The sequence below is a fragment of the Pelophylax lessonae genome (assembly GCF_965119305.1).
Source record: "Pelophylax lessonae genome assembly, chromosome: 4".
Taxonomy (NCBI): Eukaryota; Metazoa; Chordata; class Amphibia; order Anura; family Ranidae; genus Pelophylax; species Pelophylax lessonae.
The window spans coordinates 146,611,118-146,734,567 of NC_138771.1; the positions used below are offsets into that span (position 1 = coordinate 146,611,118).

The 123,450-nt window shown below is 44.1% G+C and overlaps 1 protein-coding gene across 1 annotated transcript; it reads right to left on the reverse strand.

Annotated features, from left to right (window-relative positions):
* Positions 1–8,846: 8,846 nt before the first annotated feature.
* Positions 8,847–101,737, reverse strand: DENND6B (DENN domain containing 6B). Its single transcript, XM_082254951.1, has 20 exons — positions 101,546–101,737; positions 101,337–101,375; positions 90,922–90,964; positions 87,225–87,334; positions 76,091–76,171; positions 68,195–68,300; positions 59,994–60,073; positions 58,219–58,278; positions 56,810–56,865; positions 46,355–46,477; positions 41,684–41,779; positions 37,350–37,444; positions 37,160–37,225; positions 36,226–36,290; positions 32,968–33,057; positions 32,842–32,895; positions 31,664–31,773; positions 19,942–20,044; positions 18,670–18,744; positions 8,847–9,098 (listed from the first exon to the last, which is right to left on the reverse strand). Exons 1-20 carry the CDS (start codon positions 101,693–101,695, stop codon positions 8,976–8,978), a joined length of 1,725 nt encoding a protein of 574 aa, XP_082111077.1. The 5' UTR covers positions 101,696–101,737; the 3' UTR covers positions 8,847–8,975.
* Between the last annotated feature and the right edge of the window lie 21,713 nt (positions 101,738–123,450).

The window sequence follows — 123,450 nt, forward strand, 5'->3', positions numbered from 1 at the left end:
GACAGCCATGTGAACGATGTCCGCGTACTAGGACCGGCGTGGCCAGTCCGGCGCCACCAGAATCACCAGTGTTTGTTCCGAGGCCAACCTGGGAAGGACCCTGGACAACAACTGAATCGGAGGAAAGGCATAGACCAGACGATACTGATGCCAAGGCACTACCAACGCATCCGAGGCGTCTGCCAGAGGATCGCGCGTTCTTGCCACAAACCTTTCCACCTTGTGGTTTAGCCAGGACGCGAACAGATCCACATCCGGGGATCCCCACTTTGCACACAGCATTTGAAATACCTCCGGGTGCTGGGACCATTCCCCCTGGTCCAGGGTCTGGCGGCTCAGATAATTGGCCTGCCAATTCTCCACACCCGGAATGTGAACTGCCGATATCGCCGGGACATGAGTCTCGGCCCAAGATAGAATACTGGTCACTTCCTGGGCCGCCCGGGCACTTCTGGTGCACCCTTGGTGGTTGATGTATGCCACCGCAGTAGCATTGTCTGTCTGCACCCGTACAGGACAGCCCTGAAGACGATCTGACCAGTGGAGCAGGCACAGCCTGATCGCTCTCAATTCCAATATGTTTATTGGAAGGGAGGATTCCTCCTCCGACCAAGCACCCTGGGCAGATAGGTTGCCCAGGACGCCACCCCAGCCCGACAGGCTGGCATCCGTGATAATCACCATCCACAGTAACGGCCGATACAGACGGGGACTGAAGCCACCACAAGAGATCCATTCTGGTTTGGCGACTCAGAGACACTCTCACGTCTAAGGACTGAGGTAGTCTGTCCCACCTGGCCAGGATCTCCGCTTGGAGAGACAGTGTGTGAAACTGTGCAAATGGTATCGCCTCGAAGGCCGACACCCATCAACCCCAGGGACCGCATACAGGTCCTGAGTGACGAGGATTCTTTGTCCCTGACAGGTCCTGAGTGACGAGCATTCGTTGTCCCTGAGGGACCTGACCTCGGACTGCAGGGTCCGGAGCTTGTCCCCGGCACGAACACCTTTGCTTGAGCAGAGTCCAGAACCATTCCCAAATACGGGAGACGAACCGAAGGAGACAAGGTCGCCTTCTGAACATTGATGGTCCAACCGAACTCCTGGAGCGTCTGGACCGTAGTGGACAGATCGCGCAGCAGGCTCTGAATGGCACTCGATCTTAACAGGAGATCGTCCAGATAACCCAAGACCGCAATGCCCTGTGCCCGTAACAGGCGCTGCCTTGGTAAAGACCCTTGGAGCCGAAGCGAGACCAAAAGGGTAACGCCACAAACTGATAATGATCCTCCGCGATAGCAAATCGGAGGTACCTCTGATGACCCTCAAAAATGGGGATGTGTAGATACGCATCCTTCAGGTCGATAGAGGCCAGGAATTCTCCCGGACTCAGAGAGGCCACCACCGAGCGGAGCGATTCCATGCGGAACTTCCGAACACGCACGAAGCGGTTCAGAGCTTTCAAGTCCAGAATCGGCCGCACTTTGTCCCCCTTTCTGGGCACAGTGAACAGATTTGAGTAAAACCCCCCGAAACCTGTCCCGATGAGGCACCGGGACGATCACCCCCTGAGTGAGGAGATCCTGTACCGCTTGATGCAGGTTTTGTAACCGCCCTGGGGTCAAATGAAGATTAGAGGGAAAGAATCTGTCTGCCGGCCGTGAAAGAAATTCGATCTTGTACCCTGATCGAATGATTTCCTGAACCCACCGGTCCTGAACTCGGAGCAGCCAAGGTTGGAGAAAACCGTGCAAACGTCCCCCCACCCCTGAAATGGGTGAGGGCGCCCTTTCAGGCAGAGGCGGATGGAGCCGCCGCACCAGCATGGCCAGATTTTTGTTTGCCGGCCCAGGGCTTTCTCTGGCCACCCTAGCCTTTGAAGGGTTTCCCCTTGTACTGTGTCGAAAGGACCCCTGATTAGGTTTAGAGGCGGGCCCCTGCTTGCCGCGGAAAAACTTGCCCTTAGGATTCTGGGGCAGCAGAGTGCTCTTGCCCCCAGTGACTCCCTTAACCAATTCATCCAGGGATTCTCCAAAAAGGCGAGACCCCGCATAGGGAATATCAGCCACCGCCTTTCTAGATTTCTGGTCAGCCGACCAGCTCTTCAACCCTATCAGCCGACGGTTAAGCACCGCGACACTTGTCAGGCGCGCAGCCAAAGGGGCCTCATTTAAGGCCGCATCGCACAAATACATGAGCCCTTGATAAATCTGGTCCACCATCTCCACGGTAGTGGGGGGGGGGGGGGGGGCAGAATCAGCCACGAGTGTGCGTCTGAGCACCTTGGTCCAATCCGCCACAGCCTGAGCCGCCATGACAGAGGCGAAAATCGGCTTGAGCATGGAACCTGCCACAACATAGGTGTGGCGGGCAAGTGATTCCAGCCTCCTATCCTTAGGATCCCTAAATACCGGAGAATCTTCGGTAGGAACCAGAGTAGCCTTGTTCAATCTGGCTACAGTGTGATCCACTTGAGGAGCCACACACCAGCATGCAACCGTAGTAGACACAAAAGGATAGAGAAGTTGAAACCTTTGAGGCACCATGAAGGTGTGTTTCAAATTGCGCCATTGCTCATTCAGTGTGATGAAACTGAGAGGGGCAGGGAAAAACCTGCGCCGTCTTGCGGGTCCTGTGTGTACCAAAAGATGACAATGCCTGGAGGATTGGGCTCATCCTCTAAACGTAATGTTTCTTTAATGGCAGAAATCAGCGCGTCAATAGCTGCGCGTTCCTCTGGCGTCCCAGGGGGGGAATCATCCACCCCTGTAACCTCCGCCTCCCCCTCAGACTCTTGCGGGTCCTGAGAAGAGCGAGACCCTGACAGGGGTACGCTACCTACAGCAACCATGTCCCATTCAGAATCAGAAGAAAAAGAAATCCTAGGCCTTTTTCTAGCAGCACGTTCAGTCATCAGCACATCCATTTTGGACACCAAAGTCGCCACAACAGCAGCCAAATTAGTCAGAGTAGAGGATTCAGAAGAACTTGAATCCCCCACCAAGGCTGGAGGGAATTTGCTGTCCTGGGATTCCATTGCAAAAAATGTATTATTTTTTTTAAGGTACTGGCCCTTTAAGTGCGCCGCGGACCCCGCAGCACACCGCTACAATGACTGTGGAACACAGACCCCCCGCAGGGACAAACTGAAGCTAGGAAGACTGCACAATGGAGGAAAAGGACAGCAGGACAGAGCCCCACAAGTGTGTTACCAGCTCCTTCGGTCGCTTCTGAGTAAAGGAAGGAAGTGATGTCACCGCAGAGACTGAACTGAGGCTGCAGGCTAAGGAAACATGGATGCCTATGCAAATCAATGGGAGGCTTCGGCAAAATGGCTGCCGACGTGCTTGGAACGATCGTTTGCCACACACAAGATGGCGCCGCAAGGCGTCAAAATACACTACATAGAATGCTGTATAAGCACCCACAGTGAAGCCAGACATGCTGCCCACACCTAAAATGACGGACCGGCGGTTTTTAACCCCGCAGCGGTCGCCGCACGTGTCTGTATCTCCAAGCACCCTCAAGTGACACAGGAGAGGGATCCCCCAAAACCCCACACAGCGCTGGCTGTGAGAGAAAAGACCCCCGCAGGGACCGGGATCAGGGAGCCCAAAACACACATAGGGGACACCACAGACACACAGGACTGGCGACCCCAGACAGGGGCCCCACACAGAGTGTACTTACCTGTACCCGATGGCGTGGGGTGCCTCATATCAAACGGGAAACCGCCCACCCTCAGATGGCAGGGGAGTGCCGTCAGCCAAAAACGCAGGACACCAATAGTGCACGGGCGAACCGTGGATGTGTCCGGTGAGGTAGCCACCTCACAAGGCTGCATCCCTGAGGACAGGGATGGGTCATTTGTGAGGCCAGGGTGAACACATAGCCAATTAAACTCTCAATGGCAGGCTGGGATTCCATCTGACCCTCTGTCCTGGAGAACCAGGACGGCCAGTCCGATTCCCAGCTCCGCAAACGCCGTCTTCATCTGAAGATCCGACTAACTAACGCTGACAAAATAAACAGCTAGTAATGCAATGAAAAAAATTACATTTTCAGAAAATAAAATCATAAAATAGAAGAAGGCTGAGACTGTAGCCCCAGCACAGGGAAGCCTGACTACTCCTTAACTAGGCAGAAGACAAACCGAGTTGGGATGGCTATTGCAGGGGGGTATTGGACCAGTGGGACAGCCCCCATGGGTGTGTCTATGTAAATGCTTTTGTTTTAACAAGTCTTTTGCCTAGCTACTCCTAAGGAGAGGAAGTCAATACCCCATTGGTGAAGACTGTATAAGTGGGCGGCGACTGTCGGTGGACGTAAGAGAAAAAGGGTTTACTAAGGCCTGTTTTATTTATGCTCCAGCTTGTACAGTGTGAACAGCAAGCTTTGGTAAAGCATTTGCAAAGCTTTCAGCATGCTTTGTTGAAGCCTTTAGTACTATTCCACTCCAGTTTGTAAATTTTGTACAGACCCTAATGGGAGTGCTGATTGTCACTTTAAACAAACTAGCAGGCTTTTCAAGAAATGCTAAAGCCAGCTAGCAGCTTGTTTAACCACTTCAATACTGGCACTTTCACCCCCTTCCTTCCCAGGTCCATTTTTAGAGCTCTCACTTTAAATGACAATTGCGTGGTCATGCAACACTGTACCCAAATCATATTTTTTGTAATTTTGGTGGTATTTAATCACCACTGGGTTTTTATTTTTTATGAAACAAATGAAAAAAAGACAAAAACATTTTTTTTCTTAGTTTGTTATAAAATTATGCAAAGAAGTTATTTTTCCTATCCTCTGATGGGGCCTGTCAGACTGGTTATCTGCTCTCCACTCCTCAAAAAGAGATGGCGTGTGGACACAGTTGATCACATGGTAACAGAACAGAACACAGCGTTCACAGGGCGCACAGGAGGTATGCGTGTGGGGGGGGGGGGGAAGACGCCCATGCACAACCTCCCAGTACTGGAGGTCCACCATGTAGCTGGCTTTTGTCTATAGCGCGGATGAAAACAGGTTAATGTGGCAATCAGCACTCCATTAGGATCCATCTTCAACAGTTTCAAACCTGAGCTGAATGGTACTTTATAAGATTTATCAGAGCTTGCTGAAAGTTCTTTGGTGAAGCATGCTGTTCACACTGCTTTTACACAAGCGTAGCCCATGTGAAACCAGGAGTAGCTGTTTTCTAATACCCAGTCATGTACAGAAGAAATAAACAGGAATTTGTTATTCATATGATTGAAGTGAACATTTCTAACTCCTATAGAATATCAGCCTCACTGGTTGGATTTGATCATAGTCTTATGGGTCATACACACTATAAGATTTTCTGAAGACTTTTTCCTTTAGACTTACCAAAACCATATAATTTGAGGTCAAACCTAAACACTTTCAATTTGTATGTAATCTGGCAGGCCATTGCACTACATAGAAAAGGTAAATCTGAAGGAAATCTAACCACAAAAGTTGGATAGTGTGTATCCAGCTTTAAGGCCTGTACACACGATATGAAAATCGGAAGGGAAATTTCGTCCGACGAACGATCTGCTGATTTTCGGATTGTAAGTATAGTGCTTTCGACAGCAGATTTTCGGACGACAAAAACTGGATGTGCAGGCTATAATTTTTTTATCGTACTTCAACACAATGTCCGATTTTAGTTTAATTAGTATAGTTTTTGTCTGAAAAAAAAATCTTAAGAGCAAGACTAGGCCTGCTCAGAGACGAAAGAACACATACAAAACAATCCAACACATGACATCACTTCTGAATTGAATTCTGTCATACGGGAAAATTTGCATGAAAATAACCTCTTCACTTTTGAAATGAGACTACATGCAACAAAAAACGGATGACAGAGCGTTCGATAATCTGATCGTGTATACGGGGCTTTAGTAGATCTAAACCCAGTCAGTAAAATGTCATAAGCTTTATCCCTCTTATTAGTTTTGCTGCCCTTCACTGGACTCTCTCCAGTTCTAGAACAACCAACGCTGAACTGCATAAACCAAGATGTGGCTGAATCAGAGTATTGTAAAGTGGTAGAATTCTAGTTTTATTCCTTAATACAGAAAAAAAGAAGGTCTGCTAGCCTTGCTTGCTGCAACTGGATATCGCATGCTGTTACTGAGTTTGCGATCTGCAAGGACTCCCAAATCCTTTTCCATCCGTGAATCCCCTAGGAGTTCTACTCTAGCAAATAACCTGCATGCATATTTTAACTCACACACTTTACATTTTTCAGTGTTTAATCTCAATCTGATATAAAGCTGCCCACCCTCCATTTTAACTAGGTCTTTTTGTGAAGTTGCTATGTCCTGTTGTGAAGTTACTGCCCTGTTTTAAGTTTTTATCAGCAGCAAACACTGAGACTAAACTATATTGTTTTTGAACAAGTTAAACAGAGTTGGTCCCAAGACACCACTCACAACTCCAGACTATTAGTTAAATATGCCATTACTTACCACCCTCAGGATGCGTTCCTTTCACCAGTTTTTTTTTTAGCAAGGTATATACAATATCATCAATGCTAATTAACCTTAAAGTGATTGTAAAGCCTCACCTTTTAAAACAACCCATTGGGATGCGAGATTGGGACTGTCCTGTGAAAAGGGGAGCTGTGATATGAAAGGTTTGTGATGTGTGGAGGAGGGCTGTAATGTGAGAAGGGGGAGCTGTGATATGGGGGGCTATGATGTGAAAGGGGGGCTGTGATGTGAGTGGGGGGAGCTGTGATATGGGAGGGCTGTAATGTGAGAAAGGGGCTGTGATGCAAGTTGGGAGTTATCTGAGGGGCTGTGGTATGAGGAGGAGGGCTGTGATGTCAGAGAGGGAGTTATATTAGGGGCTGTGCTGTAAGAGGGGGCTGTGATTGGAGGAGGGGGGAAGCTGTCATAGGGGGGTTGTGATTGCAAGGTCGGCTGGAATGTTGGATGGCGGTGATGTGAAAGGGGGTTGTGATGCAAGGGGGGACTGAGGACACTAATGTAAAGGGGGCTGTGATGTGAAAGTCATAGAAGAAAAATAAAATTTAGACCTCTGCAGAAAGAAAATGTTACCAACTGGACCTCTGTGAATTTTAATTCAGTACCCCTGAGTTAGATAAACTTTAAAATACCACCTGGTGATTATGCCATAATGATCCTTGTTCAGGCAGTGCCTGTTATTGGGTGATAACTGTCTCCCTGTTGCGTGCCTGCTTTGTCATTCAGTGCATGAGAACATTTTAGTTACACTCTATACAGTGAGATTACCAATAGCAGCTGGGTGGTGCAATAGATGGCCCCATCACTATACAGTTCATTTAGAAGCATACCCAAACACACACAGATGGTTACATTTCAGAGCTGCTTGAGGACTCCATCAGGCAATAAACAGAAGGTCCTTTAGCAGACTAAATGGGTTCCAGTGATGGTTTCGATCGAGGATTAGGGTAAACTTTTAACATACCTGAACAAATTAAACTGAGCATATGATGAATGAAAAAGCATAGACGAAGGTTACCTTCAGTTAATATGTAGATCAAAAATGAGATAAGGGCAGCTAAATTTTTAACCAAACATTTTTTCCTGCTACATTTAGGCTGGACTCTACCAATTACACGCTTGTTTATTGAGCATGGAGGCCAGACGTCATATTATAGGGAAATCATGGTCTATACAGCTGGGCATAATGATCATTGTGCCATGTAGTTGTCACTGAAGGTAATCTTTTGTTGAACATATGCTTAGTTTGAGTTGACAGTTTTATTTTACAGATAAACAGTTATGCATTTTAGACAGACTTCTTAAACCAAATGCGAATACACAATTTATGATAGGCCTTCTGAGATATTTTATGTTTCTTAAAAATTTATGTGCCTCTAATACAGAAAATTACTTGTGCTTAAGCTCTATATTTACATATAATTTAACAAATGAGATTTAAGCTTCTATAACAAATATGTTTTAGGGATCATACACATGGGCATCAACTGTGTTAGGACTCATGCACATGAGTAGCAGAGGTGTAATTCAAAAAGCAGCTTTACACCCAGTGTCAGTTGCTTTACAATAGCCCCATATTTACCACTGTGGTAATTGTACTCTTCAATGGACACAGCATTAGTGCTTCCAACCTGCTGTGAGCAGGCATAAAATGTACACACACTTCCCTGTATCCACTGGGGTGTGCTGCAGCTTTGACCCACACTGTGCCAGTATTAAACCTTGCTTTCACCTCAGAAGCATAAGGGTGCTCTATTAGGGGTCAAACTTTAATGCAGCTTGATGCACAAGTGGATGTCTAAACAGGTTTACATCACAATAAGTCCAAATAAAGTTATATTACATTTAACTTAAATCAATAAATATAGTGGCATATATGAAAATATGCCCTGTGTAGCATCTTGCACAAAGTAATACAGAATATAAAACCTTGTTCCAACCACCTAAAGCCCAGCTCCAATATAGGTCTTGCATCTTGCTGAACTGATAGGAGAAGATGTTCTAGTCATAGCGGAACCAATTCAGAGATTAACAAAAGTGAACCATTCACAGAAGAATCCCAAACTCTTTAGCAAATCACACTAACCTCTATTGTTACATAAGCAATATAATATCATTGTGGAAGAAATATACCAGGTTACAGAAATTAATTGTGGTTTCAAAGGTTGGTATAACAAAGCACCCAATAAGCCATCTTTATATGGGACCATATTTTTTTGTGCTTGTTTCTTCAGTGATAATGCAGGATCATTTGCAAATAAAGATGACACTGTTTATCTTCCAGCAGTGCTTCGAAACCCTGTATGGTGTTGACATTGCAGGTTTTTCTTAAATATAAGGGTTGGTTTTTTGTTTTGTTTTTTCCTCTGGTTTCTCTTTTAGCCCTCCACAAAGTTGTATTGATGATATAGATGCAAGATGGTGTACATATAATGCAAGATGCGCTACGGGTCATGGAATGTATGGGAATGCTACTGAAATAGTTTACTGAGGATGCAAGATGCTCTGCAAATCATCAGGAAGTGATTGGATTACTTCATCAATGTGAAGTTTCAGCTTGGCCAAAGAAGTTGAGCTGACAGGAAGGTGTTGTCTATGAGCCCTGAGCTGCAAAGGGGACATGAAAAGAAATGAATCAGAACATAAAATAAACTATACACAGAATCTACAGTATGTTTACATCTACATTCGATTAAAAATACAGATTTTGAAGCAATCTAGTTGTGGACATTATAGAAGAAATTCATGAAAACAAATGTATGAGAGTCTTTTTGTGCCAATTTGTAATGTATTGCAACAGCTCTTCTAGAACTTTGCCATACAGCCCAGCCAGACTAAAGACAACCCTATTGCCTGGCCCAACTTTGCAGCTTTTTGTTTGCCTGGAGCCTTTAGTAAACCTATCTTTAGAATAGACTAAACTGTAATATCAATAAAGAGCAGGCACCTTTAAATGCTTTGGGACCCCCCAAAGCCCAGAGAAGCCCTCTGAAAAACAAAGTAAAGGGCTTTCACAGCTCCTTCCACTTCCTGTGCCTCCTGTAGGTCCTTAAAGTAACAATTGGCTTCCATAGGCCTATAAAGTAACAACTGATATTCCTGTCTGTATAAGCTAATCAGAGGAAGCTTTGTATTCATTGACAGAATACAAAGCTGCATATGAATGGCCGAGCCCCGGTCAGACCAAAGCAATTTTGTTCCGGGTGTGAGACAGGAAAATATTGTCTCGTACCCAGAACATAGCACTGTATATTGTATGTAGCCTTAGCCAATGTTGTATCTTGGCATAGGCCTAGGGCAGCAATTTGCGGGGGGGGGGGGAAGGAAAAAAGCTCCCCCGCACGAAAAAACAGCCGGCTCCCGAACGAACATAGTTCCTGCTGGTTTGCACTACGCCAGCAGTAGCATTGCTATGGGGGTGTGGGGAGTGCGGACCACACCCAGGTGACACCCATCCGCCGGGCCGCATGTCCCAACCACTGGTTATGGTGTGTGTCACCAGCTCTGAGGGGGCCGTCCGCATGTTGACAAGATGGGCTAGACAGAATCTGATTGACCAACGTCATCCATGTGATGGTGCTGACCAATCAGAATGCCTCTTCTGCTGAGAGTTACAGATGAAGGTGATGCCGCTGGGTTTTTCAAATCCTCGGATTTGTGAAGTGGCGTCCTGACAGCAGGGGGATTGCAGGTCATTGGAACAGGGAGACTGAGGGGGAAAGGGGAGGGTATCCAGTGAACTTACGCTTTAATGTCATGCTGAGTTACGAGGAGGGGACAGCTGTGCTGTGTACACAGTGGATGATCCTCACTGCTCTCTACCTGGGACTCGCTCCATCAGTCCTCCTCATTTGACATTGACACCGCTGACATGGATCTCAGGGGGGTACCCATCTGGATGACCCAGGATGTGTCCCCCTATAGGAGAAGAATGTAGGATGCCTGGCTCAGAGATGTGCTGCCATATTACAAGGTCTCTCCTCTGCTTACCAGGAATAATACCCTGTGACCAACCCCTCTCTCCTGGATCTTCCAGGAGGTCCTCCAGCCTGTGGTGACCTGTTGGCATCTTCCAACGACTATGGTTGCGGCTATAGACAGCTCTCTCATCCGACAGGAGAAACTGGAAAGGGAATCCAACTGTGATCGGGTATGTAACTCAAAGAGACGCAGCAGCCCCCAGCAAGGAGGACCAGTCCCTGTGCGAGAGGTTTGTCTGGGGGGTGTTCACTAAAGTCCACTTCTGCAGTGGGGGGTGGGGGGGGAGAGAGAAGCTGGTCCGGAGAAAACCAGGTCAGTGCGTGACAGCTACTTGCACTCACATTACATCCCTCCATACATAAGTCCCCCATCCACTATTCCCTCCTTCCATAAATCAGTCCATCCTCCCATTCATTCACCTCTACTTTCATTAATCCCTTCTTCCTTCCTCCTTCCAACAATCTTCATAAAGCTGACCCAACACAAAAAAAAAAAAAAAAATCAGATTGGACATTCTCCTTTATATTTACCAAAAACATGTAATAGAAGGACAAAGCTAAACATACTGTATCCAGTCGGGCAGGCCCTTGTACTACATATTTGATGGTAGCTCAAAAGGAGATTGTACAATCAGATTGTAAAGAATATGGCCAGCTTAAAGCGGAGTTCCGGCCAAAGAATTGCTTTTTTTTTTTTTAAATACTTCCCAAAACAGTTATCCACCACCCTTCATACATCCGCTAATCCGGTTTTATACATTTAAAAAATAGATTGACAATCATTAAATCTTACTTTATAAAATGTTTGCAGAGCACCGCCATCTTTTTGCTGGTCACCCGAAGCCGCCGTGTGCAAATATATGCCCTGCTTCCTCTTTCTAGATGGAGGGGGCCGATGAATGCAGCGCAAAATCTTGCGCATGCCCAGTACTATGCAATCGGCATAGTATAGGGACGCCTTTCATCGCCTTATTTCCTGTTTGCAAATAACGCGATGAGAGGAGCGGCCGGCCGCCTTCGTCACTGCCCATTGCATCCTCGGAGTGATGACTAATAGTTAACAGGACGCATTGCAGGACAGGAAATGACGGCGCGGGCCGAGGAGGGAGGAAGTTGAAGGAAAGGCGAGTATATTTTCTTCTGAAACAATTTAAAAAAAAAAAAAAATGGGAATATCCAATTCTTTTACAGGTGACAATAAGGAAGCGGATGCCACGAAATCTAAAGTAACGATTTTGTGGCCGGAACTTTAAGGCTCACCATGCATGTTACAAAAAGTAGAGCCTAGAAAGGAAGGGATGTGGTTTACAGATGGCATGGCAGGTCTTAAACTGGAAGGGGCATGGCCTTGACAGGAAGAGGCATGGCCTTGACAGGAAGGGGTGGGTCATATTTAAATTAGGAGGTGCCTGAGTTTAGTCAGGCCTAGGGCAGCACTAAACCTAAATACACCACTGGCCTTAGCTACATAGTTTATATAGCACATCCAGTGGCCACACATGTTAGGGAGGGCAATAGTTTGTTTGGGCCACCTTAGCCCAAAAAAACTTTTTAAACACTTCAGCTCCAGAAGGTTTATTCCCCTTTGTAAACAGGCCATTTTTTGCGATACAGCACTGCGTTATTTTAACTGACAATTGCCTGGTCGTAAGACACTGCACAAAAATAACATTTATGTCCTTATTTTCCCAGAAACAGAGCTTTCTTTAGGTGGTATTTGATCACCTCTAAAAGGTTTTTATTTTTTCCGCTATAAACAAAAAAAAAAAAATTAACCATTCTTAAAAAACAAACAATATTTTTTACTTTATGCTATAAAACATAAACAATAAAAATAAAAAAATGTCTTAATCAGTTTAGGCCAATATCTATTCTGCTACGTTTTTGGTAAAAAAAAAAAATCCCAATATGCGTATTTTGATTGGTTTTCGCAAAAGCATCTAGGATCTATGAGAATTTTTTTATGGAATTTTATTTATTTATTTTTTTAATTAGTAATGGTGGCGATCAAATATTTTTAGCAGGACTGTGAGATTGCGGTGGACAAATCTGACACTAAGTGACACCAATACAGTGATCAGTGCTAAAACAAAATGCACCATCACTATACTAATGACACCGGCAGGGAATGGGTTAACATCTGGCACAGTCAAAGGGTTAAATGTGCTCCTAGGGAGTGCTTTTTTACTGTGGGGGGGGGGTGTGCTTTGGCTGTGAGAAAACAGATCTGTATTCCTGCTTAGCAGAAACACAGGATCTTTGTCTCCCTTACTAGAAGAACGGCGATCTGCCTTGTTTAAATAGGCAGACTGCTGTTCTGCCTCTCTCTGTAACCATTGGTGGGAGAAGGTCGCCAGCGGCACATTTGCGCGTCGCAGACCCGGGGAAGCACGAAATGACGTACAGGTAAGTGATTTTGTGCAGAGGAGCTGCCGCCCCCCAGCAGTATATGTACGTGGGGCGGCCCCCCAGCAGTATATGTACGTGGAGCTTTAAAGAACTAGCTATTAGCATCTCCCCTGATATCTTCCACATTTGCAGACCAAATTTGGAACCATTATTACAGAGTATGAAATCTAGGGTGAAAGCATAGGATAATTTGCCCCATGACTTTTAGGGCAATTCAACCTACTTAAGGTTAAGGTCCTTCTGGCCATTCTCTACATCCTGAGGCACTGCCCTATTTGAATCCATTAAAAAAAATCTTTTAAACTATTCAAGTCAGCTCTAACCTCTTTTCTATGGGGTCCAAGACATCATAGATTTAAATGATCTGTGCTTCAAAGACCCTGGACACAGGGTTGATTAGTTTACCCTGATCTTTATGAATACTTCTTGCCTAAAGCCCCATACACACGTACCGATCGTCGGCCGAACGATCGGCCGTCTTTTGTCCAAGGGCTGTCTTGTCTGTTGAAAACTGCAAAAGACTGCACACGAATTTTGTCGGCCAACAACAGCCGACTGCAGAAGTGATGTCATGTGATGGTTAACTTTCCTTGTCTTTTTTCATTTCTGAGCATGCCCAGTCTTGCAAATCTGCTGTCTGTCGGCCGAATTCTGTACTGACTGGCGAACAATCGGCCGTTCTGGTGTTGGCCAACAAAAATTTTAATGCTTGCACGACAGATTCTTTTCGACCGAAAGTGCGCTGTCGGAAGCATCATACTAACAAGCCGAAAATCGGCCGATCGTTCGGCGGCCGACTATTTTCGGCCGACAATCGGCACGTGTGTACGGGCCTTTACACTCAGTTCTTAACTGGCTGATGTCTGACGATTCCAATGCCTCTGTGGCCATGGAAGTTGCTTGCCCAGGGTCCTATAACACTATAAGAAATTCCCCCTACCAAAGTCCACTGACTGCACTTAATGAAGCCTGTTCTTCAAGCCTGGATGGCAATGCACCCTACAGGGCCTACCACCGTTGGGCATACAGGGGTTGGACAAAATATGGAAACACTACATGATCTGCAGGGGTGAAAATGATGACATGTTTTGCATTGAAAGCAGATTTGATGTAACATTGGATGGTAGGCAGCATAAACTCCAAATATTCAAAGAACACTAAACACACCAAACTGGAAATAATAATTGGTGGTGGTCTTGTTTACTGGTTTTCACAAATATAAACAATTCACCACAACTATTTTAATCAATAAACACTTTAAAGCTGTGAACAAAATCAGTGGGGCACTCTTAAAATATCCCTCTGGCAAAGACCCCCCTCAGCCTCCTGCTTGAATAGGGGTCCTGGAAATTTCTGGAATGTTCTGTGGGGTCAATTGACCCTAAATTACTTATCCAAGAGGACCCGTCCCCAGAACTTCCAGAAGATTCCCATTCAGCTAAATGTTTGTGACCCCCCCCAAAACTTTCATAACATTCCCAATCAGCTGACCTTTTTTGACCGATCACAAAACCCACCATTGAAATCAATCAATGGGGGGCATGAATCTCCTAACACCATCATCCCATTGTTGTTGGTGCCTGCTTATCTGGTGCCTCTGACTAAAGTTGCCAATTTATTTGCGGTGTTGCGAAATACAGTATCAAAGGTTATGACGGCATACACAGCTTAAAGGAAAAGGTAATCTAATAAGCATAAGCGCAGTGGACAGGGTCAACTGCCCGAAAGAGACAAAAAGGACATTGTGCAGGATTGTGACCCAGGATAAAATTTGTCAATTCCCAGGAGAATTCAGGCTGTCTTGGAAGGCCAAGGCGGTCCAACACCATATTAGGTAACAATTTTGTTATTTTACCTTGTCTGTCCATATTTTTGTCCAACCCTTATATGTCTCTTCAAACCTCTCTTTTGCTCTCAGAATTCCTCTCCATCCCTGACCTAACTGAATGGAGACCCAGGGTATCAAATAATTCTGCGAGGATGTAAATTAAAGTCAATTGATGGGGATTAAAACCGCAATTTGATCTTCCAAATTCAAATTCCTACCTATTCTGATTACTGCAACTCGGTCATGCCTTCCATACTACAGAGCTAGAATCTATCCTAAGAGATATACCTCTAACCAAGCCCTTATCTAATATCTATAAGGCTCTACTCATTTCTGTTCAGGATGGGCTTGATGCCCTGCATTGTAAATGGCAAGTGGATGTTTCACAGCTGGACGAAGAATATTGGGAAGATACACTATATTACCAAGAGTATTGGGATGCCTGCGTTTGCACGCACATGAACTTTAATGGAATCCCATTCTTAGTTCATAGGGGTTCAATATTGTGTTGGCCCACCCTTTGCAGCAATAACAGCTTCAACTCTTCTGGGAAGGCTGTCCACAAGGTTTAGGAGTATCTATGGAAATGTTTGACCATTCTTCCAGAAGCTCATTTGTGAGGACAGGCACTGATGTGGATAAGAAGGCCTGACTCGCAGTCTCCCCTCTAATTCATCACAAAGGTGTTCTATCGGCTTGGGGTAAGGACACTGTGCAGGCCAGTCAAGTTCCTCCACCCCAAACTCGCTCATCCATGTCTTTATGGACCTTGCTTTGTGCACTGGTCCAAGTTATTTGGTGGAGGATTGGGATTATGGTGTGGGGTTGTTTTTTAGCGCTTGATCCCTAAGTTGCAGTGAAGGGAACTCTGAAGGTGTCAGCATACCAAGACATTTTGGACAATTTCATGCTCCCAAACTCTGTGGGAACAGTTTGGGGACAGCCCCTTCCTGTTCCAACAGGACTGTGCACCAGTGAACAAAGTAAGGTGCATAAAAACATGGATGAGCGAGTTTGGGGTGAAAGAACTTGACTAGCCTGCACAGCCTAACATCAACCCGATAGAACACCTTTGGGATGAATTTGAGCGGAGACTGCGAGCCAAACTTTCTCGTTCAACATCAGTGCCTGACCTCACAAATACGCTACTGGAAGAATGGTCAAACATTCCCATAGACACTCTCCTAAACCTTGTGGACAGCCTTCCCAGAAGAGTTGTTATCACTGCAAACGGTGGGCCAACTCAATATTGAACCCTACGGACTAAGACTGGGATGCCATTAAAGTTCATATGAGTGTAAAGGCAGGCGTCCCAATACTTTTAGTAATATAGTGTATTTGGGAATACCCATTTTTTCAGTTGGTCTCTGCAAAGGACAGATTAATACAATTCAAGATTCTACATAGGATTTACCTTACTCTGAGGTTGCATGGGATTTACAAAAACATTAAATAAATTGCTCTAAGGCAGACAATCAAGCGCTCACAAAAGATTAAAAGTGATGTTTTAATAAACTTTGAAATTTTTATTGATCCATTACCCTGGATATTAGTGTGTTAAAGATTTACCCTTCTGTGCCTTCTACCTTTTGGACGTATTTTGGTGGCCTGGGCAGACTACATCCACATGTTCTGGGCATTTTCTCATATACAAACCTTTTGGTTCACCCATCTAACCTTTATTTCCTGCATAACCAACATATAGGTTCTGCTGCATGTGGAGGTTTGCCTGCTGGGGTTGGTTGACCCTCTGGCGTTTACCAGAGTACCTTAGAACCCTTTTGGGTCCCCTTTTGTTTTCTGCCAGGAAAGCAACTGTGTTACGATGGAAGTCCCCTAATTTAGATTTCGGGAAAGCTATGGGTAATTCTGTTTGACTTTATAAGGCCAATTACCTTATCCAGAGGTTGCTCAAAAAAAGTTTCATAAAAAGGTGTGGGACCCTTTGCTTGAATCAGTATCTACAAATGCATTGTCTGAGATCCCGGCCTAAATGATTATCCTTTTTAAATTGGAGACGAACAAAAGTATATTATTTTTCCCCTTCTTTACTTTTTCTGAGCTGAATGCTTTACCCTACTTTAACTGGTTTCTTTAAGGGCAAGACTATACTGGCTGATATCTCTTGGACCTTTTGCTAAATATTAGAAATTAAACCGGCATCCTCTCTATGTACTTTCATTTTTTTTTTCCAGTGGACCCAAGTGCATTTACTAAGTTTGACAATGTTGTATTTACCATTGTTTTTGTGCAATGTACCTTTCAAGCCAGGGTATGCCCAATTGGCTTTGTTTTCTATTCGCTTTCACTTAAAACTCAGATACAAAACATTCAAGAACCCAGACCTTTTTTTTTATACATAATAGGTAGGAGGAAGAAATATTTGTATCCACTTCCTGATCTTAGGATGCACCCGTGCTTCCTCAGACAAACAGCAATATCAGGACCAAGGCTGCAGTTATGTAAGAACACAGTGAATGATCATGACTGATCACACACAGTGTTCCTTTAGGAAAGGATCTGTAACCATGACATTTACCAGCCTCTTCCCCTGCCCTCTGTCCTAAAACATCCTCCTGTGTGCCACGTGTGCTGCCTGAGGGAGAGGAGGGAAGCCAACAGCGCTGTGGGGGGAAAGGGGCACGCAGCATAGCAGGCGCACAGCGGGGGGACTGGGCAGCAGGGGGAAAATGAGCGGTGGCTGGAATTACTGGAACAGATCCCCTTGCATTAACTGAAAGCCTGATTTTTCTCCTCTCTCCCCCACCGGCTTTTAACTGCTGAAGGGAGATCTGTTCCATTAATTCCCTGCCCCCCCCACACTGATTACCCTCTCTGTCCACATCCTTTTCCCTCTGCTGCGCGGGCCCCCCTGACAAATTTAGCCATGTACAAGAGGACTGGTGGTACCCCCTCATTAGTGGCCCTGCCCATACACATATGTGAACAGTGATTAGTCCACACGAGAGGTATCACAGTGAACATCAGAGTGAGAGCAATATTTCTAGCACCAGACCTCCTGTGTAAGGCCCCTTTCTCACAGGGCGGATCCACTCGGCAGACTCCTCTAGCTTAGCGGGGATCGCTCCGTTGATCCCCGCTAAGCAGACGGATGACAGGTCCGTCTCTGCTCACTGTGCAGAGACGGACCTGTCAGAGTCCCGCTCTCCTCTATGGGGAGATTGGATGAAAATGGACAGCATGTCCGTTTTCATCTGATTCTATCTGATCCGACCCACTGGATGGATGGCGAATGTATCGCCATCCGTTTGTTTGAAGCGGATTTTGACGGATCGGATGACAGATGGGTGTCAGCGGACACATCTCTGCTGACACACGCCTCTCAATAGAGGAGAATGGGTAGCCCGATAAAGTCCGTCTGAATAACGGACAGGCGGACCTGATCAGTCCAATCCTGTGAAAGGGGCCTAACTCTAAACTGGTAACCTATAAAAGGTTATTAAACCTTTTTTTAAAGTAATTCGGTAATTTTACATGGCATCACTGTATTAGTGACTGGGTATGTTTTTAGCGTTGTAGATGGTTTATAGTTTGGATTAGTATCTTTTTTTAAGATATTCGTACAGCAACTCGTGGTTTTAGGTTTTTGACACTAATGCTTTGGGCTAGCGCAGAATCTTTGCTATTGTAGAAAGAGTACCATCTTTTGGGAATATCGCTAATGGGTTCAAACAGCGGTTTCTGAAGTACAGCGAGAACCAGATTTAGATTCCATGGTGTTAAAAGTCTTAAATCAAGGAGAAAGAGGCCAATGACCACTGAAAATAAGAAATATTTCCCTAAGCATTGTGTTGAGAACAGGGTTTTTTTGTTTTTGGTTTTTTTTCCTTTTGACTTATATGGGGAGACAAGCCGTTCAAATACCAATAAAAAGCCCCATTGCCTCGGGCTCTAAAAAAGTTATTATTCATTGTAAAATGGTTGAATTTTGATACATTACCAATTTATCCCTTAGCTTCAATACCAGATCTACAATCTCTACTTCTGATTTGTTCTTGATCCATGCTCCAATGTTCTACAACAGAAGCAACACACAAATATGTCACCATACAAATATGTCTATACATTTTAGGAATTAGGCTAAACTGTTTGTGAAAACTACTTGTGCTGTTTCTTAAATGTTACCTAAACCAACGAGCAAAAATGTAATATATTGCAGTTTAGATGTTTTGACTTCATTAGTTTTATTTTTTCTGGATTATTTTCCTTTACATTTGTGTGGTCCTGTCACTAACACACATAGTGGAGGAGCAGCATTGTCACCCTAGGCTGCTCACAACTAAATTAAGCCTACACAACACTTTCCTCTCTCGTAATCTCGGTAACAAAAGATGGAGGTGTTCTATATTTTAAAGAGAAGTAAGGGGCATTACTACTAGCATTGCTTAACATTTCAGTGCAGCACAGGCAAAATACACAAAGTAATAAGCAAACAGTATTTCTGGCAAGAAAATCAGATATTTTTCTGTACTTGCATTGTTTTTATTTCCTTTATTGCCAATAATGTGTACCACATGTCATGGCATTAAAATGATTACAACAAGCTTGTTCACGTTTTATTAGCCAACTCCTGGCTTTCATGTAGAAAGTAAACAGGGCATCTGAAAAGCTATCTGATCACTTATTTTTCACAGCGGTAGTGGTACTGGGTTTCTGGGCTCTCCCACTGCTTTTGGGAGCCAAGGACCACAAAAATGTGTCAGGATGGCCAGAGGGGAGTAAGGAGGAGAGATCCGATGCTTGATTTTTCTTCCATGCATCGAACCAGGAAGCAATTTGCTTTAAATACTTCCGGGGTTTACAGCTGTCAGATGACAGCAGATCGTCTCAAGGACACATCAGATTGAGTGCTTTCTGGATCTATTAAGGCAGAGGATACATTATGGGTCTAAGACCCCTGATGTCTCCATATAGAGGAACTGTCACCTGCACAATGCTAGGATACCTCCCTTGTGATAGCAATACCATCAAATAAAAAAAACGTTTAAAAAAAAAAAAATACAACCTAAAAAAATAAAGGACCCCCCTCCCCCTGTGAACACACATACATAAACAAAGCCGCACACCTAGCACGTACGTAAATGCCAGTTGTGCAACACATATATGGTCCCGCAGAAGGGTCATTATTTACAGTTAACCTTAATATGATGTACTGTAGCGGGTTTTATCCTGAAAATTACTGAGCCTAGAAAAACTGCTCTGTGATACTCACTGCTTCACAAATGACATTGAGATGTGCGGTTTCTAGCTTTTCTCTCATCTCACGTTGTTTGTGACGATACCAACCATCAAAATGTGGAGATTTCAAAAAACGCCTGCAGAAGAAAAAAAAAAAAAAAAGCATCAGCTTTCTGGAATAATAAACGAAGAACTTCCTAATTCATTCTAACTTTGGTTAAAAGTTTATGAGTATTTATTACTGTGATGTAGAAAATTATTTATCTGGTAAATAAAAAGACATTCACTGCCGATTCATCTTAATATGACTTTACTATGCATTACACATTCAACAGGTGTGACATCCGACGCAGCGCAGTGTATTTTACCAACAAATGTGTGTAGATTCAATGGGTCTTTATGCCTGTTAATATGTATGAGAACCAATGGTAAAAACATATCACCTGAAAACCTGCTAACATGTTTACCACGGCGTGTTCCCTAATCTCATTACTTTAGGTTTCCCCTGTTTTCCCCACTGAAAATTATAAAGCATATATCTAAAATGTTTTCCTGCATAGTACATTCTTCAAAACTTTTCTAGGGTTCTCTTTACTTTCTCTCCCAGAGACACAGCTGGAAGTGAGAGAATTCTACAAAGAGAGTGGAATTAAGCTCTTGGACAGTTGTCACCGCATAAGGTGTCCCCTTTGGAAAAATCTACTTTCACATCTTGCTCTGGAAACAACTGGATTTCCCATCATCTCCTATCCTGAGGACAATGGTCACCAGGAAAGCAAGGGTGAATATACCCAGTGGGGACACTCAAGACACCTATTACCTTTACACTATAAATGTTATATTTTTCTGAAGAAACAATTGGATCTTTGTACTCATCATAAAATCTTTTTTTGCTGGAGTCCATTGATGGACACAGGAATTCTGAGACTGTTGAGCTAAAGGAGTTGTAAAGTTCTATGCATTAAGATAAAAAACCTTCTGGGTGTAGCAGCCTCCCCAGCACCCCCTAATACTTACATATGTCCCATCTCTCTCCAGCGATGTCCACGAGTCCCTCATGGAGATCGCGATTGGCTGAGATACAGCCGCAGCACCATTGGCTCCCACGGCTGTAAAGTCAGTAAGCCAATCAGGAGAGAGAGGGAAGCGAACAGCAGCTCCATGTCTGAATGTACACACGAAGCTGCAGCTCGGCTCTGGTGCCCCATAGCAAGCTGCTTGCTGTAGGGGCACTTGATAGGAGGGAGGGGCCAGGAGCAGCAACAAGGAACCCGAGAAGAGGAGGATCCAGGCTGTTCTGTGCAAAACCAACTGCACAGAGGAGGCAAGTATGACATGTTTTTTTTTTTTTTTTAATCACTACTGCCAACTACAGGAGAAATGGACAATGGCAAAATAAAAGTAAAGAAAGCATTGGCCAGCACAGGATAACCCCCACCCACAAACATCATGCTTTCGTTTTTTGCAAAGTAGTACCGGAAGCATAAAAATAGACACAGGGAGAGACCTGTGTCCCTCAATGGACTCCAAGAAAAGGATTTAATGGAGAGTACAAAAAGTCCAGTTTTATTCTTGTTCATTGAAATACAAAGGAATTCTTAGACTAGGAATGTTCAAATAGCAGCCCAACAGAGGAATGTGCAGCATAACAATAAAGGATAACAGTCTAAAGAAAAAGCAACAGAAGGCTAGGTACCGCCCACAGCTCAAAGAACTGCCTGAAGAATCCATTGCCCGAAGCGAACTTCAGATAAGGCCTCAACATTCGCCTGGTAGAATTTAGAAAGAACAGGAGAAAATGTAGAAATTTGGAACGGATACGGGATGGTGAAAAAACCCCAAAAAATTCACATTTAGTAGATTGTTTTAAGAAAGGCTTGGATTCTTTTGTAAATGTACACAATATAACTTGATACCAACATTTAGAAGGTCAAGTTGATCCAGGGAATACCCCATTGCCTGTTGGGGATCAGGAAGGAATTTTTTCCCCCTGCTGGAGCAAATTGGATAATGCTTTATTGGGAATTTTTTGCCTTCCTATGAATCACCTGTTGTATTAAATAGGTTTTCTGTGTGTATTGGTTTTCTTTCTCTGTTGGTTGGACTGGATGGACTTTTGTCTTTTTTTAACCAGATTAACTATGTAGCCCCCCCCCCCCCCCCCCCAGTCCCCCTTATATCTACCTGAGCCCAATCCCCACTCAGCGATGTGCATGAGAGCAGCAGCTCTCCCCAGTCTCTCTCTCCTCACTGGCTCACACAACAGCAGGAGCCATTGGCTCCCGCTGCTGTCAATCGCAGCCAATGAGGGGAGAGTGGGGGATGGGACCGAAGTAAGTTCGGTGCATAAATAGACAATAGGCTTGCTATTAGGGGCATTCAGCAGGGAGGAGGAGCCAGGACTGCTATCGGGGGACCGAAAAAGAAGAGGATCGTGTTTGCTCTGTGCAAAACTATTGAACAAAGCAGTAGAACATGTTTATTTAATAAAAAAATAAAATCTTTAGAATCACTTGAAGGTAAACCTATGGGTCTGGATAGTCTGTATCACATTGTCAGATAGAAACTGAGCCAATGTTTTCTATAACAGGAGATTGTCTAGGTATCCTACAATAGAAATGCCCTGAGACAGAAGTAAGGTAAGTACTGGGGTCAGTACCTTGGTGAATACTAGGGTTGAAGACCAAATTAAAGGGCAACAAACTGGCAGTGTTGTATCAACAAAGTGCAAATAACATTGGTACACTGGAAATATAGGAACATGCAAGTATGCGACCTTGATGTCCACAGAGGCTAAAAAAAGTCTCCCTGGTCCACAGAAACAATGACAGACCTTGTGGATTTCATGCAAGAGTTTTGGAAGCAAATGTAAACATTCAAGGCTTTTAGAGCCAACATAAGTTAAATGCCCCCTTTTGGTTCCATGAACAGGTTTACAAGAGAAATTTGGGATTAAAACAAAAAAAAAAAAAACAATCAATCATACTCACCCGATGGCTCTGCAGTGAGAACTGAACGATCAAACACCTCTGATCACTCCACTCTGAGCAGAGAGCCGTGGTTGTCAGTCAGGTGCTCTCTGCTCTCCCCTGGGCTGTGGAGGGGCTGGGAGGGACTGGCTCAAGCTCTCAGTGCATTGCTGAGAGGCCGAGCCAGGTGCTGGTGAAAGCAACTTGGTGTAACCCAACCATATGGACGGATCTTTCTTGAGCCTGGATCTGCTGAGTGACTTCAGCCGACAGGGGATTTTAACCCGCTAACGTCTGAAAAATGGGTCACAGGGATGCAGAACGAACTGTACTCCTGTGATCCATAGGAGTATGGCTAAAAAAGTTTTGGCCATACTTCTCCTTTAACAACCCTGAAAATAACCTGCTTTTGCAACAATGGTAATGACTCTCTGATTCAAGAGAGGATGAAGAGCAGCCTGGAGGTCTGATAGCAAGTGAAGAGGCACAAAATGTTCTCCCAGATTGGGTTTAGGCTACTTTTAGCCACATAATAATGGACAGGAGGCTCATACAGGAAATTAGATGGACAATATGCACTATTCCATTAGCACAATAGTGTAATGCACTCAGTATAAGCTCCAAGTGCTTTATAACTGATTGGGTTCCTCAAACATATCCTTAGTCCATGTACCCAAAGTCTGTATAACAATATAACTATGGCAGGTTGCATTTTGGGACCTGTCAAGGAGAACAACGATTTAGAAAGAGCATCTAGATGCCAAGAGCTGGACAAGAGCTCTCAGAGACTTGCCAAGGATGTGGACCTGGAGAGCACTCTGCAGGTAACAAACAAAGTACTTCAAGAGATTGAAGATAGCCATTAACATAAGCCATATCGCAAAAGGTCAAACTCCAGGATATGTTCATCTTAACCATGGACAGGGCCCCTGATAAAAGTGGTAATACTGGCCCTCCTATATGGGGCCTGGGCAACATCAGTTAACAGGGGTCTCAGGCAGCTGACAAGCAGCAGGAAGGATATCCTGGACAGGAGGGTGTGATTGGTGCATTTACTGGAACTAATCCCCTGCAATAGCTGAAAGCTGGCGCCTCCCCCTCTCCACCAGGTTTCAGCTGCTGCAAGGGGATCAGTTCTAGTAAATGCTCTGATGCTGCACCGATCACTCCCTCCAGTCCAGGATCCCCCTTCCCTCTGCTGACCTAATTAGAAAGGTGTGCAGCTGTGGGTGAATGGCCCTGAATGTACACTGTCCTGTTTAAGGCCGCAGACCTGCATCAACTAGCCTGTCAAATTCAGACTTGTGGCTGTGTTCGTACAGCTGATACAAACCCATAGTGTAACATCCAAATGGAAAAAAAAATTGCTGATTTACAAGCCACAGCCCCTATGTGAATGAGCCCCAAGATCTCATAGAAACATAGAATGTGTCGGAAGATAAGAACCATTTGGCCCATCTAGTCTGCCCAATATATCTGAATCCTATGAATAGTCCCTGGCCCTATCTTATATGAAGGATAGCCTTATGCCTATCCCATGCATGCTTAAACTCCTTCACTGTATTTGCAGCTACCACTTCTGCAGGAAGGTTATTCCATGCATCCACTACTCTCTCAGTAAAGTAATACTTGTAGAGGGGGTTTTTGATCTCTATGACCCTATGTATAGTCGGGTTTGAACGGGGATGAGAGAGGACCAAGAGCGGCGTACCTGAAGAAGCAAACTGCGATCTGGCGGGAGACAAAAACCTTAAGGGACTCCACTGTTGCAATAACTGGCAAAATCAAGATTAAAGATTTGTACCACTTAAAGGCACAAGGACATCCTTGAAAGGGACCGGTTTCATATATACCGGAACCAAAAATAGCCACCAGGGGAGACTCACATGATCTACCCCAGATATGAAACATGGCTAATTATGAAACCGCATAGGTTCTCGCTGTGCTAAAGAGGGAGCCACTCCAACATACAAGGATTTAAAGAAAATAATATAAATGGTGACTATCAACCTTGAAAAAGGCTCCCTAAGGGGCCGAAACGCGTAGGATATAGGCAACCCAAGCTTAACAGCAGGGAATGATAGAGATATACTCTTAAAAGTCACCATTTACCACGTGTCACTAATCCTCCATCTACTACACACTTTCACAAGGGTCTATAACCCTCTCACGCTACTGTACTCCACTGTACATATGTTTTAAGGATTAAATACCATTTTACTATTATCATTTTGCTTGTACTTTTTCGTATTTTCCATACTTGCCTTAAAAGTCCCACTTCTTACTGGCCTGAGGTACCAACAACCTACAAATCAGTAAAGTAATACTTCCTCATATTACTTTTAAACCTTTGCCCCTCTAGTTTAAAACGGTGTCCTTTCTTCTTTTAAATATGCTCTCCTCCTTTACCGAGTTGATTCCCTTTATGTATTTAAAAGTTTCTATCATATCCCCTATCATATCCCCTCTGTCTCTTCTTTCTTCCAAGCTATATATGTTAAGGTCCTTTAACCTTTCCTGGTAAGTTTTTTCCTGCAATCCATGTACTAGTTTAGTAGCTCTTCTCTGAACTCTCTCTAGAGTATCTATATCCTTCTGGAGATATGGCCTCCAGTACTGCGCACAATACTCCAAGTGAGGTCTCACCAGTGTTCTGTACAGCGGCATAAGCACTTCTCTCTTTCTACTGCTTATACCTCTCCCTATACATCCAAGCATTCTGCTGGCATTTCGTGCTGCTCTATTACATTGTCCTCCCACCTTTAAGTCTTCTGAAATAATTACTCCTAAATCCCTTTCCTCAGATACTGAGGTCAGGACTGTGTCAAATATTCTATATTCTGCCCTTGGGTTTTTACGCCCCAGGTGCATTATCTTGCACTTATCCACATTAAATTTCAGTTGCCAGAGTTCTGACCATTCTTCTAGTTTTCCTAAATCCTTTTCCATTTGGCGTTTCCCTCCAGGAACATCCACCCTGTTACATATCTTTGTGTCATCAGCAAAAAGACAAACCTTACCATCGAGGCCTTTTGCAATATCACTTATGAAGATATTAAACAAAATTGGTCCCAGTACAGATCCCTGAGGTACCCCACTGGTAACATGACCTTGTTCTGAATGTTCTCCATTGACTACAACCCTCTGTTGTCTGTCACTCAGCCACTGCCTAATCCACTCAACAATATGGGAGTCCATGCTCAATGACTAGTTTATTGATAAGTCTTCTATGTGGGACAGTGTCAAAAGCCTTACTAAAATCTAGATATGCAACGTCTACTGCACCTTCACCGTCTATTATTTTAGTCACCTTGTCAAAAAAATCTATAAGATTTGTTTGACATGATCTCCCTGAAGTAAACCCATGTTGTTTTCCATCTTGCAATCCATGGGATTTAAGATGTTCCACAATTCTATCCTTTAATAGGGTTTCCATTAATTTGCCTACTATTGATGTCAGACTCACTGGTCTGTAGTTGCTCGATTCCTCCATCTCATGCACACACAGAGCTTTATTTATGACCTCAATACAGTTTTATCTTTAGATTTAGCAGGAATTTTGTAAGATAATGTTTTATTGTATTTTTTAGCAAAAATATTGTTTTGATTTTTTGAGGGGGAAGGGGAGCGTTGTATGAGGCATCATGATTTCTAACAGCAGCCCTGTCAATGGGCATAATCGCTAGTGAGCCTTCAGGGACTGGTAACACTATAGACTGTCAAAAAAATAATTCCCCAACTGTTCGCTCAACAGGAGGTCGTCTAAGAATCTACGATGGCGATGCCACTTGAGCACACCAGGACTAATACGAGCTGGGCCAGCACAGGGCAAGGTTACATACCAGCAGTGTAGTTGTTTCACAGCAAAACACAGGAAATAGATGTGCTGGAAAAATACACATGCTTGGGATGTCAACAGAAGGCACAGAATGTGCAAAAAAAGCTATCAGCGCAGTTATGTGAAATAAATAGTAAAAAAATTTTGAAAAAAATAAATAAAAAAAAAATATATATCCGGCAGCCACCACCAGATAGTGTTATCCACTTCCACAATATTCAGAAAAATGAATAGTGAATATGTCAAAATAAATATATGATATTGGGAAGCACTTATGATTTAAGGTCATTGAGTTTGCTTATTATTTACACATATTGTCATTATACACATTTTTTTTTTTTACATATTCACGATTCATTTTTCTGGCGCAGAACCTGTTTGTTTTGAATTACTTATATTGTAGAAGGCACAGAATGACAGATATGTGCAGAACTTCTGGGTTCAAATGAAGACTTTCAAAAAAACTGAGATCCAAAATGAAGCAAATGCCCCACTTGCGTATGGGAACAGTAAACAAGGTTGAGTAAGCCCTTAAAACCTTTTTGCCACAGGAACATGGACAAGGATATCTTAAGCCAAGAAGGCTCAATGGAAATCTGCAAAATGTTTTGGAGACACATGAAGTTTGGAGGTGAGAAAGCTGAAGAGGGGGCAAAAATCCAATTTTTGGTCCTAGTATACCACCTGAATAAAAGTTTGTAAACAAAAAAAAAAAAAAAAGCAGATGTCCTGCTACCAAGATGGCTGCCACCTCACAAGTGTGGAATGAGGCATGATTTGTCTGTCCTTGAGAAAAGGCCAGATGAAAGGAGTCTAAATGGCCAGTCCCTTAGCTTTGCGCTTGATGTTTTGGATATGGCTTATATAGGTTACTTTAGGTACAGATTAAAAATACATATACATTTTACTGCAACATGTTCAAGTTCTGTTTCAGCTTTGATCTGCAGGATCGGCACAGTATACCAACAAATGTGTGGTGTGAGGGTCTGCCTCTCCAGGTACGGAATGAATCATTTAAGTAGGCTCTGACACAACAAAGCTTTAGCAAATGATTGCAAAGTCTCACTCAAAAGTGTATAACATGTAAATCCTACCAAAATGTGATGCGCCAGAAATATAATAAAAAAGTGATGACTTTAAATACAATAAATCATATCCAGTTCATAAGGCACATAGCAATGTGTGTGCTTCCAATAAAGTGATATGAAGTGATATGCACAGTGAATTGAGGTTGAGTTATTTTATCACATATATTGGGTTTGCGCTGATAGTTTTTTTGTATTTCATTTGATTGTATAACATGTAAATCTGAAGATGATGGATTACAATGCTGATGGAAAGCAACAAAAATGCATCCTGTCTGGCCAGCATGTTTTTTTTCTTAAAATAAGAATTACAATATGCCAATGTCTCCCTAAACAAATAAGTACTGAAAGGCCCGGTTCACACACCGTGACTTTGAAGCCGAATCCCAGCGCGACTTCTTTAATAAATGTCAATGCAATTCGTGCGGAAGTCACACCAAAAGTAGTGCAGGAACCTTTTTATAAGTCGGACCGACTCAAGAAGCTCCTATTAGAATAGTTCTATTGCACTGCATGGGGTGCAATTTCTGATGTGACATGTTCTCCAAAGTCGGAGCACATTTTGCACTGATTTGACCCGGGGCTACATCTGAGTGTGGAAGCTAATAGCAAATGAGCTACCCCTGCAAGCTGAGGGGATCTTCCCACAAAATAGCTGTACGTAAATGAGAAAAAAAATAGAATATAGTGCAGCTTACAAGTTTTGTTTCAGGCTTAAAACATTTTCAGCATTTACAAAAAATACCTGTTGATGTTGCCAGAAATGCAGTGTCCTGGTAATTTCTTGTAAATTGAACTATAAATTATATCCTCCTTCTCTAAACTGCTTATCCTCTAACATGTAATGTAAATGAACAAAGCTAGACATGTTTGAAGTCCAGTTTTGGTGAGAATCATGGCTCCCTCTATAGATACAGTGAAGGAGTGAATGTAGCCATCCAGAGACAGGAAATGTGTTATTCACAGTATTATGAAATTAAAATATAAGAAGAAAAAGCATAATACAAGAAAACTAATGCAGTCTCTTTATCCATTGACTGGCAAGCTGCAATTTATTAATTTTTCTTTTGGATGGGAGGGGGGGTTCAGATATGCTTTAACCAACAGTTGGCACTTAGTATGTTCTACATTCTTCACCTGTTGTGCACATGCTCATATGCATGGTCACAGTTTTTGTATTACAGCCAGCAGTTTATTCCTAGAAATAATAGAATTATTTTTTTTTGCATTGCAATTAGTTGCAGCTGTTACATCCAGATAACAAGATTTTCCTGTGATCTGCTCTGTAGCTCTAGAAGCAGAAACCAAGTAAGGACTTTTAATTCTTTTTTATTTCCTTAAGGGTCCTTTCACACGGCCGCTCCGTGTGTCCGCAAATCATCCAATCCGTTTGCGGATGATTTGCGGACATAATGTAAGTGAATGGCACTGCGGGTGTCAGCGGAATACCATCCGCTGACACCCGATTTTCCTCCTGTCAGTTCTGTTCCGTTTTTACGAATGGAACAGAACCCCATTTTTCCTTCCGTGTAAAAAACGGAAAGGAAGGAAAATCGGATGTCAGCGGTGTCATCCGCTGACATCCGCAGTGCCATATACTTACATTATGTCCGCATATCATCCGCAAATGGATGGGATGATATGCGGGCACACGGAGCGGATGACAGAAATGTCATCCGCTCCGTGGAAAAAAAAAAAAGTCCCGCAGCGGACCTTTCACACGGAGCGGCCGTGTGAAAGGAGCCTAAGTGTAAACAGGATACATTACAAGAAAGTACATTGCATCAAATTTAAATGCGATTTGTTTTTGTTTTTTTTAAATAGCAAAATAAAATAAAATGAGCCAATGGCTCTGCTGCAGTCTCCATGTCCGGAGAAAAGAGAGAGAGAAGCGCCAAGGCACAGCGCTGGATTGCGCTCGGGCTCAGCAAAGTATTAAGGAGGGGTTGGGGGGAGCTGAACATAGAAGGTTTATTTTATCTTAATGCAGAGAATGCAATAAGGTAAAAAAAAAAAAAAACTTAAAAGTATAACTAAAGGCAAAACATTTTTTTTTTTTATTTCTGATAGAGTGGAGATGGATTAGAACACCTGTCAGTTTTTATTGCGGTCTATGCTCCCATTAAAGAGATTCACCCTCTATTTGTCCTTCTACCATTATCAATAAAAGTGAAAGTAAAAGAAATTCCCCAAATTTTGGGTTGTCCTCCGAAAACTAATACATAGGAAATTTTCCAATGGGGACACTAGTTCTGGTCCTTAATTTGCATGGTTTTCCTCTAACTTTCTGTTTGGTTTTGGGACAGGAAGTGAAGGGAAATCTCCGCAAAGGGACACCGATGGTGAAAACAAATCTGACAGGGGTTATAACCCTCCCCATCTTTATCCAGAAAAAAACAATGTTTTTGCCTATACAGTAGTTCTAGTTTAAGCCTTTTCAGACACTTTAATGCTATCATTGAACAAACTGAAAAAAAATATACATTCTTTTATAGAAAACTAAATACATTATTGGATGTCAGTGCCACAAAAAGAAAGCCCTGACTGTATCAACAAGAAAACAACAGCATACATGTCACTTTGGTACCTTAAAAAGTATAGAGTGGCAAGAGTTAAATTATCCCACTGAACCACTATTTTGAAACCATAGCAGCGTATAACACTATACTTAATTCACAATTTAAACTTTTAAAAAGACACAGCAAAGCTCCCATATGGCCCTGTTCAAAGCTCCTCTAAACATTAACTTGGTATAAAATTCGTATGCAAATTCAAAGTGTAAAGCACACTGTGCTTAGTGCTATTCAATTAAACATGTGAATGCAAAATATATGAATCTCCAAAAGGAAAGCTGCATTCAAACTTATACACGATAAATTAAAACGTCTAAACGTTGCGCCATCCTTTCGGTACATATAATATAAATAATGTGCAACCAAACATTTAACAATGTGCTTCATACATCAACTATAATAAATTATAAATATGCAAAAAAAAAATTAGTTTTTCAATATAGCAATTGAAAATCCATAATGTAATTCCACTTCCATATCCATTCAAAGCAATTCATGATGAACTTCAGTCAAAAGCGGTGTCCAATTCAGTGCTCCACCACCAGAGTACAAACAAGCACTTACCAAACAACAATGACCTCCTGTGTATGATGTCTATAGTGCTTTAAAAGTAATGGAGAGGTTTCTGAATCAGCAATCTCCAGCCATGATATCCATTCCATAGAAGCTTTATAATTAGTATGTTGCAAATTCAAAAAACAAAATGTTGATGTGCATTAGCCTTGTTTAACCACAGACTAAATACCCAGTTATCACTTGCCAACATTTAGCGATGTGCCTTTTAACATAATAATGTATGCCAAACAAGCCATAATTTACCTACTGCAATTTTCTTATAAAACGGCAGAACACTACATTTTAGAGCTGAACCCAGGCAGAAATTAAGAAATCATTACATATTTTCTAAACTCCATTAATCTAATAACTTGAATTTGACTTGTAGCCCCCCTGTACAGCAGCTCTCAGATGCAAAGGGGGGGGGGGGGGCAACTGGCACAGTCAGATATGCTGACAAGAAACAAGCTGACAGAAGGAGAGGGAAAAGTGAGCTGAGGAATTACCTCATTGTCTGTTGTGGCTCCTTCACTGTCCCAGTCAGCAGACTGTGGGTGGGGAGATTAGACCACTATATGCCTTAACAGTAACAGCCCTTCTGGCTGTGCTGTGTGACTGGATCCCAGCACTTGATGGACAGAAATCCTCTGGCAAGTAAAACAGCTCTCCTATAGGTTTTTATGTGCATTTAGCTGTCCGTTTAGATTTAGATAAAAAAAAAATACAGCTCATTTACCTGTACAGCCCCAACCAATCGCCTTTTATTGTAGAGCTGAACTGAGGTCCTGTGTGTTCCAGCATTTTCATGAGCTCCTCTTGCTGGAAAGGTCTCACCTGGGGTGGATTCTGTACATTTAGATTAACTATGTGTTAAATGATACAGCCTTTGAGCTTGGAAACACAATAATATACTGTACAAAAATGTTGTCACCAATAAACATTTTTAAAAGTTACATTAAAAGTTACATTAAAGGAAACCTATCCTAAGAGGAAGTTTAAATCCATAGCTGACTTCTTTTTCTGCAAACTCTAGCTGCTGGGTTATCAGGCTGACACTCTAGCTTCAATACTTCCTGTAACTAACCCAGAACAAACATGTCATTTTGCATGTCCGCTAGCTTAGATGAACTTGAAAAAAAATTGGATAATTAAAACATTTTTTTTGTTTCATTTACCTTGTTATTAATGAAAATATACTTACCTTCCTTCCTCTTCCTCCCTCTGCGGCTGCGGCCCACGACATCACTTCCTGCTTGTATTGACTCCTGTGAGATGAGCGTCATCGATCCCAGGAGTCAATGCGCCTGCACAGGAGTCACTCGTCACTTCCAGGGCACGGGCATCATTCCCTGCTGAACAGCTTCTGGACATGCCCAGAAGCTGTTCAGGGATGACGCGCCTGCACTGGAAGTGACGAGCAGGGCATTCTGGGACTCCGATGTCACCGAGAGGACACGAAGAGGACATGCTCCGGCTTCAGCTGCCCACACCTGAGATGGCAGCGCTGGACAAGACATTTTCAAGGTAAGTATTTCTTCTTACAGGTAAGTGAAACAGGGGACTGTTCAGAGGCTATCGTTGCTTAAATGCACTAGCCCTGACTGTCCCGGGGGTATTTTTAGCTTAAAAATTTTTTTTTAGCCCGGAACTTTGCTTTAAATAAATTAGATATATGCACAAACTGAATAACGTATAAAAAAAGTTATGAAATAGTTTATAAATTGATTCTTAGTTAAAGTTCATGTCATGTAGTTATAGTTCAAATATAAATATATTATAGCTTAAATATAAAACAGGCAAAAATCAAAACATCTGCTGTAATGAATATTAAAGTGCAGATTTTTGATTCATAGTATAAAATAATTATAAGTGAATATGTATAAAAATATGTTCAAAAAAAAAAAAAAATCTTACCTTCCAAGGTGTGATGGAACTGTGATGTGGCATCAGACTACCAATGTACCTCTCCTAAAGGAAAGTGAATCATCAAAATAATGTAAAAAACAATTAAAATGACCAAACAAAAGCTGAGTGCCTCACCAGTGGAAGCATAAAGCTTTGTGTAAGCTCAAACAGATGTTTCTGAAGCAATAAACTCAGCGTGGAAGATGGAAGCCTCTTCTGAAGACCCTGTAGAAGAAACATCAGAATTTTAACTTGCATGCTAATATCCTTATATACATAGGCTATAGTAGAGTACATTTTCGCATTCTGGTGTCAGCAGTTTTTGCTTGTGTTCAAACATAAGCATGCAGCATGGTGCTGTAAAAGTTAAAGTGATTGTAAAGGCAGAAGGTTTTTGATCTTAATGCATTCTATGCAATAAGACCAAAAGCCTTCTGTGTGCAGCAGCCCCCTGAATACTTACCTGAGCCCATCTAGATCCAGTGATGTTGCAGGAGTGTCTTGGCTGCCTGGGACTCCCCTCTTCATTGGCTGAGACAGCAGCGTGGTGCCATTTGCTTCGGCTGCTGTCAATCAAAATCAGTCAATAAAGGAGAGAAAGGGGACGGGGCCAGGACACAGCTCTGTGTCTGAATAGACACAGGGAGCTGTGGCACAGCTCGGCTGCCCCCCATAGCAAGCTGCTTGCTGTGGGGGCACTCAACAGGAGGGAGGGGCCAGGAGAGCCGAAGAGCGACCAGAGAAGAGGAGGATCTAGGCTGCTCTGTGCAAAACTACTACACAGGGCAGGTAAGTATAACCCTCTTATTCTAGTAAACTAAGGTGCTGTTATATGCAGGAACACGTGCTATCTTACTGCGTATCCCTCCAGAGAAAAGTTTCTTTGTGAGTGATGGTAAAATACCAAAAAAAGGCTTGTATAAACTGCATAAACAGCCTAATATTATGTGCTCAAAAAAAAAAAAAAAATACAGCTACAGATGCTTTTTCTACAACACAAGTGATAACAAAACCTAAAAATCCAATAATTGTGACCTCAGCGAGGAGGTCACTAACATACATGATGTGTATCAAAATCAAATCATGTGAAGAAAACCAATATATCACAAAGAATTATGGTGAATCGTGACAGTCTCTGTAGCCAAAACCCATGCTGTGCAATATAAGTGTTCTTCTTCAAATAAATTCAGTGCTCCACCACCTGCAGGTAAATTGAATGCACTCAATAGAGCCCACAGGTCCCAGGGAGCACTCTCGCCTTTTTTGTGCATACAAGAAATGTGAGCTTATAGAACTCTTCCACAGTAAAACGCCATCCACCTTAGAATGTGTCCTCCCCTCAGACAATAGATGGTAACTGGCATAAAAAACAGATGACAAGGTGGTCGTGCAACACCGTTTAATAAAAATGAAAAAGAAAAAACAACTCTGCAGTACGTGTATCTTAAATTTAAAAGTGCCCAGACCGGCACCAGCTCGGTAAGCCTGCACTATGCTCCTCTGCAATCAAAACCTGGTACGGTATGGACCCGCTCAACCTCACCGCTAGCTCAGGTTCCCCGACTTGCGTGCGTTCCACCACCATTGACGTAATTTCCTAGGTAGTGGTGGAACATACGCGAGTCGGGGAACCAGAGCACGTATGTTAGTGATCTCATCACTGAGGTCAAAATTATTGGATTTTTAGGTTTTGTTATCACTTGTGTTGTAGAAAAAGCATCTGTAGCGGTATTTTTTTTTTTTTTGAGCACATAATATTAGGCTTTTTATGCAGTTTATACAAGCCTTTTTTTGGTATTTTACTATCACTCACAAAAACTTTTTTCTGGAGGGATACGCAGTAAGAGCTCGTGTTTCTGTATATAACAGCACCTTACTTTACTAGAAGAAGAATGTTTGGTTGTGTGCACTACACTTAAAAGGGCAGCAGTTATATAGCATTTGCATTTATACTAGGGTTGGCGCCTTTGTGACGTAAAAGTAGTTAGGTATAACCTGTTTTTTATTTATAACTAAAAAAAAAAAAAAAAAAAACAAAACAAGACTTTTGTATCATTTTCATGCACGACCCCTGTCTGTAGCGAGAGAACTACATTTTCCTATGAACAAACTAGATATCCCTCAATCCGTTGGTCTCTCAATCTTGTTCTGGTTCAGGTGAGAACTTCACAGTAATGAGATCTAACACAGAAACAGACACAGAAAGCTCATGGATGCAGCTAGAAGATGTTTTTATTAACTTAGAAGAAAAAAAAAAGAATAAAGAGTAATTGACGATGACCTACCGGTATTTAGATCGGACCTTTGTTGTTGTCCTGTCAATCCCACATATCTATTTGTTTTTAATATTTTTATTAACTTGGCACTCATTTTTATGATGCATTACAGAGCAGATGGCAACACGTGCATTGGACTGTGTGACTCAGAAAAGGACGTTTTCTTGCCCCTTTGGAAATTAGGCACAAGCTAGGTTACTGGATGCATTGCCATAGGGGAATTGATCAGCATGACACTACAGCTACAATATGTGAGCCCATCATTACAAGGTAAGGCAAACAGCACAGGGAATATAATAATACTAATACACAGTTAAAACAAACAATGGAAAGTGTACAATGCCTTCAAGTAGCCCCCCCCCCCCTTCTCTATCTTGGTTGAAATTTCCCATTTCTTATGTTACAAGCTTGATTATTGGGCAGTAAATTGGCATCACCGTACTGGAAGCAACAAAGTCAAGGTTGGTTTGAAATAGGCAAGTTTAAATCCTTCCCATTAGGAGACACAAAGGGGGAGATTTACTAAAACTTGTGCACTCACAATCCGGTACAGCTGTACATGGTAGCCAATCAGCTTCTAACTTCAACTTGTTTAATTTTAGTAAAAAAAAAACAATGGGACAACTTTCTTTTTTTTTTTACGTAGTTCCTTCCATCCTCATCAAAGCTGCCCTCTAGGTCTTATTCTTTTTTTACCTTCAGCTCTGATCCTGAGATCTTCACTGCCATGCCCCTGCTCAGAAATGCACAGTCTTTCCTCCAAAAATGGAGCTTCTTACTGTGCATGCGCACCGCAGCCCCATTTATTCCTATGGGAATACAATACTCATGGTAGCCTCAAGCAATGCCTATTCACTTTCCAACATGCAAGCAGGTAACATGGGAGACTGGAAAACTAAAACAAGGATATAATGGTGTCACCTGCCTTAACAAAGCGAAGTGAGGGAATAAATGAATCATACAAAAGGCTCAACAGAATTGCAAATAATTACTGTTTTGTTGGATGATGGATTACAATATATGAAGGTTAGCTCTTTCCAAGGCTAAACTAACGAAATGTAAATGTATAGGGTTACACACTATATTGAATATTCACCATTTCTAGCCACAGTATTACCTTTAGCAACTGTTTGATCAGTGTCTTGTCTTTATGAAGAAATGGCTTGTAGGAGGTATACATTCCTAAAATGAATAGAAGATTTAAAAAAAAGAATGTAAGGAACAACAATGCATTTCTCTGGCTGGGCATGTGGACCATAATGTAGAGGGGAGGGCAGACTGTGGATGAATAGCCTTTTTTTAACCAGACTCTTCTTCTTTCCTATAGCAGATTCTTGTATTTTGGTTAGTTGGGACTGCTATTGCTGACATTTACTTCTAAAAGGGCTAGTTGCCTGGCTATTATGCCGATCCAGTGGTTTTAATACCTTTTGAGCCATTGACCTTCGACAAATATTCAGATCAGTCATTTCTAAATTCACTGAAAGCAAACTTGTTTTAAGTCATTAGGTACTAAAGCCAAAGACAGCCAGGCAAATTGCATTTTAGAAGAAAAACAGCAAAGGCAGACTACACATTTCTCTCATTACAGGCCTCTATTAAGGCTAATGTTAAATGAGTGACCTGCTGGATGCTGACCTAACGCCAGGGACAGAATCTCTAAGTTTTTCCTCACTTTTTCCTATTCAGTTATTCTCTTGCTAGCTGAACCAGAGAGATGTCATTCCCTTGCTAGTGAGCACGATTCTGCAGCATTCTGGGCAAACATGGGGTAATTCGATTAGGGGAAGTAGCTCCTTCTGACATAGCCCTACAAGATGGTTTCTTCCAACACTGAATTTCTCACCGGAGGTGTACATAGAAACATAGAAGACTGACAGCCAAAAAAGACCTATGGGTCCATCGGATCTGCCCTTTTTTTTGGTTAACTAGGTCAATAGTTAGGTTCATTTATGTCCAGGCATACACTTGCATTTATGTGTACAGTTTAGGCCCATTTAAGTCACCTCTGGATTCAACACCAATCCCAACCAACACCCACCAAATCTCACCAGTTTTAGTATCCAGTGTCTTTAACTTTGTTAGCTTCTTCAGTTTTACTTGCTTTGGCAGATCCCCTGCAGATAAAAAAAATTGTACATCATCTGCTGATTCACATCCAAATGGACTGATCGGTTTCATTTTTTTTTTATTGGCAACAAAAGTCAAATTAAACCATGCAAAATCGATTCTGTCCCTTACCAGATATCCTGGGTTCTCCTACTCGTAGAATGTGTGGCCAATGCTGCAAAGTTTTTATGAAGAAAGGATTGGTGACTCCTAGGAGAAGGCTAGGTCTATAAAAAAAAAAAAAATAGAAATATATATATATATATATATATATATATATATATATATATATATATATATATGAGCAAAACATTACATTCTTTTCATTAAACAAGAAGTAGTACAGAATGCTTAGATGGTTGCGTGCGTGTTCCGTATTCATGCAAACCAAAAAATAAGATTTTCTGACTAGCTTCATGGCAGGATACAAGTGGGTAGTCTCTGTCAAGGCTTCTACACCATAGAATTCTTCCTCTAAAGATTTTGAGGCTGATCCAGTCCACGTGTTCCTTAACTAGCCTTCTTAACTGGGAGGGATTCTGAAGGAGCCAAATCTATAGACCTATAAGCCTGGTGGCTAGCCAGAACGAAGCATCCAGTGATTAAACTTAATGACGTTTCATTCCTCTACATTTCTAAGTCAGGGAGAATTATTTCTATACATTTTATTTTCCCTTCATCTCTCTCTCTCTCACATGGGATGCTAAATCCACTTTTCATTGCATCCCAGCATGGGCATAAACACTACCTGAACTGACAGAAATGTGGTCCAAGGTCCTAATCTCTGCAAACCTGCTGACTGGAAGTGAAAGCCATTAAAGATGCTTTTTTCATGGATCACTGTTGCTTGAATTGGAGAGAAAGTGATCACATCTGGAGCTGGCAAGGAAGTTGAGGTCAAGTGGTAAATACCATATTGGGAGTCTTGTCTCTCTGGATTCTAGGATCCAGCACCCCTTTAGGGAATAGTACGAGAAAGGGGTAATTTGCCCACAAAACATAGCATAAGGTCTGGAGTGTTGGGATCTGCACTGTAAGAGCTCCTTCACACTTGCTCAAAATAGTGAAGCTTATCAAACGCTCCTATAATGCACGGTAATAGGTGCAGTTGATAAGCTTTTATTAAGCATTAAAAACGCTCCCCCTAAAATGCCCTATGTATATTTGCGGCACAGTTGACCAGCACATTTGGCTTGTTAAAACCAAATCACAAATGCCTACAATAGCTGGTTGCTAAAGAGCGGGCGGGAAGCCGGGCCGCCATGTCCTTAATAACCGATTAGTCATCAGCTGTCAGCGGGCTTCCTTAACCGGCAAAAAAAATGGCGGTTAAAAAAAAAGAAAAAAAGCGTGGGATTCCCCCCCAGTCCATACCAGACCCTTTGGTCTGACACTGATTTTGAGGGGAAACCCCACGCCAAAAAACAAAACGTGGTGGGGTCCCTTTCAAAATACATACCAGACCCTTATTCGAGCATGCAGCCTGGCAGTCAGGAAAGGGGGGGGGGCGTGAGAGCCCCCGCCTCCTGGACCATAGACTATACCAGGCCACACTCCCTCAATATGTGGAGGTGCTTTGGGGCGGGGGGGCTCTGCGGCAGCAGAAGATGACAACGACATCAGTGGAGACATAAGACATCATTGGAGTAGTAAGACATCAGAAGAAGACTGGAGGAGGAAGACATCAGAAGAAGAAGACTGGAGGAGGAAGACATCAGAAGAAAAAGACTGGAGGAGGAAGACATCAGAAGAAGGAGAAGACCGGAGGAAGAAGACTCATTGGAGCTATGACGAGGGACATTCTTCAATTAATGAAGAACTTGTCAAAAGCCGTCTCTGTTTTTTTTTGTAACACTACACTTTTTTTTTTTTAGGTGAATAAGTAGGGGCAATGTACCCCTTACTCGTTTACATGGGGGGCCCTGGATCTGGGGGCCTTCTTATTAAAGGGGGCTTCCATATTCCGGTATGCCCCCTGCACGCAGACTCACACAACCACCGCCCAGTGTTGTCACTGGCTTGTCCCCCCCACCTTTCCTGCCGGGCTGCATGCTCAGATAAGGGTCTGGTATGTGTTTTGAGGGGGACCTGACGCTTTTTTTTTTTATGTTTTGGTGTGGGGCTCCTCTTCAAGATCCATATCAGACTCAAAAAGGGCCTGATATGGGGTGGGGACCCCACACCATTTTTTTTTTTAACCAAAATTTTTTTTTCCGGCCAGTTCCTTAACAACCAGCTAAAATTCTCATTGTACTAATGGCTGCTACCGCGATGCATATGCGCCGCAACTATATGCCAGTGTGGTTGCGATGCGTTACCATAGACTTGAATTGGAGGCATTGAAAGGCTTCAGACACCTCCTGATTCAACATGAGGTTTCAATTTTGAAGTAAAGCGACGCTAACACTATAATTATAATGTGAACAGCACTGTGTGCTGTCCATTGTATCATTTGCATGGGTGTTTAAGGAGCATGGGTGTTTAAGGAGCGTTTATCACACCTGCCTTTAATGCCAGTGTGAACCAAGCCTAAGAGAGCTGAAGATCAATCCAAAATCCAGCCTGGTCTGTAAGAAGTCTAGAATTTAGTGGACCTAAGGATTGAAACAAGATTCAAACGCAGCGGTAACTGGACGCACTTCACTCAAATCCTGTTGTAAACTACTGTATATTAATGTTCCATCCTCCTGGAGTTTAGATATCAGCTTAGAGAAACAGTCAATAACTGTAGGCAAGGTGAACAAAGGAAGTATTACACTATGCAACAGAAGATCTGATCTGAAAGATGGAGGGACTGGGCCCTGATAACTGAGTTTGAAATAGAAGTGTAACACAAGGCCTGTTTGGCCAATAGATTCATGTACAGTAGGAACAAAGGCAGAGTCTACCCATTACTATGCTGCCATGGTATTATCAGGAAAGGGACATTTTGGTAAAGTATTTGATATAAATTTTTCATTTTTGTGTACTTATTGTGAAATCCTTTTTTGAAGTCAATTGCGGGAAACCAAAATTCTTAACCGGGTGGGTTACACAGCCCCCTATAGGGGAAATGGTCATTAGTTAGCCAGCTCAGGATACCCCTGCCCACTACTAACATGGCTCAGTTTTGTAGCAAAGTATTAGGGACATCAAGAACATAAACTCAGAGGAGTGGAAACCGAAAACGGATTTTACAGCGAGTACAAAATTCTTGTTCATTGAGGGACATAAGAATTCTTAGACTGTCGGGACATCCAAAAGCAGTCCCACCAAGTGGTAGTTAACAAAGCAAACAGGCCAAAGAAACAATAGATATCTGAAGACTGCCTGCAGCTCAAGAGTACCTTAAGGGTTTATGCATTAAGTGGCCTTCATATTATGTCTAAATGTCTACCTGGTATAACGTATAAAACATGGGAAGAGAAGACCAGGTGGCAGCCTTGAAATTGGGGAAACAGTTGCTAGATGGCAAAGAGGCCTCACAGGTACAGTTGAGTGCCCCTTGACAGAAAAGGCACCTGCCTTTGCTATCAAGAGATAGTGGGTTTCAGAGCAGAATGCCAAGCTCCACTTGGAATGACAAAAAGAGAATCAGTCTTTATAAAGAAGCAAATAACAAAGAAAGAGATTTTTGCAGCCTGAACCATATTCAGACAATGGAGGAAAATTTCCTTTAGGTGGACTTGAGTGAGAGGGAAAAGACCAATGTTCTTGTTGAAACAATCTTAGGCAAGAAGGAAGCCCTAAGCCCCAACACAACAAAACAAAAAGCATTCCTTGCAGGACTAATCAATCAGTACACTTGATTAGTGGTCTGATACTCCTTCCATTTCAATATTATCGCTTGCACAGTGCTCCTTGGGATGTTTAAAGCTTGGGAAATATTTTTGTATCCAAATCCGGCTTTAAACTTCTCCACAACAGTATCTCGGACCTGCCTGGTGTGTTCTTTGTTCTTCATGATGCTCTCTGTGCTTTAAACGGACCTCTGAGATTATCACAGTGCAGGTGCATTTATACGGAGACTTGATTACACACAGGTGGATTCTATTTATCATCATTAGTTATTTAGGTCAACATTGCATCATTCAGAGATTCTCACTGAACTTCTAGGGAGCGTTTGCTGCACTGAAAGTAAAGGAGCTGAATAATTTTGCACTCCCAATTTTTCAGTTTTTTATTTGTTAGAAAAGTTTGAAATATCCAATAAATTTCGTTCCACTTCATGATTGTGTCCCACTTGTTGTTGATTCTTCACAAAAAATTACAGTTTTATATCTTTATGTTTGAAGCCTGAAATGTGGCGAAAAGTTCAAGGGGGCCGAATACTTTAGCAAGGCACTGTAGGCACTGCTTTCAGGCTATGCCCACCCTAAACGGCTTTTTCTGTTTGGGTTGATTTACCCACTGTTTTTTTTTTATAATTCTCCAACACTTCAGTAGCATAACTATCCCTGATTTTCCCCATGCTAATATTCACTCACGGAGCCTGTGTCCTTGTTGTATATTCTTTGAATTCACTGTCATGGATAGTAAAATATGGACGGAAGTCTGAACAGAACTTCAGAGGCGAAATGCATCTGGAAAACACAAAAGCATCAGAAATTTGTATTTTAGCATATTTAACTGTTAGAGATTGTAAGGCCTGGATGCAGCACCAAGGGTTTTAAACCATATTAGATTGTTTTTTGCCATCTGTGTCTCATAGGGGCATTTTCCAATCACTTCCTATCCAATAGACACAACAGGAAGTAAAAAACAACACAAAAACAGTATTTTTAAAGTGAGGGAAAATCGCTTTTAGACAGTTATCACCACAATAAGGGTCACCATTGAAAGAGTTCCCCTCCATTCCTGTCCTGGTGACTCATAATTATGGGAAAATGTTGTCACTAGGACAAATGGAGAGAAGGAATCTCCCAGGTGTGGACACAAACAGCAACACACAATAAAACAAGGGAGATCACAGGGAATCAATGGAAGCTATACTCTGTGTATGCCCACCCCACCACTGACAGCTACAACATGTTAAGGAGGACAAATGATCACAGGAGTTCCCTTATTTATTTTTTTTTTTAATTCCTAGAGGTGTACAACTGGAGCGCAAGGATCTAACAATATATCTCATACATTTCCCCCTAGACTAAAAATATTATATAGTGCCTAGTTTAGTTGTATATAGTGTTTAATGGAACTAAACAGCATTTTAAAAAGTAATATACAGTGCCTTGAAAAAGTATTCATTGAAATTTTCCACATTTGGTCATGTTACAACCAAAAGCATAAATGTATTTTATTGGTATTTATGTGATAGACCAACACAAAGTGGCACATATTTGTGAAATGAAAGGAAAATGATAAATGGTTTTCAAAAGTTTTTACAAATAAATATCTGAAAAGTGTGGCGTGCATTTGTATTCAGCCCCTTCACTCTGATACCCCTAATTAAAATCTAGTGGAACCAATTGCCTTTAGAAGTCCCCTAATTAGTAAATAGAGTCCACCTGTGTGTAATTGAATCTCAGTATAACTACAGCTGTTCTGTGAAACCCTCAGAGGTTTGCTAGAAAAACCTAGTGAACAAACAGCATCATGAAAGCCAAGGAACACACCAGATAGGTCAGGGATAAAGTTGTGGAAATGTTTAAAGCAGTATTAGGTTTTAAAAAAATATCCCAAGCTTTCAACATCTCATGGAGCACTGTTGGAGCACCTGATCTGTCTGGTGTGTTCCTTGGCCTTCATGATGCTGTTTGTTCACTAAGGTTCTCTAGCAAACCTCTAAAGGCTTAACAGAAAATCTGTATTTATACTGTGATTACATTCGACACAGGTTGACTCGATTTACTAATTAGGTAACTTCAGAAGGCAATTGGTTCAACAAGATTTTAGTTAGGCTTCTTTCACACAGGAAGGGGTGCGCCAGACGGAGTCCGTTCTGCTCAGCGGGGGATCAATCCGCCGATCCCCGCAGAGCAGGCCGATGACAGCTCCGTCTCCACTCTGTGTGCAGAGATGGAGCTGTCAGGTCCCCGCTCTCCTCTATGGGGAGATTGGATGAGAACGGACTGCCTGTCTGTTCTCATCCAATCTGATCCTCCAGACAGATGGAAAACAGGGTTTCCATCCATCCAGATTTCACGGACAGGATCGGATCGGATAGCTGCGGGTGTCAGAGGAGATGTCTCCACTGACACCCGCTGCTCCATAGTGCTGCATGGAGCATCCGATCCGGTCTGCCTGAAAAACTGACAGGCGGATCGGATAGTCCATGTGAAAGGGGCCTTAGGGGTATCAGCGTAAAGAGGACAGATTACAAATGCACGCCACACTTTTTAGATATTTATTTGTAAAGAAATTTGAAAACCATTGATCATTTTCCTTCCACTTCACAATTATGTGCCACTTTGTGTTGGTCTATCACATAAAATCCCAATAAAATACATTTACGTTTTTGGTTGCAAGATAAAAAAATGTGGAAAATTTTAAGGGGAGTGAATACTTTTTCAAGGCACTGTAATAACAGAATAATTGATCCAATAGGCATATGTTATATACACTATTTCCATGGCCATGTTAGGACGTTTTCCTAGAAAATGGCTGTGAACAGTAAGGGTTGTATGTAAACTGCTGTGTTCCATCCTGCTAACCACTGTATGTAAAGCATACACTGTTTTATTTTATCCTAATACTCAGTGACTTCTGGTCACTTAACAATTCCTCCAAGGGTGGAATAGAAATTACAATACACACCTTCACCATTGTGCAATTTATTATTATCACCATTTTATTATCTGGCATTACTAGCGGTTTTACCTTATTATATGCATTGATAAAACAAAGCCTAAAAAAATTAAAAATAAAGTACATGGGACATTGCTTGCCTTCAGTTTGGTGTGTCCCTTGTGCTTCTGTCTTCCAGTTCAATAGTAATCTTCCTCCTTCAATGCTGCCCCAGCTCCCTACTCACCGCCATAATCTTCCAGTGCAGCAAACATTAATAGAATTGAGGAACGGTTACAGGCACTCATCAACAGTGTTCTGACAATGCCCACCCCTTATACCTAGCTCCTTTATTCATAGATGTAGCACAGCTTCTATGAATGAAACCCCATCTATGAACGGTGGATGGGTGGCTGATTGAGGTCCGTCCCTTCCAATGGTAGATTGTGTTTCATTCATAGAAGCTGTAGTACAGCTTCTATAAATGGAGGAGCTGGGCATAAACGGCAGACATTTTCGGGCACTTTTGATGCGTGCCTGTGACAGCTATTGAGTTCTATCAACCCACGCCACCGTAATCTTTTGGGGGGACGGGTTGGGGTCATTAGAGGCGAAAGATTACTACATAAACTTGAAAGCAGAAGCACAAAGGACACATCCCACTGAAGGTAAGTAAATGTCCCTTGTACTTATTCTTGTATTTTTTTGTAGGTAAATTTAAGGTTAAAGTTTAATCTGCATACATTTTTCCTTCCCTGGTTTCCCAATCCCTGCTATCAGCATGCTAATGCAATTTTTAAATAATACCTATCCTTTTTCATTACATACCTTACTTTAGTCCCAATAATGTCATCACTGGGTCTCTTTGCATCTCTATGCATTGCTCACATATCTTTGCTGGTGGTAGAGGCTAGCAGGGTGCGCTACATAGCTTCCTGAAAACATATCACCCTCAGAACTCCTCCTAATAGTCCTCAGCCCTGATGCATGCAGTAGGATTGCTGAGAGCGCCACTGTCAGAATACACTGATCAGCTGCTGCAGCCACTGTTTAAGGAAAAAAATGTCCAATACAGTATTCCCATTTGACACTAGTCTATCTGATGATCGACTTCTGTCGAACAGGGATGCCCATACATGGATTGAAATTTGGCTGAACCCTGCTGAATTTTGATCCATCAATGGCCAGCTTAAGGCCAAGGAGGAAAGAGGTAGAAGTTGCTGGATGTCTTTCAGTAAGAGTAAATTAAAGCTAAAGTTCAGATTTAACTACCAAAAAAGTCTTATACTGTATTAAACTATAAACTCAAACTCTAAACTATTGCATTTTTTGTTTTCAAATGGCAGTATAAGGGCTCGTTCACACTGGACTAAATCTCTAACTCTTTTCAAAGGCTCCTATAGTGTTTATATGGCATTAGTATGGGCATCAATGAGCTTAAGCATGAGGCGTTTTACAAGTGTTAGCGCCCCCTAATCGCCCTATGCATGTTTTTGAAGCGTTTGATGAGCGTTAAAGCGCATTAAAACTGCTCCAAAATGGAAAAGGACAGAAATAAACAAATTTTAACACTGTGCAAACGTGGCTTAAAATGCCTCCTGAGTCGTCATGAGGCTTTAATTTGGAAGTGAAGCGGCGCAAACGATTCATGTTTTGATAGTGTGAACAGCACTGTGTGTTGTCTATCGTATCTTGTGCATAGGCATTTGAGGGGCGTTAAAAACGCCTGCTTTAAATGCCAGTGTGAACAACTCAGCCCAAGGCCCCTTTTACACTGGCGGAGTCGACCGGTGGAGCTGAGCAGGTAGAGTACAGGTCCGAGTATGCTCCACTGATGCAGAGCGGACACGGACCTCGGAAAAAAAGTTCCGCCTGTCTGTTTCCATCCAATCCGGACGGATCCCCATCCGTCTGTTTTTAGCAGATAGGATCGGATGTCAGCAGGTGTCAACGGACATGCTTGCTGACATCCGCTGCTCCATAGAGAGCAAAGGATGGTCAGATCAGGTCCGCCTGAAAAACTGACTACTGAATACTGGATCAAGCATCTGTAACTATAGATTTAAAAAAATCAGTATGTAATAATAGTGAGCTTAACCAGTCATTTTTTGGTAAATAATTCTTAATGGTCTGTAGAATTTGGCTTAGCAGTAGCTTCTATGTAACAGCCTATATATTTTGTTGGTAAAAGCTGTTCCTCTTTCTCAAGAATGTTAGGTGGTGTGTCAGAATCCACACATATGAGAGGCTACCCCTAGATCTACTTTACTGAAATCCACAAAGGTAAAAGTATCACAAGCCATCTACTGTACAACCAAACCAAATGTTTTATTAGTGCTGTTTCCCAGCCAAATTTTCCTATTAAAGCAACAGGCTATGGATTCCATGCTACTCAAAACATTATAGTTCCAAAAGGAAGAACAAGCAGTTACCCAGTTAATGCCAGTACAATTTCAGAGGAAATGGTCGGAGAAGGAGCCATAACAACCAAAGGTTCTCCAAGTAAAACCAACTCCCATAGCAACTGGAGGTTCATCAGTACAGACTGAAGGGATCTAGAGATTTTGGAAATAAACAGCTGTTTATATTCTAGGAACAGGCAGCATACATACAGAAATACATAGTAAATATGCAGTGTCACTACAGTACTCAGCAGTGTGATTGATAAGCACTATTCACTGCCTGTCACATCGCATCTCCTCTTGCTCACAGCAGCTACAAGAGAGGAGATCTGTGTGATAGACAGCCACAGTAAAACACTGTTAAAAGAAAAAAAAAATGGTATTTTTGTACTTACCGTAAAATCCATTTCTCTGGGTTCATTGACAGACACAGCGATTCATAAATCATAACTAGTGGGTTATATTGCCTCCTCCAGTAGTAGGACGAGGCAGACCAAAAAACACCTGGCTACTCCCATGGGCCGTCTTCAGCTGGTATATAACCCCCCCTCTCTGCTCTAGGTAATTAGTTTAGTAGCAAGCTGTATTAGAAGTATCAGAACTCCATAGAAGGGTGGGTGCTGTGTCCATCGAACACAGAGTGTACGGTAAGTACAAAAATCCCATTTTTTCTTTCATTCATCGATGGACACAGCGCTCCATAAATCATAACATCATAACATAACATCATAGTGGGACAACCAAAAGGAAAATGAGGGGTGGGAAAAACAACCCAAGCCTTAACCGGGTCACAGGAGCCCGTCTGGAAAATAAAAGTTTAGAGAAAAACACCCCTCAAGAGGGAACAGCCCCTCTTTAAACAGAAGCCTGCAAAACTTTGCAGCCAAAAGAAGCATCCGCAGATGCCAAAGTATCTACCCTATAGAATTTTGTGAAGGTATGCACGGATGACCAAGTGGCTGTCCTGCAAACCTGTGATAATGATGCCGGGTGACGGAAGGCCCAAGAAACACTATGAGCCCGAGTAGAATGCGCTGTGACAAGGAAAGGTGGAACCTGACCTTTAATTCAATGGGCCTGAATCATCCTCTGTCTGATCCATCTGCAGATGGTAGCCGAAGAAGAGGCCAGCCCTTTTCTTGGTCTGTTCATAACCACAAAAAAGCGAGTCTGACCCCCGAAAGGACTGTAGCTGCCAGATACATCCAAAATCGCATGAACCACATCCACGGTATATGCAAGGCAAATTCCTTGGGATGATCCGCTTGGGACACAAGGAAGGCAACACAATATCCTCATTCAAATGCAAGTCAAAGACAACTTTCGTCAGGAATGATGGACAGGAACAAAGAACCACTTTATTCCTATGGACCATCAAATAGGGACTGCGACAGAATAATGCCGCCAACTCCGATACCCTGTGGGCCGAGCTAATAGCCACCAAGAATGGCACCTTCAGGGATAATGTAGGCAAGGGAATCTCCCGAATATTCTCAAATGGAGGTTTCTGGAGAACCAAAAGCTCTAAATTTAAATCCCATGGCGGCAAAGGAGACCATACAGGTGGAGCCACGTGTCAAACCCCCTGAATGATGGTACGAACTAAAGAGTGCATGGCTAGGGGTCGCTGAAAGAAGATTGCCAAGGCAGAAAACTGGCCCTTGATGGTACTCGGGCCAACTTCTGATCAATGTCCCGTTGAAGAAAAGTTAAGATCCGAGCCACAGAAAAGGATCGAGGATGAGCGCCAATCTAGTCACACCAAGAAATGTACGCTTTCCACGTACAATGGTATATCTTGCTGGAAGACGACTTCCTCGCCTTCACCATAGTTGGGATCACTGATCCAGACAAACCTCTATCCCTCAGTACCTGGCTTTCAATAGCTAAGCCATTAAAACCAGCAACTGTAAAGATGGTAGATTAACCTTTGGGACAACTGGTCTTCTCTGAGAGGAAGCCCCCAAGGGACGTTTGCGACCACCAGGATGATTGGAAGATCCTCGCTCTCGATTCCTCACAGGGACTGCGGAAGAAGCCTGAGCCGAAAATCATTCTGGCCTTACTGAGGCCCTTGGATGCCTACAGGGTCTGCCCGAGGAACCCGTGAGGATGCCACGAACCTCAGTATCTTCATGTGGAGCTGAACCTGCTAAAGGAGCTGCATGTAGGACTGTGCAAACAGAACTGTCTTTGAAGGTGGATACCACCAGACTCAGAACCTGTAATGGGAGAAATGGGAGAGAGAACTGTCTGTGTGACAGCAGCCGATGGAATCAGGGCCTGTGGTTCCTGAAATTTGTCCAGAGGAAGGACCACTCTGGTCAGAATTAAAATCAGACCTAGGCAATTCAATTCCCTTGATAGGGATAGGGGGGAACCTTAGGTAGTTCGAACATCACCTGAACCTTTGCAGGATTTCGCGGATCTCCTTGACGCTCACAAAAGAAGTCCACAGGGCCGGAAACCAGCGAAGATGTCCCCCCACCCCAATAATGGGTGAGGGCAAGTCTTCATGGTGAAGGGGTCTTGTCTGCGGGTCCGGAGAAGCTAGCTCTAGGCTTACCAGACCAAGGTTGCTTGGAACCTCCCGGGGAAGATTTAAAAGATCTATTTCCCTTACCTGTCCCAGAAGCACAAAATAATTTTCTATGTGCTGAGAAGCAGGGCCCCCACCTGCAACGAGGCTCCTTACCTTTCCTGGTTTGTGGAAGGAAGGTACTCTTCCTCCCGTGAAATCCTTAATGATGTCATCCAGGGCAGCCCCAAAACCGGCGATCGATCGCCTTGAAAGGGCAGATCAATGAGAGCTTTCTTAGAGGCTTGGTCTGCAGACCAATTCTTAAGCCACAGCACGTGCCTAATCACCAAAGCTGAAAAAGAAAGTTTGGACAGCACAGGAGCTGTATCCAAAGATGCATCACAAATAAACTGCAGCCCATGGACCAACTGGTCCGCTAAATCAACATAAGCAGCGAGACCTGCTCACCTCCCAGGCCCTGGTACAAAAGCTTGGCCCATTCTGTTAGGGTCTGAGACACCAGGGTTGAGGCAAAGACTGGCCGCAATGCTGAACCAGCCATGGTAAACATGCTGCGTGCCACAGCCTCTGCTTTCTTGTCAGCCGGGTCCTTAAAGGACAGGGATTCCTCTACTGGGATCATGGTTGCCTTATTCAACCTGGAAACAGGAGGGTCCACCACTGGAGGACTAGTCCAGTTCTTTAAAAGGGACTCCTCAAAAGGGTAATGTACAGCAAAACGTTTGGGGACCACAAACGGTAATTAGTGGTAAGTGCGTCTACCAGTGTGTTTTGGTGGAATCATCCTCACTATCGGATGGATCTGGGGGTGTGATATTAAGCCCCCCTGGACGGGCCGTGTCCACGGCGGCATCAGGCTCAGAATCAGATGAGAAACACTGAGCAGGGGAGATGGAAGACGCTTCCTCCTGGGCCTTTCCCCGCACGCCACTTCCACCTGGGACACTAAGGACTGCAGGACCACTGTCAGTGCAACCATGGGAAGCCGGGGTTCCGAGGGACCTGCCACCTCCATGAGGGGGTCAGTGGGGGAGATGTTAGAGGGTGTGGGGTAGTGCAGCGCTACCTCTTGTGTAAAAGAAGGTATAGTAAATCAGAAAGAACAAAACATATACTTATATAGGTCAGATATACGTAGTGTGGACAAATCAAATGTAAACCATGTCATACAAGATATACAAAGTATAGGGATATGTTAATGGATAAGAACCAAAATACATGCACCAGTGCTAAAGTAAAGTGCTTGAAGGTAGTGTAAAATCAGATAGAAAAATTGTCTAAAAAGTGTCTGGTGCTAAAATGGCCAAAAGTGCCTGGTGCAGAGAGATGAGAGATTTAATACATAGTGAAAGGTAGAATATATAAAACTGAAATTATGGTGCTGGTAATACGTGTGCAAAGTAGTGGTACTTGCAAATATTATTAGGCTAGAAAATAGGTGGTAACAAATAATATTAAATGAAAATAGTCCCAAAAAAGACGTATCACATACTGTATGTCTTGATAAAAAACGCAGTGACGGTAAGTCCACTTGTTTAGATAAAGTGCATTGTGCAGGGATCTTGGGAGAGGGAAAAACACAAGTCTCTTCACGTGTTAAAAAATGGTGTTAAACCAAAAGATACTGGTGGGGGTCATCAATCAGAGATACGCATGCAAATGGGCGCTACCAGGTGTCTCCAAATGAAAGTGCAGGTGATGGACAGTGGGGGACCCCCTAACAGTGTAGTTGGCCTCTCACCTGTCACTTTCTTGTGTATAGCCTTATAAAAGGGTAATAACCGCAAGGTTCCTGGGAAGGGTCCCTCTCCTGGCTCCAGGTACCATTCTGTCCTTTGGAAGGGGGGGGGGGGGTTGCTCACTCATGGGGTCCTATGGGTGGGGTTCTCCTAAGGTCCTAAGGATGGGGGATCCTGTAGGGGCACTCCGCTACTCCAGGTATTGCTCTCAGATGTGGGGTACAAATATATAACTCCTCATGGTGTAGTATTTCAACTATTAAAATAAAACAGTGGCAACTCACATATAATAGTGATCAGTAGCACAGTCAGGTAGCGTCCGTCTCTTCCTCGTATGTCACTTCTGGAGACCCGGAAGTAGCATACGAGGAAGAAACGCACGCTACCTGACTGTCCGGAGACCCGAAATTGACATATGAGGAAGAGATGCACGCTACCTGACTGTGCTGCTGATCACTATTATATACTGTATGTGAGTTGCTACTATTTTATTTTAACAAATTGTTGAAATACTACACGAGGAGTTATATATTTGTACCCCACATCTGAGAGCAATATCTGGAGTAGCGGAGTACCCCTACAGGATCCCCATTCCTAGAAACTTAGGAGGACCCCAGGAGTGAGCAACCCCCCCCCCCCTTCCAGAGGACAGAACGGTACCTGGAGCCAGGAGAGGGACCCTTCTCAGGAACCTTGCAGTTATAACCCACTTATAAGGCTATACACAAGAAAGTGACAGGTGAGAGGCCAACTACACTGTTAGGGGGTCCCCCACTGTCCATCACCTGCACTTTCATTTGGAGACACCTGGTAACGCCCATTTGCATGCGTATCTCGGATTGATGACCCCCACCAGCACCCACCTTTTGGTTTAACACCATTTTTTCACATGTGAAGAGACTTGTGTTTTTCCCTCTCCCAAGATCCCTGCACCATGCACTTTCTTTATCTAAACAAGTGGACTTACCGTTACTGCGTTTTTTATCAAGACATATGGGATATGTCTTTTTTGGGACTATGTGCATTTAATATTATTTTTTACCACTTATTTTTTAGCCTAATAATATTTGCAAGTACCACTACTTTGCACACGTATTGCCAGCACCATAATTTCAGTTTTATATATTATACCTTTCACTATGTATTAAATCTCTCATCTCTCTGCACCAGGCACCTTTGGCCATTTTAGCACCAGACACTTTTTAGACAATTTTTCCATCTGATTTTACACTACCTTCAAGCACTTTACTTAAGCACTGGCGCATGCATTTTGGTTCTTATCCATTAACATATCCGATACTTTGTATATCTTGTATGAAATGGTTTACATTTGATTTGTCCACACTACATATATCTGACCTATATAAAGTATATGTTTTGTTGTTTTTTCTGATTTATTATACCTTCTTTTACACCAGAGGTGTAGCACTTCACTACCCCACACCCTCTATCTTCTTGTAGTTTAAGGATAATACTATCAGTGCTAGCTGCAACCTCCCACCTTTTTATTTCCCCATCCTAAACCACCCCTCCCATAATAGCGCAAGAGTCCTCCTTGTTTACAGTGGGGGAGATGTGACCCTGAGGTTCCATAAGGAAAAGAAGACCTTGCAAAACAAAAACGGTCTTCTACTCCTGGAGGAGGCAATATAACCCACTAGTTATAATTTATGGAGTGCTGTGTCCGTCGACAAACGAAACAGAAATAAAAGTTTAAAAGTTATTACAAATATTGAACAAATATGTCTGGCAATATTAGGTTAGACAGTTAGAAGATGAATTTGTTATTTATCAATAAGTCAATAATTAAATTTTATCGGAATCTGTGAATTACAGCCAACACAGTACAGGCAGTCCCCAATTACAAACAAGATGGGTTCTGTAGGTTTGCTCTTAAGTTGAATTTGTATGTGTGTTGTATGTAACAGTGTAATTCCAGTTAATAGAGTTTTTAAAGTTTTGGATAAATAGCATAGGGAAGGGTTAAAGTGATTTTCTATTAAAATAACAAACATGTTATACTTACCTGCTCTGTGTAGTGGTTTTACACAAGGCAGCCCGAATCTCTCTTTTTCAGTCCCTGGCAGGTGCTCCTGGACCCTCCCTCCTGCCAAGTGCCCCCACAGCAAGCAGCTTGCTATGGGGGCACTTGAGCCGAGTTGCAGCTCCGTGTATCCATTCAGGCATGCAGCTGCCATTCGGCCCTGCCCCCAGTGGCATCAGGCAGAGGGTGTATTGAGAGGGGCACCACAGCTACCTCCTTCCCTTCGGGGATCTTTGCTATCCCCTCAGCTCCACGCGGACCGCCCCCCTGGACTCATTGAGAGGGGCGCCACAGCTCCCTCCTTCCTTTCCGGGATCTTTGCTATCCCCTCAGCTCCACGCGATCTGTGGGGAGGGTGGCGGAGGAGGCAGTGACAGACAGGGTGCCTGGGGTCAGATCGTCCCACACACACACCCCCACAATTGCATCTCTCTTCGGCTGCAGGAGTTTCTTTCCATGCCAGCTGCCACTGCGGACCGGACTATAGCCGTCTCCTTCTCGCCTCTGACGTTGATGTACACAGGCTGGGAGAAAGAGGAGGAGGGGGGACACCATACACACGGCTGAGGTCTGTAATAACAGGAGAACATGGTGGAGACATGGTGATTGGGAAGGGGAGCATGGGCAGGTAACAACTGTGATGCCAGGAGTGATTTTAGGAAGGGGGTGGGGGTTACAGGATATGTGCTAGGGGGTGCTTTGTTTTGGATTACAGAGGCTTTGTGCTAGAAGGAGGGGGGCAGAATTAAAGTTTGACCCCCCCCCAGCACAATTCCTCTCCCCTCCCAAAGCACCCTCTAGCACATATCCTTTAAACCCCACGCCCCTTAACCACATAACGACCGCCCGCCACAGTTTTACTGCGGCAGGCAGTGCATATTTATAGCACTGATTACTGTAGTGTCACTGGTACCCCCAAAAGTGTCAAAAATGTCAGTTAGGGGTCCAATCTGTCCACCGCAATGTCGCAGTCCTACAAAAAAAAATAAATAAATAAATCGCAGATCGCCACCATTACTAGTAAAAAAAAAAAAAAAAAAACAACAATAAAAATGACAAATATTTCCCGTAGTTAGTAAACGAAATAACTTTTGCGCAAACCAATTTAAATACGCTTATTGCGATTTTTCTTTACCAAAAATATGCATCAGTAAACAAATTGGGTTAAAATGTTAAAATATTTTGATTTTTACATATTTTTTTGAGAATTTCATATAAAAAAATGTGAAAAATATTGTTGATTTTTTCAAAATTGTTTTTTTTTTGTTTATAGCGCAAAAAAAAAAAAAAAAACGCACAGGTGATCAAATACCACCAAAAGAAAGCGGTTTGTGGGAAAAAAAGGACGTCAATTTTGTTTGGGTACAGCGTCGCACGACCGCGCAATTGTCCGTTAAAGTCACGCAGTGCCGAATCGCAAAATAGGGCATGATCATTAAGAGGGCAAATCCTCCGGTCTGAAAGTGGTTAAATCAAACATTCCATCCCAACTCCATTCATCACCCCAATCCCATCCTGGCTCCATCCATTCCCCCGATCCCATCCCGACTCCTTCCATTCCCCCTATACCATCCTGACTCTTTCCATTCCCCGATCCGATCCCATCCCGGTTCCATCCATTCCCCCGATCCCATCCCGGCTCCCTCCATCCATTCCCCCGATCCCATCCCAGATGCATCCATTCCCCCGATCCCATATTGGCTCTATCCATTCCCACACCTTTTTCCCTAAACTCTTACAGGAGTGAATTATGCTTCCTTTACTCTCACTTCCCGTTGTCTCCCCCTGTTTGTAAATATGAGTCATATGTAAGTCACATGTAAGTCGGATGTATGTAACACTGAGGACTGCCTGTACTGGAAAATGTATAATAATTAGAAGTCCTAAAATATAAATTTATTATTCAAACACATAGCACAGACATATAAATCAAAACCTACGCACATTTGGGGTCCCTGTATTCAGGGTAATTTAAAAAAAAATTATTTAAAAAAGTATTCAATTATACAAAATACATTATGAATTAAAAAATTATTTTGTGGTATTTTGTCCGATTCATATGTTTTTTATAAAATAAATATTTAACCACTTAAGCCCCGGAAGATTTTACCCCCATTCCGACCAGGGGGTATTTTGCGATTCGGCACTGCGTGACTTTAACGGACAATTGCGCGGTCGTGCAACGCTGTACCTAAACGAATTTGGCGTCCTTTTTTTCCCACAAACAGAGCTTTCTTTTGGTGGTATTTGATCACCTGTGCGATTTTTTGATCACGCGCTATAAACAAAAAAAGAGCGTCAATTTTGCAAAAATAGCAATATTTTTCACATTTTTTTATATGAAATTCCCCCAAAAAAAAATAAAAAAAATCAAAATTTTTTTACTTTTTCGGCCAATTTGTTTTATGCTACCTATGTTTGGTAAAAAAAATCGCAAAAAGCGTATTTTGATTGGTTTGCGCAAAAGTTATCGCGTTTACTAACAAAGGGAAAGATTTCTGTCATTTTTGTTGTTTTTTTTTTTAACGTGTAATGGCGGCGATCTGCGATTTTTTTGCGGTACTGCGACATTGGGGCGGACAGATCGGACCCTTGACTGACATTTTTGACACTTTTGGGGTTACCAGTGACATTTCTACAGTAATCAGTGCTATATATATGCACTGTTACTGTAAAAATACACTGGTAGTGAAGGGGTTAACTTTATTTGGGAGGGAGGGGCTGTGTGTATCCCTAGGGGCATGCTTTCTACTGTGATTGGCTGGGGCTTGAGCTGTATGGACACTGATCAACGGATCTACATACTAGATCCGAGTGATCAGTATCCTAACAGCAAGGAGAATGACAGGCAGCTTGTTTACACAGGCTGCCTGACATTCTCCCTCTCCCCCGCCGATCGCCGAGTGACCGGCGGACATCGGGTCCGCCGGTCACACGCGCGGGGGGGTCCGTGACCACGCGGGAGCGGGAGCGCGCCTCCGGGGGCGCGCGCTCGCTCCCTAGACCCTCACAAGCTAGTGACGTAGCCCTACGTCACTTTGCCTGTGAGGGGCTGACTGCCGACGTAGATCAGCGTTAGGCAGTCGGCAAGTGGTTAAGGTGCTTTAAAAAAAAAAAAAAATAACCCAATTGGGATCATATTTGTAAAAATCATTTGGTATGCAAATCAGTTAGAAAGTTACTGCTGAATAAACTACAGCATACTAAAAATTCCAATTTTGATCTTACAAAAGTTTTGATGACTCCTTGACATGGACAAGAAGTTAAAAGGGCAAACTACAAATATTGGTTGAAAAAAATCTCTTAACCCAGCCCCATGTTCAGGATCAAATCACACTCGGGGTTATTTAATAAAACTGCATAGTGAAAATCTGGTGCAGCCCTGCATAGAAACCAATCAGTTTGCAGGTTTTAGCGCTCGTTCACACTGGAGCCACTTGCCATGTGATTTGACAGGTCAAAACGCATGACACGTTGCATCCTATTGCTGGCAATCGCACGGTTTAAACCGGGGCAACGACAACTTTGAGGTGCTGCACTGATTTGAAAAAGTAGTTCCTGCGCGCGATTTCGGGTGCGACTTGCATAGACATCTGTGCATGAAGCCACACAGATGTCTTCCAAGTCGCATTCGAAGTTGCACTAACATGCAGTTTTGAAATTGTGCAATTTCAGATGAAGTCGCACAATTTTAAAGCCGAAGTCAATGTCAACGAGGGCTTATTGTCAAAGCTTAATTGAACAAGCTGAAGTTAGAAGCTGATTGCCTACCATGCACATCTGCATCAGATTCTGAGTGAACCATCTTTAGTAAGTCCCCCCCCCCCCCCCCATATCTTACACATCTACGGGCCAACTTACTGAGTAATGTAGAAGAGAAAAGTTATTTATTCTTTGCGTGGTACCACAGTAAATATTACACACTACACTTGTATTTTACATTTCATTTTATTTACAAAATGCAGAGGGTGTTTTAGAGTCTATGGTGTCCTAAAGAATATTCTCTCTTCAATGATAGGCACAGAGCCCTATCGCAAATATTGCCAAAATCATGTGACTACTTTACACCTTCCTGGACTTTTTTGCTTTTACTGTTACTCCTGTTCTATTCACTCACATAGCTAAATTTAACTATTAGTTTCTTTTCAATTCTAGCTCACCTGAAAAGATCCAACTCATGGATACTGGAGATGTGATAAGGAGGATCCAGGCGGTCCTAGTCACAATACAAAACACAATCAGCATAAACACAGGCATATATTTGTGTTCAAACATGAAATAACCTATGATATTTGTATTATCTGTTTTTTTTTTCTCAAAATAACAGGGATTATGTGGAGAAGAATAGAACTAAACTGTCCTGTTACCAGTGTCTATTCTCACTTACATCCACTATGATCATGGGTACTTGGCTGCAGTGCTGAAAAAACGCTGCAGAACACCAGGAACAGATACCTTCTGAATTACAGCCGTCTGCCATCCACCATCCCCTCTGCAGAAGTTCTCTTTGGAATCTCCATGCTCGGTATATGGCCATATTCAAGTCTAGGTGGACTTATTATGTAGGGGCAGCCTGCATTGAAGAGAATTTCTGCAGAAAGGAGGTAAACACCAGAGTGGGCACCCACTGTGATATTGAGATAAATCCTGAGGATGTAGGGGGGTATGGAAGTCGAATAGTGTCACTTTTTATAAAGGCAAAGTCATCTTTTAAAAACAGGATAAAATTTAACTAAAGTTATTATAGCTTCTCAACAATTTGGGTATAGAGGTATAACACAATGCTGTATGATAATGGGAACTTTTTGAGTTGTAGAATCATTTCTGAATAATGTATGCATTTAAAGCTGAATTCCAAGTATGTTTTTTTTTGTAAGCAGGGTTGGGGAAAGGGGAAGTGGTGTCACCTGCTTGACATGGGAATTATTCAGAGAACACCCTGTATTTTCCCTGAAGAAAACAAGGCAGTCTCTGATTGGATGAGCTGGAGATTGTGTCATTACCGCCATGTCTCTCCAAGTGCAAAGCGTTCTCAGAACAGCACCAGGAAGACAACAAGGATCACTGTAGTAGCAGTGGTTTCTAAAGAGATTCTTTGCTTCCACGGGGATCAGCCAAGTATTGAATATGCATACTTGATTTGGTCCAAGCTAAAGCAATGTAACTATGCAAAAAAACATACCTGGAATTAAGCTTTAAACACAAAGTGACAATGTTAAAAAGTTTTTCTTTATCAGCAAATAGCTGTAAGCTTCCTACACCGTTTCTGATGGGGCACTATGGTCTTCAAGAGTGCCTCCCTCTAGTGCTTGTTGGTATTGGATAGGTATTTTAAGACACTGAACAGTAGTACCTGTCTGCTCCTATATTTCATTTTTTTAACCTCTACTGACTTGCTTTGAAGTCGTTTTCAACGTAATAAAATAATTATGATATGAAATCTTTGTTGTAAAGAAAAAAGTTAGAGTAGTACCAGTGCTTTGCTATCTAGTATTTAAAAAAGTGTGCATATTATGTATGATCAGGCAAACTACATAACAGAAACTTACAAGGAACAATGATTACATACTTTTTGATGATCGGTAATAGCATTGGTCTCCAATAGATCATCATGGCTTGGAATTTTGACCTTGAAAATAGGAAATAGAAAACATAGGTTAATTGATTACCATTTTGCAATATAAATTGCTCACTACTGTTTTATGGTAATCTTTTTTAAATTTCTCATGCATACAGTACATGTACCCATGCTAATCTTCTGCCTAAAAGTTTGGCTTAACTTTGATCAAATGATTCAACATAACTGTAGTGTTGTATGAATATCGCCCCTGACAGACCCTAAGTGGCAGCCTAATCATTGAAGGCAACGTTTATGAAAGAATCCTTGAGGTTGCTGGCAAATGTGTCAGGAAGAAAAACTTAACTCACTTTCCATTTTGCAAGAGTATCCTAAGATTAGGAAGGCAAGCAAACTTCCTGCTTAAAGTGTTACTAAACCAAAGAACAAAAAAAGAATATACTGCAGCTTACCAGGCCTTAGATGTGATGGCTGACTTGTTTTGTTTTTCAGACTTTTTTTCGTAATATTGTGATCCTGGCAGTAATAAACTTCCTGTGCTAGGATGACAATGCACCTCGCGATTGAGAAGCAGTGCTGTCCCCTTAGGGCAGGACTACAAAACACCGCCACCTTTCCCATTCTCCATAACATAAGACAAGGTATTCTGGAGTCTACAGAATGTTAATTGAGAAGAATGCAGCACAGCCAGAAAGTGACATGCTCACAAGATTTTTGTCAATAGCAACAAGTTTTTTTATTTTGCATTTATCAGATATAACAAAAGGATTTTAATGGTATATTTAACAGATCAAAGTAAAGCAACTAAAATAAGTCCATTGTTTGGACTTACACACACTTTGCTGATGCTCCGTGAGTAGAGAGCTGGTGACTATCAGTCACTGGTTCTTTGCTCTGCACCTCCCCCCAGCTGGGCTGTTGAGGGGGTCAGAGCAGCTGGCTCAGGCCCTCAGCAGCTCTGAGAGGCTGAGCCAGGTGCCGGTCCTGGCTCCTGGGTGGATTCTGACCATATGGTCGCAAACTTTCCTTAGCCTGGACCGGCTCTGTGATGTCGGCTACCAGCGGGCTTCAGCTCACTGTTGGCTGAAACCGGGTGACAGGAGAGCAAAATGAGCTGCACTCCTGTGATCCATGGGAGAACTACAGCCAAACGAGCTTTGGCTTTACTTCTCCTTTAGAGTCAACAGCTGGAGACAAAATTGTGATTTGTCCTTAAAGCGAGTGTAAAGTCTTGTTTTTTGTTCAATAAAAATAACAAACAGGTTATACTTCCCACCTCTGCGCAGTGGTTCTGCACAGAGTGACCCAGATCCTCCTCTTCTCAGGTCCCTCTTCTACTCTCCTGGCCCCTCTCTCCCTTTGAGTGCCCTCACAGTAGGCAGCTTGCTATGGGGGCACCCAAGCCAAGGCACAGCTCCGTGTATTCATTCAGACAAGGAGCTGTGGTTCGGCCCTGCCCCCTTTCTCTCCTCATTGGCTGACTTTGATTGACAGCAGCAGGAGCCAATCGCATCGCTGCTGTGTCTTAGCCAATGAGGAGGGGGTTTCTGGATGCTGAGACAGTCCTGGACATTGCTGGATTGAGGGTGGGTTCAGGTAAGTATTAGGGGGGCTGAGGGGGAGCGGCTGCACACAGAAGTTTTTTAATCGTAATGCATCTTTCTGACTTTACAAGCACCTGAAGGAAGTGCAATAAGATTATTCTGTATATGGGCCTACATTGGATATAACTACTGCTATTTCTGCTGCTAGTGATGGCATAATACCTGTAGAACAAGGCCCATGATTGGTAGAGACAGTGAAAGTCCTGGCTCTGGAAATGGCCAGCGGTCAATCTGGTTACATACTGAAGGAAAAGAGAAAAACTGATTAAAATATAGTTTTGTTTAGCTTAAAATGGACATATGTATAATAAAAAAGGTAAAATTAACAATGCTGTATTTCTTATCTTGGTCTGTTACCTTAATGAGCCACTGACTTTGAACAAAGCATAGAGACAGTAAAGTCAGAAAAATATGCATACGTCCCACCTAAGGGTATTTATAGTAGTAAAGCAAGCAAAAGGAATAAAGCTTGTACCTTCAAAAACAAATCTACAGTTGGTGCTCCTGTATTTCTGTTCTGAGAGATTTCCTTTAGACTTTACAAACCAGCTTATGGTTGCGCTTTTTTGAGTAAAGCATGCAACCTATCAATTAACGCCCAACCTCTAATGCTCCTCCAGTTGATGCACCATCCAATTAGAACATTTGCTCCAGACACATGGGAAGATACTGCAGAACAGTCTTAACTAAGATTACATATCTTTAAAAAAGGGATGTCTTGGATGGAAAGCGATGGATGAGAAAAAAACAACTGCTCTGTTATGTGGATATCAAGCAAAAAAAAAAAAGGATTGTGGCTATTTCACACAATATACTGGGTCTAAGAAGAGCAAGTTTGAAGCTTAACTCCTTCAAAGATAAAACATATTTTTTTAAAAATGTACGGAAGGAATAGATTGGACTAGCGTAAATTAAACTACTACCTTATATACAGCATAAGAAATAATATGTAAAAACTATAATATACTATATATCATAATCCAATACCTACTCTGCCATTTCTGACACAAAATGATACACTTGCAGAAGGTTATGAATCAGGGTTAGATATGGGTTAAGGGTTAGGATCACGATGTAAAGAGGTTAAGGTTAGGAGTTAAGGTGTTAAGCGTTCGGTTTAATTTTAGGCTCACATCAAACTGGCAACTCTGCCACAAGCATCACTAAAGGGCATCTGTCACGTTTTCTAAAATATGTCACTTCCCTGATTGCCAAAATGCTGAAGATTGTTGATTGCTAGAGAGTAAGCCACAATGCAGCAACATTTTGCAGGTTCAGCCGGCAGTGAGCAAAGCTGTAAGCAAAAGTCAGTTGAGTTGTCGCCAGTAACAAAATAACTATTGTTCCATGAGTCTCGCAGTTAACTTTTAAGTGTTAGGTTAACAGCAAAGGTGTAACTAGAACCTTCAACGCCCCTGTGCAAGAGACCACGAAGAGCCCCCCCTAACCCCCCTGCCAGGGCCTTCCCAATGATCTTGAGACCCTTTAATACAGTTCTGAAGCAGGACCCTTTCACATGTTCTGCAGAAGGTCCCCCACTGTGGTGGAACACCAGGGCCCGGTCGCAAGTGCATTTTTTGCGACCCTGGTAGTTCTGCCACTGGTGTTGGTAGTTCTTTTTATTCTTATTTTATTTACAATTATATTTTTTATTATTTGTTACATTTAGCCCCAATGGGGAGCTGTGGTGACATATCAGTGGTTTAAACAGACCCCTGATGTTCCACCTTTGAGACAGAGAAAGGAAATTGAGGACACAGCCCTCAATCTCAATCCCTGCAGCCTCAGTTGCACAGAATGAATGGACAGGAACATCTCTGTACAGGGCTCCCCCTTCATTCACAAACTGTGTTTACTACTATGACTCAGTAATGAATGGACATAGTCAGTGATCGGTACCGTATCGGTATATTCATAAAAGGAAGTGTAGTAAATTACATATTTACCAGCACCCCCCCCCCCCCCCCCCCATCCTGACATGTCCTCCACAACAGCCAGTGGGAGAGGGTAGTGGAGCACACAGGGGCGTGGGGACACCAGGACCTGGATAGGAGGGGTGGCAGGGCAGCATATAGAAGAAACAATCCCCTCCATTTTCCTCCTGCAGCCTGTGGGCTTTCAGCGGCTGCAGGAGGAAAATAGAGGGCATCTATATGCTGCCGCCCCCACCGCCTCTCTTATCAAGGTGTACAGAGGAGCCGCACAAGCCCCCTGGAGCATAGGGCTGAGTCGTTGTGACCCCTGTAGGTACGCCGTTGGTTAACCGTAAAAGTTAGGGTCAGATTGCAAGAGGTTGATATCAAGAAAGATTTAAGTATTGATTTCACTTCTTGCAGTAGAAAACCGAGAACTCAGATTAAGATAAACTGAATAAACAGCAGTCTTTAATAGTAATTTCATGCTCTAATTTGCTGTCCTTAATTGCTTTTTAATAATTTGTCAATGAATATGCAACTGGATTTGTGTTGTTGTTATGTGCATGGAATTCAGATATAATTTATGAAAAAATACTGCATAAACATGTAATATAATGAAAAGTTAGGGTCAGGTAAAGTGTTAGGGTTAGAATACTGTACGGTTTCAGTATTAGTCAAGCTTAACATTAGGCAGGGAGGTTAAGTTTTAGGAATATATGATGTATATGATGGAGACGGAAGTCGGAACTGCAAACCGGAAACGACACACAGCGAGGAGAGCTGAGAGCTGTGTGTGTGTGTAGAGGAGGAGCCGCACGTGCGGAGGAGAGCGGGGGAAGCCGCACTAGGAAGCCGGGGGCAGGAGCTCGGAGCCTCGGACCAGGGAACCAGTGCGGGGGACAGCCGGGGGCAGGAGACGCACGTGCGGGGGAAGCCGCACTAGGAAGCAGGAGACAGGAGCTCGGAGCCTCGGACCAGGGAACCAGTGCAGGGGAGACAAGGAATGGGACCAGACTGAGACCGAGGGACGTAAGTTGGAAACAATCTGATCTGATCTCCTGGTAGGGGGGCGGGCTGGTGGGGGGACTACAAGTACAAACTACATACAAGTACAAACACTACAAGCAATACAGGTTACTAAGGGGCTACTATAGACTGAGAGGTGCTCTGCGACTTGCGACTGGTGAGTATCTTGCGACTGGTGTGGATCTTTGTGACTGGTAAGTATCTTGCGACTGGTGGTGAGCATCTTTGCGACTGGTGAGCATCTTTGCGACTGATGAGCATCTTTGCGACTGGTGAGTATCTTTGCGACTGGTAAGTATCTTGCGACTGGTGAGTATCTTTGCGACTGGTGAGTATCTTTGCGACTGGTGAGTATCTTTGCGACTGGTGAGTATCCTTGCGACTGGTGAGTATCCTTGCGACTGGTGAGTATCTTTGCGACTGGTGAGTATCTTTGCGTCTGTTGGATCTTTGCGACTGGTGAGTATCTTACCATCTGTTGGATCTTTGCGACTGGTGAGTATCTTAGTGACTGGTGAGTATCTTAGTGACTGGTGAGTATCTTAGTGACTGGTGAGGACCCCAGGTTTAGTACCAGGGGAGACAGAGGTAGTGTAGGTAAGGAAGAGCAGGTCGTTAATATATCCCCATAGAGTAGTGGGTAATAATGTCCGACAGGATTGCGGATGCCACTCAGTGCACTTCTTGCTGCATGTATGGGTTCCTTGATGAACCAATCGAGGGCGAATACTGCTGTGCAAGATGTGAGCGACTTGTTGCTCTGGTAGACCAGATCCTGGACCTACAGAACACAGTGGCAACACTGCGTGGCATCAACAACCTGGAAAGGAGCTTGGACATTACCTATCAGGCGCTGGCAGGGGCCAGCATAGAGGAGGGAGGAACAGAGGAGACGCAAGCAGCAGAGGTACGCAGCTGGGTGACTGTTAGGAAGGGTAGAGGGAGAAGTGCCAGGGAGGCCAATCCTGAGTTGATAGACCCTAACAAATTTGCCGAGTTGCAGGTTGAGGGGGATATCAAATCAGGGGTGGCAGAGCTGGAGCATGCACCCTCCCCCAGCTGCCAGGGGAGGGACGGCTCCAGGAAGAAGGGGGGCCGTAACTCAGGAAAGGTTAGAAAGGTTGTGGTAGTTGGGGACTCAATTATCAAGAGGACAGAGAGGGCAATCTGTAAAAAAGATCTTGTGAACCGAACAGTATGTTGTTTACCGGGCGCCCGAGTTCGGCACATCGCAGATCCGGCAGACAGATTGTTGTGTGGGGCTGGGGATGACCCAGCGGTCATGGTGCATGTGGGCACTAATGACAAAGTTAAAGGTAGGTGGAGGATCCTTAAGAACGATTTCAGGGACTTAGGTAATAGATTGAGGAAAAGGACCTCCAAGGTGGTTTTCTCTGAAATACTGCCTGTACCTCGAGCCACACAGGAGAGGCAGAAGGAGATTAGGGAAGTTAACAAGTGGCTGAGGAATTGGTGTAGGAAGGAGGGGTTTGGGTTCCTGGAGAACTGGGCTTACTTCTCAGTCGGCTACCGGCTCTTTAGTAAGGATGGGCTGCACCTTAATGGGGACGGTACAGCTCTTTTGGGGAGAAAGATGGCCACCAAGTTGGAGGGGCTTTTAAACTAGGAGACGGGGGGGAGGGCTCAGAAGTAGAGTCAGTCAGGAGGGAGCAGAGGACTGAAGGCAGTTGTAGGGTCAGCAGCGACAGTAGGTCCACAACGTCAATCGGTAGGTCTGTGCGGGAAAACCTCAGACCAAACAGGAATAAACATAACCACCAATTGCGCTCAACTTCCGTAAAACTAAGAGGGGTATATGCTAATGCCAGGAGCCTAGCTAATAAAATGGATGAGTTGGAAATATTAGTACATGAGGAGGACATAGACCTTGTGGGAATAACAGAGACTTGGTTCGACCCCTCACATGACTGGCTGGCCAATATCCAAGGGTATTCGGTGTACCGGAAGGACAGGGTAGGAAAAAGAGGGGGAGGGGTATGTCTCTATGTCAAGAACAATATAAAGGTGATAGAAAGGAGTGACATTACGGAAGGGATGAGTATGGAGTTAGAATCTGTGTGGGTTGAACTCCATAGGGAAGGAGAAAAGGGGAAAGTAATTGTGGGGGTTTGCTATAGGCCACCTAACCAAGGGGAGGAGGTAGAGCTGGAATCCTTAGCACTAATGAGTAAAGTGGCAAAATTGGGATCAGTCATCATATTGGGGGACTTCAATTATCCCGACATTGACTGGGATGAGGGGACTGCACACTCACAGAAGGCCCGCCTATTCACAGAAACCTTACTGGATAATTACATGTCACAGTTGGTGGATTCTCCGACTAGAGAAAATGCAGTCCTGGATCTATTGATCACTAATGACCCAAACATAATCTCGGAGGTAGTAGTCACAGGATGATCACATTTAGTATAAATAACAATATAACAAGGCAAGTGGGGAACATAAGAACCCTAAACTTCAGAAGGGCAAACTTTCCAAAATTGTACTCATTGATGGAAAGGGTAAACTGGGACCAAACCCTGGGATCCCTGACCACAGAGGAAAAATGGGAATGCTTTAGGAACATATTAGGCAAAGGCATCTTGCAGTGCATTCCTATGGGAAATAAATTTAGAAGAGACAAAGCCAAACCTGGCTGGCTAAACCGTAGCGTTAAAAAACTTATTAGGGGAAAAAAATTGGCCTTCAAGAAATATAAATCAGAGGGCACTGTATTGGCTTTCGAGCAATACAAGGAGGCAAATAAGAAGTGTAAACACGAAATCAAAATGGCTAAAATCAACTTTGAGAGACAAATAGCGGAGGATAGTAAAAAAAACCCAAAGAAATTCTTTAAATATATCAACAGCAAAAAAACTAGGGCAGAGCAAATTGCACACATAATTAGCGATGATGGGGGGATGGTTACAGAGGACACTGAAAAAGCAACCGTGCTGAATGCTTTTTTCTCGTCAGTCTTTACACAGGAAACGGAGGGGTACACTGACCATGACTGTATGGTTAGTAGTAATACACAGGACTTGCCACTATGGCTAACAGAGGGTGAAATCAGGGAAAGGCTGGATAAACTTAACACAAACAAATCACCAGGCCCGGATGGCGTACATCAGAGAGTACTCAAGGAACTCAGTAAGGTTATATCCAGACCACTGGTCCTGATCTTTGCTGACAGTATTAGGACAGGAGATGTACCAGGGGATTGGAAGAAAGCTAACGTGATTCCGATATTCAAAAAGGGCCAGAGGCATATCCCGGGAAATTATAGGCCTGTCAGTTTGACATCAATAGTATGTAAACTTCTGGAGGGGATGATAAGGGACTATATCGTAGAGTTTGCTAAAGACAACAACATCATCAGCAGTAATCAGCACGGGTTTACAAATGGGCGTTCTTGTCAAACCAATCTCTTAGCATTCTACGAGGAGGTAAGCTGTGAGCTAGATAGGGGGAGACCAGTAGATGTGGTGTACTTGGATTTCGCTAAGGCGTTTGATACAGTTCCCCACAAGCGCTTAATTTATAAAATAAGGTCTGCAGGTATCGACAGCAGAGTTTGCTCTTGGATACGGAATTGGCTTAAAGGGCGTGTCCAAAGGGTGGTAATAAACAGCGCATACTCAGACTGGTCTGAGGTTGTAAGCGGGGTGCCCCAGGGCTCAGTCCTGGGACCAACCTTGTTCAATTTATTCATAAACCGCATTGAGGACGGGATCAGTAGTGCGTTATCAGTTTTTGCAGATGACACAAAATTGGCCAGGGCAATAACTGCACAGCATGAAGCAGATATCCTACAGAATGACCTGGACAAAATTACAGAGTGGGCAACGACATGGCAAATGAGGTTTAACGTGGAGAAGTGTAAGGTTTTGCACTTGGGGACTAAAAACATAAAAACACAATACACGTTAGGAGTGGAACCCTTGGGGGAATCAAAAATGGAGAAGGATCTGGGAGTCTTGGTTGATGATAGATTAGGCAACAGCATGCAATGTCAAGCGGCAGCTGCCAAAGCCAGCAGAATATTAGCATGCATAAAGAAAGGGATGTATTCCAGAGATAAGACTATAATCCTTCCACTTTATAAAACTCTGGTCCGACCGCATCTGGAGTATTCTGTCCAGTTCTGGTCGCCAGTCCTCAGGAGGGATGTGTTGGAGCTGGAGAGAGTCCAGAGAAGGGCAACTAAACTAATTAGGGGATTGGAGGACCTTGACTATGAAGAGCGTCTACAATCGCTCGATTTATTCTCCCTGGAGAAGAGACGTCTGAGGGGGGACATGATAGCAATTTATAAATATCTTAATGGGGATCCCAGCTTAGAAAAAAAGCTGTTCATTCGAAGGGATTGCATGAGGACTCGAGGGCATACAATGCGATTAGAGGAGAAGCGTTTTAACCACAGGCAACGTGGGGGGTTCTTTACTGTTAGGGCTACAAGATTGTGGAATTCTCTACCACAAGAGGTGGTTTCTGCGGGTAGTATGGTTGCTTTCATAAGACTCTTAGACTTACATCTCAAGGATCAGAACATTCAGGGGTATGTGAGATGAGTACAGCCACACACACCTACACAGGTTGAACTGGATGGACTATTGTCTTTATTCAACCTCACCTACTATGTAACTATGTAAATAAGATACCAGGGATGGGTCTTGGATGGGACATATGTGTCCCCATTATGTGGGTTGTGGTCCCTTAAAGAGGGACAGAATGAAGCAATTTGGAGTACTCAGGGATCATCAACCCAGAGTGAGGAGTTCCAGGGTCATCCTGCAAAAGGGGAAAACGGGCTTACAGTTTTCACAGGATTGGCAAGTCCTGGTATGGAACTCAGAATTTAAAGGCTCTGAGGTTTTTGGGTAAGAAAGAGCCGCCAAACCCTGAGTATTTTGGTCCTGCACGAGTTAACTTGCCTGCAAGAGAGCTAAAAAGGCCAGGAAGTAGTCAGTAGGTGTCTGAGGTGTAGAGTGGAGCAGGACGCAGCTGTGAGGACTGTGTGAGGTCTGTAACCAAGACATTGATGAACTGTGGAGGCTTATTTGGGACCCTTGGAAAAGGCGGGGACTTTAAACCCTGTATGGGAGAGGTTTTATGCTGGCAGTAAGCTGCATCTTTGCATTTGAGTCACAAGTGTATTAAATATTTTGTTTGTGCTGAAGGAAGCTATTTTGTTTTTCATGCTTTTGAAGGAATAAGGCTGCTTTCTATTACCGAACAACTGGCTGGTGATACTGGGCTCCTCCCATATTACAATTAAATTATTAGGACTTAGGCTGTAGGTCATTTAGGCAAACAGTTTAACTTATTTTCAGAGCCAAAACCTCTGTCCAAACACACACCCGCATTGCTCTCTCAGCACAAAAAGCCAACAGATCATGAAAAAAATATTCAGATTCTTACCAGCTTCAAGGCATGGCTCTAGTTTGTTGAAGTATTCAGGTGCAATCAGTTGCAAAAGTGTGTGGAAGAGATTGGTATATGGCAAACTTGAAAGGAGAACTAAAGACTGAAATGGGAAAAAACAGTCACATATCTGTACACAAGTGAACTAATGTAACAATATAATGCAAGGAGCATGGGATGCAATACCGCATAGCACTCACAAGGTCAGTGTTTACTAGCTTGTTGGGGAGTGCAATACTCTGCTGAGATGTATAATGCACAACAAATAAGAAAGTAGAGGAACTTAAGGCCCGTACACACGTACCAATCGTCGGCATACAAACGTCGGCGGACGAAAGATCTGCCGATTGTACGCTTGTTAGTATGGTGCCTCCGACAGCCGTCAGCGCACATTCTGCCGACAAGAGTCTGTCTTGCAAGCATTAAAATTTTTGTATGCCGACACCAGAGCGGCCGATTGTTCGCCAGTCAGTACAGAATTCGGACGACAGACCGCAGATTTGCAAGACTGGGCATGCTCAGAAAAGAAAAAACACAGGGAAAGTTAACCATTACATGACATCACTTCTGCAGTCGGCTGTAGTCGGCGGACAAAATTCTTGTGCTGTCTTTGCACTTTTCAACAGACACCGACAGCCCAGGGACAAAAGACGGCCGATCGTTCGCTGACGATCGGTACGTGTGTACGGGCCTTAAGTCTAGCACGAGTGTCGTCGTGACCTAGTACAATACAATCTATACCCAACACTGATGGCGGCAACACATACTTTTGATTTTTAAATCTTCAGTAACCCTCTAGTTAGAATTAGGATTGGAATTACAATCAGACTGACAATTTATGGTTTAAAGTTTAATTGAATTGATCCTTTCCTATGCTCCTAAATTCTGAATTATTTGATATACCGCACATGTCATAATACCAATATAAGCAATGAAAAATTTCCAACCAGCCTAATCATTTTTTCATCTATTCAACCTATAAAACCGAATAACAGTAACCAATAAATGCCTACACACAGGATTTTTGAAGATCTGATTTGAAGGTGGGATTGCTAATAACAGTATACAATTACAAGTATAACTTTCGTTTTCAATCATGTATATTATAGTAAGTATTCTTCCTGCGTACACCTTTAAAGATAAAAACGTGTGTTGTAGCCCCCCCCCCAGGTCTAAGGCAGGCCATTGATTATGCGATTTTCTTTCCTGCAACCACGGATTGTAGAATAGAAAATGGTTTGATTTCAGGGAGCTGTCCCTGTCGGGAGAACAGAGTGATTATTGCTAGCTGTTATAGCTGCTCGCAATAATTGCATGCTAGAAATCCAACATGCTGGTTGTACCCAGGTTGATCAATGGATTGGCTTCGGTACAATCAGCCTGCACATAGATGGATCAAATCTTGGCCAGTCCCTGCTGAACCAGCCAAGATTTGAACCATCTATGGGCAGCTTAAGAACCTAAGGATTGGGCCACATTTAGGTCTGACAGGCCTTCTGTGGAGGTTACAGAGGATGGTTAAAAAAATAAAAACATCTAGTAAACTGAAGGTTAGGGGAAAAAAAACATTGATTAGGGAGGTCAGAAAAGAACAGCCAGACTGTGACGGCCACAACTGCTCAAATAGCCCCCGTCTACAGAGAGACATCTCTGAACACAAATTTGAATAGGATGTACGTTGTACTACAGCAGCAGAAGACTATGGCAGATTCCACTCCTGGTAGCTAGGGACAGGAAATTAAGTATATAGTGGGATCACCAAAAAAATAAATAAAGATGGAGGCTGGGTTCACACGATTGCGAATTGGATGCGGGTTTTCCTGCATTCAGTTCGCATGTCAGGAGATTGTGCCCGCTCTCTATGGAGCCGGGTTAACATATCTTCGGAGCAGCTTTGGTGCAAATTGCACAGGAGTCCTGTGCATCTTCTAGTCAGTTTCAGGTCCAAATTCAGCCAAAATTTGGACTGAAATCAGACCTGAAAACGGTGAACAGGGACGCACCAGACCCCTGCTCCGTACGACAGTGTGAACTCAGCCTAAAATAAATTTGCCTAATCTGATAAATCTCAATTTCTGAGAGAAAACCCAGATCTTGGCACACACTGTGGGGGGGTTACTGAAACTGGAGCACACAAAATCTAGTGAAGCTGTACATAGAAACCAATCAGCTTCTAGGTCAAAGCCTAATTGAACAAGCTGATGTTTGAATCCGATTAGTTACTATGCACAGCTGCAACATATTCTGTGCGCGCCAGTTTTAGTAAGTCCCCCCACTGTCTTAAACCCCATACACACTAAGATACGGGCAAACGGTCGGTTGGTTTTCCCTAGATGTTTCACAGCAAGTCAGAAACCGAGGATAGAAATAATGAAAGTTCTCGTACGGCAAAGGCTCATTTTTATTATTTGAGGTTTCTGATCATGTGCAGTCTTTCATGTCTGATATTTACACAGATTTATTTACACATTAAACAAAAATCGTTCAGTCTGTTCATTTACAAGAAAAATTTTGGAGTTTGTCTGTTTGGAAATTGTGGTTCGGGAAGGTCGGAATCGGCTGTACACACTATATGAAAATCGTACGATCGTTCCTTGGATGAAATTGTTTGCCCGATTTTCTTATAGTGTGTACAAACCATTATTTCAGCAGTTCAGGATGGTGGAGGTGATGTGGACTGTTTTAATTTGCATACATCATACTGTTTAATACCAGCTGAGCATTATTTGTAAGCCAGAATGTAGTGGGTATTGTTGCAGATTCTACTCTCCCCTTTACTGGTACAGGTGGATAGGTGTAATACAATGGCCACGCAGAGTATATAGAGATACACTATAAATAGAAAGGGACAGATGAGATGCATCTTTATTTATATGCAATATCTTTAATGTATCTTAAAATTATCCATATGGTATTTCTGAAATAAAGTCAATATATATATATATATATATATATATATATATATATATATATATATATATATATATATATATATATACACACACACACACACACACACACACACACACACACACACACACACACCCCCCATATAAATCCACATCCATCCTGGATTTTGATTTAATGACAAAATAAATGCAATTAGCAGCTGCTGACATGTGCTGCAGTTAAGAAGTAAAATGAGGATTCAAGTGCAAAAATAAAATCTGTCAGACAGAAGATTTTAATGGCTTACTCATATTACTTCCGAGACATTTTCTAAAAATAATGCCACGCATGGGGGAGGTAAAAATGTCAGCTGTAAACTAAATGTATCTATTGTTTTAATTGATATACAAAGCCTAGTCAATCTACAGTAATAGACCACTTCGAAGTGTGTCTTCATGTATAACAATGTACAGTGTATGCCAGTAAGTCATCCAAGCAACGACAGCAGCTAATTAGCCTTTACAATTTTCACACAAGATTCACACAACAAAAAAAAAACAAGCCTTTCAAGTAAATCCTAGGGTGTTTAGCATTTGCTAAACAGTGAAGTCTCTCCCTCTCCATGCTTCATTATACTTTAGAATTATTTGCTGACCGTGACAATATAGACATACAGCTGCAAGAAAAAGTATGTGAACCCTTTGGAATGATATGGATTTCTGCACAAATTGGTCATAAAATGTGATCTGATCATCATCATCTAAGTCACAATAATAGACAATCACAGTCTGCTTAACCAAGTGGCTAGTTCCCGTCCAGCGACCTACGTCGCTGGACTCCTCACCTTGTGGGCGGCGCGCGCGCCGCCGGAGGCTTGCTCCCGCTGTATTCAGTTACAGCGGGAGTCGGGCCAGGGGAGGAGCAGCGGTGATCACCGCCGCTCTTCCCCGATCGTCGGGGAATCGAGTCTGGAGATCCGCCCGCTTGTGTAAACAAAGCGGGCGGATCTACTAAGTGACAGACCGGGTCAGATTGCAGGGTTCAGCATAGCTGAACCTGCGATCTGTCCCTGTGTCACTCAGTCACCTCCCCCCACACACGTCAGTAAGCACCAGGCATACATTAACCCCTTGATCACCAATAAAAATGAACCCCTTCCCTGCCAGTGTCATTTTTACAGTAACAGTGCATATTTATAGCACTGATTACTGCAGTAATGTCACTGGTACCCCCAAAAGTGTCAAAAATGTCAGTCAAGGGTCCGATCTGTCCGCCGCAATGTCGCAGTCCCGCAAAAAAAAAAAAAAGAAAAAAAAAAAAAAAAAAATCGCAGATCGCCGCCATTACTCGTTAAAAAAAAAAAAACACCAAAAATGACAGAAATCTTTCCCTTAGTTAGTAAACGCAATAACTTTTGCGCAAACCAATCAAAATACGCTTATTGCGATTTTTTTTTTTACCAAAAATATGTGGCAGAAACCAAATTGGCCTAAAATGATAAAAAATTTTGATTTTTACATTTTTTGGGGGGGAATTTCATATAAAAAAAAATGTGAAAAATATTGTTATTTTTTCAAAATTGTCGCTCTTTTTTTGTTTATAGCGCAAAAAGTAAAAAGCGCAGAGGTGATCAAATACCACCAAAAGAAAGCTCTGTTTCTGGGGAAAAAAGGACGTAAATTTCGTTTGGGTACGGCCTTGCATGACTGCGCAATTGTCAGGTAAATTCGCACAGTGCGGAATCGCAAAAAGTGGCCTGGACGTAAGACATCAAAATCCTTCGGTGGTAAAGTGGTTAAACTAATAACACACAAAGAATGAAGTGTTGCCATGTTTTTATTGAACACACCATGTAAACATTCACAGTGCAGGTGGAAAAAGTATGTGAACCCTTGGATTTAATAACTGGCTGAACCTCCTTTGGCAGCAATAACTTCAACCAAACGTTTCCTGTAGTTGCAGATCAGACGTGCACAACGGTCAGGAGTAATTCTTAACCATTCCTCTTTACAGAACTGTTTCAGTTCAGAAATATTCTTGGGATGTCTGGTGTGAATCACTTTCTTGAGGTCATGCCACAGCATCTCAAATCGGGTTGAGGTCCGGACTGACTGGGCCACTTCAGAAGGCGTATTTTCTTCTGTTTAAGCCATTCTGTTGATTTACTTCTATGCTTTGGGTCATTGTCCTGTTGCAACACCCATCTTCTGTTGAGCTTCAGCTGGTAGACAGATGGCCTTAAGTTCTCCTGCAAAATGTCTTGATAAACTTGGGAATTCATTTTTCCTTCGCAAAGCAAAGCAGCCCCAAACCATGATGCCCCCACCACCATACTTCACAGTTGGGAGGAGGTTTTCATGTTGGTGTGCTGTGCCTCTTTTTCGCCACACATAAGTGTTGTGCGCAAATAAGCATACCTTTGGAGAATTTGCTCTTCATTTAACATTCATTCACTACTCCAAAATGGTTAACAGATCTCCTCATTAGTGACTAAAAGGCAGCAATGGGAAGTATCAGATGATGTAGGATCCAATGCTGCTATTCTGATACAATGGGTGATTGTGGACTCAATTCAGAGTTAAATTGCGCAATTCACACATTAAATACCACATCAGTTTTTTGTTTTTTTTCATTTTACGGTATTTAACGTGTGTTTTTGCACCTTATTTTAGCGCAGACCGGACCGCCAGCTGCAGCCGGAAGTGAAACATTTAGCAGTAGTATTCTTACCCCGGTAAATTTGACAGTTCAGCTCAGAGCTGATGGTTGTTAACAAGTCTGCACCCGTTGGCGTCCTAACGACCATGACTCATCCTTGCCGTCAGCAGAACCCTGCTGACAGCAGGGGTCAGCCTACACCACTACTTATTTAAAAAATGTATTATTGTATTAATTTATACAGTACTTACTGCTGTTTTACTTTTGCAGGAAATAAGTAAATACTGCATAAAACGGATAGCGAATTCACTTTTTCAATATCGCATGCAATTCTTACATCAAATGAATCACATGATCCAACTATCGCATGCAATATCCTTTAGTGAATTGAGCTCTGTATCACTGCTTTGTGTGTATGCACATCACAAAGGAATATATGATGCCTGGCAGTATTTCTGGGCTGCATAGTTGCTAAGGATGTTTGGTCTGGATTTTCCATCTTTAATGTTTTTCCACATTAAATCATTTGATTATACTGTTTTAACCAATGTTTACTTCATGCCTCAAGTCTGTTAATTGGGCCTCTTAGATGAAGAGCACAGGCATCAAACATCAGTGGTTATGTGCAGTTAACCAGGTTTTGTCTTTGAGAAGGTTTTTTTTACTAAAAAGGGTTTGTCCCTGCAAATACATAAGATCTGGGATGTGTGGCGTTCATCTGCCTTAATGTTAACAACCTAGAGATTTAGTACCTCTTTTTTATTCCCAAGTATTCAGCTAACCTTGATCATAGTGGTATGAGACAACAAGATCATTGGAATATTCGAAAAAAACTAAACCGACTCCATAAAACGTTGGTTTGTTATACGGTTTATTTTGTTCCATTGTTCATTGCACTTTCTTGTCTTTTTATTATTGTATACTGCGAGGTTATCTGTATAATATACTGTATGTAATGTCACAATTTTGGTACCCTGTCTTTGTACCTCTTGTTGCAATAAACACAGTTTTAAAAAAAATAAACTGTATATTCAACATAAAAAGTATATAACATACTTAAATGATACCCATTTCAAATTTATGAACACTTCTCTTCTAAAACTGCCACAATTTCAAACATTGTTTCTTTGCAACATGAAAAACAGGAACAATAACGTTTTTGTGGGAAAAAAAAAAAAAAGAAAAGAAAAACAAGAGGCTTTCTGTACAGTACAGTATTTGTGTACAGGACTAATCTACTCTTCTGCTGGTTTTATTAGCTTACTGTTTTTCTCAGAATTCTGCATAGTGGAAGCCAAATTACAGGAATCCCCTGAATCAGTTTAATTTTTACTGAGATGTTTTTGGAGGCTACCAGATAAATGGATGCATGTGAAGCTGTTTTTCTTAAGATTTCTGAAATGGTAATGCTGAATGTAGATCAGTGGCGGCTGGTGAATGAAAATTTGGGGGGGGGGGCGGCAAAACCGACACACACCCCCCGGCGGGACGGCTGGCCAGCCGGCCGACCAGTCAGCAATCAAATCCACCACCCCCTCCCAGGACAGAGGGCTGGCTGCCCAGCCGGACAGCCAGCATCCTTACCTGCTCCTTCCCCGAGTGGCTGTGAGTCTCCTCCGGCCGTACGTCTCCTCCCTCTTCCTGGCCAATGGCCAGTAAAATCGCTTCTCTTTTCAGACAATCAGGAAAGGGGTCTCACGACCCGCTTCCTGATTGGCTGGGAGGAAAATCTGTGTGATAATGGCGAATATTCATTCGCTATTGTCATATTGTCATACAACTGGGTGGGCTCAAGGGGCAGTGCTTTGCGCCCCGAGCCCACCCTTTTTTGAAGCCTATTAAAGCCTCTAGCTCTGATCACATGCTTCAAAAATACAAACAAAAAAAACCCTATTGGAATCCATGCGTCTGACACCCTGCATGTAGATTAGGGGGCCAGACACATGGATAGGGGGGGGGGGAGGCCCCTGTGCCCCCAATGGATGGGCCGTCACTGATGTAGATGCTCTTGTTGCCCCCGTCAGTTTGAGAGAGGACTCGTTATGACAAACAGTGGCTTCAGAACAAAAAAGTTATGAATCTGAACAGTCTGATCATTGGAGGAGAGAATACCGAGTTCCCAGGACAGCTAGAGAGCTGACCACGGTGTCCTCTCCTGCTTAATGTGGTCAGTTTTTAACAGGAAAGCAAAGGGACTGGTAGGAACACCAGGAATTTCACCCAAAGGAAGCAATACAAAGGGAACAGAATACTTTCTCATACAAGTACATGGCACAGCAGCCACATATTTTAGGAATATGAAGTGTTGGGGTAACAAACGCTTTAACGTCTACTGTAAACACTTACCTTTTGGAAGTAACCTCTTTTCACAGAGCTGTCTCTCACTTGTCTGAAATATACATATCCATAGTAATGGGCAGGATCTCTCTGACAGAATAGAAGAACATGTCACTTTATGGGTACAATAAAGATTTAGACATAGCCAGCCACACAAGTTACAATGTTTTGTGCAAACCCTGTGCATTTTCCCGTAGATTCACTAACAAAAAGATAGTGGGAAAGTGCTACCTAGACCATGCATTTATACTGCTTATATCAGTCAGGGGGACCCTTGGACTACAAAGTTGTGATTGTTAAAAACCAGAAAGGGATGGTACAAATAGGTTTTATTATGTGTGACCAGTTTATGCCATTATTTTTATTTTGGCAGAAATTTCAGACATTAACCTAGAATAAATAGTTTACCTATATGCAAATTCAACGCGAACATCATAACACTAGGCTTATTGTAAATTTATTTTGAGTACCCCATATTTATGTTTAAAGCCAAAATCCAGCCAAACTTATTACATTTTTTTTTATAGGCCCCCCAGCAAGTGTTAAAATAAATAAAAACTGCAGCTCAGGTTGCAATATTCAACATGAATCCGGAGAGATTTCCCACTCAACCTGCTAGACTGAAGAGATACGGGGGAGATTTAGTAAAACGGGAGCGTGCAAAATCTGGTGCAGCACCGCTTATAAACCAATCATTATGCAGGTTTCACTGTCAAAGTTGGTTGAACAAGCTGAGGTTAGAAGCTGATTGGCTACCATGCACAGCTGAACCAGATTCTGAGTGCTCCAATTTTAGTAAATCCCCGCTATAGTGAGTACAGGGCATCATAGACCTGCCTCCTCACCAATGAAGCATTCATTCAAAGTATAAGGGCTCTTTCACACAGGCGGACCGTTCAGATCCGCCTGTCCGTTTTTTTGGCGGATCTGAACGGTCCCCCCATACATCCCTATGGGGCATCGGATGTCAGCGGAGACATGTCCGCTGACATCCAATCCGTCAAATCTGGACGGATGGAAACCCTATTTTCCATCCATCCAGCGGATCGGATGGGATCAGATGAGAACGGACCGACAGTCCGTTCCCATCCGACGATTCCCCCATAGAGATGTATGGGGAACTGACAGCTGTGTCTCCGCACACAGCGCGAAGAACAGCTGTCATCCTCCTGCTCAGCGGGGGATTGGCGGATCGATCTCCCGCTGAGATAAATGGATGGACAGTGTGAAAGGGATCTTATGCTACAGAAAGTAGTGGTGACATCACTGCATATTTCAAGACTGCCCACTGCTGGAGAAGATAAAAAGAAGCTGATTCTGCCCCTTACGTGAAGAATCTGCAGGCTTTGGAAAATTCTAACTAGAAAAAGAAAAAAAGGAAAACATCCATAAAGAAGTTGGGGCAGTGGGCAACTGAGATTCTAGTTAGGCTTTAAATATTTTTCATATGCCATAATTCCTTTGTTATTTTACAATTTTTCTAGTTCACAATTACAACTCCTTTTTGTTGAATAAAGATGTTTTAATATTTATATAATTATTGGTCTCATATACCAGCACCTCTCACATGAACATCTGCTCAATATAAACAATTTGTAATAGTAGTTAATAATAATTATTTTCATATATAATTATAATAATATAATTATAAGCGTATACATACAATTATTTTCTTGCACACAAAGCACATTGTTAAAAACCTTCACAGTGCCTTGTACCCAATAAACATCATATTCGGACTTCAAATAAATTTCAACGTTTATGGAAGGCACAAAAACCTTTTTTTCCCTCTTGGATTTCAGGCACATGGAAGGGATACTGATCCCCTTTGACAAAATCCTGATTAATTCCATTCAGGCACATAAAAAAAAAAACCTGATATTTGTATCTGTGGTTAATCAATCCACATAAGGCACCCAGTTATCCTAAATTGTACATGTAATCCAGGGCATAGAGGTATCCACCAGGACAATTAAATGTTGGCTATCAATTCAAATTAAAGTGCATCAATGGTCAAGATTTTAAATCATTTATTAATTTCCACGTTGTATTTTAGTTAGTTCTTGCCTACTCCTAATAATCGGAACAAACCTGAAGTTTGTAAACTTACTTTATAAAGATCCCACACACTTAATTTCTTGAATTTTGTGACACATTCACAAATACCTGCGAATAGGCACTGCTGTGTCACACATTTCACAGAGCCTGCCTTCTGATCTACAGAGGTGCTGAGAGGAGGAGCTTCAGATGGTAGAGTCAGTACAGGAATTGCTTCTTGCAGGCAGCAGGGTACGAAGGGATATGTAGTATTTAGAGATTGAAAGTAGGCAGCAGAGGAGTATGCAGGTAACCCACAATAGGGCATAAAGCTGCAGGAGACCATTTAACATTTTTTTGTACAGTTTAATACCGCTTCAAAAAATGAAAATGTATGCTGTGATCATAGAACTCCATTAAGATTCATACTAAGCTCAACAGTCCATTATATACAAAATTACCAATTATTGTGCACAAGTGCCATCAAATGTTGACTATCCAAGCCAATATTGCACTGCTTTTAAAAGTGTCCATTAATTATGTATCCAGATTAATCAGGATTATGAAAATCAGTGGATAAATATCTCATATATGTTGCCCGAATGGATATTTAACCTTCCTAGTGGTATTCCCGAGTGTGACTCGGGGTAAGATTTTAGTGCCAAAAGCGGTAACCCCGAGTCACACTCGGGGTAGCGCTAAGAAGATCGCTGGATGCTGGAGGAGGTTTTACTTACCTTTTCTCCGGGATCCAGCGAAGACTGCGAGCGGTGTGCGGCGGCGGAGCTTCCTCCCGATCGTCTGCGAGCCCCGGCTTCCGTCTCCGGCGACGTGACGTCCGCCGGGGGGGTGGAACCGGCGGCAAATTCAAATGTAAAATGCACCAAACACACTGATACCGTTCAAAATAAAATCACATTACATTGCCCCCCAGTGCCCTTTCCTGCAGTTTTACTGTACTTTTTATGTAATATATATATATATATATATATATATATATATATATATATATATATATATATATAATATATAATAAATGTATACAGTTGGTTTGGGCTGCTCATTCACAAGAATTACATGCAAAATAATGGTACCGCTTTCAGCACCTAAAATCCAAAAGAATCATACCGCCAGGGAGGTTAAAAAAGGAGGAGCTCCAGTCTACTGCAAAAAAATGAAAAGCCATCAGCTACAAATACTTTAGCTACTGACTTTTAATATAAGAACACTTAACTGTCCAGGAATCCAGCAAGGCCCTCACTTAAATTGATTTGGGTGCAGGCGCCGGCATCCTCACTAAGAGAAACTGGCAGTGAAGCCTTGCTGCTTCACAACCGGTTTCCTACTGTGCATGCGCAAGGCGGCCTGCTTTTTCTGAATGGTCCCGCAGTCTTCTGGGATCTGAAATGTGTTCTAGAAGGCTTCAGGGGGAAGGAGGTGGGCACAACATTTGCTCAGATCCCCACGCCTGTCAAAACTAGGTACCCGCACCCTCCCCCCCCCCCCCCAAAAGTGCCAAATGTGGCAGTGGAATGGGATAAGAAAGCCTTTCAGGTGTTTAATGCTATCTGTTGCCCTGTCGGGGAGAATCACTCTCTGTATTTGTCATGTTTAGCAATTTCACTGAAAGTCAAATTCCTAAATTTTGGGTTGTCCCTAGAAAAGAAAAAGAGTGGAGATCTGCCAATGGGAACACTAGATCTGGTGATCTTGGTGACAACCAGGGATTCCCGCTCTTTGGAGGGATTCCCAAAATCAAAATAGAAAGTAAAGGGAAAGCTCCCAAAAGGGACACAGATGGGAACAAAACAAAAAAAACTGACAGGGGTTGTAACCCTCCCTTATGCTGGCTATACACAAACAGAATTTCGGCCGTTTGCAGACTGAACATTTATTCATCGTTCAAAAGCGAATTGCCCACTAACTGATAGAATAAATTAGTTTATATGATCATTTTTATGATCCATCGACATTAGCCGGGCCCATGGTCGAAATAGTAGGTAAAGTTGGGTTCAGTAACGGCACAAATGTCGGACGATCTTTCCGAAAACTACCAGTTTCGGCCGAAATTCTGTACGTCTTTGACCAGCATTACTCTATCAAACAAAAAAAAAAAAACGTTAAGTACAGGGGCTGGCCAAAAATATGGAAACACTACCTGATTTGCAGGTGTGAAAGGGATGACATGTTTCGCGTTTAAAGAGGAAGTGATGTAACATTAATTTGCTTCCACTGTGAGATGAGACACCTAGCTAACAGGTGCGAAGTCTCACTTTCGTCATTCACTGCTATTAATACGGAGTCATGTCAGAGCTTAGAGGGGAAATTGTTAGTGCCCCCTTAGCTGGTGCCTCTGTGACTGAAGTTGCCAATTTATTTGCAGTGTCGCGAGGTACGGTATCACAAGTTTTAATGGCATATACAGTTTCCGAGAAAACGCCGTCTGATGAGCTAAAACGGGGTCGACATGGTCAACTGACCGAAACAGACAAAAAGGACATTGCTCAGGATTGTGACCAGGATTTTTGCATGAAGAGTGGTATCAGATTCCATTATCTACCATCCAATACTTATATTTGTCAATTCCCAGGAGAATTCAGGCCGTCTTGGATGCCAAAGACGGCCCAACACCATATTATGTAACATTTTCGTTTTTTGGGTTTTGGTTGATCCTTATCTACCTATTGGATAGTATGGGGTTTGCCACCGTCCCTGTCGTAATCGTTTTGGGGTTAGGTACCTCAGGCCTAAGGGTTGGGGGGACTTTATGGGCAAGGTGTGAAGAGTAATGAAAAATACAAATAATAATAAAAATGAGATTTTGTTTACTGTATGAAAAACATATATACAGTACACAGTAGTAAAGGTGAGGGGTTGTAGACCCCTGAGTGAAGAGGGTGATAAAGATAATGAAAGAGTGACAGATGTGAAGATTGTGACTTGGTAAAATAGGAAGCTTCTCTATTGGGTTTAGAGAGTTTTCCTCTTTTTGCGTCCCAACGCGTTTCGGCTCGATCCTGGAGCCTTTTTCAAGGGTATAAGTCACACTTGTTTCTGAAATAATCATATGAATAATCTTAGTTACAGTTTGGTGAATACCATTGATTGAAATGTCAAACAGTGGTATCTCCAAAAAACATTAGTACATACATTTGTTTTGCCGTAAGCGGAGATGATGTTCCCTCAAGAAACAACGAGAGCGTGAGCCTTGTAACCTGCAAAGTATTGAGTGAGTTCAGGTAAACCGTATTTGTCTCGAAGGGTGCTGTATGTATTAAGGGGTATAACTTACTGGCTGTGTCGTGGGTCTTTGGAGGCCCCTAAATTGCCGAATGGAACGTCAAAGAGTCCCATCCAAGTGATGCTCTGGTGTCTTGCTGGGTTCTACTCCGGATTGGAGTTGTGTGTCCAGTCAGGAGAGATCTATGTATAAATTAAATTGGTTGGGTTTGGATTGTTGAGTTTAGGGTATGAATGTTTAAAGTGGTTTAAAAGTACGTATGTAATACAACCAACGTATCTGACCCTTTCTTGGCTGGTACCTTGTGGGTTTCTTTGTTACGTTGAATTCGAGCATCTATTCCAATGCCTGTTTGAGCCTTAGGGTTGTATGCCCCGGTCGGTTCCTAGTTGTACAAATACATATATATAATATATATAGAAGATATATATAAAACAACGGTGGATCCGTGTGTCTGGTTATGCTTTTTTATGTGGCCATATGTGGCCCTATGTGTGACTATGTGTCGACCACTTCTTGGATTCGTATGTTTTTGCACATATGGCGGTGCGTCCTTCTAAAGATTCAATCCTCAATATGGCGACTTGAGTCGCTAAGGATGATGCGGTTTCTGTTTGGTGACCAACGGGGGTATGTGTAATTACTTCACTGGGAACCATATGTGTATATTATAAAGCTGACCATTTTACAGGCAGGGATGTATAAGTAGCTTAGAGGTATATAGAAATGGTGGGCGACCAAGGCGACCGATCGTGTCAGGGAATGGGAGCATCTCAGAAGGTATAAGTGAAGTAATCGACGCCTATTTGCGCCCATATGTGACAAGCCTTACGTCCTATGTAAGAGATACCATGCATTTGTTACAAATTTTGGAGGACCTAACAATTCCCGACAATTCGATACTCATTACAGTGGACGTAGAAGCCCTGTATAACAACATCCCACATGACAGAGGAATAGCAACCATCAGTAAAATATTGAGAGAACAAAGCCTAGAAGACACAAACTTTAACAACTTCATCATCAATATGCTTGAATACATCCTGAGAAGAAACTATTTCACATTCGATGGCACACACTACCTGCAAGTGTGTGGAGTAGCGATGGGTACGAGCTGCGCACCCAGCTATGCGAATCTCTACCTAGGAACCTGGGAACAGGAATTCCTGATGGAGGACCGAAATAGACCGTACACAGACCCCATATTAATGTGGCAAAGATTTATAGACGACATATTGATCGTATGGACAGGACCGGAAGAATCCATCCCAGATCTGAGACGAACACTTAACGACAACAACTTTAACATGTTCTTTACATTAATTACAGCAAAGAAAGGATCCCGTTCCTCGACACGTGGATCTATAAAGAAAAAGATGGAACATTAAAAACTACACTATACCGGAAAGATACTGCGGGAAATTCTATCCTGCATGCGACCAGCTTTCATCCGACTCCTTTAAAACAAGCGATTCCATACAGTCAATTTCTAAGGATCAGACGAAATTGCTCCAATCAGGACGACTTCAAAAAGGAAGCGGATGCGCTAACCAACAGATTGATGGAGAGAGGATACACTAAGACCTCTCTTAGGAAGGCGTATAATAAAGTGGTGAAAAAAGACAGAAGAGAAATCCTATTTAACCACTTAAGCCCCGGAGGATTTGGCTGCTAAACGACCAGAGGGTATTTTGCGATTCGGCACTGCGTGACTTTAACGGACAATTGCGCGGTCGTGCGACGCTGTACCTAAACGAATTTGGTGTCCTTTTTTTCCCACAAACAGAGCTTTCTTTTGGCGGTATTTGATCACCTGTGCGATTTTTTGATCACGCGCTATAAACAAAAAAAGAGCGTAAATTTTTCAAAAATAGCAATATTTTTCCCTTTTTTTTATATGAAATTCCCCCCAAAAAAAATGTAAAAATCAAAATTTTTTAATATTTTCGGGCAATTTGTTTTATGCTACCTATGTTTGGTAAAAAAAAAAAATCGCAAAAAGCGTATTTTGATTGGTTTGCGCAAAAGTTATTGCGTTTACTAACAAAGGGAAAGATTTTTGTCATTTTTGTTGTTTTTTTTTTTAACGCGTAATGGCGGCGATCTGCGATTTTTTTTGCGGTACTGCGACATTGCGGCGGACAGATCGGACCCTTGACTGACATTTTTGACACTTTTGGGGTTACCAGTGACATTACTACAGTAATCAGTGCTATATATATGCACTGTTACTGTAAAAATACACTGGTAGTGAAGGGGTTAACTTTATTTGAGAGGGAGGGGCTGTGTGTGTCCCTAGGGGCGTGATTCTAACTGTGATTGGCTGTGGCTTCAACTGTATGCAGAGTGATCAATGGATCTACATAGTAGATCCATGTGATCATCTCTCATACAGAGAGGAGAATGACAGGCAGCTTGTTTACACAAGCTGCCTGACTTTCTCCCTCTCCCCCGCCGATCGCAGAGTGGCCGGCGGCGATCGGGTCCGCCGGTCACACGCGCGGGGGGGTCCGTGACCACGCGGGAGCGCGCCTCCGGCGGCGCGCGCTCGCTCCCTAAACCCTCACAGGCGAGCGACGTAGACCTACGTCACTTTGCCTGTGAGGGGCTGACCGCCGCCGTAGATAGTCGTGCGGCGGTCGGCAAGTGGTTAAGAAAAAGAACAAGGGCCCAGAACCAAAAGAACAGAAGACCAGACTCGTCATGAGGTATACTAATGAACATAAAAAAATAAGGAATATCCTAAAGAAGCACTGGGCCATCCTCAACGAGGATCCAACGGTAAAAAGATTCATCACCGAGAATCCACCAATCACATACAGGAAAGCAGGAGCAATCATAAATGACCTAATCAGAAGCGAATTTCGCGAAGGGAATCGGAAGGACCCGTGCAAAGCAAAGGGGACCTACCCATGTGGAACATGCGAAAACTGCAGAGTAATAAAAAAGTGTATTAAAACCACCCTACCGAACGGAGAGCTCTTTGAGCCTAAGCATTATGCGAATTGCCATACCAGGGGCATCGTCTACTTAATGAGATGCGACTGCAACGCCTTCTACGTAGGCAAAACAAAGCAGGAGTTTGGGAAAAGAGTAAGCCAACACATGAATAGCATGGAGCTATGCAACTTTTACCTACCCCTAGGACGTCACGTGGCATACAAACATGCCCATAGAATGCCAAACGTATCTTTTATGGCACTAGAAAGGGTACATATCCCTAGTAGGGGGGGTGACTGGAACAAGACCCTACTACAACTTGAAATGAGGTGGATCCAACGCCTCAAGGCCACCACACCTCCAGGACTAAATGAATCGGAGAGCTACAGACCCTTCCTAGAAGGCTTCTCCTCTGGGAAAACGGACTGAGACAACTGCGTCACAGATTCATTAGAAACCTCTGCCACGTTTCTATCGTTTTATATGACTTCTGGATTCTTTTTCTTTTTCCATTTTGACTTTTTGAATTTCTCGATCGTTGATTTTCTGATCGATGTTCTGATTCTTCGATCTTGGATTGCGATTTCTCCTTGACCTCCCCCTCGGCTTAAATCCCTCTACACAAAGCCCCATACCTTTGGGCGGTACGCCAACGAAGGTTGGGTAAACCCGGCATGTAATCGCAATGGGGGAGTGGCCCGTTATGCATCAACCATGCCTCCACTATCAAGACCAGACCCGGTCACCCAATATTAGATGACCAAATTGCCTATACTAGGCTTCCTCCCTTCCTCTCGTTTCTTCTTTTTTCCCCCCCTCCAAACCCCCCCCCCCCCCCAGAGGTCTAATCAAGCCAGGAATAGGCATTCCCGATGTCTAATCCGTTTAGAACCCGGGCCACCATCCCGGGCCATATTCTTCTCCCAGGACACCTGTCACTCCATTGACATCCAGGTGTCAAATTATATACTGCTGTTAATACTAGCTGTTTACTAGATTACTAACATAGATTACATGAGTTCACTCCAGCATTGATTATTTACATGCCAGCATTTCTGTATTGTCCATTTTAATTTAATGTGAGCCACAATGCGGATACATGTTTACCCCCAACAAACACCCGACACGGCAAGCCCCTGCTGCTGCCAATCAGGCCAGCAGGGGCACATAGAAGCGATGAGGCTCTTGTCACCACGCCCCCTCCCACATCCACGGGAGCACGCCCAACCGTGTCGGCAGCCGCCAGCTGATATCCCGGATGACGTAGGCGAGGGTGCGCGCACGCGCCCCACAGCCAGGCGTCAGCTGAAGGGAATCAGCGGGAGGAACGTGCGGCGCGATCTGCGCACGCGCGTCCTCTTTAAAAGGCCGGGGAGCATCGGGTCCTCTCACTCTCACTCAGCCAGAGAGGAGAGAGGTCCTGAAAGAGCCAGTGCAGACCTGCACACCGGAACAAGCATCCCTGCTACCAAAAACGTGAGTCACTGGCCTGAATATGCCAGCATTTCAATCTTAAATACTGTTAAAGGAGCCCTAACAATGATACTGGTTATTCCACCCCCATTATGATTGATTATCACCTAACCCCTCACTTACCACACCATTTCTATATACCTCTAAGCTACTTATACATCCCTGCCTGTAAAATGGTCAGCTTTATAATATACACATATGGTTCCCAGTGAAGTAATTACACATACCCCCGTTGGTCACCAAACAGAAACCGCATCATCCTTAGCGACTCAAGTCGCCCTATTGAGGATTGAATCTTTAGAAGGACGCACCGCCATATGTGCAAAAACATACGAATCCAAGAAGTGGTCGACACATAGCCACACATAGGGCCACATAAAAAAGCATAACCAGACACACGGATCCACCGTTGTTTTATATATATCTTCTATATATATTATATATATGTATTTGTACAACTAGGAACCGACCGGGGCATACAACCCTAAGGCTCAAACAGGCATTGGAATAGATGCTCGAATTCAACGTAACAAAGAAACCCACAAGGTACCAGCCAAGAAAGGGTCAGATACGTTGGTTGTATTACATACGTACTTTTAAACCACTTTAAACATTCATACCCTAAACTCAACAATCCAAACCCAACCAATTTAATTTATACATAGATCTCTCCTGACTGGACACACAACTCCAATCCGGAGTAGAACCCAGCAAGACACCAGAGCATCACTTGGATGGGACTCTTTGACGTTCCATTCGGCAATTTAGGGGCCTCCAAAGACCCACGACACAGCCAGTAAGTTATACCCCTTAATACACACAGCACCCTTCAAGACAAATACGGTTTACCTGAACTCACTCAATACTTTGCAGGTTACAAGGCTCACGCTCTCGTTGTTTCTTGAGGGAACATCATCTCCGCTTACGGCAAAACAAATGTATGTACTAATGTTTTTTGGAGTTACCACTGTTTGACATTTCAATCAATGGTATTCACCAAACTGTAACTAAGATTATTCATATGATTATTTCAGAAACAAGTGTGACTTATACCCTTGAAAAAGGCTCCAGGATCGAGCCGAAACGCGTTGGGACGCAAAAAGAGGAAAACTCTCTAAACCCAATAGAGAAGCTTCCTATTTTACCAAGTCACAATCTTCACATCTGTCACTCTTTCATTATCTTTATCACCCTCTTCACTCAGGGGTCTACAACCCCTCACCTTTACTACTGTGTACTGTATATATAATGTTTTTCATACAGTAAACAAAATCTCATTTTTATTATTATTTGTATTTTTCATTACTCTTCACACCTTGCCCATAAAGTCCCCCCAACCCTTAGGCCTGAGGTACCTAACCCCAAAACATTTTCATTCTTTTGCAATACTTTTTTCCATAATTTTGTAGATCTACTTTAATGTTTTCAACAGTACACTGTATTTGAACTCACCTGTAACGTAACAGGAGCTTCTCTATTGTACTTTTCATCGTCTTGAAATAGGCTTCTCTGCCCTGCAGAGCGCCTCATTCGAAAAGTGAACTGTGTGTCACCCAGACATCCTTCAAAACAAAGAAGAAATATTAGATGCTTAAGAATTGCATTTGGTATGCGAATTAGAATGTTTGGCATCTCCCTAAATCTAGGTCTGGACCCGGCCTGGATTTAGGAAAAGTAGGATTATCCGCACAATACTGCATGCAGATAAATATAGGACAATCCTTAATATCATGACAAATTTAATACATGCAAAAAGACCTGATCCAGTAAAAAACGAACAGACTATCTTGTGTAAAAGTAGCTAATATATACAGCTGACCCTATGTACAGACATAATCACAAACCAAACAAAGAATCAAGGTTTTTCATGCATATATACCATTATTTACTATTACTTATTACTTTCACATTAATTTGTAAAAAAAAAAAAAAACACTTTAACACTTAATGATGCAAAGTCAGTTGAACATCTTAAGGCCTGTATGTTTCTAGCTTTGGATTTTGGAAATATTAATTAAAAATAAATGTCTTCGCCTCTGTGTGTTTGCAGCTGCATATTAATGCGCTTCAAATAAACTTTAAATCATTCAATTAATCTTGCCTGTAATGAAGTATTCCCCTCATTGTGATCCTGGAGAAATCTTCACTACAGAGATGCCTGTCCTCTTCGTGTATCTGAACTTCTGGCACTGCAATGATTGACAGCTTTGGGTCTTCAGGCAGAACAAATGGTCTTACGCTGACACATCCCCATTCACCATCATTGATTACACTGCTTCTAACAGAATCTAAATGTGGAAGAGTCTGATCAGTCACACGATTCTATCCCCCCATTCGCAGATACTGTTAGAAGCAGTATAATCAATAAATATGATCAAAATACCTTTTATCAATGTAGGAGGAGGAAAGAGGAGGTGTGTCCCTGTTGGATCATCTATATTGCTGTTCTGCCTGAAGACCCTAAGCCAGTGATGGCAAACCTTGGCACCCCAGATATTTTGGAACTACATTTCCCATGATGCTCATGCACTCTGCAGTGTAGCGGAGGATCATGGGAAATGTAGGTCCAAAACATTTGGGGTGCCAAGGTTCGCCATCACTGCCCTAAACTGTGGAGAATAATTCCAGGTATGAGTATTTTCAGCATAGTCACATTGGTCCAACTTAGACTAATGTAACTATGTGTATACCATTCCGGAAAGATTCCTGCAGCTGCTGGCCGGGGTAACGTGAGAATTACCTACCCCGTGAGAATTACCTACCCGTCGTCACTTCCTGCCAGGAACAGCTGAGCAGCGCAGCAGTGCGCATGCTCAGAGCCCCGGATACCTAATGGAAGAACAGAGGAGCTTACTAGTGCGCATGCGCACTAGTATGAAACGATCACGGTGTACCGTGAGAAAAACCTACCGACGCGGCGCTTACATAAAACAGCTGTGCTGAAATAGGAGTGATCTCCGCTCCTGTCCCGGTCACTTCCCTGCTCTCGGCAAGTAAATATAAAAGCGGCTTTCGGCTCCGTGATTTATGTTTTCATACAGCCGCCGCCGCTTTTATATTTACTATCCGAGAGCAGGGAAGTGACAGTGACAGGAGCGGAGATCACTCCTATTTCAGCACAGCTGTTTTAATGTACCCGCTGCATTACATACAGTGCCGAGTACCGGAAGTGACGAGGGGTAGGTTTTTCTCACGGGTAGGTAATTCTCACGGAACACCGGCATAGTGACAGGGTATAAAATCTCAGGAAGGACGTCAAACAATGATAAGCCTGTTTACTTTATTAAAATGGCTGACATACTGTACTTATGTATTAGCTGTTCTTCTGCATTGTAAATACAAAAAGGTTGCCCACTAGACACAGGCGCCATTTAGAGAATGCTTGGCCATCCCTGAATGATTGTAAAGCGTTCTTATTGGACAAGGTGCAGAACCTGACATCACTGTCCCACCTCTTCACCTAATCCAATCAGATATCAGAGAAAATGCAAAGCATTACTTAACCGGTTGCCGACTGCGCACAGTATATTTACTGCAGCAGTCAGCCCCGGCCAGGCAGAGTGGCGTAGATCTACGTCACTCGCCTGTCACTGGAATCGGAGCCAATAGCGGGCGAGCGCGCACCCGCTGAGGCATGCGCCCGCCTCGGCTCGTTCAGGGAGGAGTGTGGGCGTGTGACCGGCAGACCCGATGTCCGCCGGTCACTCGCCGATCGTCGGTACAGCGGGAGAAAGGCAGAGCGGCTTATGTAAACAAGCCGCCTGTCATTCTCCCCTGTGTAAAAATGAAGATCAGACGGTTCTACTATGTAGAACCGTTGATCTTTGTTTTTACACCAATAGCCATGTCCCACTACAGTTAGAAGCACGCCCTTAGGACACACTTAACCCCTCCCTGTCCAATACAGTTAGCCCCTTCCCTGCCAGTGTAATTTTTGCAGTAACAGTGCATATATATAGCACTGATTACTGCAGTAATGTCACTGTTACCCCCAAAAGTGTCAAAAATGTCAGTCAAGGGTCCGATCTGTTCGCCGCAATGTCGCAGTACTGCAAAAAAAAAAAAAAAACGCAGATCGCCGCCATTACTCGTTAAGAAAAAAAAAAACACCAAAAGTGACAAAAATCTTTCCCTTTGTTAGTAAACGCGATAACTTTTGCGCAAACCAATCAAAATACGCTTTTTGCGATTTTTTTTTACCAAACATAGGTAGCATAAAACAATTTGGCCGAAAATGTTAAAAAAATTTTGATTTTTACATTTTTTTGGGGGGAATTTCATATAAAAAAAAGTGAAAAATATTGTTATTTTTGCAAAAATTACGCTTTTTTTGTTTATAGCGCATGATCAAAAAAAAAAAAAAAAAAAAAAAATCGCACAGGTGATCAAATACCACCAAAAGAAAGCTCTGTTTGTGGGAAAAAAAGGACGTGAAATTTGTTTAGGTACAGCGTTGCACGACCGCGCAATTGTCCGTTAAAGTCACACAGTAAAAAAAAAAAAAAAAAAAAATCGCAAAAAACCCCCTGGTCAGGAAGGGGGTAAAATCTTCCGGGGCTTAAGTGGTTAAACGAGGCGGCCTGTGCTGAGCAGCCGACCTCCTGTATTCACAATGCAGAACATCCACTAAACACGGGACCTGGAAGCAAGTGGAGATCACTGAAGTAATGGTGTCCACTTCAGTGATTTCCATCTTCCAGGAGAATCAGCCAGGCATGGTATATCCATAGTTACATTGGTCCAAGCTGGAATTATTCTTTAACCATTGCAGTTCAGAGACAGGGAGATGACAGGCATCCCTGCAGTGAAGATTTCTCCAGGATCCAGCTGCCTACACAACACGGGACACACTTCATTACAAGTGAGTGGTGTGACTAAAGCTGTAGAAATTTTTAAAGCTAAACTTCAGCTTTATAGACAAGAGGGTTTGGATGGCCCTGCCCATAAGAGCTAGCAATATAAAAGCCTTTTGGCTATATTTATCATACTTTGAACCTATAGCTCACAATGTCACCTGTGCAAAAAAAAAAATGTATACTGTATATGTGGTTCAAAACAAAAACTTTATAGTACCCATAAAAAAAAAAAAAAAAAAAAAAAAAACAACCTCTGCAATGCTAAAATGTTCCTTTAGATATTCTCTGCCTACCTGAATAGGAGTCTGGAAAAGACAGGTAGCAAATACTAGTTTTCTGCAAGGAAGGAAACAAAGCAGAAAGAAACAGAAAGCGTGAGATTCTAATCATGCAGGACAGAACAGAGAGATACCTGGCCAATAAAGCATTTACTACTCACTAGAAGGAAAGAAAAACTTCCCGTTTACGGTGTTATTTCTGGTAAATAAAAATTAGAGGGACTAGCCTCCTCTGCATTATTTTTTTAATCCCCTCTTAACCTCACTATACAGGTTACAATCTGATTGTGCAAGCTCTTTTAGATCAATAAATATGCAGAGTTGGAGGCTGCCTAACTGCATACAAACTGATTGGATATCATAGGTTGGTTCTCATATTACATTTTGCTTGGTAAATCTAGAGTTGTACAAAGATTGTACCGTTTTGTACTGCTGGTTCACTGGGTTACCCTTAAAATAAATCTTCACATGTCCACCGAATTCAGCGCTGTCATGCTGTAGTGTAATTAAACCATTGAACAAGAGTTGTCGCACCATATGTTGATTGCTTACCATAGAGAGACAACCCAGCCCCCCCCCCCCCCCACCCGCCAGGCATGACATTGTGCACCTGCAGTTTCTGTAGATTACCCTGAAGCCTCCAGGGATATATGACACATATATACACATACATATATATATATATATATATATATATATATATATATATATACACACATACATACATACACATATACGCACGCACAGTATCTCACAAAAGTAAGTACACCCTCACACATTTTTGTAAATATTTTATTATTATCTTTTCATGTGACAAAACTGAAGAAATGGCACTTTGCTACAATGTAAAGTAGTGAGTGTACAGCTTTTAAAACAGTGTATATTTGCTGTCCCCTCAAAATAACAACACACAGCCATTAATGTCTAAGCCGCTGGCAACAAAAATGAGTACACCCCTAAGTGAAAATGTCAAAATTGGGCCCAAAGTGTCAATATTTTGTGTGGCCACCATTATTTTCCAGCACTGCCTTAACCCTCTTGGGCGTGGAGTTCACCAGAGCTTCACAGGTTGCCACTGGAGTCCTTTTCCACTCCATGACGACATCAGAGCTTTGCGCTCCTCCACCTGCCCCACAGACGCTCAATAGGGTTTAGGTCTGGAGACATGCTTGGCCAGTCCATCACCTGTACCCTCAGCTTCTTTAGCAAGGCAGTGGTTGTCTTGGAGATTTGTTTGGGGCCGTTCTCATGTTGGAATACTGCCCTGCGGCCCAGTCCCTGAAGGGAGGGGGATCATGCTCTGCTTCAGTATGTCACAGTACATGTTGGCATTCATGGTACCCTCAATGAACTGTAGCTCCCCAGTTCCGGCAGCATTCATGCAGCCCCAGACCATGACACTCCCACCACCATGCTTGATTGTAGACAAGACACACTTTTACTCATCACCTGATTGCTGCCACACACGCTTGAAACCATCTGAACCAAATACGTTTATCTTGGCCTCATCAGACCACAGGACATGATTCCAGTAATCCATGTCCTTAGTCTGCTTGTCTTCAGCAAAACTGTTTGTGGGCTTTCTTGTGCATCATCTTTTGAAGAGGCTTCCTTCTGGGACGACAGCCATGCAGGCCAATGTAATGCGGTGTGCGGCGTATGGGCTGAGCACTGACAGGCTGACCCCCCAACCCTTCAACCTCTGCAGCAATGCTGGCAGCACTCATACGTCTATTTCCCAAAGACAACCTCTGGATATGACGCTGAGCACGTGCACTCAACTCCTTTGGTCGATTATGGCGAGGCCTGTTCTGAGTGGAACCTGTCTTGTTAAACCGCTGTATGGTCTTGGCCAGGGCCGGTGCAAGGATTTTTGACACCCTAGGCTAAACCTAATTTTGCCGCCCCTTGGCTCCTCCCCCTTGGTCCCTCCCCATTGGCACCGCCCCCATTGGCTCCACCTCCTTTGCCCTGCACATGTATACCCCACCTTTTTAATGACAGCTACCATTTTGAATACAACGCTTTGCTAGACCAGCTAATTTTAAAATAGTTTATTTTAATTGTAAACATTTTCTCATATGCAAAACATGCTATGCCCGGGCTCTGTGCTATGCCCGGGCTCTGTGGTACGCTGTGGATATCCCTGCGGGGCTGAGGGCGGTAGTGTCAAAGCTCAGCTGTTCAAGACTGTGAGAATGGAGCCACTATTTCCTCCGTAATACCGGCTCACAGGCGGAGTGATATCAAGTGCACTCTGCCTGTGAGAGGAGGAGACATACAGAGGAAGCACACGGCTGCAGTAGAGAGCAGAGCCATGTGCTTTCTCTGTATGGCTCCTCCTCCCACAGGCACTTGATATCACTCTGCCTGTGAGCGGAACCTAAATAGTGGCTCCGTTCTCAGTCCTGACAGCTGGGCTTGTCTCTGACGCTGCTGTCCTCAGCCCTGCTGGGATATCGCCCTGCGCTCGCGGGTGTCCATGAGTGCAGGGCGAAATGCGGGAGACTCCCACAACTTGCAGGAGACTTGAGATGTCTGCAATACCTGGGAACACAGTAAATTTGCATAAATCATATTCATTCATTTGTGATCTGGCGCAGGGTGGAGATCGCTTGTGATTGTCAGAAGTGTGTTTCCCTTGGTTTTGGAAATGTTCACTAAATAAACCTAAAGCTGGTCATGCACTGATTGAAATCCCTGAGTGGGTGCTGAGTGAATAAAGAAATAATTTAGATTTTTTTTTTATTCAGTGCTGGTTCACACTATTGCGATGACAGACATCACATGTGATTCAGATCGCACTGCTCCTAAAATCACATGCGATGTCTGTGTGGTGCAAATTCAGCCATACAGTTTGTATGGCTGAATTTGCATCTGAATCGAATTGAACACGCACAGGACCCTTTTTTTGGTCCGCAGCAGAATTGGATTGCATGATGGTTCACACCAGTGCAATCCAATTCATGTGTGAACTTTCAGATCGCACTGCGATATGACCTGGGGGTGTCGTTAACTTTGAATTGACACCCCCAGCGTATCGCATATGGCAGTGTGAATTGTCTGTGCTGCAGATGCGATGCAGGAACACGCAGTAGATTCGCAGTGTTCTCGCATTGCAATAGTGTGACCAGCACCAAGTCTGCAGACTGCAGGCTGAACAAAAAAAATCTTTAAGTACTATATGGCCAGCTTTACTGAAATTAGATGTCTAAGGCTCCGTTTCCACTATTGCGGCTACAAAGTCGCGCTACTTCTAACGCAACTTTGTAGTGTGACTTGTTTGCGGCTACTTCTGGGGACTTCAGTGCAACTTCCTTCTATTATGAGGGACAAATCGCACTAAAGTCGGTCCAAAAGTAGTGCAAAAACCTTTTTACAAGTTGCTGCGACTCAAGTCGCAGCAGTTAGAATGGTCCTAATTCAAATTAATGGGTTTTGACTTGTTGTGCGACTTGACATGTGTCAAGTCGCACTACAAGTCGCAATAGTGGAAACGGAGCCTAACTTAATAGGAGTCAGAATTAGAAATAACCACCTTAACACCCTCCTCTTCCCCCCCCCCACCCCCAGAAAACCAGCATATTGTATGTAGAAAACATGTTTAAATTATGATTCTAAGAGTTGAGTCCTCCAGCCAGGCTCCAGCATACACCTTCAATCCTTTCTTGCTTTGGTTTCTCCTCCGTGGTTAAGTTGCTGCCCTCCATAGCATAGATTGGATTCCACACTCCATGCTTCCTCTCTGCCTGTTCTTCCCAGACCCCCACGCTGGCTGCAGTGACACGCCCACTCCCTCTGATATGTGAAGTGATTTCACTCCACAGCTTAGCACAGGACAGGAGAAGAGGGCGGACCTACGGGAGCCGAGGCTGACTGTTTACATCTGGAGGGAGGAGGGGGAGGAGGGGGAGGAGGGGGGTGAGACTCCGTGACAGAGACAGGCTGTCACAGACATCCTACTGAAAAAAGTCAGCTCACAGTACTCGGTGACTTGCGAGTTACCGATCACAGTCTGTCAGTGTCAGTGTCAGTGATAGATTATGTAGTACAGAGACCAGAGCGGCTCGCTGCTGCACAGCACAGGGGAGAGGGAGGGAGAGACTGAGAAGGGGAATTGAAACTAGCGGCCGACGCCGCCCTATGCGGCAGTGCGCTCTAGGCGGCTGCCTAACTTGCCTAGTGGTAGCGCCGGCCCTGATCTTGGCCACTGTGCTGCAGCTCAGTTTCAGGGTCTTGGCAATCTTCTTATAGCCTAGGCCATCTTTATGTAGAGCAACAATTCTTTTTTTCAGATACTCAGAGAGTTCTTTGCCATGAGGTGCAATGTTGAACTTCCAGTGACCAGTAAGAGAGTGAACGTTATAACACCAAATTTGACACACCTGCTCCCCATTCACACCCGAGACCTTGTAACATTAAAGAGTCACATGACACCGGGGAGGGAAAATGGCTAATTGGGCCCAATTTGGACATTTTTACTTATGGGTATACCCACTTTTGTTGCCAGCGGCTTAGACATTAATGGCTGTTATACAAGCTGTACACCCACTACTTTACTAACTGCACTGCTGCGAACTATGCTATTGGAAACCATATAAACTCTTCAAAGAAAAAAAATGCACTATCCCTTTAAATGAAGCTTAAAAAAAAACATACCTCTCCTCCAAAAGTCTGACACCCACAAGGTCCCTCGCTGGCATCCGAGTGCCTGGTCTTCGGCCATCTTGCCCCCCTTTTATCATCATTCTTTTCCCCTTTCCCTATTCCTTTAAACAGCCACATTTTTTGGATGATGTGGTATACATTTATTCATACTATATATATTTCCCTTATTGTATCCCTAGATGGTATCCTAAAATTTGACAAGCACGATTGTTCTTATTCCAATAAAACAACCAGTCCCTGTACTTCTGAGTACATTGGACTGGATAGGTCAGTAAGCTTTTATGGTACTCTATTGCAGCCTTATGGTTGGTGGTGGTCTCTGCTTTGTGATTAATATTTACACAACAAACCCCCCCCCTTTCCTTTATAGGGTGTTGCATTTTACAATGTTTTTTTTCTCTTTATACTTCGGGAGTCCCCACATCTGTCTTTGCCCCACTATGCATGGGACCTCAAACACAGCTTGAAGATATATTTTTCACTCTTATTTCTGTAATGTATATGTATACTGTATATACATTGTGAGTATTTTTTTCTAAACGGTTTTTGTCCTGTTATACATATATTTATTGATATATTTTTATTCATTTAGAAAATGCGAAGTAAAATAAGCTCCTGAAGAAGCGTGATATCGCAAAACATGTTGAGCTTTCATCTTTAATATATTGTACTCCAACTCTACAGCAAGATACAACTATGGTTTGTTATTATATCAGCCCTAACATGGCGGTCAGAGCTGGATATATTTGTGCTGTTGATATGTAATTGTATCATGTCTATACAGTCGGGTCCATAAATATTGGGACATCGGCACAATTCTAATCTTCTTGGCTCTATACACCACCACAATGGATTTGAAATGAAACAAACAAGATGTGCTTTAACTGCAGAATTTCAGTTTTAATTTGAGGGTATTTACATCCAAATCAGGTGAAAGGTGTAGGAATTACAACAGTTTGTATATATGCCTCCCACTTTTTAAGGGACCAAAAGTAATGGGACAGATTAACAATCATAAATCAAACTTTCACTTTTTAATACTTTGTTGCAAATCCTTTGCAGTCAATTACAGCCTGAAGTCTGGAACGCATAGACATCACCAGACGCTGGGTTTCATCCCTGGGGATGCTCTGCCAGGCCTCTACTGCAACTGTCTTCAGTTCCTGCTTGTTCTTGGGGCATTTTCCCTTTAGTTTTGTCTTCAGCAAGTGAAATGCATGCTCAATCGGATTCAGGTTTGGTGATTGACTTGGCCATTGCATAACATTCCACTTCTTTCCCTTAAAAAAAACTCTTTGGTTGCTTTCGCAGTATGCTTCGGGTCATTGTCCATCTGCACTGTGAATCGCCGTCTGATTGAGTTCTGAAGCATTTGGCTGAATATGAGCAGATATTGCCCGAACCACTTCAGAATTCATCCTGCTGCTTTTGTCAGCAGTCACATCATCAATAAATACAAGAGAACAAGTTCTATAGGCAGCCATACATGCCCACGCCATGACACAACCACCACCATGCTTCACTGATGAGGTGGTATGCTTTGGATCATGAGCAGTTCCTTTCCTTCTCCATACTCTTCTCTTCCCATCACTCTGGTACAAGTTGATCTTGGTCTCATCTGTCCATAGGATGTTGTTCCAGAACTGTGAAGGCTTTTTTAGATGTTGTTTGAAAAACTCTAATCTGGCCTTCCTGTTTTTGAAGCCCCATACACACACGCAGATCGTCGTCATACAAATGTTCGTCTTTTCTCCCCGGGATGTCGGCGTCTGTTGAAAAGTGCAAAGACAGCACAAGGACAGCACAAGAATTTTGTCCGCAGACTTCAGCTGACTGCAGAAGTGATGTCATGTAATGGTTAACTTTCCCTGTGTTTTTTATTTTCTGAGCATGCCCAGTCTTGCAAATCTGCGGTCTGTCGGCTGATTTCTGTACTGACAGGCGAACAATCGTCCGTTCTGGTGTCTGCAGACAAAAATTTTCATGTTTGCAAGAAAGACTCTTGTCCGCAGATTGTGTGCAGACATCTGTCGGAGGCACCATACTAACACGCATACAATCGGCAGATCTTTCGTCCGCCGACGTTTGTATGACGACGATCTGCGTGTGTGTACGGGCCTTTAGGCTCACCAATGGTTTACATCTTGTGGTGAACCCTCTGTATTCACTCTGGTGAAGTCTTCTCTTGATTGTTGACTTTGACACACATACACCTACCTCCTGGAGAGTGTTCTTGATCTGGCCAACTGTTTTGAAGGGTGTTTTCTTCACGAGGAAAATAATTCTTCGGTCATCCACCACAGTTGTTTTTCGTGGTCTTCTGGTGTTGCTGAGCTCATCGGTGCGTTCTTTCTTTTTAAGGATGTTCCATACAGTTGATTTGGCCACACCTAATGTTTTTGCTATGTCTCTGATGGATTTGTTTTGTTTTTTTCAGCCTAATGATGGCTTGCTTCACTGATAGTGACAGCTTTTTGGATCTCATATTGAGAGTTGACAGCAACAGATTCCAAATGCAAATAGCACACTTGAAATGAACTCTGGACCTTTTATCTGCTCTTTGTAAATGGGATAATGAGGGAAAAACACACACCTGACCATGGAACAGCTGAGCAGCCAATTGTCCCATTACTTTGGGTACCTTAAAAAGTGGGAGGCACATATACAAACACTTGTAATTCCTACACCTTTCACCTGATTTGGATGTAAATACCCTCAAATTAAAGCTGAAAGTCTGCAGTTAAAGCACATCTTGTTTGTTTCATTTCAAATCCATTGTGGTGGTGTGATAGAGCCAAAAAGATTACAATTGTGTCAATGTCCCAATATTTATGGACTTGACTGCATGTGTTTTATATAAAATTGTCACTAATAAAAGTTTTTGTTTTTATCATTGATTGATGTCTAGAAAAGTCCATATTTTCATTCTAATTATACAGGTTCTAGTCATCAGGATGTGGCACCAGTTACTACCATTCATACACCCACAGCGCCATTCTGTGGTGGTTTAATTGCCAATCTATTTATCATCCTGTTTGGCTGGCGAGGGATGATGCAACTCCCACAAATACGCAGGTAGTCAGACCCAGCACAAGTACCGAAATGCAAAGTGAGGTGTACATTTTAACCCCTTCGTGCCTAAGGGTAAAACAGATCTAAATGCCTTAGCCCAATTTTGACATGTGTTAGTAAAACTGTACATATCGCCACAATTACTTTTTGCATCCGGATGACTAATTTTACAGGACAAATTGGGCTTTCATTTGGTGGTAAATAGTAATGAATATCTCCTGACTTTTTTTTTTATTATTATTATCAAAGGAAAACTGGCCCAAAATAGTAAAAAAAAAATAAATAAAACATTTTTTTAAATGTTTTATTTTATTACAGAAAAGATCTGCATTTTTTTTTTTTTAATGTAGATTTTAGGATCATATTATGTGTGGGTCAGAAATGCATGCATAATCGCACGGGATCACGACACGCAGGCAAAACACCCTGCCCTTTAGCCGCCTCATCCCTTTACGAGCCCTTACACACTGAGGCGTTTGAAAACTGCCCATAAAACGCTGGGCACTTTTGCAGCGCTTTTCAGGCACTTTTGAGGTGTTAGCAGTGCGCTTTTTTTTTTTTTTAAGTACGCGTGACTCAAAAACTGTTTCAAGAAACATTTTGGGGCGTTTCCCATTCACTTAATCACTTGCCGCCTGCCCTATAGCGGATTGACGGCGGCAAAGTGGTTGTATTATCCTGACTGGCCGTCATATGATGTCCTGCAGGATTCAGCGGGGCACGCAGAGTGGCAATCGGTGCTGCGGTGTGTCACTCTGACACACCGCATCTCCGATCTTGGTAAAGAGTATATTGACATAGGCTCTTTACCATGTGACCAGCTGTGTCCAATCACAGCTGGTCACATAGTAAATAGGAAGAGCCATTGATCGGCTTTCTTAGTTCGTGCCCGACAGGCACGAGTAGAGGAGAGCTGATCTGCGGGTCTCCTGACGGGGGGTGGGGGGGGGGCCTGTGCTGGTAATTAGAGCATTGATTACCAGTGCAGACCCTTGGGGGATGCCACCAGGGATTGCCCACCCATGGCCACCAGGGATGGCGCTCAGGGACCCTTTCAGTGCCCTCCCCATCAGAGCTGCCCATCACCTCCCCATCAGAGCTGCCCATCATTGCAAGCTATCAGTGCCACCCACCAGTGCCGCTTATCAGTGCCACCTATCAGTGCCCATCAGTAATGCATATTAGTGCCACCCCATCAGTGGGCCTCATCAGTGCAGGGAAAAATGTATCTATTTACAAAATTTTATAACAAACAAAAAACAATTTTTTTTTTCAAAACTTTTCGGCTTTTTTGTATTTGTGTAGCAAAAAAGAAAAAAACCTTGCAGGGATCAAATACCACCAAAAGAAAGCTCTATTTGTGGGAAAAAAATTACATAAATTTGGTTTAGGTACAGTGTTGCATGACCGCGCAATTGTCATTCAAAATGCAACAGCGCTAAAAGCTGAAAATTGGCCTGGGCAGGAAGGGGGTGAAAGTGCCCAGTATTGAAGTGGTTAAATAGAGAGGGGCGTTTTTGAGGTGCTTTTTTTTTTTAGCTCTCTAAAGACACTGCTTGCAGAATTCTTTTCACCACTTCGCCCCAGTGTGAAAGCATTCATTGACATTGATTTAATGGGAATAGGTTTTCGTGAGTGTTTTTAGGTGCTTTTTTTTTGTGCCAAAGCACTTCAAAAGCTACTCAGGCCCTGTTCACACCTGAGCATTTTTCAGCTTGTAAATGCCCATTTCTGAAGTCTCAAAACACCCAAAAAGCAAAATCCCTTTAATTTTAATGACCCCTGTTCACAAATGAGCTTTTTGACGCCTGAAGCTCAAAAAAGTACATGAGCTTCTTTTTTGGCAGATTACAGGTGCTAGATGTCAATGCCTGCCTCCAAACACCTGCAAAAAATGCTCGAAAAAACACCCGAAAAACGATACGCTTAGGTGTGAATGGAGCCTTAATGTGAAAGGGCTCTTAACCAGAACACGTATTAATTACACAGGTTCTGTGACCGATAAGTTGGTAATTAAACTCACTTGGTGCCTTATCAGCAATAAATTAGCCTCAGAACCTGTGTAACTATTATGTGGTCCATCCTGACATGCAATTTGACATGTCACATCGCAGTCAACTGCCAGCAATGGCACCGTCCAAATTGGTGCGACGCCGCACAGATTTCCAAAAGTAGTTAACATACTACTTTTGGCGACTTCAGGGGGGGCGATTTCAATAGCCATCTGTGCAGGAATCCGCACAGATATCTGTGAATTTGTCCTTGAAGTCGGACTGAAAATGCCGGTTTGAAATTGTGCAAATTCAGCCAAACTCGCATGATTTTAAACTGGCCTCGGTGTGAACCTGGGCTAAAGGGAGAGGCGGCAACTCTATGTTTAGCAGACGTGCACAGGTGGCAATCATTTGTGATGGCACCCACACACGGTATATTTTTTCCAACGAGAAATGCAAAAACGCACCGTTCTGTGCAGCGTGTTTTCAGAAAAGGGTGCGGGGCTCGTTTCCCTTGGTTACTGTGAAATGAATAGGCTGCTGTACCCGCGACGTGTACACACACTCACACACGTGAGAACCTGGGCTTAGTTTGTACAATGAACAAGTAATAGGAGGATGGAGAGCCCCCCCCCATGCTGAGGTGATGACAAGGCTGCATGGTTACTGGGGGTGATATGGGGGAGCACAAGTTACCTCTTTCTCTGTGATCCGGCTGTTATGGGGGTACACCAGCTGTAAAGGAGAGAAGACAGAGAGTTATTGTAGAGGGGACAGTTTTCTATGATAAGGATTGCTGACCCTCCCCTCCATCCCCCCCCCCCCTGTGTGTGAGGATCTCTCCTCCTCCGGCCCAGTCTCTCTCCTCAGCCTGCCTCTCCTATACAATGGCAGCCTGTTCTTACCTCCATCGCCTGACCCAGCTCCAGGTCGAAGGTGACCACACACACCCCGTCAAGCCAGGCTGAGAAGCACTCCCATGGCAGGCGGCCGCCTCTAGGGCTCTTCGGCTCCTCCATCTCTCTCCCCTTCCCAGCCCACTCACTGCCCAGCATCCTCCCGGGTTACCATAGACACTGGATCCGCCCTGTGTCTGCGCACTAGCATTCCGCTCTGCACCGCTAGGTGGCGCTCTTGTCACACAGGTGCTGATACCATTAAGACGAGCAGAGCTCATGCTAGTGGTGGGCGCTGCTTGTAGAGGGAGTATACAGGGGAGTCCGAGTAGGGCAGGGAAGAAACCCTGGACAGATTTCTGTTCTTCAAAGGAGGCTTGTTTCAGTAATAACTGTCTGCGAGGGTACTTCATTCACCTTATAGCAGAACTCACTCATAACAACTTGATAACAATATTGTTAGCAAGCAACATACATTCCACATTAACCACTTCTGGACCGGGCCTAATTCTGACACCTGTTTACAAGTTAAAATATTTTTTTTTCTAGAAAATGACACACACACACACACATATATATATATATATATATATATATATATATATAGATATATATATATATCTATATATATATATATATATATACAGTGCTTTAAGTGGCCCAAAAAAGGTGCCGGTACTCTATTATTGCCTATAAATTTTGTCCTCCCCCCCCACCCCACATCAGGGTCCCCACAGAGCACCCCCCCCCCCCCCTGGCCTGGGCTGGGACTCCGAAGCAGGGGGACTCACTGGTGGTGACTGGTTTGGCTCTGGAGTGGGAAATATTCTTGGGGGGGGGGGGGCAATTGAGGGCGCAGATGTCCAAAATGAGTGTACTGGTATGCTAAGGGGCACGGAGAGGTGGCGGTATGCTCAAGAGACATATTTGGAAGTGGCGGTACTGAGTACCAGTGCATACCGGCCCACTTAAAGCACTGTATATATATATATATATATTTTAGCAGAGATCCTAGAGAATAAAATGGAGGAGATCGTTGCAATATTTTTTATCACACTGTATTTGCGCAGCCGTCTTACAAACAAATTTTTAAAAAAAAAAATACACTTTTTTGAATTAAAAAATAAGAAAACAGTTAAGTTAGCCCAATTTTTTTCTATAATGTGAAAGGTAAATGTTAAATAGAGTAAATAGATACCCAACATGTCATGCTTCAAAATTGCGCATGCTCATGGAATGGCTACAAACATTGGTACCTAACGTTACAGAGGAGGTCTAGGGCTCTAATTATTGCTCTCGCTCTAATGATCGCGGCATACCTCACATGTGTAGTTTGAACACCGTTTACATATGTGTATACGTTCGCTTCTGCGTGAAAGCTAACGGAAGGGGAGCTTTAATTTTTTTTTTATCTTTAATTTTTTTATTTTTACACTGTTTTTTTAAAAAAACATTTTTGATCACTTTTATTCCTATTACAAGGAATGTAAACATCCCTTGTAATAGAAATAAGTATGACAGGATCTCTTTAATGTGAGATGTGGGATAAAAAAGAAGATCAAAAAATGGGCTCTTTAAATCCGTTGCTAGAAAGCGACGTATGACGTTACTCTGGTCCTCCAAGGCCATAGAGTCCAGTGAGGGCCATCTTGCCCTCACTCGACTTCCTGCCTGAGGGGACAGCGGACTGGATCGTTTTCCCTGCTACCGACGGGTCCGGTAAGCGGGGAAAACGACCGGGAAGCAACGGGAGGGGGGTACCTCTCTCCCGCCGCCCATAAAGTTGATCCCGCTGCGAATCCGCCTCTGTGACCACCCTTATGTTAAAGCAGACCGCCCACTGTTAAAAAAAAAAACGTGGTTATGGCAGTTATCTGCTGCCATAACCTTGGTATTTAACATCAAAGTACCAGCGTAAATACACGGTGGGTGATACGTAAGTGGTTAAAGCTGAGTTCCACCCACATGACCTGTGTAATTTTCAGCTTTGCATTTGCTCCCAGGAGATGAGTGGCATCAATCCCAGGAGTCAATGGGCTATGGCAGGGTTTCCCAATTAATTTTTGGAACCCTTTGACATGGTATAGCAAAAATTTGGAACCCTGATAAAAAAAAATGTGTGCCGTAGAGTAGCGCGACGGGGCAGGGCAAACCTTTCAATGAGCAGAGTGTAATGTTCTCTTTTGCTGGCAAATTATTTTTATATCTGGTTTTATATCTGGAAAGCACTGCTCCCTTCACATCCTGCCTCCCCCCCCCCCCCACACACACACAGCACTGCCCCCTTCACATCCCCACACAGCACTGTCTCCCTTCACATCCCCCCACAGCATTGTTTCCCTTCACATCCCCCCACAGCACTGTCTCCCTTCACCCCCCCCCCCACACACACAGCACTGTCTCCCTTCACATCCCCCCCCCCCGAAAGCACTGTCCCTTTTACATCCCCCCCCCTCCCACAGCACTGTCTCCCTTCACAATCTCTCCCCCTCACACACACAGCACTGTCTCCCTTCACATTCCCCCCAAAGCACTGTCCCCTTCACATCCCCCCACAGCATTGTCTCCCTTCACACCCCCCCACAGCACTGCCCCTTCCCATCCCCCCACAGCACTGTCTCCCTTCACTTACCCCCACAGCACTGCCCCTTCACATACCCCCCACAGCACTGTCTCCCTTCACATCCCCCCACAGCATTGTCTCCCTTCACCCCCCCCCCACAGTACTGTCTCCCTTCACACCCCCCTCCCACAACACTGTCCCCTTCACAACCCACCCCAGCACTGCCCCCTTCACATCCCCCCACAACAATGCCCCCTTCGCATCCCCCCCACACAACACTGCCCCCTTCACATCCCCCCACAGCACTGCCCCCTTCACACCCCCGCCCACAACACTGTCCCCTCCTCACATATTACCCCCAAAGCAATGCCCCTTTCACATCCCCCCCACAGCACTGACCCTTTCACATCCCCCCAGCACTGCCCCCTTCACATTCCCCCCACAACACTGTCCCCTCCTCACATATTACCCCCAAAGCACTGCCCCTTTCACATCCCCCCCACAGCACTGACCCTTTCACATCCCCCCCACAACACTGCCCCGCCCTCACATATCACCCCCAAGCACTGCCCCCTTCACAATCCCCCCCAACACTGCCCCCTTCGCATCCCCCCACACCCCCCCCAGCACTGCCCCCTTCACATCCCCCCCACAACACTGTCCCCCCCCTCACATATCACCCCCAAATCACTGCCCCTTTCACATCCCCCCCAACAGCACTGCCCCCTTCACATCCCCCCCACAGAACTCCCCTTTTCACATCACCCCCCCCCCCCCCACACACACACAGCACTGCCCCCTTCACATCCCCACACAGCACTGTCTCCCTTCACATCCCCCCACAGCATTGTTTCCCTTCACATCCCCCCACAGCACTGTCTCCCTTCACCCCCCCCCCCCCACACACACACAGCACTGTCTCCCTTCACATCCCCCCCCCGAAAGCACTGTCCCTTTTACATCCCCCCCCCTCCCACAGCACTGTCTCCCTTCACAATCTCTCCCCCTCACACACACAGCACTGTCTCCCTTCACATTCCCCCCAAAGCACTGTCCCCTTCACATCCCCCCACAGCATTGTCTCCCTTCACACCCCCCCACAGCACTGCCCCTTCCCATCCCCCCACAGCACTGTCTCCCTTCACTTACCCCCACAGCACTGCCCCTTCACATACCCCCCACAGCACTGTCTCCCTTCACATCCCCCCACAGCATTGTCTCCCTTCACCCCCCCCCCACAGTACTGTCTCCCTTCACACCCCCCTCCCACAACACTGTCCCCTTCACAACCCACCCCAGCACTGCCCCCTTCACATCCCCCCACAACAATGCCCCCTTCGCATCCCCCCCACACAACACTGCCCCCTTCACATCCCCCCACAGCACTGCCCCCTTCACACCCCCGCCCACAACACTGTCCCCTCCTCACATATTACCCCCAAAGCAATGCCCCTTTCACATCCCCCCCACAGCACTGACCCTTTCACATCCCCCCAGCACTGCCCCCTTCACATTCCCCCCACAACACTGTCCCCTCCTCACATATTACCCCCAAAGCACTGCCCCTTTCACATCCCCCCCACAGCACTGACCCTTTCACATCCCCCCCACAACACTGCCCCGCCCTCACATATCACCCCCAAGCACTGCCCCCTTCACAATCCCCCCCAACACTGCCCCCTTCGCATCCCCCCACACCCCCCCCCAGCACTGCCCCCTTCACATCCCCCCCACAACACTGTCCCCCCCCTCACATATCACCCCCAAATCACTGCCCCTTTCACATCCCCCCCAACAGCACTGCCCCCTTCACATCCCCCCACAGAACTCCCCTTTTCACATCACCCCCCCCCCACAACATTGTTCCCCCTTCACATATCCCCCCACAGCACTGCCCCCTTTACATGACCCTGCTCCCCATCCTTCACAAGTTCACAGACATGTTCTTTCATGTTTCCTTTCATGCACTCTCCTACCTTACACGGAGCGAGGAGAAGGCGGTGGGACAGTCCTGAACTGAAGGCACAGCAGCACTGGATGAGGCACGGGAGCTGCCGGGTTAACCTTTCATATTAGCAAGCTGGTAATTGGTTGGTAGGACCGCCTCCTAACAACCAATCACCTCCTGGTTAATGTGAAAGGTTAATTCAGGCAGCTGCCTCAGTGTTGGTCCCGCCCCCAGTCCAGAATTGTCCCGCCCCTCCTATGAGATCACGGTTGCGGGATCTCTGCTGCTTCCAACCTTCAGGAAACACCAGGCAGCGGCGACCATTTTGGATGTGGCCAAACGCCATGGAACCCCAATTGTGTTCTTGCGGAACCCTAGGGTTCCTCGGAACACCAATTGGGAAATGCTGTGCTATGGAAACCCGGCCTACAAGCTGTGGGACTTGATTGCAATGCACTGCGCATGCGCGAGATAAGGAGGTGCATGCTGGGTAGCCAGCATGCACAGAATCCCGGAAGGATGACACTGAGGCTTCAGATGCACATACTGCAGTTGGCCGCGCTGTACAGGAACTGCACAAAGTAAATAATTCATGCTGCACATACACAAAAAAGGACAGTTTACAGGATACCTTCATTTAAATGAATGAGCCCTGACTATTCTAGTGGTATTATTATTATTATTCAGGATTCTATAGCGCCAGCAGTTTACGCAGTGCTTTACAATGTTAGAGGGAGACAATACAGTTACAATACAATAAAATACAAGAGGATTAAGAGGGCCCTGCTCAGAAAAGCTTACACTCTAATAGGGTGGGGCAGGTGGTACAAGAGGTAATAACAGTAGGGAATGAGCTGATGGAAGATTAGTTGGAGGTGTGATAGGCTTCCCTGAAGAGATGAGTTTTCAGGGATCACCTGAAAGCAGCTAGAATAGGAGATAGCCGTACAGGTTGAGGTAGAGCGTTCCAGAGGATGGGGGAGGCCCTGGAGAAATCCTGGAGACGAGCATGAGAAGAGGAGACAAGGGAGCTTGAGAGTAGGAGGTCTTGAGAGGAGCAGAGAGGACGGTTTGGGTGATATTTGGAGACAAGATTGGTGATGTAGCTCGGGGCAGAGTTGTGAATGGCTTTGTATGTATATGGTTAGTATTTTGAATTTAATTCGCTGGGCAATCGGGAGCCAGTGTAGGGATTGGCAGAGAGGGGAGGCAGACACTGAGCGGTTGGTAAGGTGGATAAGCCTGGCAGCAGCATTCATGATGGACTGAAGAGGGGATAGTCTATGAAGTGGTAGGCCTAAGAGAAGGGAGTTGCAATAGTCGAGGCGAGAAATAACAAGGGAGTGAATGAGTAGCTTGGTGGTTTCAGTTGTTAAAAAGGGGTGAATTTTTAAGATGTTGCGGAGGTGAAGTCTACAAGTTTTTGACAATGATTGGATTTGGGGCTGAAAGGACTGGTCAGAGTCTAGGATTACACCTAGTACCCTGGCATGAGGGGAGGGATTGATGGTTGCATAACTAGTTTTGATGGAAAAGTCATGGAGGGGGGCACGGGTGGGGGGGAAAATTACCAGCTCAGTTTTAGAGAGATTTAGTTTGAGGAAGTAGTGCGACATCCATGTTGATATGTCAGTAAGTAAGTTAGCAATGCGAGAGGAGACTGAAGGAGTGAGGTGAGGAGTAGACAGATAGATTTGAGTGTCATCGGCGTAGAGATGATATTGAAAACCCTGGGCGGTTATCAAGTGACCGAGGGAGGCGGTGTAGATAGAGAAGAGGAGAGGTCCAAGAACAGAGCCTTGGGGAACCCCCACAGAAAGGGCAATCGGGAGGAGGAGGTAGAGTTGTGGGTAACACTGAATGAGCGCTGCGATAGGTAGGATGAGAACCAAGATAGAGCAGAATCTTGGAGGCCAAGGGAACAGAGTTTATTAAGAAGGAGCGGGTGGTCAACAGTGTCAAAGGTCGCAGAGAGGTCAAGTAGTAAGAGTATGGAGTAGTGGCCATGAGTTTTGGCAGTTAGTAGATCATTGGTGAGTTTTAGTAAGGCGGGTTCCGTGGAGTGCTGTGAGCGAAAGCCAGACTGTGAGCGAAAGCCAGACTGTAAGGGATCAAGAAGGTTATTTTCACTGAGGTAGGAGCTGAGACGGTTGTAGACTAAGCGTTCCAGAAGTTTAGACGTGAATGGGAGCAGTGAGATGGGCCTTAAGTTGTTCAGGTTGGTGGGGTCCAGTGAAGTATGGGAGTGATCTGCGAATGTTTTAGAGGGGAGGGGAAGGTGCCACTAGAGAGGGAGAGATTAAAGATGTGAGTAAGGGAGCATAGAATAAGAGGGTGTCTGTAGTAGTTGTGAGGGAACAGGATCCAGGGAGCAGGTGGTTAGGCGGGCATCTGAGAAAATATTTTTAACCTCTTCAGTAGTAGCCAGTTCAAAGGAGGAGAGTGTTGACTGTACTGTTAGGCAAGGTATGTTGAGTGGGGAAGATGTGCGCACAGTGGCGGCGTCCTCACGTATTGCATCAACCTTATCTTTGAAGTGGTTGGAAATCTCCTGGGCAGTGATTGTGTTAGTGGGTTGAGGGGGTGGGGGACAAAATAGAGAGTTAAAAGTTGAGAAGAGCCGACGGGGACTGGATGACAGGGTAGTAATAAGAGAGACAAAGTAGGCTTGTTTGGCAGCATGGAGGCATGAATTGTATGTTTGGAGGGAAGATTTATATAGGGTGAAGTCCTGCAGGAATTTGGTTTTGCGCCACCGTCGTTCAAAAGCACAGCAGTGTCTCTTGAGATTTCTACTCTTGTCAGTTTGCCAGGGTTGCAATGGTCGGGGCTTGATTCTGCGTGTAGTTAGAGGAGCAAGTGCATCAAGTGATGATGAGAGTGAGCTGTTGTAAACAGAGGTGGCCAGGTCAGGACAGGACAAGGGAGAGATTATGTCATGTAGGTGGTCAGTAGCAGAATAGAGGAGAGAGGGGTTAAAGTGACGAAGGTTCCTACAGGTAATTGTTTGCTGCTTTGGGGGATGGGTGATTTGAGGCAAGGATACAGTGAAACTGATGAGGTTGTGATCAGAGAGAGGAAAGGGGTTGTTGGTGAGGTTGTCAGCAGAGATGGGAGAATATAAGGTCAAGGGTATTACCATTGGAGTGGGTGGAAGTGTGTGTCCATTGGGTTAGGTCAAAAGAGGAGGTTAAGTTGAGAAGTTGAGTTGTAGCTGGGCTGTTAACATTGACAGGGATGTTGAAGTCACCAAGAATGATAGTGGGTATTTCAGAGGAGAGAAAGTATGGTAGCCAGGCAGCAAAGTCATCAAAAAAGCGTGTCGCTGGTCCAGGGGGGCGATAAATTGCTGCAATCCTTAGAGAAATGGGAGAAAACAGACGAATACATTGCATCTCAAAAGAAGAGAGTGACAGAGAGGGAGGGTTTGGAAGGACTTTGTAGGTGCTTTGCGGGGATAAAAGGAATCCAACTCCACCTCCTTTCTGTCCTTTGGGTCTGGGGGAGTGAGTCCAGTGGAGGCCACCATAGGAGAGGGCAGCAGGAAAAGCAGAGTCAAAATTTTGAAGCCAAGTTTCAGTTATGGCGAGGATGCTAAAGCTATGAGAGATAAAAAAGGTCATGCACAGATGTGAGCTTGTTACAGATGGAACGAGCATTCCAAAGGGCACGTGAGATTGAGGGGCTGTTTTTAGGAAGCAGGGGGATTTTTAGCTAAATAAATACATTTGGCCGGAAATGCGCTTTATTAGTTATACTATCAAAATTAGTGTGTGCTGTAAATTGCCTCCAGCATTGCCTCTGTTTCTTCTTGCTGGAGGCTGCCATTTTGCTGAAGCCCAGAGACCCTGGACAGCAGTAAATCAGCAGTAAACCCATTGATTTAAAGTTGAACCTTACCCATAACAACTTGATCAAAAAGAATGTTCTTTAACAAGCAACATACATTCCACATTAATAATTATGCTATCAAACTTAGTGTGTGCTATAAATTGCCTCCAGCATTGCTCCTGTTTCTTCTTGCTGGAGGCTGCCATTTTGCTGAAGCCCAAAACCCCTGCACAGCAGTAAATCCTAAAGTAGAACGAAACCCATCTATTTACCAGTTTTAAAAAAACAGTTATGTAGCACCCTACAGGTAGGTGCTCGGTAAAGTATAGTGGGCCTTGGCTGCTTAACAGCAGGGCCATGATTTCAGCTGGACTGTCATGTCTCCCAGTTGAGGTTACTAAGAGGGGAGTCTCCCCACTGGCTCTGTGAGATAATTCTCATAGGGCAACGGAGGAAACCCAATCAGTGGCTCAGTCAGGCTTGTATCTAACCCAGAAGGCAGATTCTGCCACAGAGGATTCTGGGAGTAGGTATATGTTTGAAGGGAACGCATGACGCAGCGTCTTTGGCGGGAAGCAGAGTCCCAAGAGGGAGAGTACGGCTGTCTCTCCTCCTGTCAGAGGAAGCGGATGTCGGCATGGGAATCCTGAGAGTGTGAAGTTGAGCTGCGGAGGGGATCCGATGTGCAGAAAACAAGCGGAGAGAGAGAGAGGGGTCCAGTTCCAGGAAAGCCTACAAAGGTTATGAGTACTGTGGACTGCCCCTTGGGGTCTGCCTAGTGTCAGAGGGGACCACTCCGGAGAAAGTTCTAGGGTTTCAGGAGTCAGCTAGCGGTTAAAGGGGCTGCCTAGTCAGAGGACCCTGAAGTATTAGAGGGGGTACCTAGGTAGAGGACCCTAAAGTGTGAAAGGGGGCGCCTGTAGTTTGGGCCCTGAAGAGTCAGTGTACAGTGGGAAGTGTACAAGGTTAAGAGTTGCAGCAGCACAAGTATCTACTCAGAGCTACCTCAGCCAGTGCAGGGCTGGAGGGAGCTGTTCAGTGACTTTTGAGCCAAAGCAGTGTCAGGAGTCAAGTGTTCTACAGTCTTGGATCTTCTGAGTTAAAGTCGAGGTTCCAGCACAATTTCAGTACTACAGTATCTATAGAAGTCAGAAAGCACTGGTCGGCATTCAGCTGGCGTCAAGACAGCGCCAACAGGCATTTTTCTTCAAGTGTCCCAAAGTGTAGCTAGTTGAGCCAGAGGAGTATCCCACTCATTCCCTTCTCCCATCCCCTAAATACAATAAAACAACAAACCAAAGATGCCGGTGTAACGTTAAAAAACCCTACCTCGCCACTTCCGGTGCACATACGTCATGGAACAGCTGAGCAGCTTACCATTGCGCATACTCATAGCTGCGGAGGGTAGGGAATTTTCACGGGTAACGTTACACCACATCAGCTGTTGCCGCGGGTACATTAAAACATCGCCGCTGCCACATTAAATCATCTCCGCTCCTACACCTGTGACTTCCCTGATCTCGGCTCCTAAATGTAAAAGTGGCGGGTGTATGAAAAAAGAAATCACGGAGATCTCGGCTTTGTGATTTATATTTTCATAGACCCGCCGCCGCTTTTACATTTAGTAGCCGAGATCAGGGAAGTCACAGGGGTAGGAGCGGAGATGATTTCATGTGGCAGCGGAGATGTGTTAATGTACCCACGGCAACAGCTGATGCGGTGTAACGTTAAAAAACCCTACCCCGTGTGAATTCCCTACCCTCCGGAGCTGTGAGTATGCGAAGTGGGAAGCGGCTCAGCTGTTCCATGATGTATGTGAAGAGGAAGTGACGAGGGTAGGGAATTTTCACGGGTAGGGTTTTTTCACGGAACACCAGAATGGTCATTGTCTCAGTTCTCACACCTGGGTTCACAACCTAAATGTGTTGGGAGTGTTACCGGTACTAATGGCAGACCCACCTCAGGCCCAAGGCCTGGAAATATTGCTACAGTTACATTTCTGGAATGCCAGGATTGCTAACTGACACATTTGCTTGTGTCCTCAACCAAACTATCAAACCATCAAATGGCTGGTGTCATAACTGATCGCATGTGCAGCACCATGGCAGTTGCAGTTCAAACAGAAGCAGCTTCCTTGGCTGTAAAGATAGCAGGGCTTATTTCCGCTTTAGGGCTGTCAGCAGATTGGCCAAATTCATCAGTGCCTAAAAATAAAGAGCAACTGAGCATGTGCAGAGCAGGGTGAAACCATGTATTACTGTATTATAAACAGTACAGACACTTATTTTTAATGTTTTAAATAGCTTTACCTGCTAAAGGGGCCAGCCTGGAGTGATCTTGACTTAATTTTCTGAATAAAGTTCCACTAACGGTTTAAAAAAACAGTTACATTCCTGGAATGCCAATTGCTTGTGTCCTCAACCAAACTCTCAAACCATCAAATGACTGGTGTCATAACTGATCACATGTGCAGTACCATGGCAGTTGCAGATCAAACAGAAGCAGCTTCCTTGGCTGTAAAGGATAAGAGGGTTTAATTCTGCTTTAAGGCTGTCAGCAGATCGGCTTCTACAAATTTGGCAGTGCCTAAAAAAAAGAGAGCAACTGAACATTTGCAGAGCAGGGTAACACAGTGTATTACTGGATTTCAACCACTTGAGGCTCGGTTCACACTGATGCGATGCGGGAAGGCTGCGAATTCGCAGCCTGTTCCCGCATCGCACACGCACCCCCGGCAGTTCACACTGCCATATGCGATCCGCTGGGGGTGTCAATGTAATCTTAACGACACCCCCAGTTTGATCGCATATCGCAGTGCGATCGTGCAGTTCGCACAGGATCGGATCGCACAAGTGTGAACCGCTGTGCGATCCGATCCTGATGCGGCAGCAAAAATGCCTCCTGTGCGTGTTTGCTGCGGGTGCGATGCGAATTTAGCCATACAAACTGTATGGCTAAACTCGCACCGCACAGCTGATCGCATGTCATATCGGAGCAGTGCGCTCCGACATGACATGAGAACCCCGCACACGCAGTAGTGTGAACCGGGGCTAAAGAGAAGCTTTAGGCTTCTATGTAACAATTAACCACTTGCCAACTGCCGCACAGCTATTTACTGTGGCGGTCAGCCGCTCCTGGGCAAACCGACGTAGGACTACATAGCTCGCCCAGGAGCCTGCAGGGGGCGAGCACGCCCCGCGCGAGTGACCGGCGGCTCCGATGTCCGCCGGCCACTCGCAATCTCCCGCTGGAGAGGGAGAAAGGCAGGCGGCTGATGTAAACACAGCCGTCTGTCATTCTCACTGAAGTAACTGCAGAGACTATACGATCCTGCTATGTAGGATTGTATGTCTCTGTGTTTACATCACAAGCCACGCCCCCCACAGTTAGAATCACGCCCCTAGGGATACATTTAACCCACTGATCACCAATCATGCCAGTGTCATTTTTACAGTAACAGTGCATATTTATAGCACTAATTACTGTAGTAATGTCACTGGTACTCCCAAAAGTGTCAAAAATGTCAGTCAGGGGTCCGATCTGTCCGCCGCAATGTCGCAATCCCCCAAAAAAAAATCGCAGATAGCCGCCATTACTAGTTAAAAAAAAAAACAATAAAAAATGACATAAATCTTTCCCGTAGTTAGTAAACTTATTGCGATTTTTTTTTTTTTTTACCAAAAATATGTAGAAGAAAACAAATTGGCCTAAAATGTTAAAAGATTTTGATTTTTACATTTTTTTTGAGAATTTCATATAAAAAAATGTGAAAAATATTGTTATTTTTTCAAAATTGTCGCTCTTTTTTTGTTTATAGCGCAAAAAATAAAAATCGCACAGGTGATCAAATACCACGAAAAAAAAAGCTCTGTTTGTGGGGAAAAAAGGACATCAATTTCATTTGGGTATAGCGGTCGCACGAACGCACAATTGTCCGTTAAAGTCACGCAGTGCCAAATCACAAAATAGGGCCTGGTCTTTGAGCAGCTTAATTCTCCGGGGCTTAAGTGGTTAATAGTCAGCAGCTACAAAAACTGTAGCTGCTGACTTTTAATAAACAGCCACTTACAGTACCTGTCCCACGATTCATCAATGTGCTCAGCCCAGCCATTTTTATCTTGTATCTGCTGTTCCCAGTGCCGGCTTTTTAACTATGAGCACCCAGCTGCAACAGCTTGCGACTTCACAGCCGGGTGCCTACTGCACGAGTGGTGCTGCGCATTGTGAATGGACCTGTCATGTGTCCCTGAAGACTGCAAGAGGGGAGGGGGGAGAACTTCCACTTCTGCTCTCCTAGGCGGTCAGAGCCGAAGTGGGAGCGGGTACCTGTCAAAATCAGGTACCCGCATCCCTCACCTCCCCAAAAGTTTAATTTTGTACACAGGAGCAGGGGAGGAGGCCTTAAAGTGGAACTTCACCTTTTGGGTGAAAGAATTACCCCCCTCTCCACCCCCATCATGACCTGGCCACTTTTTGCGATACAGCATTGCGTTACTTTAACTAATAATTGGGTGGTCATACAACGCTGTCCATAAATTAAATTTATGTCACTTTTTTTCTCACAAATAGAGCTTTAGTGGTATTCTGGTGCTTTATTTTTTGCGCTACAAACAAAAGAAAAGACCTACAATTTAAAAAAGCAATACAATATTTTTTACTTTCTGCTATTATTATTATACAGGATTTATATAGCACCAACAGTTTGCACAGCGCTTTATAATATGAGGAGGGAAGACAATACAGTTACAATACAATTCAATACAGGAGGAATTAGAAGGCCTGCTCGATAGAGCTTACAATCTAGAAGGGAGGGTCAAGTGAAACAAAAGGCAATAACTGTGTGGGATGAGCTGATGGAGAAAATGGAAGTACGGTTGATAGGTGTGGGTAGGATAGGCTTCTCTGAAGAGGAGGGTTTTCAGGGATCATCTAAAAGCTAATAGAGTAGGATTGAGGTAAGGAGTTCCTTAGGATTGGGGAGGCTCTATAAAAGTAATGGAGGCGAGCATGGGAGGAGGTGACGAGGGAGCTAGAGCAGGAGGTATTGAGAGGAACAAAGACAGTGATTAGGTTGGTATTTTGGGACTAGGCTGGTGATGTAGCTAGGGGCTAAACTGTGGATGGCTTTGTAAGATGTTATTAGTATTTTGAATTGAATTAGTTGGGTGAGCGAAAGCCAGTGGAGGGAATTGACAAAGGAGTAGCCAACACTGAATGACTGGTATGGTGGATGAGTCTGGCAGCAGCATTCATGATTGATTGAAGGGGGGTAGCTTATGTAAGGTAGGCCAATGAGAAGGGAATTGCAGTAGCCGAGGCACGAGATGACCAGGGAGTGAACTAGGAGCTCTGTTGTGTCATTGGTTAGAAAAGGGCATATTTTGGAGATGTTGCGGAGGTTGAGGCGGCAAGCTTTGGAAAGTGATTTAATGTGGGGCTTGAAGGAGAGTTCAGAGTCTAGGACTACTCCCAGGACCTTGGTATGCGGGGATGGGCTGATAGTAGTGCCATCAATTTTGACAGAGAAATCAGGGGAAGGGGCATGTGAGGGAAGGAAAAATTATAAGTTTGGTTTTGGATAGCCTGACTTTGAGGAAGTGGTGTGACATCGAGACTGATATATCTGATAGTAAATTAGCGATGCATGAGGAGACTGAGGGAGCTGAGGGGTGGATACATAGATTTGGGTCAGTGTTGCCAACCCCCGAGAGGGAAATTTACTGGCAGAACGTCCAAAATTTACGGACGGCACCAATTTTTTACTGGCAGTGCAAAAATGTACATAAACAGGCTATTTTCAGTGCTAAACCGTGCAAATATCAATACTTAAACTATAAACATGTAGATAGAGCTATTAGCAACGTGTTTAGGTTAAACAAAAGTCAAAAACCATATTTCTCCATTAACATGAAGATCAGGTTAATATAACCCAGCCAGCACAGCGTTCCCCCATATATCAGAGTCCACTGCATTCTCCTTTACATCAGAGTTCCCTTTTAAATCAGGGTCCGCAGAGTTCCCTCTTCGCACTGTAAGGGGAGAATCCTGCAGACTCTGATGTAAAGGGGAACGCCAGGAACTCTGATGTGGGGGGCAATCTTGTGACCAGAGACCACCTTACACAGAGTGAATACATTAAGATATGGGGGGGGGGGGTTACTAATATAGAGGGATCTTTATATCAGTGCCCCCTTACATCAGTGACCCCCCCCCCATCAGACTGGTCTGGCGGCTCTGTCACTGACCTCCTCTCAGGTGCACTGTGCAGGGCTCAGTCAGATGGCCCCTGTCTCCACTCCGCAGGCCCCGCACATCTGACTTCTCCTGTGACCCCCCATCCTGGCAGCGCTCTCACTCTTGACTCCTCTCCAGAGTCCAGACTCCCCTGCAGACATGATAAAAGACAAGAGATGGTCAAAGACTGCGGACATGGTACAGGAAGTGGTCAGAGACTGCGGACATGGTACAGGAGGTGGTCAGAGACTGCGGACATGGTACAGGAGGTGGTCAGAGACTGCGGACATGGTACAGGAGGTGGTCAGAGACTGCGGACATGGTACAGGAGGTGGTCAGAGACTGCGGACATGGTACAGGAGGTGGTCAGAGACTGCGGACATGGTACAGGAGGTGGTCAGAGACTGCGGACATGGTACAGGAGGTGGTCAGAGACTGCGGACATGGTACAGGAGGTGGACAGAGACTGCGGACATGGTACAGGAGGTGGACAGAGACTGCGGACATGGTACAGGAGGTGGTCAGAGACTGCGGACATGGTACAGGAGGTGGTCAGAGACTGTGGACATGGTACAGGAGGTGGTCAGAGACTGCGGACATGGTACAGGGGGGGGTCAGGGACTGCGGACATGGTACAGGAGGTGGTCAGAGACTGCGGACATGGTACAGGAGGTGGTCAGAGACTGCGGACATGGTACAGGAGGTGGTCAGAGACTGCGGACATGGTACAGGAGGTGGTCAGAGACTGCGGACATGGTACAGGAGGTGGTCAGAGACTGCGGACATGGTACAGGAGGTGGTCAGAGACTGCAGACATGGTACAGGAGGTGGTCAGAGACTGCGGACATGGTACAGAGGGGGGGTCAGGGACTGCGGACATGGTACAGAGGGGGGGTCAGGGACTGCGGACATGGTACAGAGGGGGGGTCAGGGACTGCGGACATGGTACAGAGGGGGGGTCAGGGACTGCGGACATGGTACAGAGGGGGGGTCAGGGACTGCGGACATGGTACAGAGGGGGGGTCAGGGACTGCGGACATGGTACAGAGGGGGGTCAGGGACTGCGGACATGGTACAGAGGGGGGGTCAGGGACTGCGGACATGGTACAGAGGGGGCGTCAGGGACTGCGGACACGGTACAGAGGGGTGGTCAGGGACTGCGGACATGGTACAGAGGGGTGGTCAGGGACTGCGGACATGGTACAGAGGGGTGGTCAGGGACTGCGGACATGGTACAGAGGGGTGGTCAGAGCTCTCCACATGAGTGTCCTCCTCCTAAGTCCCCTTCACCTCTCCACAGCCACAAACATCAGTGACATTACTAGTGCAGAGTGAAGCTGTGACACTGCCTGTGGAGAGGTGAAGGGGGCACAGGAGCAGGACACTGATGTCCTCTGCCCCCTGACTCATCTCTCTACTCCAGTCTGCTCCTGCTAGCTGTCGGAGGCTCGGAGCCCCAGCACTTACCAGTCCTCTGCCTCGGCTGTCAGTCTGCGACTGCTCTGTCCACTCCACCAGGCATCCATTTAGCGGCAGCATCTCCTAGTCCACTCCAGATAGAGTGACTCTGCAAGTGCATTGTCGCTGGCGGCCAGCTGCGGCGGGAAAACTTAAATTATGGCAGGGGCGGGGGCGGACTTAGGGGCGGGCGCAGGCGGGCAGTGCAGTGACACTCGTCCAACGAACAGTGCGAGTCTGGCAGTCTGCATCGCTGCGAGTGCGAGAGTCGAGAGAAGAACTCGGGGATCTCCGGAACTGCGCGCCGCGCATGCGCAGTTCTGACAGTGCCGCCGCCGCAGTAGATTTACGGGCACTTTTCTCCTGCTATGGGCATTTACGGGCAGGAGAAAAGTGCCCTTTTTTTACGAGCTGTCCGTAAATCTACGGGCGGTTGGCAACACTGATTTGGGTATTGTCAGCATAGAGATGGTATTGGAAGTCATGGGAGGCTATCAGCTGACCCAGAGAGGAGGTGTAGATTGAAAATAGGAGAGGTCCAAGAAAAGAACCTTGGGGGACCCCAACAGAGAAAGGAAGAGTAGAGGAGGCAGTAGAATTGTAAGTAAAGCTAAAGGTTCTGTTGGATAAGTAGGAAGAGAACCAGTGAAGAGTACAGTCACGGAGACCAAAGGCGTGGAATTTTTTGAGGAGGAGGGGGTGGTCAACCGTATCAAAGGCCGCAGAAAGGTCCACGAGTAGGAGTACAAAATAGTGTCTATTGGTTTTGGCCATTAGTAGATTGTTTGTTAGTTTTAGGAGAGCAGTTTCTGTGTTGAGGCCGAAATCCAGACTGAAGGGGATCAAAAAGGGTATTCCTGGCAAGGTGGTCACTCAGTCGGTTGTAGACCAGACGTTCAAGGAGTTTGGATAAAAAAAGTGAGCAAGGAAATAGGGCGTAGGTTGTTAAGATTGGTTGGGTCCTGTGAGGGCTTTTTAAGTACGGGGCTGACTGCATGTTTTAGAGAGTTGGGGAAGAAGCCAGGAGGGAGGGAGAGATTGAAGATGTGGGTTAGAGAGCGTGGAGAACGAGAGCGTGGAGAAAGGGAACAGGATCCAGAGGGCAGGTTGGTTAGCTAGACGTTAGCAAGTAGTTTAGCAACCTCGTCTATAGTGATGGGGTTGAATGAGGGAAGTAGTGATTGTACCTGTGGGCATGAAGTGTAAAGCGTAGAAGGTATCTGAACAGCAGAGATCTCCTCACAAATTGTATCAATCTTCTGTTTGAAGTGATTGGCGATCTTCTGGGCAGTGACTGAGTTAGTGGGAGGGGGCAGTGGAGGACGAAATAGAGAGTTTAAGGTAGAGAAAAGTTGCTGGGGATGTAATAATAAGTTGTTAATAAGAGTAATAAAATAGGTCTGCTTGGCCATGTGGAGACTGGAATTGTATGTTTGGAGGGCAGATTTATATTGGTTGAGATAGGGGATGATTGAGATCTTTTGCATTCGAAAACTGGCCATGACCTCGGCCATTATTTTCGAGAAAATTCTCGGGACAGCCGAGAGGCCAAAAGGAGGAGCTCTGAACTGCCAATGGCGTGAACCATTTTCTGTGAGGACTGCAAATCTCAGGAATTTTTGATGATCCTGGCAATTTGGCACATGAAGATAAACGTCCTGAAGATCCAGAGTCACCATAAAAACCACTGGAAGCAACAGATTCCTGACTGAATAAATGTTTTCCATCCAGGATCGTCTGTAAATTAAAAAATTGTTCAGGACTAGCGATGAGCCGAATACCCCCCTGTTTGGTTTGCACCAGAACATCTCGAACAATTAAAAAGTTCTAGCGAACACGCGAACTCTATTACAGTCTATGGGACACGAACATGAAAAATCAAAAGTCCTCATTTTAAAGGCTTATATGCAAGTTATTGCCATAAAAAGTGTATGGGGACCTGGGTACTGCTGTGGGGGACATGCATCAATGCCCCCCAAAGCAACTTTTCCCCATGTTGATTGGGACAAGAGCCTCTTCCAGACAACCCTGGGCTGTGGTTGTTGGGGTTTGCGTGTGGGGGGCTTATCGGAATCTGGAAGCCCCCTTTAACAAGGGAGCCCCCCAGATACCACCCCCCCATGTGAATGGATATCGGGTACATTGTACCCCTACCCATTCACCAAAAAAGTGTACAAAAAAAATAAGGACAACAGCCAGTTTTTGACAATTCCTTTATTAAAAAAATAAAAAAAATAGTGTCCCCCCTATGTAAATCCATCGTCAATCACGTCTCCTGCCGCTGCACCCGAAAAATAGAGAAGAAAAAAAAAAAACACGCTCCCGCCTTTTCACACACGTAATGAGCTGTTTGAGCTGTGACAGCTCTTTTATAGGATAAGGGCGGGGACAACCAATTACATCACCCGGTGGCACTGCCCCTTATGACGTGTCGTCGTTAAATTATTCACTGCACCAGCGCAGTGCATTATGGGGCGCTTGTGACGTCAGAAGGGTCCCCACCCCTTTCCTATAAAAGAGCTGTCACAGCTCAAACAGCTCATTACACAGGAGGCGTGTAAAGAGGCAGGAGTGTCTTTTTTTTATACCTATTTATCGGGTGCGGCGGCAGGCAGCGTGATTGACGATGACACTATTTTTTTACTTTTTAATAAAGAATTGGTCAAAAACTGGCTTTTGTCTTTATTTTTATTTTTTTGTACACTTTTTTGGTGAATGGGTATTGGTACGATGTACCCGATATCCATTCACATGGTGGAGGCGGGATCTGGGGGCCCCCTTGCTAGCCCCCCACCCGCAGACCCCGACAACCACAGCCCAGGATTGTCTGGAAGTGGCTCTTGTCCCCATCAACATTGGGGCACCCCAAAGCACCCTCCCCATGTTGAGGGCAAGTAGCCTGATATGGTTCAGGAGGGGGGCCGCTTGCTCGCCCCCCCCCCCCCATTCTGACCAGCCAGGCTGCTTGCGCAAGTAAGGGTCTGGTATGTATTTTGGTGGGGACCCCACACCATTTTTTTGGGGGATTTTGTCATAGGGTTCCCCTTAGCCATTTAAATAGAGGGCACTCTCACCCCCTTCTTGCCTAGACCAATTTTCAGCTTTCAGTGCTAATTGGCGTCTATGGGAAATCTTGGTCAGCTTGACATGGCACTGTTCCCTGTCTAACAATGACGTCTATGGGAAATCACAGTCAGCTTGGCATGGCACTGCTCACGAACTATAAGTGACAGAGACACAAAACTTGGGAAGCACTGAGGGGGCCCAGGACTACAACATATCTATACATTATAAAAGCAGGGTATGCCTGTTCACTACACTGACTGCACTAAACTAACTCAACTCACTATCCACTAACTACCTGCCTAACCTCTATTATCATACACTATACATGGCTGCCATGTAAGCAGCAGCCTTATATAGTGTGGGGCATGGACTAAGACCCTAAACCATGATTGGCTAAAGGCAGCCTGCCTTTGTCCAATCATGCCTCTGACAGGACACTGTGCTGTGATTGGCCAAAGCATACAGGTCATGTGCATGCTTTGGCCAATCATCAGATCATCAGAAATTTATTCACTGCACCAGCGCAGTGCATTATGGGGCGCTCATCAGAATTCTTGTTGTCTGCATTAGCAAATTGGTCGACATCCGGCGTTCCCCATCTCTGAGCAAGGAACAATTAAATGAATCAGTTCCCACTCTGCTGGATCCAGCAGTTTGCGGCTCAGGAAATCATTGGTCGTCCCTTTTATGTGGATGGCCGAAAGAGAAAGCAGGTGGATCTCTGCCCCTGAAAGTATGTCGTGCGCGATTCTCATAAGTTGTTTTGAACGCGTACCCTCTTGGTGGTTGATATTGGCACTGCTGCCAGCTCCCTTACGTTTGAATAAACTTCCTCCCCAGAGTTCCCCAGAGTGGAACCAGGCACCTTGTCTCACCTGGTGCCCTATGTGTGCCCCCCTACCGAAGGCACTTGTATCTGTGGTTACTCTGATCTGGATGGGGGGCAACCAGAGTCTTCCGAGTGAGAGAGAGTCTTCCCTTAACCACCATGCTAGGAATTTCCTGATGACTAGGGGGATCACAATCTGACCATCTAGTGAGGATGTTTTCCCATTCCAGTGGCCTAATAGATGGCACTGCAGTGGTCTCATGTGGAGTTGAGCCCACTGAACTGCCGGGATGGCAGCCGATATGAGGCCTAACAGCATCATAATGTCCCTCCTTGTAGCTCTGGGTAACGAAATTAATTGTTTTGTCGTTTCCATGAGTTTTGTCACTTTCCCCTCCGGTAAGAAGACTCTTTGGGCCACCATATCTATTATGTAGCCCAAAAACACTACCCTCCGTGATGGAATTTTGTTGGACTTCTGACTGTTGATTTCCCACCCCAAGGAGGAGAGAAAACTCTGTCGTATGGAGAATGGCCAGTACCTCTGCTTTTGTTCGACCGTAGATGAGGAAGTCATCCAAGTAGGGAATTATACTGACACTTTTAGTCTGAATCCTGAATCACCTCCGCCACTATTTTCGTAAAAATCTGGGAAGCTGAAGAGATCCCAAAGGGGAGAGCCTGGAACTGAAACAGGCGAGTCTGCCTCCCTGAGTAGATGGCGAATCTTAAAAACTCCTGATGCTTTGGATGGATCGGAACATTAAGGTAAGCGTCTTTCAAATCTAACGTTACCAGGAAAGCCCCCTCTGGGAGCAGGGTTCTTACAGAAAAAATGGACTCCACTTTGAATTTCCTGTACCTCACAAAGCGGTTGAGGTCTTTGAGATTCAGGATAAGACGGTGCCTGCCCGAAGGGCTTCGGTCTGAGAAAGATGCAGGAGGAAAAACCAAACGAGAAAGATAAATTTCCTTGATCACGCCTTCGACTAGGAAGTTCCTGACTGCCGTCTCTATGACTTCCCTTTGCGAGAGGTGATTATAGGAGGGATGTGGTCCAGAATTTGTGGTAAGGTTTCGTTGTGAATTCTATCTTGTACCCCTCCTTGATGATTTGCAAAATGAAGGGGTTTGGACAAAAATGTTCCCATTGTTGAAAAAAAATGTTGCAGCCCCCCCCCCCCCCCCCCCCCCACTGGAAGGCTGGCGTCACTGGGGTTTGCTACTGTTGCCTCCGGTGTTGGGGAATAGACATTGGATTTTCCTTTGTTCTTATTAAAGACCCATTTCCTCTGGGAGTTCGGTTTCTCATTCCTGGGTTGGGTCTCTCCTCTTGGGCGACGAAAAAACTTCTTTGGCTTTTCCTTTCTTTTACATGTAAAACCTTTAGACTTATCTGCCAACCTTGCTAGAACCTTGTCTAATTCCTGGCCGAGCAGAAGGTTCCTGTCAAAAGGTAGATTGCAAAGCTTGTTTCTAGAAGCAAAGTGGCCATCCCAAGTCTTGAGCCAAAGGGCTCTTCTGGCCGAGTTGATTAGGCCTGTGGTGCGGGCCGATATCCTAAAAGGGGTCCAACCCGGTACTAGCAAGGTGTACCTAATAAAGTGGCCACTGAGTGTATGAATGTGAGTTAGGGACGTTAGATTGTAAGCTCCTGGATGGCAGGGAGGGATGTGAATGTAAATTCTCTATTTAAAGCACTGTGTAAACTTACAGCACTATACAAGTATCTGTAATATAGTTCTAATTTATAAAACTGTCTCTCCTCTGAGTATTATACCCAGCGAAATGGGACGATGTAACAACAGAGCATATTGATGATAGATGTATATCTCAGGAGGAGAGGATTCCACATCTTCCCATGAACGGTACGCTATGCGTGGTAATTGTTACGTTGTGTTTACTAAAATGGCAAAACAGGGCTCGTCCGGGATTTGAACCCGGGACCTCTCGCACCCTAAGCGAGAATCATACCCCTAGACCAA

Bases quoted from the DNA above. Each gene is read 5' to 3' on its own strand.
- DENND6B (XM_082254951.1), bottom strand. From the start codon at position 101,695: ATGCTGGGCAGTGAGTGGGCTGGGAAGGGGAGAGAGATGGAGGAGCCG. The intron at 90,965-101,336 runs GTAACTTGTGCT...CCTTCCTTGCAG, and splicing joins GCCGGATCACAGAGAAAGAG to AAAACTAGTATTTGCTACCT. The intron at 37,445-41,683 runs GTGAGTGAATAT...TTTTTTTTATAG, and splicing joins ACAACAAGGACACAGGCTCC to ACCTAGCCTTCTCCTAGGAG.